Source organism: Ranitomeya imitator, chromosome 4 (assembly GCF_032444005.1).
Source record: "Ranitomeya imitator isolate aRanImi1 chromosome 4, aRanImi1.pri, whole genome shotgun sequence".
Taxonomy (NCBI): Eukaryota; Metazoa; Chordata; class Amphibia; order Anura; family Dendrobatidae; genus Ranitomeya; species Ranitomeya imitator.
In genome coordinates this window covers 113,385,904-113,525,450 of record NC_091285.1, presented here as the reverse complement: position 1 = coordinate 113,525,450, position 139,547 = coordinate 113,385,904, and positions in this window count along the sequence as shown.

Genomic DNA, 139,547 nt, shown 5'->3' with positions numbered 1-139,547 from the left:
TAGAGTGTAGGGTATAAAGCGTAGAGTGTAGGGTATAGAGTGTATAGTGTAGGGTATAGAGTGTAGGGTATAGAGTGTAGGGTATAGAGTGTAGGGTATAGGGTATAGAGTGTAGGGTGTAGAGTGTAGGGTGTAGGGTGTAGAGTGTATGGTATAGAGTGTAGGGTATAGAGTGTAGGGATTAGAGTGTAGGGTATAGAGTGTAGGGTATAGAGTGTAGGGTATAGAGTGTAGGGTGTAGAGTGTAGAGTGTAGGGTATAGAGTGTAGAGTGTAGGGTATAGAGTGTAGGGTATAGAGTAGAGTGTAGAGTGTAGGGTATAGAGTGTAGAGTGTAGGGGATAGAATGTAGGGTATAGAGTGTAAGGTGTAGAGTGTAGGGTATAGAGTGTAGGGTGTAGAGTGTAGGGTGTAGAGTGTAGGGTATAGAGTGTAGGGTATAGAGTGTAGGGTATAGAGTGTAGGGTATAAAGTGTAGAGTGTAGGGTATAGAGTGTAGGGTATAGAGTGTAGGGTATAGAGTGTATGGTATAGAGTGTAGGGTATAAAGTGTAGAGTGTAGGGTATAGAGTGTAGGGTATAGAGTGTAGGGTATAGAGTGTAGGGTAAAGAGTGTAGAGTGTAGGGTACAGAGTGCAGGGTGTAGAGTGTAGGGTATAGAGTGTAGAGTGTAGAGTGTAGGGTGTAGAGTGTAGGGTATAGAGTGTAGGGTATAGAGTGTAGGGTATAAAGTGTAGGGTGTAGGGTATAGAGTGTAGGGTATAGAGTGCAGGTTGTAGAGTGTAGGGTATAGAGTGTATGGTATAGGGTGTAGGGTATAAAGTGTAGGGTATAGAGTGTAGGGTATAGAGTGTAGGGTATAGAGTGTAGGCTATAGAGTGTAGAGTATATAGTGTAGAGTGTAGGGTATAGAGTGTAGGGTATAGAGTGTAGGGTATAGAGTGTGGAGTATAGAGTGTAGGGTATAGAATGTAGAGTGTAGAGTGTAGGGTGTAGAGTGCAAAGTGTAGGGTATAGAGAGTAAGATATAGAGTGTAGTGTATAGAGTGTATGTTATAGAGTGTAGGGTATAGAGTGTAGAGTTTAGGGTATAGAGTGTAGTGTATACATTGTATGGTATAGAGTGTATGGTATACAGTGTAGAGTGTAGGGTATAGAGTGTAGGGTATAGAGTGTAGGGTATAGAGTGTAGGGTGTAGAGTGTAGGGTATAGAGTGTAGGGTATAGAGTGTAGGGTATAGAGTGTAGGTTATAGAGTGTAGCGTATAGAGCGTAGGGTGTAGGGTATAGAGTGTAGGGTATAGAGTGTAGGGTATAGAGTGTAGGGTATAGAGTGTATGGTATAGAGTGTAGGGTATAGAGTGTAGAGTGTAGGGTATAGAGTTTAGAGTGTAGGGTATAGAGTGTAGGGTATAGAGTGTAAGGTATATAGTGTAGAGTGTAGGGTATAGAGTGTAGGGTATAGAGTGTAGGGTATAGAGTGTAGGGTAAAGAGTGTAGAGTGTAGGGTACAGAGTGCAGGGTGTAGAGTGTAGGGTATAGAGTGTATGTTATAGAGTGTAGGGTATAGAGTGTAGAGTGTAGGGTATAGAGTTTAGAGTGTAGGGTATAGAGTGTAGGGTATAGAGTGTAGGGTATAGAGTGTAGGGTAAAGAGTGTAGAGTGTAGGGTACAGAGTGCAGGGTGTAGAGTGTAGGGTATAGAGTGTAGGGTGTAGAGTGTAGGGTATAGAGTGTAGGGTGTAGAGTGTAGGGTGTGAGGTATAGAGTGTAGGGTATAGAGTGTAGGGTATATAGTGTAGAGTGTAGAGTGTAGGGTGTAGAGTGTAGGGTATAGAGTGTACGGTATAGAGTGTAGGGTATAGAGTGTAGGGTGTAGGGATAAGAGTGTAGGGATTAGAGTGTAGGGTGTAGAGTGTAGGGTGTAGAGTGTAGGGTATAGAGTGTAGGGTATAGAGTGTAGGGTATAAAGCGTAGAGTGTAGGGTATAGAGTGTATAGTGTAGGGTATAGAGTGTAGGGTATAGAGTGTAGGGTATAGAGTGTAGGGTATAGGGTATAGAGTGTAGGGTGTAGAGTGTAGGGTGTAGGGTGTAGAGTGTATGGTATAGAGTGTAGGGTATAGAGTGTAGGGATTAGAGTGTGGTGTATAGAGTGTAGGGTATAGAGTGTAGGGTATAGAGTGTAGGGTGTAGAGTGTAGAGTGTAGGGTATAGAGTGTAGAGTGTAGGGTATAGAGTGTAGGGTATAGAGTAAAGTGTAGAGTGTAGGGTATAGAGTGTAGAGTGTAGGGGATAGAATGTAGGGTATAGAGTGTAAGGTGTAGAGTGTAGGGTATAGAGTGTAGGGTGTAGAGTGTAGGGTGTAGAGTGTAGGGTATAGAGTGTAGGGTATAGAGTGTAGGGTATAGAGTGTAGGGTATAAAGTGTAGAGTGTATGGTATAAAGTGTAGGGTATAAAGTGTAGAGTGTAGGGTATAGAGTGTAGGATATAGAGTGTAGGGTATAGAGTGTAGGGTATAGAGTGTAGGGTAAAGAGTGTAGAGTGTAGGGTACAGAGTGCAGGGTGTAGAGTGTAGGGTATAGAGTGTAGAGTGTAGAGTGTAGGGTGTAGAGTGTAGGATATAGAGTGTAGGGTATAGAGTGTAGGGTATAGAGTGTAGGGTATAAAGTGAAGGGTGTAGGGTATAGAGTGTAGGGTATAGAGTGCAGGTTGTAGAGTGTAGGGTATAGAGTGTATGGTATAGGGTGTAGGGTATAAAGTGTAGGGTATAGAGTGTAGGGTATAGAGTGTAGGGTATAGAGTGTAGGGTATAGAGTGTAGGCTATAGAGTGTAGAGTATATAGTGTAGAGTGTAGGGTATAGAGTGTAGGGTATAGAGTGTAGGGTATAGAGTGTGGAGTATAGAGTGTAGGGTATAGAATGTAGAGTGTAGAGTGTAGGGTGTAGAGTGCAAAGTGTAGGGTATAGAGTGTAAGATATAGAGTGTAGTGTATAGAGTGTATGTTATAGAGTGTAGGGTATAGAGTGTAGAGTTTAGGGTATAGAGTGTAGTGTATAGATTGTATGGTATAGAGTGTATGGTATAGAGTGTAGAGTGTAGGGTATAGAGTGTAGGGTATAGAGTGTAGGGTATAGAGTGTAGGGTGTAGAGTGTAGGGTATAGAGTGTAGGGTATAGAGTGTAAGGTATAGAGTGTAGGGTATAGAGTGTATGGTATAGAGTGTAGGGTATAGAGTGTAGAGTGTAGGGTATAGAGTGTAGGGTATAGAGTGTAGAGTGTAGGGTATAGAGTGTAGGGTATAGAGTGTAGGGTGTAGAGTGTAGGGTGTAGAGTGTAGGGATTAGAGTGTAGGGTATAGAGTGTAGAGTGTAGGGTATAGAGTGTAGGGTATAGAGTGTAGAGTGTAGGGATTAGATTGTAGGGTATAGAGTGTAGGGTATAGAGTGTATGGTATAGAGTGTAGGGTATACAGTGTAGAGTGTATGGTATAGAGTGTAGGGTATAAAGTGTAGAGTGTAGGGTATAGAGTGTAGGGTATAGAGTGTAGGGTATAGAGTGTAGAGTGTAGGGTATAGAGTGTAGGGTACAGAGTGCAGAGTGTAGGGTATAGAGTGTAGGGTATATAGTGTAGGGTATAGAGTGTAGGGTAAAGAGTGTAGAGTGTAGGGTACTGAGTGCAGGGTGTAGAGTGTAGGGTATAGAGTGTAGAGTGTAGGGTGTAGAGTGTAGGGTGTAGAGTGTAGGGTATGGAGTGTAGAGTGTAGGGTGTAGAGTGTAGGGTGTAGGGTATAGAGTGTAGGGTATAGAGTGTAGGGTATAGAGTGTAGGGTATAGGGTGTAGGGATTAGAGTGTAGGGATTAGAGTGTAGGGATTAGAGTGTAGGGTGTAGAGTGTAGGGTATAGAGTGTAGGGTATAGAGTGTAGGGTATAGAGTGTAGTGTATAGAGTGCAGGTTGTAGAGTTTAGGGTATAGAGTGTAGGGTAAAGAGTGTAGAGTGTAGGGTACAGAGTGCAGGGTGTAGAGTGTAGGGTATAGAGTGTAGGGTGTAGGGTGTAGAGTGTAGGGTATAGAGTGTAGAGTGTAGGGTGTAGAGTGTAGGGTGTAGGGTATAGAGTGTAGGGTATAGAGTGTAGGGTATAGAGTGTAGGGTATAGAGTGTAGAGTGTAGGGATTAGAGTGTAGGGTATAGAGTGTAGGCTATAGAGTGTAGGGTGTAGAGTGTTGGGTATAAAGTGTATGGTATAGAGTGTAGGGTATAGAGTGTAGGGTATAGAGTGTATGTTATAGAGTGTAGGGTAGAGAGTGTAGAGTGTAGGGTATAGAGTTTAGAGTGTAGGGTATAGAGTGTAGGGTATAGAGTGTAGGGTATAGAGTGTAGGGTAAAGAGTGTAGAGTGTAGGGTACAGAGTGCAGGGTGTAGAGTGTAGGGTATAGAGTGTAGGGTGTAGAGTGTAGGGTATAGAGTGTAGGGTGTAGAGTGTAGGGTGGGAGGTATAGAGTGTAGGGTATAGAGTGTAGGGTATAGAGTGTAGAGTGTAGAGTGTAGGGTGTAGAGTGTAGGGTATAGAGTGTACGGTATAGAGAGTAGGGTATAGAGTGTAGGGTGTAGGGATAAGAGTGTAGGGATTAGGGTGTAGAGTGTAGGGTGTAGAGTGTAGGGTATAGAGTGTAGGGTATAGAGTGTAGGGTATAAAGCGTAGAGTGTAGGGTATAGAGTGTAGGGTATAGAGTGTAGGGTATAGAGTGTAGGGTATAGGGTATAGAGTGTAGGGTGTAGAGTGTAGGGTGTAGGGTGTAGAGTGTATGGTATAGAGTGTAGGGTATAGAGTGTAGGGATTAGAGTGTAGTGTATAGAGTGTAGGGTATAGAGTGTAGGGTATAGAGTGTAGGGTGTAGAGTGTAGAGTGTAGGGTATAGAGTGTAGAGTGTAGGGTATAGAGTGTAGGGTATAGAGTAGAGTGTAGAGTGTAGGGTATAGAGTGTAGAGTGTAGGGGATAGAATGTAGGGTATAGAGTGTAAGGTGTAGAGTGTAGGGTATAGAGTGTAGGGTGTAGAGTGTAGGGTGTAGAGTGTAGGGTATAGAGTGTAGGGTATAGAGTGTAGGGTATAGAGTGTAGGGTATAAAGTGTAGAGTGTATGGTATAGAGTGTAGGGTATAAAGTGTAGAGTGTAGGGTATAGAGTGTATGGTATAGAGTGTAGGGTATAAAGTGTAGAGTGTAGGGTATAGAGTGTAGGGTATAGAGTGTAGGGTATAGAGTGTAGGGTAAAGAGTGTAGAGTGTAGGGTACAGAGTGCAGGGTGTAGAGTGTAGGGTATAGAGTGTAGAGTGTAGAGTGTAGGGTGTAGAGTGTAGGGTATAGAGTGTAGGGTATAGAGTGTAGGGTATAGAGTGTAGGGTATAAAGTGTAGGGTGTAGGGTATAGAGTGTAGGGTATAGAGTGCAGGTTGTAGAGTGTAGGGTATAGAGTGTATGGTATAGGGTGTAGGGTATAAAGTGTAGGGTATAGAGTGTAGGGTATAGAGTGTAGGGTATAGAGTGTAGGCTATAGAGTGTAGAGTATATAGTGTAGAGTGTAGGGTATAGAGTGTAGGGTATAGAGTGTAGGGTATAGAGTGTGGAGTATAGAGTGTAGGGTATAGAATGTAGAGTGTAGAGTGTAGGGTGTAGAGTGCAAAGTGTAGGGTATTGAGTGTAAGATATAGAGTGTAGTGTATAGAGTGTATGTTATAGAGTGTAGGGTATAGAGTGTAGAGTTTAGGGTATAGAGTGTAGTGTATAGATTGTATGGTATAGAGTGTATGGTATAGAGTGTAGAGTGTAGGGTATAGAGTGTAGGGTATAGAGTGTAGGGTATAGAGTGTAGGGTGTAGAGTGTAGGGTATAGAGTGTAGGGTATAGAGTGTAAGGTATAGAGTGTAGTGTATAGAGTGTATGGTATAGAGTGTAGGGTATAGAGTGTAGAGTGTAGGGTATAGAGTGTAGGGTATAGAGTGTAGAGTGTAGGGTATAGAGTGTAGGGTATAGAGTGTAGGGTGTAGAGTGTAGGGTGTAGAGTGTAGGGATTAGAGTGTAGGGTATAGAGTGTAGAGTGTAGGGATTAGATTGTAGGGTATAGAGTGTAGGGTATAGAGTGTATGGTATAGAGTGTAGGGTATACAGTGTAGAGTGTATGGTATAGAGTGTAGGGTATAAAGTGTAGAGTGTAGGGTATAGAGTGTAGGGTATAGAGTGTAGAGTGTAGGGTATAGAGTGTAGGGTACAGAGTGCAGAGTGTAGGGTATAGAGTGTAGGGTATATAGTGTAGGGTATAGAGTGTAGGGTAAAGAGTGTAGAGTGTAGGGTACAGAGTGCAGGGTGTAGAGTGTAGGGTATAGAGTGTAGAGTGTAGGGTGTAGAGTGTAGGGTGTAGAATGTAGGGTATCGAGTGTAGAGTGTAGGGTGTAGAGTGTAGGGTGTAGGGTATAGAGTGTAGGGTATAGAGTGTAGGGTATAGAGTGTAGGGTATAGGGTGTAGGGATTAGAGTGTAGGGATTAGAGTGTAGGGATTAGAGTGTAGGGTGTAGAGTGTAGGGTATAGAGTGTAGGGTATAGAGTGTAGGGTATAGAGTGTAGTGTATAGAGTGCAGGTTGTAGAGTTTAGGGTATAGAGTGTAGGGTAAAGAGTGTAGAGTGTAGGGTACAGAGTGCAGGGTGTAGAGTGTAGGGTATAGAGTGTAGGGTGTAGGGTGTAGAGTGTAGGGTATAGAGTGTAGAGTGTAGGGTGTAGAGTGTAGGGTGTAGGGCATAGAGTGTAGGGTATAGAGTGTAGGGTATAGGGTGTAGGGTATAGAGTGTAGAGTGTAGGGATTAGAGTGTAGGGTATAGAGTGTAGGCTATAGAGTGTAGGGTGTAGAGTGTTGGGTATAAAGTGTATGGTATAGAGTGTAGGGTATAGAGTGTAGGGTATAGAGTGTATGTTATAGAGTGTAGGGTAGAGAGTGTAGAGTGTAGGGTATAGAGTTTAGAGTGTAGGGTATAGAGTGTAGGGTATAGAGTGTAAGGTATAGAGTGTAGAGTGTAGGGTATAGAGTGTAGGGTATAGAGTGTAGGGTATAGAGTGTAGGGTAAAGAGTGTAGAGTGTAGGGTACAGAGTGCAGGGTGTAGAGTGTAGGGTATAGAGTGTAGGGTGTAGAGTGTAGGGTATAGAGTGTAGGGTGTAGAGTGTAGGGTGTAGGGTATAGAGTGTAGGGTATAGAGTGTAGGGTATAGAGTGTAGAGTGTAGAGTGTAGGGTGTAGAGTGTAGGGTATAGAGTGTAGGGTATAGAGTGTAGGGTATAGAGTGTAGGGTGTAGGGATTAGAGTGTAGGGATTAGATTGTAGGGTGTAGAGTGTAGGGTGTAGAGTGTAGGGTATAGAGTGTAGGGTATAGTGTGTAGGGTATAGAGTGTAGGGTATAAAGCGTAGAGTGTAGGGTATAGAGTGTATAGTGTAGGGTATAGAGTGTAGGGTATAGAGTGTAGGGTATATTTATGTGTAGGGTATAGGGTATAGAGTGTAGGGTGTAGGGTGTAGGGTGTAGAGTGTATGGTATAAAGTGTAGGGTATAAAGTGTAGAGTGTAGGGTATAGAGTGTAGGGTATAGAGTGTAGAGTGTAGGGTAAAGAGTGTAGGGTATAGAGTGTAGGGTATAGAGTGTAGAGTGTAGGGTATAGAGTGTAGAGTATAGAGTGCAGGTTGTAGAGTGTAGGGTATAGAGTGTAGGGTATAAAGTGTAGAGTGTAGTGTATAGAGTGTAGGGTGTAGAGTGTAGGGTATAGAGTGTAGGGTGTAGAGTGTAGGGTATAGAGTGTAGGGTGTAGAGTGTAGGGTGTGAGGTATAGAGTGTAGGGTATAGAGTGTATGGTATAGAGTGTAGAGTGTAGAGTGTAGAGTGTAGGGTATAGAGTGTAGAGTGTAGGGTATAGAGTGTAGGGTATAGAGTAGAGTGTAGAGTGTAGGGTATAGAGTGTAGAGTGTAGGGGATAGAATGTAGGGTATAGAGTGTAAGGTGTAGAGTGTAGGGTATAGAGTGTAGGGTGTAGAGTGTAGGGTGTAGAGTGTAGGGTATAGAGTGTAGGGTATAGAGTGTAGGGTATAGAGTGTAGGGTAAAGAGTGTAGAGTGTAGGGTACAGAGTGCAGGGTGTAGAGTGTAGGGTATAGAGTGTAGAGTGTAGAGTGTAGGGTGTAGAGTGTAGGGTATAGAGTGTAGGGTATGGAGTGTAGGGTATAGAGTGTAGGGTATAAAGTGTAGGGTGTAGGGTATAGAGTGTAGGGTATAGAGTGTAGGGTATAGAGTGTGGAGTATAGAGTGTAGGGTATAGAATGTAGAGTGTAGAGTGTAGGGTGTAGAGTGCAAAGTGTAGGGTATAGAGTGTAAGATATAGAGTGTAGTGTATAGAGTGTATGTTATAGAGTGTATGGTATAGAGTGTAGAGTTTAGGGTTTAGAGTGTAGTGTATAGATTGTATGGTATAGAGTGTATGGTATAGAGTGTAGAGTGTAGGGTATAGAGTGTAGGGTATAGAGTGTAGGGTATAGAGTGTAGGGTGTAGAGTGTAGGGTATAGAGTGTAGGGTATAGAGTGTAAGGTATAGAGTGTAGGGTATAGAGTGTAAGGTATAGAGTGTAGGGTATAGAGTGTAGAGTGTAGGGTATAGAGTGTAGGGTATAGAGTGTAGAGTGTAGGGTATAGAGTGTAGGGTATAGAGTGTAGGGTGTAGAGTGTAGGGTGTAGAGTGTAGGGATTAGAGTGTAGGGTATAGAGTGTAGAGTGTAGGGTATAGAGTGTAGGGTATAGAGTGTAGAGTGTAGGGATTAGATTGTAGGGTATAGAGTGTAGGGTATAGAGTGTATGGTATAGAGTGTAGGGTATACAGTGTAGAGTGTATGGTATAGAGTGTAGGGTATAAAGTGTAGAGTGTAGGGTATAGAGTGTAGGGTATAGAGTGTAGAGTGTAGGGTATAGAGTGTAGGGTACAGAGTGCAGAGTGTAGGGTATAGAGTGTAGGGTATATAGTGTAGGGTATAGAGTGTAGGGTAAAGAGTGTAGAGTGTAGGGTACAGAGTGCAGGGTGTAGAGTGTAGGGTATAGAGTGTAGAGTGTAGGGTGTAGAGTGTAGGGTGTAGAGTGTAGGGTATGGAGTGTAGAGTGTAGGGTGTAGAGTGTAGGGTGTAGGGTATAGAGTGTAGGGTATAGAGTGTAGGGTATAGAGTGTAGGGTATAGGGTGTAGGGATTAGAGTGTAGGGATTAGAGTGTAGGGATTAGAGTGTAGGGTGTAGAGTGTAGGGTATAGAGTGTAGGGTATAGAGTGTAGGGTATAGAGTGTAGTGTATAGAGTGCAGGTTGTAGAGTGTAGGGTATAGAGTGTAGGGTAAAGAGTGTAGAGTGTAGGGTACAGAGTGCAGGGTGTAGAGTGTAGGGTATAGAGTGTAGGGTGTAGGGTGTAGAGTGTAGGGTATAGAGTGTAGAGTGTAGGGTGTAGAGTGTAGGGTGTAGGGTATAGAGTGTAGGGTATAGAGTGTAGGGTATAGAGTGTAGGGTATAGAGTGTAGAGTGTAGGGATTAGAGTGTAGGGTATAGAGTGTAGGCTATAGAGTGTAGGGTGTAGAGTGTAGGGTATAAAGTGTATGGTATAGAGTGTAGGGTATAGAGTGTAGGGTATAGAGTGTATGTTATAGAGTGTAGGGTAGAGAGTGTAGAGTGTAGGGTATAGAGTTTAGAGTGTAGGGTATAGAGTGTAGGGTATAGAGTGTAAGGTATAGAGTGTAGAGTGTAGGGTATAGAGTGTAGGGTATAGAGTGTAGGGTATAGAGTGTAGGGTAAAGAGTGTAGAGTGTAGGGTACAGAGTGCAGGGTGTAGAGTGTAGGGTATAGAGTGTAGGGTGTAGAGTGTAGGGTATAGAGTGTAGGGTGTAGAGTGTAGGGTGTAGGGTATAGAGTGTAGGGTATAGAGTGTAGGGTATAGAGTGTAGAGTGTAGAGTGTAGGGTGTAGAGTGTAGGGTATAGAGTGTAGGGTATAGAGTGTAGGGTATAGAGTGTAGGGTGTAGGGATTAGAGTGTAGGGATTAGAGTGTAGGGTGTAGAGTGTAGGGTGTAGAGTGTAGGGTATAGAGTGTAGGGTATAGAGTGTAGGGTATAGAGTGTAGGGTATAAAGCGTAGAGTGTAGGGTATAGAGTGTATAGTGTAGGGTATAGAGTGTAGGGTATAGAGTGTAGGGTATAGAGTGTAGGGTATAGGGTATAGAGTGTAGGGTGTAGAGTGTATGGTATAAAGTGTAGGGTATAAAGTGTAGAGTGTAGGGTATAGAGTGTAGGGTATAGAGTGTAGAGTGTAGGGTAAAGAGTGTAGGGTATAGAGTGTAGGGTATAGAGTGTAGAGTGTAGGGTATAGAGTGTAGAGTATAGAGTGCAGGTTGTAGAGTGTAGGGTATAGAGTGTAGGGTATAAAGTGTAGAGTGTAGTGTATAGAGTGTAGGGTATAGAGTGTAGGGTATAGAGTGTAGGGTAAAGAGTGTAGAGTGTAGGGTACAGAGTGCAGGGTGTAGAGTGTAGGGTATAGAGTGTAGGGTGCAGAGTGTAGGGTATAGAGTGTAGGGTGTAGAGTGTAGGGTGTGAGGTATAGAGTGTAGGGTATAGAGTGTAGGGTATAGAGTGTAGAGTGTAGAGTGTAGGGTGTAGAGTGTAGGGTATAGAGTGTAGGGTATAGAGTGTAGGGTATAGAGTGTAGGGTGTAGGGATAAGAGTGTAGGGATTAGAGTGTAGGGTGTAGAGTGTAGGGTGTAGGGTATAGAGTGTAGGGTATAGAGTGTAGGGTATAAAGCGTAGAGTGTAGGGTATAGAGTGTATAGTGTAGGGTATAGAGTGTAGGGTATAGAGTGTAGGGTATAGAGTGTAGGGTATAGGGTATAGAGTGTAGGGTGTAGAGTGTAGGGTGTAGGGTGTAGAGTGTATGGTATAGAGTGTAGGGTATAGAGTGTAGGGATTAGAGTGTAGGGTATAGAGTGTAGGGTATAGAGTGTAGGGTATAGAGTGTAGGGTGTAGAGTGTAGAGTGTAGGGTATAGAGTGTAGAGTGTAGGGTATAGAGTGTAGGGTATAGAGTAGAGTGTAGAGTGTAGGGTATAGAGTGTAGAGTGTAGGGGATAGAATGTAGGGTATAGAGTGTAAGGTGTAGAGTGTAGGGTATAGAGTGTAGGGTGTAGAGTGTAGGGTGTAGAGTGTAGGGTATAGAGTGTAGGGTATAGAGTGTAGGGTATAGAGTGTAGGGTATAAAGTGTAGAGTGTAGGGAATAGAGTGTAGGGTATAGCGTGTATGGTATAGAGTGTAGGGTATAAAGTGTAGAGTGTAGGGTATAGAGTGTATGGTATAGAGTGTAGGGTATAAAGTGTAGAGTGTAGGGTATAGAGTGTAGGGTATAGAGTGTAGGGTATAGAGTGTAGGGTAAAGAGTGTAGAGTGTAGGGTACAGAGTGCAGGGTGCAGAGTGTAGGGTATAGAGTGTAGAGTGTAGAGTGTAGGGTGTAGAGTGTAGGGTATAGAGTGTAGGGTATAGAGTGTAGGGTATAAAGTGTAGGGTGTAGGGTATAGAGTGTAGGGTATAGAGTGCAGGTTGTAGAGTGTAGGGTATAGAGTGTATGGTATAGGGTGTAGGGTATAAAGTGTAGGGTATAGAGTGTAGGGTATAGAGTGTAGGGTATAGAGTGTAGGGTATAGAGTGTAGGCTATAGAGTGTAGAGTATATAGTGTAGAGTGTAGGGTATAGAGTGTAGGGTATAGAGTGTAGGGTATAGAGTGTGGAGTATAGAGTTTAGGGTATAGAAAGTAGAGTGTAGAGTGTAGAGTGCAAAGTGTAGGGTATAGAGTGTAAGATATAGAGTGTAGTGTATAGAGTGTATGTTATAGAGTGTAGGGTATAGAGTGTAGAGTTTAGGGTATAGAGTGTAGTGTATAGATTGTATGGTATAGAGTGTATGGTATAGAGTGTAGAGTGTATGGTATAGAGTGTAGGGTATAGAGTGTAGGGTATAGAGTGTAGGGTGTAGAGTGTAGGGTATAGAGTGTAGGGTATAGAGTGTAGGGTATAGAGTGTAGGTTATAGAGTGTAGCGTATAGAGCGTAGGGTGTAGGGTATAGAGTGTAGGGTATAGAGTGTAGGGTATAGAGTGTAGGGTATAGAGTGTATGGTATAGAGTGTAGGGTATAGAGTGTAGAGTGTAGGGTATAGAGTTTAGAGTGTAGGGTATAGAGTGTAAGGTATAGAGTGTAAGGTATATAGTGTAGAGTGTAGGGTATAGAGTGTAGAGTATAGAGTGTAGGGTATAGAGTGTAGGGTAAAGAGTGTAGAGTGTAGGGTACAGAGTGCAGGGTGTAGAGTGTAGGGTATAGAGTGTATGTTATAGAGTGTAGGGTATAGAGTGTAGAGTGTAGGGTATAGAGTTTAGAGTGTAGGGTATAGAGTGTAGGGTATAGAGTGTAGGGTATAGAGTGTAGGGTATAGAGTGTAGGGTAAAGAGTGTAGAGTGTAGGGTACAGAGTGCAGGGTGTAGAGTGTAGGGTATAGAGTGTAGGGTGTAGAGTGTAGGGTATAGAGTGTAGGGTGTAGAGTGTAGGGTGTGAGGTATAGAGTGTAGGGTATAGAGTGTAGGGTATAGAGTGTAGAGTGTAGAGTGTAGGGTGTAGAGTGTAGGGTATAGAGTGTACGGTATAGAGTGTACGGTATAGAGTGTAGGGTGTAGGGATAAGAGTGTAGGGATTAGAGTGTAGGGTGTAGAGTGTAGGGTGTAGAGTGTAGGGTATAGAGTGTAGGGTATAGAGTGTAGGGTATAAAGCGTAGAGTGTAGGGTATAGAGTGTATAGTGTAGGGTATAGAGTGTAGGGTATAGAGTGTAGGGTATAGAGTGTAGGGTATAGGGTATAGAGTGTAGGGTGTAGAGTGTAGGGTGTAGGGTGTAGAGTGTATGGTATAGAGTGTAGGGTATAGAGTGTAGGGATTAGAGTGTAGGGTATAGAGTGTAGGGTATAGAGTGTAGGGTGTAGAGTGTAGAGTGTAGGGTATAGAGTGTAGAGTGTAGGGATTAGAGTGTAGGGTATAGAGTAGAGTGTAGAGTGTAGGGTATAGAGTGTAGAGTGTAGGGGATAGAATGTAGGGTATAGAGTGTAAGGTGTAGAGTGTAGGGTATAGAGTGTAGGGTGTAGAGTGTAGGGTGTAGAGTGTAGGGTATAGAGTGTAGGGTATAGAGTGTAGGGTATAGAGTGTAGGGTATAAAGTGTAGAGTGTATGGTATAGAGTGTAGGGTATAAAGTGTAGAGTGTAGGGTATAGAGTGTATGGTATAGAGTGTAGGGTATAAAGTGTAGAGTGTAGGGTATAGAGTGTAGGGTATAGAGTGTAGGGTATAGAGTGTAGGGTAAAGAGTGTAGAGTGTAGGGTACAGAGTGCAGGGTGTAGAGTGTAGGGTATAGAGTGTAGAGTGTAGAGTGTAGGGTGTAGAGTGTAGGGTATAGAGTGTAGGGTATAGAGTGTAGGGTATAGAGTGTAGGGTATAAAGTGGAGGGTGTAGTGTATAGAGTGTAGGGTATAGAGTGCAGGTTGTAGAGTGTAGGGTAGAGAGTGTATGGTATAGGGTGTAGGGTATAAAGTGTAGGGTATAGAGTGTAGGGTATAGAGTGTAGGGTATAGAGTGTAGGGTATAGAGTGTACGCTATAGAGTGTAGAGTATATAGTGTAGAGTGTAGGGTATAGAGTGTGGAGTATAGAGTGTAGGGTATAGAATGTAGAGTGTAGAGTGTAGGGTGTAGAGTGCAAAGTGTAGGGTATAGAGTGTAAGATATAGAGTGTAGTGTATAGAGTGTATGTTATAGAGTGTAGGGTATAGAGTGTAGAGTTTAGGGTATAGAGTGTAGTGTATAGATTGTATGGTATAGAGTTTATGGTATAGAGTGTAGAGTGTAGGGTATAGAGTGTAGGGTATAGAGTGTAGGGTATAGAGTGTAGGGTGTAGAGTGTAGGGTATAGAGTGTAGGGTATAGAGTGTAGGGTATAGAGTGTAGGTTATAGAGTGTAGCGTATAGAGCATAGGTTGTAGGGTATAGAGTGTAGGGTATAGAGTGTAGGGTATAGAATGTAGGGTATAGAGTGTATGGTATAGAGTGTAGGGTATAGAGTGTAGAGTGTAGGGTATAGAGTTTAGAGTGTAGGGTATAGAGTGTAGGGTATAGAGTGTAAGGTATATAGTGTAGAGTGTAGGGTATAGAGTGTAGGGTATAGAGTGTAGGGTATAGAGTGTAGGGTAAAGAGTGTAGAGTGTAGGGTAAAGAGTGCAGGGTGTAGAGTGTAGGGTATAGAGTGTATGTTATAGAGTGTAGGGTATAGAGTGTAGAGTGTAGGGTATAGAGTTTAGAGTGTAGGGTATAGAGTGTAGGGTATAGAGTGTAGGGTATAGAGTGTAGGGTAGAGAGTGTAGGGTATAGGGTGTAGGGTATAGAGTGTAGGGTATAGAGTGTAGGGTAAAGAGTGTAGACTGTAGGGTATAGAGTGTAGGGTACAGAGTGTAGGGTGTAGAGTGTAGGGTGTAGAGTGTAGGGTGTAGAGTGTAGCGTATAGAGTGTAGGGTATAGAGTGTAGGGTATAGAGTGTAGGGTGTAGAGTGTAGGGTGTAGAGTGTAGGGTATAGAGTGTAGGGTATAGAGTGTAGGGTATAGAGTGTAGGGTGTAGAGTGTAGGGTGTAGAGTGTAGGGTATAGAGTGTAGGGAGTAGAGTGTAGGGGATAGAGTGTAGAGTGTAGGGAGTAGAGTGTAGAGTGTAGGGTATAGAGTGTAGAGTGTAGGGTGTAGGGTATAGTGTGTAGGGTATAGAGTGTAGGGTGTAGAGTGTAGGGTATAGAGTGTAGAGTGTAGGGTATAGAGTGTAGGGTGTAGGGTATAGAGTGTGGCGTATAGAGTATAGGGTGTAGAGTGTAGGGTATAGAGTGTAGGGTGTAGGGTATAGAGTGTAGAGTGTAGGGTATAGAGTGTAGGGTATAGAGTGTAGGGTATAGAGTGTAGGGTATAGAGTGTAGGGAATAGAGTGTAGGGTGTAAGGTGTAGAGTGTAGGGTATAGAGTGTAGGGTATATACTGTAGGGTATAGAGTGTAGGCTATAGAGTGTAGGGTATAGAGTGTAGAGTGTAGGGTATAGAGTGTAGGGTATAGAGTGTAGGGTATAGAGTGTAGGGTATAGGGTATAGAGTGTAAGGTGTAGAGTGTAGGGTGTAGAGTGTAGGGTATAGAGTGTAGGGTATAGAGTGTAGGGTGTAGGGTATAGAGTGTAGGGTATAGAGTGTAGGGTATAGAGTGTAGGGTATAGAGTGTAGGGTATAGAGTGTAGAGTGTAGGGTATAGAGCTTAGGGTGTAGAGTGTAGGGTATAGAGTGTAGAGTTTAGGGTATAGAGTGTGGGGCATAGAGTGTATGGTATACAGTGTAGAGTGTATGGTATAGAGTGTATAGTGTAGGGTATAGAGTGTAGGGTATAGAGTGTAGGGTATAGAGTGTATGGTATAGAGTGTAGGGTATAAAGTGTAGATTGTAGGGTATAGAGTGTAGGGTATAGAGTGTATGGTATAGAGTGTAGAGTGTAGGGTATAGAGTGTAGAGTGTAGGGATTAGAGTGTAGGGTATAGATGTGTAGGGTATAGAGTGTAGAGTGTAGGGTATAGAGTGTAGGGTATAGAGTGTAGAGTGTAGGGTATAGAGTGTAGGGTATAGAGTGTAGGGTATAGAGTGTAGGCTATAGAGTGTAGGGTATAGAGTGTAGGCTATAGAGTGTAGAGTATAGAGTGTAGGGTATAGAGTGTAGCGTATAGAATGTAGAGTGTAAAGTGTAGGGTATAGAGTGTAGTGTATAGAGTGTATGTTATAGAGTGTAGGGTATAGAGTGTAGAGTGTAAGGTATAGAGTGTAGTGTATAGAGTGTATGTTATAGAGTGTAGGGTGTAGAGTGTAGAGTGTAGGGTATAGAGTGTACGGTATAGAGTGTAGTGTATAGAGTGTAGTGTATAGAGTGTAGGGTATAGAGTGTAGGGTATAGAGTGTAGAGTGTAGGGTATAGAGTGTATGCTGTAGAGTGTATGGTGTAGAGTGTATGGTATAGAGTGTAGGGTATAGAGTGTAGAGTGTACGGTATAGAGTGTAGGGTATAGAGTGTAGTGTATAGAGTGTAGTGTATAGAGTGTAGGGTATAGAGTGTAGGGTATAGAGTGTAGAGTGTAGGGTATAGAGTGTAGGCTATAGAGTGTAGGCTATAGAGTGTAGGCTATAGAGTGTAGAGTATAGAGTGTAGGGTATAGAGTGTAGGGTATAGAATGTAGAGTGTAAAGTGTAGGGTATAGAGTGTAGTGTATAGAGTGTATGTTATAGAGTGTAGGGTATAGAGTGTAGAGTGTAAGGTACAGAGTGTATTGTATAGAGTGTATGTTATAGAGTGTAGGGTGTAGAGTGTAGAGTGTAGGGTATAGAGTGTAGGGTATAGAGTGTAGGGTATAGAGTGTAGTGTATAGAGTGTAGTGTATAGAGTGTAGGGTATAGAGTGTAGGGTATAGAATGTAGAGTGTAGGGTATAGAGTGTATGCTGTAGAGTGTATGGTGTAGAGTGTATGGTATAGAGTGTAGGGTATAGAGTGTAGAGTGTACGGTATAGAGTGTAGGGTATAGAGTGTAGTGTATAGAGTGTAGTGTATAGAGTGTAGGGTATAGAGTGTAGGGTATAGAGTGTAGAGTGTAGGGTATAGAGTGTATGCTGTAGAGTGTATGGTGTAGAGTGTATGGTATAGAGTGTAGGGTATAGAGTGTAGAGTGTACGGTATAGAGTGTAGGGTATAGAGTGTAGGGTATAGAGTGTATGTTATAGGGTATAGAGTGTAGAGTGTAGGGTATAGAGTTTAGAGTGTAGGGTATAGAGTGTAGGGTATAGAGTGTAAGGTATAGAGTGTAGGGTGTAGAGTGTAGGGTATAGAGTGTAGGGTATAGAGTGTATGGTATAGAGTGTAGGGTATAGAGTGTATGGTATAGAGTGTAGGGTATAGAGTGTAGAGTGTAGGGTATAGAGTGTAGGGTATAGAGTGTAGAGTGTAGGGTATAGAGTGTAGGGTATAGAGTGTAGGGTGTAGAGTGTAGGGTGTAGAGTGTAGGGATTAGAGTGTAGGGTATAGAGTGTAGAGTGTAGGGTATAGAGTGTAGGGTATAGAGTGTAGAGTGTAGGGATTAGATTGTAGGGTATAGAGTGTAGGGTATAGAGTGTAAGGTATAGAGTGTAGGGTATACAGTGTAGAGTGTATGGTATAGAGTGTAGGGTATAGAGTGTAGGGTATAGAGTGTAGAGTGTAGGGTATAGAGTGTAGGGTACAGAGTGCAGAGTGTAGGGTATAGAGTGTAGGGTATATAGTGTAGGGTATAGAGTGTAGGGTAAAGAGTGTAGAGTGTAGGGTACAGAGTGCAGGGTGTAGAGTGTAGGGTATAGAGTGTAGAGTGTAGGGTGTAGAGTGTAGGGTGTAGAGTGTAGGGTATAGAGTGTAGAGTGTAGGGTGTAGAGTGTAGGGTGTAGGGTATAGAGTGTAGGGTATAGAGTGTAGGGTATAGAGTGTAGGGTATAGGGTGTAGGGATTAGAGTGTAGGGATTAGAGTGTAGGGATTAGAGTGTAGGGTGTAGAGTGTAGGGTATAGAGTGTAGGGTATAGAGTGTAGTGTATAGAGTGCAGGTTGTAGAGTGTAGGGTATAGAGTGTAGGGTAAAGAGTGTAGAGTGTAGGGTACAGAGTGCAGGGTGTAGAGTGTAGGGTATAGAGTGTAGGGTGTAGGTTGTAGAGTGTAGGGTATATAGTGTAGAGTGTAGGGTGTAGAGTGTAGGGTGTAGGGTACAGAGTGTAGGGTATAGAGTGTAGGGTATAGAGTGTAGGGTATAGAGTGTAGAGTGTAGGGATTAGAGTGTAGGGTATAGAGTGTAGGCTATAGAGTGTAGGGTGTAGAGTGTAGGGTATAGAGTGTATGGTATAGAGTGTAGGGTATAGAGTGTAGGGTATAGAGTGTATGTTATAGAGTGTAGGGTATAGAGTGTAGAGTGTAGGGAATAGAGTTTAGAGTGTAGGGTATAGAGTGTAGGGTATAGAGTGTAAGGTATAGAGTGTAGAGTGTAGGGTATAGAGTGTAGGGTATAGAGTGTAGGGTATAGAGTGTAGGGTAAAGAGTGTAGAGTGTAGGGTACAGAGTGCAGGGTGTAGAGTGTAGGGTATAGAGTGTAGGGTGTAGAGTGTAGGGTATAGAGTGTAGGGTGTAGAGTGTAGGGTGTAGGGTATAGAGTGTAGGGTATAGAGTGTAGGGTATAGAGTGTAGAGTGTAGAGTGTAGGGTGTAGAGTGTAGGGTATAGAGTGTAGGGTATAGAGTGTAGGGTATAGAGTGTAGGGTGTAGGGATTAGAGTGTAGGGATTAGAGTGTAGGGTGTAGAGTGTAGGATGTAGAGTGTAGGGTATAGAGTGTAGGGTATAGAGTGTAGGGTATAGAGTGTAGGGTATAAAGCGTAGAGTGTAGGGTATAGAGTGTATAGTGTGGGGTATAGAGTGTAGGGTATAGAGTGTAGGGTATAGAGTGTAGGGTATAGGGTATAGAGTGTAGGGTGTAGAGTGTAGGGTGTAGGGTGTAGAGTGTATGGTATAAAGTGTAGGGTATAGAGTGTAGGGATTAGAGTGTAGGGTATAGAGTGTAGGGTATAGAGTGTAGGGTATAGAGTGTAGGGTGTAGAGTGTAGGGTATAGAGTGTAGATTGTAGGGTATAGAGTGTAGGGTATAGAGTAGAGTGTAGAGTGTAGGGTATAGAGTGTAGAGTGTAGCGGATAGAATGTAGGGTATAGAGTGTAAGGTGTAGAGTGTAGGGTATAGAGTGTATGGTATAGAGTGTGGGGTATAAAGTGTAGAGTTTAGGGTATGGAGTGTAGGGTATAGAGTGTATGGTATAGAGTGTAGAGTATAAAGTGTAGAGTGTAGGGTATAGAGTGTAGAGTGTAGGTTAAAGAGTGTAGGGTATAGAGTGTAGGGTATAGAGTGTAGAGTGTAGGGTATAGAGTGTAGAGTATAGAGTGCAGGTTGTAGAGTGTAGGGTATAGAGTGTATGGTATAGAGTGTAGGGTATAAAGTGTAGAGTGTAGTGTATAGAGTGTAGGGTATAGAGTGTAGGGTATAGAGTGTAGGGTAAAGAGTGTAGAGTGTAGGGTACAGAGTGCAGGGTGTAGAGTGTAGGGTATAGAGTGTAGGGTGTAGAGTGTAGGGTATAGAGTGTAGGGTGTAGAGTGTAGGGTGTGAGGTATAGAGTGTAGGGTATAGAGTGTAGGGTATAGAGTGTAGAGTGTAGAGTGTAGGGTGTAGAGTGTAGGGTATAGAGTGTAGGGTATAGAGTGTAGGGTATAGAGTGTAGGGTGTAGGGATAAGAGTGTAGGGATTAGAGTGTAGGGTGTAGAGTGTAGGGTGTAGAGTGTAGGGTATAGAGTGTAGGGTATAGAGTGTAGGGTATAAAGCGTAGAGTGTAGGGTATAGAGTGTATAGTGTAGGGTATAGAGTGTAGGGTATAGAGTGTAGGGTATAGAGTGTAGGGTATAGGGTATAGAGTGTAGGGTGTAGAGTGTAGGGTGTACGGTGTAGAGTGTATGGTATAGAGTGTAGGGTATAGAGTGTAGGGATTAGAGTGTAGGGTATAGAGTGTAGGGTATAGAGTGTAGGGTATAGAGTGTAGGGTGTAGAGTGTAGAGTGTAGGGTATAGAGTGTAGAGTGTAGGGTATAGAGTGTAGGGTATAGAGTAGAGTGTGGAGTGTAGGGTATAGAGTGTAGAGTGTAGGGGATAGAATGTAGGGTATAGAGTGTAAGGTGTAGAGTGTTGGGTATAGAGTGTATGGTATAGAGTGTGGGGTATAAAGTGTAGAGTGTAGGGTATGGAGTGTAGGGTATAGAGTGTATGGTATAGAGTGTAGGGTATAAAGTGTAGAGTGTAGGGTATAGAGTGTAGGGTATAGAGTGTATGGTATAGAGTGTAGGGTATAAAGTGTAGAGTGTAGGGTATAGAGTGTATGGTATAGAGTGTAGGGTATAAAGTGTAGAGTGTAGGGTATAGAGTGTAGGGTATAGAGTGTAGGGTATAGAGTGTAGGGTAAAGAGTGTAGAGTGTAGGGTACAGAGTGCAGGGTGTAGAGTGTAGGGTATAGAGTGTAGAGTGTAGGGTGTAGAGTGTAGGGTATAGAGTGTAGGGTATAGAGTGTAGGGTATAGAGTGTAGGGTATTTAGTGTAGGGTGTAGGGTATAGAGTGTAGGGTATAGAGTGCAGGTTGTATTGTGTAGGGTATAGAGTGTATGGTATAGGGTGTAGGGTATAAAGTGTAGGGTATAGATTGTAGGGTATATAGTGTAGGGTATAGAGTGTAGGGTATAGAGTGTAGGCTATAGAGTGTAGAGTATATAGTGTAGAGTGTAGGGTATAGAGTGTAGGGTATAGAGTGTAGGGTATAGAGTGTGGAGTATAGAGTGTAGGGTATAGAATGTAGAGTGTAGAGTGTAGGGTGTAGAGTGCAAAGTGTAGGGTATAGAGTGTAAGATATAGAGTGTAGTGTATAGAGTGTATGTTATAGATTGTAGGGTATAGAGTGTAGAGTTTAGGGTATAGAGTGTAGTGTATAGATTGTATGGTATAGAGTGTATGGTATAGAGTGTAGAGTGTAGAGTATAGAGTGTAGGGTATAGAGTGTAGGGTATAGAGTGTAGGGTGTAGAGTGTAGGGTATAGAGTGTAGGGTATAGAGTGTAGGGTATAGAGTGTAGGTTATAGAGTGTAGCGTATAGAGCGTAGGGTGTAGGGTATAGAGTGTAGGGTATAGAGTGTAGGGTATAGAGTGTAGGGTATAGAGTGTATGGTATAGAGTGTAGGGTATAGAGTGTAGTGTGTAGGGTATAGAGTTTAGAGTGTAGGGTATAGAGTGTAGGGTATAGAGTGTAAGGTATATAGTGTAGAGTGTAAGGTATAGAGTGTAGGGTATAGAGTGTAGGGTATAGAGTGTAGGGTAAAGAGTGTAGAGTGTAGGGTACAGAGTGCAGGGTGTAGAGTGTAGGGTATAGAGTGTAGAGTGTAGGGTGTAGAGTGTAGGGTGTAGAGTGTAGGGTGTAGGGTATAGAGTGTAGGGTACAGAGTGTAGGGTATAGAGTGTAGGGTGTAGAGTGTAGGGTGTAGAGTGTAGGGTATAGAGTGTAGGGTATAGAGTGTAGGTTATAGAGTGTAGGGTGTAGGGATTAGAGTGTAGGGATTAGAGTGTAGGGTGTAGAGTGTAGGGTGTAGAGTGTAGGGTATAGAGTGTAGGGTAGAGAGTGTAGGGTATAGAGTGTAGAGTGTAGGGATTAGAGTGTAGTGATTAAAGTGTAGGGTATAGAGTGTAGGGTATAGAGTGTAGGGTATAGAGTGTAGGGTATAGAGTGTAGGGTGTAGGGATTAGAGTGTAGGGATTAGAGTGTAGGGTGTAGAGTGTAGGATGTAGAGTGTAGGGTATAGAGTGTAGGGTATAGAGTGTAGGGTATAGAGTGTAGGGTATAAAGCGTAGAGTGTAGGGTATAGAGTGTATAGTGTAGGGTATAGAGTGTAGGGTATAGAGTGTAGGGTATAGGGTATAGAGTGTAGGGTGTAGAGTGTAGGGTGTAGGGTGTAGAGTGTATGGTATAAAGTGTAGGGTATAGAGTGTAGGGATTAGAGTGTAGGGTGTAGAGTGTAGGGTATAGAGTGTAGGGTATAGAGTGTAGGGTGTAGAGTGTAGGGTATAGAGTGTAGAGTGTAGGGTATAGAGTGTAGGGTATAGAGTAGAGTGTAGAGTGTAGGGTATAGAGTGTAGAGTGTAGCGGATAGAATGTAGGGTATAGAGTGTAAGGTGTAGAGTGTAGGGTATAGAGTGTATGGTATAGAGTGTGGGGTATAAAGTGTAGAGTTTAGGGTATGGAGTGTAGGGTATAGAGTGTATGGTATAGAGTGTAGAGTATAAAGTGTAGAGTGTAGGGTAAAGAGTGTAGGGTATAGAGTGTAGAGTGTAGGTTAAAGAGTGTAGGGTATAGAGTGTAGGGTATAGAGTGTAGAGTGTAGGGTATAGAGTGTAGAGTATAGAGTGCAGGTTGTAGAGTGTAGGGTATAGAGTGTATGGTATAGAGTGTAGGGTATAAAGTGTAGAGTGTAGTGTATAGAGTGTAGGGTATAGAGTGTAGGGTATAGAGTGTAGGGTAAAGAGTGTAGAGTGTAGGGTACAGAGTGCAGGGTGTAGAGTGTAGGGTATAGAGTGTAGGGTGTAGAGTGTAGGGTATAGAGTGTAGGGTGTAGAGTGTAGGGTGTGAGGTATAGAGTGTAGGGTATAGAGTGTAGGGTATAGAGTGTAGAGTGTAGAGTGTAGGGTGTAGAGTGTAGGGTATAGAGTGTAGGGTATAGAGTGTAGGGTATAGAGTGTAGGGTGTAGGGATAAGAGTGTAGGGATTAGAGTGTAGGGTGTAGAGTGTAGGGTGTAGAGTGTAGGGTATAGAGTGTAGGGTATAGAGTGTAGGGTATAAAGCGTAGAGTGTAGGGTATAGAGTGTATAGTGTAGGGTATAGAGTGTAGGGTATAGAGTGTAGGGTATAGAGTGTAGGGTATAGGGTATAGAGTGTAGGGTGTAGAGTGTAGGGTGTAGGGTGTAGAGTGTATGGTATAGAGTGTAGGGTATAGAGTGTAGGGATTAGAGTGTAGGGTATAGAGTGTAGGGTATAGAGTGTAGGGCATAGAGTGTAGGGTGTAGAGTGTAGAGTGTAGGGTATAGAGTGTAGAGTGTAGGGTATAGAGTGTAGGGTATAGAGTAGAGTGTAGAGTGTAGGGTATAGAGTGTAGAGTGTAGGGGATAGAATGTAGGGTATAGAGTGTAAGGTGTAGAGTGTTGGGTATAGAGTGTATGGTATAGAGTGTGGGGTATAAAGTGTAGAGTGTAGGGTATGGAGTGTAGGGTATAGAGTGTATGGTATAGAGTGTAGGGTATAAAGTGTAGAGTGTAGGGTATAGAGTGTAGGGTATAGAGTGTATGGTATAGAGTGTAGGGTATAAAGTGTAGAGTGTAGGGTATAGAGTGTATGGTATAGAGTGTAGGGTATAAAGTGTAGAGTGTAGGGTATAGAGTGTAGGGTATAGAGTGTAGGGTATAGAGTGTAGGGTAAAGAGTGTAGAGTGTAGTGTACAGAGTGCAGGGTGTAGAGTGTAGGGTATAGAGTGTAGAGTGTAGGGTGTAGAGTGTAGGGTATAGAGTGTAGGGTATAGAGTGTAGGGTATAGAGTGTAGGGTATTTAGTGTAGGGTGTAGGGTATAGAGTGTAGGGTATAGAGTGCAGGTTGTATTGTGTAGGGTATAGAGTGTATGGTATAGGGTGTAGGGTATAAAGTGTAGGGTATAGATTGTAGGGTATATAGTGTAGGGTATAGAGTGTAGGGTATAGAGTGTAGGCTATAGAGTGTAGAGTATATAGTGTAGAGTGTAGGGTATAGAGTGTAGGGTATAGAGTGTAGGGTATAGAGTGTGGAGTATAGAGTGTAGGGTAAAGAGTGTAGAGTGTAGGGTGTAGAGTGCAAAGTGTAGGGTATAGAGTGTAAGATATAGAGTGTAGTGTATAGAGTGTATGTTATAGATTGTAGGGTATAGAGTGTAGAGTTTAGGGTATAGAGTGTAGTGTATAGATTGTATGGTATAGAGTGTATGGTATAGAGTGTAGAGTGTAGAGTATAGAGTGTAGGGTATAGAGTGTAGGGTATAGAGTGTAGGGTGTAGAGTGTAGGGTATAGAGTGTAGGGTATAGAGTGTAGGGTATAGAGTGTAGGTTATAGAGTGTAGCGTATAGAGCGTAGGGTGTAGGGTATAGAGTGTAGGGTATAGAGTGTAGGGTATAGAGTGTAGGGTATAGAGTGTATGGTATAGAGTGTAGGGTATAGAGTGTAGATTGTAGGGTATAGAGTTTAGAGTGTAGGGTATAGAGTGTAGGGTATAGAGTGTAAGGTATATAGTGTAGAGTGTAGGGTATAGAGTGTAGGGTATAGAGTGTAGGGTATAGAGTGTAGGGTAAAGAGTGTAGAGTGTAGGGTACAGAGTGCAGGGTGTAGAGTGTAGGGTATAGAGTGTAGAGTGTAGGGTGTAGAGTGTAGGGTGTAGAGTGTAGGGTGTAGAGTGTAGGGTGTAGGGTATAGAGTGTAGGGTACAGAGTGTAGGGTATAGAGTGTAGGGTGTAGAGTGTAGGGTGTAGAGTGTAGGGTATAGAGTGTAGGGTATAGAGTGTAGGTTATAGAGTGTAGGGTGTAGGGATTAGAGTGTAGGGATTAGAGTGTAGGGTGTAGAGTGTAGGGTGTAGAGTGTAGGGTATAGAGTGTAGGGTAGAGAGTGTAGGGTATAGAGTGTAGAGTGTAGGGATTAGAGTGTAGTGATTAAAGTGTAGGGTATAGAGTGTAGGGTATAGAGTGTAGGGTATAGAGTGTAGGGTATAGAGTGTAGGGTATAGAGTGTAGGGAATAGAGTGTAGAGTGTAGGGTGTAGAATGTAAAGTGTAGGGTATAGAGTGTAAGGTATAGAGTGTAGTGTATAGAGTGTATGTTATAGAGTGTAGGGTATAGAGTGTAGAGTGTAGGGTATAGTTGTAGGGTATAGAGTGTAGGGTATAGAGTGTAGGGTATAGAGTGTAGGGTATAGAGTGTATAGTGTAGGGTATAGAGTGTAGGGTATAGAGTGTATGGTATAGAGTGTAGGGTATAAAGTGTAGAGTGTAGGGTATAGAGTGTATGGTATAGAGTGTAGGGTATAAAGTGTAGAGTGTAGGGTATAGAGTGTAGGGTATAGAGTGTAGGCTATAGAGTATAGAGTTTAGAGTGTAGAGTGTAGGGTATAGAGTGTAGGGTATAGAGTGTAGGGTATAGAGTGTAGGGTATAGATTGTAGGGTATAGGGTATAGGGTATAGAGTGTATGGTGTAGAGTGTAGGGTATAGAGTGTAGGGTGTAGGGTGTAGAGTGTGGGGTGTAGAGTGGTGTAGAGTGTAGGATGTAGAGTGTATGGTATAGAGTGTAGGGTATAGAGTATAGCGTGTATGGTATAGAGTGTAGTGTATAGAGTGTAGGGTATAGGGTATAGAGTGTAGGGTATAGAGTGTAGGGTATAGATTTTAGAGTGTAGGGTATAGAGTGTAAGGTATAGAGTGTAGGGTGTGGAGTGTAGGGTATAGAGTGTAGGGTATAGAGTGTATGGTATAGAGTGTAGGGTATAGAGTGTAGAGTGTAGAGTATAGAGTGTATTTTATAGAGTGTAGGGTATAGAGTGTAGGGTATAGAGTGTAGAGTGTAGGGTATAGAGTGTAGGGTATAGGGTGTAGAGTGTAGGGTATAGAGTGTAGAGTGTAGGTTATAGAGTGTAGGGTATAGAGTGTAGGGTATAGAGTGTAGGGTACAGAGTGTAGAGTGTAGGGTATAGAGTGTAGGGTACAGAGTGCAGGGTGTAGAGTGTAGGGTATAGAGTGTATAGTGTAGGGTATAGAGTGTAGGGTATAGAGTGTAGGGTGTAGAGTGTAGGGTGTAGAGTGTAGGGTGTAGAGTGTAGGGTGTAGAGTGTTTGGTATAGAGTGTAGGGTATAGAGTGTAGAGTGTAGGGTATAGAGTGTAGGGTATAGAGTGTAGGGTATAGAGTGTAGGGTATAGAGTGTAGGGTGTAGAGTGTAGGGTATAGAGTGTAGAGTTTAGGGTAGAGAGTGTGGGGCATAGAGTGTATGGTATACAGTGTAGAGTGTAGGGTATAGAGTGTATAGTGTAGGGTACAGAGTGTAGGGTATAGAGTGTATGGTATAGAGTGTAGGGTATAAAGTGTAGAGTGTAGGGTATAGAGTGTATGGTATAGAGTGTAGGGTATAAAGTGTAGAGTGTAGGGTATAGAGTGTAGGGTATAGAGTGTAGGGTATAGAGTGTAGGGTATAGAGTGTAGGGTAAAGAGTGTAGAGTGTAGGGTACAGAGTGCAGGGTGTAGAGTGTAGGGTATAGAGTGTAGAGTGTAGAGTGTAGGGTGTAGAGTGTAGGGTATAGAGTGTAGGGTATAGAGTGTAGGGTATAGAGTGTAGGGTGTAGGGTATAGAGTGTAGGGTATAGAGTGCAGGTTGTAGAGTGTAGGGTATAGAGTGTATGATATAGGGTGTAGGGTATAAAGTGTAGGGTATAGAGTGTAGGGTATAGAGTGTACGGTATAGAGTGTAGGGTATAGAGTGTAGGGTATAGAGTGTAAGCTATAGAGTGTAGAGTATATAGTGTAGAGTGTAGGGTATAGAGTGTAGGGTATAGAGTGTAGGGTATAGAGTGTGGAGTATAGAGTGTAGGGTATAGAATGTAGAGTGTAGAGTGTAGGGTATAGAGTGTAGGGTGTAGGGTATAGAGTGTGGCGTATAGAGTATAGGGTGTAGAGTGTAGGGTATAGAGTGTAGGGTGTAGGGTATAGAGTGTAGAGTGTAGGGTATAGAGTGTAGGGTATAGAGTGTAGGGTATAGAGTGTAGGGTATAGAGTGTAGGGAATAGAGTGTAGGGTGTAAGGTGTAGAGTGTAGGGTATAGAGTGTAGGGTATATACTGTAGGGTATAGAGTGTAGGCTATAGAGTGTAGGGTATAGAGTGTAGAGTGTAGGGTATAGAGTGTAGGGTATAGAGTGTAGGGTATAGAGTGTAGGGTATAGGGTATAGAGTGTAAGGTGTAGAGTGTAGGGTGTAGAGTGTAGGGTATAGAGTGTAGGGTATAGAGTGTAGGGTGTAGGGTATAGAGTGTAGGGTATAGAGTGTAGGGTATAGAGTGTAGGGTATAGAGTGTAGGGTATAGAGTGTAGAGTGTAGGGTATAGAGCTTAGGGTGTAGAGTGTAGGGTATAGAGTGTAGAGTTTAGGGTATAGAGTGTGGGGCATAGAGTGTATGGTATACAGTGTAGAGTGTATGGTATAGAGTGTATAGTGTAGGGTATAGAGTGTAGGGTATAGAGTGTAGGGTATAGAGTGTATGGTATAGAGTGTAGGGTATAAAGTGTAGATTGTAGGGTATAGAGTGTAGGGTATAGAGTGTATGGTATAGAGTGTAGAGTGTAGGGTATAGAGTGTAGAGTGTAGGGATTAGAGTGTAGGGTATAGAGTGTAGGGTATAGAGTGTAGAGTGTAGGGTATAGAGTGTAGGGTATAGAGTGTAGAGTGTAGGGTATAGAGTGTAGGGTATAGAGTGTAGGGAATAGAGTGTAGGGTGTAAGGTGTAGAGTGTAGGGTATAGAGTGTAGGGTATATACTGTAGGGTATAGAGTGTAGGCTATAGAGTGTAGGGTATAGAGTGTAGAGTGTAGGGTATAGAGTGTAGGGAATAGAGTGTAGGGTGTAAGGTGTAGAGTGTAGGGTATAGAGTGTAGGGTATATACTGTAGGGTATAGAGTGTAGGCTATAGAGTGTAGGGTATAGAGTGTAGAGTGTAGGGTATAGAGTGTAGGGTATATACTGTAGGGTATAGAGTGTAGGCTATAGAGTGTAGGGTATAGAGTGTAGAGTGTAGGGTATAGAGTGTAGGGTATAGAGTGTAGGGTATAGAGTGTAGGGTATAGGGTATAGAGTGTAAGGTGTAGAGTGTAGGGTGTAGAGTGTAGGGTGTAGGGTATAGAGTGTAGAGTGTAGGGTATAGAGTGTAGGGTATAGAGTGTAGGGTATAGAGTGTAGGGTATAGAGTGTAGGGAATAGAGTGTAGGGTGTAAGGTGTAGAGTGTAGGGTATAGAGTGTAGGGTATATACTGTAGGGTATAGAGTGTAGGCTATAGAGTGTAGGGTATAGAGTGTAGAGTGTAGGGTATAGAGTGTAGGGTATAGAGTGTAGGGTATAGGGTATAGAGTGTAAGGTGTAGAGTGTAGGGTGTAGAGTGTAGGGTATAGAGTGTAGGGTATAGAGTGTAGGGTATAGAGTGTAGGGTATAGAGTGTAGAGTGTAGGGTATAGAGCTTAGGGTGTAGAGTGTAGGGTATAGAGTGTAGAGTGTAGGGTATAGAGTGTAGGGTATAGAGTGTAGGGTATAGAGTGTAGGCTATAGAGTGTAGGGTATAGAGTGTAGGCTATAGAGTGTAGAGTATAGATTGTAGGGTATAGAGTGTAGCGTATAGAATGTAGAGTGTAAAGTGTAGGGTATAGAGTGTAGTGTATAGAGTGTATGTTATAGAGTGTAGGGTATAGAGTGTAGAGTGTAAGGTATAGAGTGTAGTGTATAGAGTGTATGTTATAGAGTGTAGGGTGTAGAGTGTAGAGTGTAGGGTATAGAGTGTAGGGTATAGAGTGTAGTGTATAGAGTGTAGTGTATAGAGTGTAGGGTATAGAGTGTAGGGTATAGAGTGTAGAGTGTAGGGTATAGAGTGTATGCTGTAGAGTGTATGGTGTAGAGTGTATGGTATAGAGTGTAGGGTATAGAGTGTAGAGTGTACGGTATAGAGTGTAGGGTATAGAGTGTAGTGTATAGAGTGTAGTGTATAGAGTGTAGGGTATAGAGTGTAGGGTATAGAGTGTAGAGTGTAGGGTATAGAGTGTAGGCTATAGAGTGTAGGCTATAGAGTGTAGGCTATAGAGTGTAGAGTATAGAGTGTAGGGTATAGAGTGTAGGGTATAGAATGTAGAGTGTAAATTGTAGGGTATAGAGTGTAGTGTATAGAGTGTATGTTATAGAGTGTAGGGTATAGAGTGTAGAGTGTAAGGTACAGAGTGTATTGTATAGAGTGTATGTTATAGAGTGTAGGGTGTAGAGTGTAGAGTGTAGGGTATAGAGTGTAGGGTATAGAGTGTAGGGTATAGAGTGTAGTGTATAGAGTGTAGTGTATAGAGTGTAGGGTATAGAGTGTAGGGTATAGAATGTAGAGTGTAGGGTATAGAGTGTATGCTGTAGAGTGTATGGTGTAGAGTGTATGGTATAGAGTGTAGGGTATAGAGTGTAGAGTGTACGGTATAGAGTGTAGGGTATAGAGTGTAGTGTATAGAGTGTAGTGTATAGAGTGTAGGGTATAGAGTGTATGCTGTAGAGTGTATGGTGTAGAGTGTATGGTATAGAGTGTAGGGTATAGAGTGTAGAGTGTACGGTATAGAGTGTAGGGTATAGAGTGTAGGGTATAGAGTGTATGTTATAGGGTATAGAGTGTAGAGTGTAGGGTATAGAGTTTAGAGTGTAGGGTATAGAGTGTAGGGTATAGAGTGTAAGGTATAGAGTGTAGGGTGTAGAGTGTAGGGTATAGAGTGTAGGGTATAGAGTGTATGGTATAGAGTGTAGGGTATAGAGTGTATGGTATAGAGTGTAGGGTACAGAGTGTAGAGTGTAGGGTATAGAGTGTAGGGTATAGAGTGTAGAGTGTAGGGTATAGAGTGTAGGGTATAGAGTGTAGGGTGTAGAGTGTAGGGTGTAGAGTGTAGGGATTAGAGTGTAGGGTATAGAGTGTAGAGTGTAGGGTATAGAGTGTAGGGTATAGAGTGTAGAGTGTAGGGATTAGATTGTAGGGTATAGAGTGTAGGGTATAGAGTGTAAGGTATAGAGTGTAGGGTATACAGTGTAGAGTGTATGGTATAGAGTGTAGGGTATAAAGTGTAGAGTGTAGGGTATAGAGTGTAGGGTATAGAGTGTAGGGTATAGAGTGTAGAGTGTAGGGTATAGAGTGTAGTGTACAGAGTGCAGAGTGTAGGGTATAGAGTGTAGGGTATATAGTGTAGGGTATAGAGTGTAGGGTAAAGAGTGTAGAGTGTAGGGTGTAGAGTGTAGGGTGTAGAGTGTAGGGTATAGAGTGTAGAGTGTAGGGTGTAGAGTGTAGGGTGTAGGGTATAGAGTGTAGGGTATAGAGTGTAGGGTATAGAGTGTAGGGTATAGGGTGTAGGGATTAGAGTGTAGGGATTAGAGTGTAGGGATTAGAGTGTAGGGTGTAGAGTGTAGGGTATAGAGTGTAGGGTATAGAGTGTAGTGTATAAAGTGCAGGTTGTAGAGTGTAGGGTATAGAGTGTAGGGTAAAGAGTGTAGAGTGTAGGGTACAGAGTGCAGGGTGTAGAGTGTAGGGTATAGAGTGTAGGGTGTAGGTTGTAGAGTGTAGGGTATAGAGTGTAGAGTGTAGGGTGTAGAGTGTAGGGTGTAGGGTATAGAGTGTAGGGTATAGAGTGTAGGGTATAGAGTGTAGGGTATAGAGTGTAGAGTGTAGGGATTAGAGTGTAGGGTATAGAGTGTAGGCTATAGAGTGTAGGGTGTAGAGTGTAGGGTATAGAGTGTATGGTATAGAGTGTAGGGTATAGAGTGTAGGGTATAGAGTGTATGTTATAGAGTGTAGGGTATAGAGTGTAGAGTGTAGGGAATAGAGTTTAGAGTGTAGGGTATAGAGTGTAGGGTATAGAGTGTAAGGTATAGAGTGTAGAGTGTAGGGTATAGAGTGTAGGGTATAGAGTGTAGGGTATAGAGTGTAGGGTAAAGAGTGTAGAGTGTAGGGTACAGAGTGCAGGGTGTAGAGTGTAGGGTATAGAGTGTAGGGTGTAGAGTGTAGGGTATAGAGTGTAGGGTGTAGAGTGTAGGGTGTAGGGTATAGAGTGTAGGGTATAGAGTGTAGGGTATAGAGTGTAGAGTGTAGAGTGTAGGGTGTAGAGTGTAGGGTATAGAGTGTAGGGTATAGAGTGTAGGGTATAGAGTGTAGGGTGTAGGGATTAGAGTGTAGGGATTAGAGTGTAGGGTGTAGAGTGTAGGATGTAGAGTGTAGGGTATAGAGTGTAGGGTATAGAGTGTAGGGTATAGAGTGTAGGGTATAAAGCGTAGAGTGTAGGGTATAGAGTGTATAGTGTGGGGTATAGAGTGTAGGGTATAGAGTGTAGGGTATAGAGTGTAGGGTATAGGGTATAGAGTGTAGGGTGTAGAGTGTAGGGTGTAGGGTGTAGAGTGTATGGTATAAAGTGTAGGGTATAGAGTGTAGGGATTAGAGTGTAGGGTATAGAGTGTAGGGTATAGAGTGTAGGGTATAGAGTGTAGGGTGTAGAGTGTAGGGTATAGAGTGTAGAGTGTAGGGTATAGAGTGTAGGGTATAGAGTAGAGTGTAGAGTGTAGGGTATAGAGTGTAGAGTGTAGCGGATAGAATGTAGGGTATAGAGTGTAAGGTGTAGAGTGTAGGGTATAGAGTGTATGGTATAGAGTGTGGGGTATAAAGTGTAGAGTTTAGGGTATGGAGTGTAGGGTATAGAGTGTATGGTATAGAGTGTAGAGTATAAAGTGTAGAGTGTAGGGTATAGAGTGTAGGGTATAGAGTGTAGAGTGTAGGTTAAAGAGTGTAGGGTATAGAGTGTAGGGTATAGAGTGTAGAGTGTAGGGTATAGAGTGTAGAGTATAGAGTGCAGGTTGTAGAGTGTAGGGTATAGAGTGTATGGTATAGAGTGTAGGGTATAAAGTGTAGAGTGTAGTGTATAGAGTGTAGGGTATAGAGTGTAGGGTATAGAGTGTAGGGTAAAGAGTGTAGAGTGTAGGGTACAGAGTGCAGGGTGTAGAGTGTAGGGTATAGAGTGTAGGGTGTAGAGTGTAGGGTATAGAGTGTAGGGTGTAGTGTAGGGTGTGAGGTATAGAGTGTAGGGTATAGAGTGTAGGGTATAGAGTGTAGAGTGTAGAGTGTAGGGTGTAGAGTGTAGGGTATAGAGTGTAGGGTATAGAGTGTAGGGTATAGAGTGTAGGGTGTAGGGATAAGAGTGTAGGGATTAGAGTGTAGGGTGTAGAGTGTAGGGTTTAGAGTGTAGGGTATAGAGTGTAGGGTATAAAGCGTAAAGTGTAGGGTATAGAGTGTATAGTGTAGGGTATAGAGTGTAGGGTATAGAGTGTAGGGTATAGGGTATAGAGTGTAGGGTGTAGAGTGTAGGGTGTAGGGTGTAGAGTGTATGGTATAGAGTGTAGGGTATAGAGTGTAGGGATTAGAGTGTAGGGTATAGAGTGTAGGGTATAGAGTGTAGGGTATAGAGTGTAGGGTGTAGAGTGTAGAGTGTAGGGTATAGAGTGTAGAGTGTAGGGTATAGAGTGTAGGGTATAGAGTAGAGTGTAGAGTGTAGGGTATAGAGTGTAGAGTGTAGGGGATAGAATGTAGGGTATAGAGTGTAAGGTGTAGAGTGTTGGGTATAGAGTGTATGGTATAGAGTGTGGGGTATAAAGTGTAGAGTGTAGGGTATGGAGTGTAGGGTATAGAGTGTATGGTATAGAGTGTAGGGTATAAAGTGTAGAGTGTAGGGTATAGAGTGTAGGGTATAGAGTGTATGGTATAGAGTGTAGGGTATAAAGTGTAGAGTGTAGGGTATAGAGTGTATGGTATAGAGTGTAGGGTATAAAGTGTAGAGTGTAGGGTATAGAGTGTAGGGTATAGAGTGTAGGGTATAGAGTGTAGGGTAAAGAGTGTAGAGTGTAGGGTACAGAGTGCAGGGTGTAGAGTGTAGGGTATAGAGTGTAGAGTGTAGGGTGTAGAGTGTAGGGTATAGAGTGTAGGGTATAGAGTGTAGGGTATAGAGTGTAGGGTATTTAGTGTAGGGTGTAGGGTATAGAGTGTAGGGTATAGAGTGCAGGTTGTATTGTGTAGGGTATAGAGTGTATGGTATAGGGTGTAGGGTATAAAGTGTAGGGTATAGATTGTAGGGTATATAGTGTAGGGTATAGAGTGTAGGGTATAGAGTTTAGGCTATAGAGTGTAGAGTATATAGTGTAGAGTGTAGGGTATAGAGTGTAGGGTATAGAGTGTAGGGTATAGAGTGTGGAGTATAGAGTGTAGGGTATAGAATGTAGAGTGTAGAGTGTAGGGTGTAGAGTGCAAAGTGTAGGGTATAGAGTGTAAGATATAGAGTGTAGTGTATAGAGTGTATGTTATAGATTGTAGGGTATAGAGTGTAGAGTTTAGGGTATAGAGTGTAGTGTATAGATTGTATGGTATAGAGTGTATGGTATAGAGTGTAGAGTGTAGAGTATAGAGTGTAGGGTATAGAGTGTAGGGTATAGAGTGTAGGGTGTAGAGTGTAGGGTATAGAGTGTAGGGTATAGAGTGTAGGGTATAGAGTGTACGTTATAGAGTGTAGCGTATAGAGCGTAGGGTGTAGGGTATAGAGTGTAGGGTATAGAGTGTAGGGTATAGAGTGTAGGGTATAGAGTGTATGGTATAGAGTGTAGGGTATAGAGTGTAGTGTGTAGGGTATAGAGTTTAGAGTGTAGGGTATAGAGTGTAGGGTATAGAGTGTAAGGTATATAGTGTAGAGTGTAGGGTATAGAGTGTAGGGTATAGAGTGTAGGGTATAGAGTGTAGGGTAAAGAGTGTAGAGTGTAGGGTACAGAGTGCAGGGTGTAGAGTGTAGGGTATAGAGTGTAGAGTGTAGGGTGTAGAGTGTAGGGTGTAGAGTGTAGGGTGTAGAGTGTAGGGTGTAGGGTATAGAGTGTAGGGTACAGAGTGTAGGGTATAGAGTGTAGGGTGTAGAGTGTAGGGTGTAGAGTGTAGGGTATAGAGTGTAGGGTATAGAGTGTAGGTTATAGAGTGTAGGGTGTAGGGATTAGAGTGTAGGGATTAGAGTGTAGGGTGTAGAGTGTAGGGTGTAGAGTGTAGGGTATAGAGTGTAGGGTAGAGAGTGTAGGGTATAGAGTGTAGAGTGTAGGGATTAGAGTGTAGTGATTAAAGTGTAGGGTATAGAGTGTAGGGTATAGAGTGTAGGGAATAGAGTGTAGGGTGTAAGGTGTAGAGTGTAGGGTATAGAGTGTAGGGTATATACTGTAGGGTATAGAGTGTAGGCTATAGAGTGTAGGGTATAGAGTGTAGAGTGTAGGGTATAGAGTGTAGGGTATAGAGTGTAGGGTATAGAGTGTAGGGTATAGGGTATAGAGTGTAAGGTGTAGAGTGTAGGGTGTAGAGTGTAGGGTATAGAGTGTAGGGTATAGAGTGTAGGGTGTAGGGTATAGAGTGTAGGGTATAGAGTGTAGGGTATAGAGTGTAGGGTATAGAGTGTAGGGTATAGAGTGTAGAGTGTAGGGTATAGAGCTTAGGGTGTAGAGTGTAGGGTATAGAGTGTAGAGTTTAGGGTATAGAGTGTGGGGCATAGAGTGTATGGTATACAGTGTAGAGTGTATGGTATAGAGTGTATAGTGTAGGGTATAGAGTGTAGGGTATAGAGTGTAGGGTATAGAGTGTATGGTATAGAGTGTAGGGTATAAAGTGTAGATTGTAGGGTATAGAGTGTAGGGTATAGAGTGTATGGTATAGAGTGTAGAGTGTAGGGTATAGAGTGTAGAGTGTAGGGATTAGAGTGTAGGGTATAGAGTGTAGGGTATAGAGTGTAGAGTGTAGGGTATAGAGTGTAGGGTATAGAGTGTAGAGTGTAGGGTATAGAGTGTAGGGTATAGAGTGTAGGGAATAGAGTGTAGGGTGTAAGGTGTAGAGTGTAGGGTATAGAGTGTAGGGTATATACTGTAGGGTATAGAGTGTAGGCTATAGAGTGTAGGGTATAGAGTGTAGAGTGTAGGGTATAGAGTGTAGGGAATAGAGTGTAGGGTGTAAGGTGTAGAGTGTAGGGTATAGAGTGTAGGGTATATACTGTAGGGTATAGAGTGTAGGCTATAGAGTGTAGGGTATAGAGTGTAGAGTGTAGGGTATAGAGTGTAGGGTATATACTGTAGGGTATAGAGTGTAGGCTATAGAGTGTAGGGTATAGAGTGTAGAGTGTAGGGTATAGAGTGTAGGGTATAGAGTGTAGGGTATAGAGTGTAGGGTATAGGGTATAGAGTGTAAGGTGTAGAGTGTAGGGTGTAGAGTGTAGGGTGTAGGGTATAGAGTGTAGAGTGTAGGGTATAGAGTGTAGGGTATAGAGTGTAGGGTATAGAGTGTAGGGTATAGAGTGTAGGGAATAGAGTGTAGGGTGTAAGGTGTAGAGTGTAGGGTATAGAGTGTAGGGTATATACTGTAGGGTATAGAGTGTAGGCTATAGAGTGTAGGGTATAGAGTGTAGAGTGTAGGGTATAGAGTGTAGGGTATAGAGTGTAGGGTATAGGGTATAGAGTGTAAGGTGTAGAGTGTAGGGTGTAGAGTGTAGGGTATAGAGTGTAGGGTATAGAGTGTAGGGTATAGAGTGTAGGGTATAGAGTGTAGAGTGTAGGGTATAGAGCTTAGGGTGTAGAGTGTAGGGTATAGAGTGTAGAGTGTAGGGTATAGAGTGTAGGGTATAGAGTGTAGGGTATAGAGTGTAGGCTATAGAGTGTAGGGTATAGAGTGTAGGCTATAGAGTGTAGAGTATAGATTGTAGGGTATAGAGTGTAGCGTATAGAATGTAGAGTGTAAAGTGTAGGGTATAGAGTGTAGTGTATAGAGTGTATGTTATAGAGTGTAGGGTATAGAGTGTAGAGTGTAAGGTATAGAGTGTAGTGTATAGAGTGTATGTTATAGAGTGTAGGGTGTAGAGTGTAGAGTGTAGGGTATAGAGTGTAGGGTATAGAGTGTAGTGTATAGAGTGTAGTGTATAGAGTGTAGGGTATAGAGTGTAGGGTATAGAGTGTAGAGTGTAGGGTATAGAGTGTATGCTGTAGAGTGTATGGTGTAGAGTGTATGGTATAGAGTGTAGGGTATAGAGTGTAGAGTGTACGGTATAGAGTGTAGGGTATAGAGTGTAGTGTATAGAGTGTAGTGTATAGAGTGTAGGGTATAGAGTGTAGGGTATAGAGTGTAGAGTGTAGGGTATAGAGTGTAGGCTATAGAGTGTAGGCTATAGAGTGTAGGCTATAGAGTGTAGAGTATAGAGTGTAGGGTATAGAGTGTAGGGTATAGAATGTAGAGTGTAAATTGTAGGGTATAGAGTGTAGTGTATAGAGTGTATGTTATAGAGTGTAGGGTATAGAGTGTAGAGTGTAAGGTACAGAGTGTATTGTATAGAGTGTATGTTATAGAGTGTAGGGTGTAGAGTGTAGAGTGTAGGGTATAGAGTGTAGGGTATAGAGTGTAGGGTATAGAGTGTAGTGTATAGAGTGTAGTGTATAGAGTGTAGGGTATAGAGTGTAGGGTATAGAATGTAGAGTGTAGGGTATAGAGTGTATGCTGTAGAGTGTATGGTGTAGAGTGTATGGTATAGAGTGTAGGGTATAGAGTGTAGAGTGTACGGTATAGAGTGTAGGGTATAGAGTGTAGTGTATAGAGTGTAGTGTATAGAGTGTAGGGTATAGAGTGTATGCTGTAGAGTGTATGGTGTAGAGTGTATGGTATAGAGTGTAGGGTATAGAGTGTAGAGTGTACGGTATAGAGTGTAGGGTATAGAGTGTAGGGTATAGAGTGTATGTTATAGGGTATAGAGTGTAGAGTGTAGGGTATAGAGTTTAGAGTGTAGGGTATAGAGTGTAGGGTATAGAGTGTAAGGTATAGAGTGTAGGGTGTAGAGTGTAGGGTATAGAGTGTAGGGTATAGAGTGTATGGTATAGAGTGTAGGGTATAGAGTGTATGGTATAGAGTGTAGGGTATAGAGTGTAGAGTGTAGGGTATAGAGTGTAGGGTATAGAGTGTAGAGTGTAGGGTATAGAGTGTAGGGTATAGAGTGTAGGGTGTAGAGTGTAGGGTGTAGAGTGTAGGGATTAGAGTGTAGGGTATAGAGTGTAGAGTGTAGGGTATAGAGTGTAGGGTATAGAGTGTAGAGTGTAGGGATTAGATTGTAGGGTATAGAGTGTAGGGTATAGAGTGTAAGGTATAGAGTGTAGGGTATACAGTGTAGAGTGTATGGTATAGAGTGTAGGGTATAAAGTGTAGAGTGTAGGGTATAGAGTGTAGGGTATAGAGTGTAGGGTATAGAGTGTAGAGTGTAGGGTATAGAGTGTAGGGTACAGAGTGCAGAGTGTAGGGTATAGAGTGTAGGGTATATAGTGTAGGGTATAGAGTGTAGGGTAAAGAGTGTAGAGTGTAGGGTGTAGAGTGTAGGGTGTAGAGTGTAGGGTATAGAGTGTAGAGTGTAGGGTGTAGAGTGTAGGGTGTAGGGTATAGAGTGTAGGGTATAGAGTGTAGGGTATAGAGTGTAGGGTATAGGGTGTAGGGATTAGAGTGTAGGGATTAGAGTGTAGGGATTAGAGTGTAGGGTGTAGAGTGTAGGGTATAGAGTGTAGGGTATAGAGTGTAGTGTATAAAGTGCAGGTTGTAGAGTGTAGGGTATAGAGTGTAGGGTAAAGAGTGTAGAGTGTAGGGTACAGAGTGCAGGGTGTAGAGTGTAGGGTATAGAGTGTAGGGTGTAGGTTGTAGAGTGTAGGGTATAGAGTGTAGAGTGTAGGGTGTAGAGTGTAGGGTGTAGGGTATAGAGTGTAGGGTATAGAGTGTAGGGTATAGAGTGTAGGGTATAGAGTGTAGAGTGTAGGGATTAGAGTGTAGGGTATAGAGTGTAGGCTATAGAGTGTAGGGTGTAGAGTGTAGGGTATAGAGTGTATGGTATAGAGTGTAGGGTATAGAGTGTAGGGTATAGAGTGTATGTTATAGAGTGTAGGGTATAGAGTGTAGAGTGTAGGGAATAGAGTTTAGAGTGTAGGGTATAGAGTGTAGGGTATAGAGTGTAAGGTATAGAGTGTAGAGTGTAGGGTATAGAGTGTAGGGTATAGAGTGTAGGGTATAGAGTGTAGGGTAAAGAGTGTAGAGTGTAGGGTACAGAGTGCAGGGTGTAGAGTGTAGGGTATAGAGTGTAGGGTGTAGAGTGTAGGGTATAGAGTGTAGGGTGTAGAGTGTAGGGTGTAGGGTATAGAGTGTAGGGTATAGAGTGTAGGGTATAGAGTGTAGAGTGTAGAGTGTAGGGTGTAGAGTGTAGGGTATAGAGTGTATTGTATAGAGTGTAGGGTATAGAGTGTAGGGTGTAGGGATTAGAGTGTAGGGATTAGAGTGTAGGGTGTAGAGTGTAGGATGTAGAGTGTAGGGTATAGAGTGTAGGGTATAGAGTGTAGGGTATAGAGTGTAGGGTATAAAGCGTAGAGTGTAGGGTATAGAGTGTATAGTGTGGGGTATAGAGTGTAGGGTATAGAGTGTAGGGTATAGAGTGTAGGGTATAGGGTATAGAGTGTAGGGTGTAGAGTGTAGGGTGTAGGGTGTAGAGTGTATGGTATAAAGTGTAGGGTATAGAGTGTAGGGATTAGAGTGTAGGGTATAGAGTGTAGGGTATAGAGTGTAGGGTATAGAGTGTAGGGTGTAGAGTGTAGGGTATAGAGTGTAGAGTGTAGGGTATAGAGTGTAGGGTATAGAGTAGAGTGTAGAGTGTAGGGTATAGAGTGTAGAGTGTAGCGGATAGAATGTAGGGTATAGAGTGTAAGGTGTAGAGTGTAGGGTATAGAGTGTATGGTATAGAGTGTGGGGTATAAAGTGTAGAGTTTAGGGTATGGAGTGTAGGGTATAGAGTGTATGGTATAGAGTGTAGAGTATAAAGTGTAGAGTGTAGGGTATAGAGTGTAGGGTATAGAGTGTAGAGTGTAGGTTAAAGAGTGTAGGGTATAGAGTGTAGGGTATAGAGTGTAGAGTGTAGGGTATAGAGTGTAGAGTATAGAGTGCAGGTTGTAGAGTGTAGGGTATAGAGTGTATGGTATAGAGTGTAGGGTATAAAGTGTAGAGTGTAGTGTATAGAGTGTAGGGTAAAGAGTGTAGAGTGTAGGGTACAGAGTGCAGGGTGTAGAGTGTAGGGTATAGAGTGTAGGGTGTAGAGTGTAGGGTATAGAGTGTAGGGTGTAGTGTAGGGTGTGAGGTATAGAGTGTAGGGTATAGAGTGTAGGGTATAGAGTGTAGAGTGTAGAGTGTAGGGTGTAGAGTGTAGGGTATAGAGTGTAGGGTATAGAGTGTAGGGTATAGAGTGTAGGGTGTAGGGATAAGAGTGTAGGGATTAGAGTGTAGGGTGTAGAGTGTAGGGTTTAGAGTGTAGGGTATAGAGTGTAGGGTATAAAGCGTAAAGTGTAGGGTATAGAGTGTATAGTGTAGGGTATAGAGTGTAGGGTATAGAGTGTAGGGTATAGGGTATAGAGTGTAGGGTGTAGAGTGTAGGGTGTAGGGTGTAGAGTGTATGGTATAGAGTGTAGGGTATAGAGTGTAGGGATTAGAGTGTAGGGTATAGAGTGTAGGGTATAGAGTGTAGGGTATAGAGTGTAGGGTGTAGAGTGTAGAGTGTAGGGTATAGAGTGTAGAGTGTAGGGTATAGAGTGTAGGGTATAGAGTAGAGTGTAGAGTGTAGGGTATAGAGTGTAGAGTGTAGGGGATAGAATGTAGGGTATAGAGTGTAAGGTGTAGAGTGTTGGGTATAGAGTGTATGGTATAGAGTGTGGGGTATAAAGTGTAGAGTGTAGGGTATGGAGTGTAGGGTATAGAGTGTATGGTATAGAGTGTAGGGTATAAAGTGTAGAGTGTAGGGTATAGAGTGTAGGGTATAGAGTGTATGGTATAGAGTGTAGGGTATAAAGTGTAGAGTGTAGGGTATAGAGTGTATGGTATAGAGTGTAGGGTATAAAGTGTAGAGTGTAGGGTATAGAGTGTAGGGTATAGAGTGTAGGGTATAGAGTGTAGGGTAAAGAGTGTAGAGTGTAGGGTACAGAGTGCAGGGTGTAGAGTGTAGGGTATAGAGTGTAGAGTGTAGGGTGTAGAGTGTAGGGTATAGAGTGTAGGGTATAGAGTGTAGGGTATAGAGTGTAGGGTATTTAGTGTAGGGTGTAGGGTATAGAGTGTAGGGTATAGAGTGCAGGTTGTATTGTGTAGGGTATAGAGTGTATGGTATAGGGTGTAGGGTATAAAGTGTAGGGTATAGATTGTAGGGTATATAGTGTAGGGTATAGAGTGTAGGGTATAGAGTTTAGGCTATAGAGTGTAGAGTATATAGTGTAGAGTGTAGGGTATAGAGTGTAGGGTATAGAGTGTAGGGTATAGAGTGTGGAGTATAGAGTGTAGGGTATAGAATGTAGAGTGTAGAGTGTAGGGTGTAGAGTGCAAAGTGTAGGGTATAGAGTGTAAGATATAGAGTGTAGTGTATAGAGTGTATGTTATAGATTGTAGGGTATAGAGTGTAGAGTTTAGGGTATAGAGTGTAGTGTATAGATTGTATGGTATAGAGTGTATGGTATAGAGTGTAGAGTGTAGAGTATAGAGTGTAGGGTATAGAGTGTAGGGTATAGAGTGTAGGGTGTAGAGTGTAGGGTATAGAGTGTAGGGTATAGAGTGTAGGGTATAGAGTGTACGTTATAGAGTGTAGCGTATAGAGCGTAGGGTGTAGGGTATAGAGTGTAGGGTATAGAATGTAGGGTATAGAGTGTAGGGTATAGAGTGTGTGGTATAGAGTGTAGGGTATAGAGTGTAGTGTGTAGGGTATAGAGTTTAGAGTGTAGGGTATAGAGTGTAGGGTATAGAGTGTAAGGTATATAGTGTAGAGTGTAGGGTATAGAGTGTAGGGTATAGAGTGTAGGGTATAGAGTGTAGGGTAAAGAGTGTAGAGTGTAGGGTACAGAGTGCAGGGTGTAGAGTGTAGGGTATAGAGTGTAGAGTGTAGGGTGTAGAGTGTAGGGTGTAGAGTGTAGGGTGTAGAGTGTAGGGTGTAGGGTATAGAGTGTAGGGTACAGAGTGTAGGGTATAGAGTGTAGGGTGTAGAGTGTAGGGTGTAGAGTGTAGGGTATAGAGTGTAGGGTATAGAGTGTAGGTTATAGAGTGTAGGGTGTAGGGATTAGAGTGTAGGGATTAGAGTGTAGGGTGTAGAGTGTAGGGTGTAGAGTGTAGGGTATAGAGTGTAGGGTAGAGAGTGTAGGGTATAGAGTGTAGAGTGTAGGGATTAGAGTGTAGTGATTAAAGTGTAGGGTATAGAGTGTAGGGTATAGAGTGTAGGGAATAGAGTGTAGGGTGTAAGGTGTAGAGTGTAGGGTATAGAGTGTAGGGTATATACTGTAGGGTATAGAGTGTAGGCTATAGAGTGTAGGGTATAGAGTGTAGAGTGTAGGGTATAGAGTGTAGGGTATAGAGTGTAGGGTATAGAGTGTAGGGTATAGGGTATAGAGTGTAAGGTGTAGAGTGTAGGGTGTAGAGTGTAGGGTATAGAGTGTAGGGTATAGAGTGTAGGGTGTAGGGTATAGAGTGTAGGGTATAGAGTGTAGGGTATAGAGTGTAGGGTATAGAGTGTAGGGTATAGAGTGTAGAGTGTAGGGTATAGAGCTTAGGGTGTAGAGTGTAGGGTATAGAGTGTAGAGTTTAGGGTATAGAGTGTGGGGCATAGAGTGTATGGTATACAGTGTAGAGTGTATGGTATAGAGTGTATAGTGTAGGGTATAGAGTGTAGGGTATAGAGTGTAGGGTATAGAGTGTATGGTATAGAGTGTAGGGTATAAAGTGTAGATTGTAGGGTATAGAGTGTAGGGTATAGAGTGTATGGTATAGAGTGTAGAGTGTAGGGTATAGAGTGTAGAGTGTAGGGATTAGAGTGTAGGGTATAGAGTGTAGGGTATAGAGTGTAGAGTGTAGGGTATAGAGTGTAGAGTGTAGGGTATAGAGTGTAGGGTATAGAGTGTAGGGAATAGAGTGTAGGGTGTAAGGTGTAGAGTGTAGGGTATAGAGTGTAGGGTATATACTGTAGGGTATAGAGTGTAGGCTATAGAGTGTAGGGTATAGAGTGTAGAGTGTAGGGTATAGAGTGTAGGGAATAGAGTGTAGGGTGTAAGGTGTAGAGTGTAGGGTATAGAGTGTAGGGTATATACTGTAGGGTATAGAGTGTAGGCTATAGAGTGTAGGGTATAGAGTGTAGAGTGTAGGGTATAGAGTGTAGGGTATATACTGTAGGGTATAGAGTGTAGGCTATAGAGTGTAGGGTATAGAGTGTAGAGTGTAGGGTATAGAGTGTAGGGTATAGAGTGTAGGGTATAGAGTGTAGGGTATAGGGTATAGAGTGTAAGGTGTAGAGTGTAGGGTGTAGAGTGTAGGGTGTAGGGTATAGAGTGTAGAGTGTAGGGTATAGAGTGTAGGGTATAGAGTGTAGGGTATAGAGTGTAGGGTATAGAGTGTAGGGAATAGAGTGTAGGGTGTAAGGTGTAGAGTGTAGGGTATAGAGTGTAGGGTATATACTGTAGGGTATAGAGTGTAGGCTATAGAGTGTAGGGTATAGAGTGTAGAGTGTAGGGTATAGAGTGTAGGGTATAGAGTGTAGGGTATAGGGTATAGAGTGTAAGGTGTAGAGTGTAGGGTGTAGAGTGTAGGGTATAGAGTGTAGGGTATAGAGTGTAGGTTATAGAGTGTAGGGTATAGAGTGTAGAGTGTAGGGTATAGAGCTTAGGGTGTAGAGTGTAGGGTATAGAGTGTAGAGTGTAGGGTATAGAGTGTAGGGTATAGAGTGTAGGGTATAGAGTGTAGGCTATAGAGTGTAGGGTATAGAGTGTAGGCTATAGAGTGTAGAGTATAGATTGTAGGGTATAGAGTGTAGCGTATAGAATGTAGAGTGTAAAGTGTAGGGTATAGAGTGTAGTGTATAGAGTGTATGTTATAGAGTGTAGGGTATAGAGTGTAGAGTGTAAGGTATAGAGTGTAGTGTATAGAGTGTATGTTATAGAGTGTAGGGTGTAGAGTGTAGAGTGTAGGGTATAGAGTGTAGGGTATAGAGTGTAGTGTATAGAGTGTAGTGTATAGAGTGTAGGGTATAGAGTGTAGGGTATAGAGTGTAGAGTGTAGGGTATAGAGTGTATGCTGTAGAGTGTATGGTGTAGAGTGTATGGTATAGAGTGTAGGGTATAGAGTGTAGAGTGTACGGTATAGAGTGTAGGGTATAGAGTGTAGTGTATAGAGTGTAGTGTATAGAGTGTAGGGTATAGAGTGTAGGGTATAGAGTGTAGAGTGTAGGGTATAGAGTGTAGGCTATAGAGTGTAGGCTATAGAGTGTAGGCTATAGAGTGTAGAGTATAGAGTGTAGGGTATAGAGTGTAGGGTATAGAATGTAGAGTGTAAATTGTAGGGTATAGAGTGTAGTGTATAGAGTGTATGTTATAGAGTGTAGGGTATAGAGTGTAGAGTGTAAGGTACAGAGTGTATTGTATAGAGTGTATGTTATAGAGTGTAGGGTGTAGAGTGTAGAGTGTAGGGTATAGAGTGTAGGGTATAGAGTGTAGGGTATAGAGTGTAGTGTATAGAGTGTAGTGTATAGAGTGTAGGGTATAGAGTGTAGGGTATAGAATGTAGAGTGTAGGGTATAGAGTGTATGCTGTAGAGTGTATGGTGTAGAGTGTATGGTATAGAGTGTAGGGTATAGAGTGTAGAGTGTACGGTATAGAGTGTAGGGTATAGAGTGTAGTGTATAGAGTGTAGTGTATAGAGTGTAGGGTATAGAGTGTATGCTGTAGAGTGTATGGTGTAGAGTGTATGGTATAGAGTGTAGGGTATAGAGTGTAGAGTGTACGGTATAGAGTGTAGGGTATAGAGTGTAGGGTATAGAGTGTATGTTATAGGGTATAGAGTGTAGAGTGTAGGGTATAGAGTTTAGAGTGTAGGGTATAGAGTGTAGGGTATAGAGTGTAAGGTATAGAGTGTAGGGTGTAGAGTGTAGGGTATAGAGTGTAGGGTATAGAGTGTATGGTATAGAGTGTAGGGTATAGAGTGTATGGTATAGAGTGTAGGGTATAGAGTGTAGAGTGTAGGGTATAGAGTGTAGGGTATAGAGTGTAGAGTGTAGGGTATAGAGTGTAGGGTATAGAGTGTAGGGTGTAGAGTGTAGGGTGTAGAGTGTAGGGATTAGAGTGTAGGGTATAGAGTGTAGAGTGTAGGGTATAGAGTGTAGGGTATAGAGTGTAGAGTGTAGGGATTAGATTGTAGGGTATAGAGTGTAGGGTATAGAGTGTAAGGTATAGAGTGTAGAGTATACAGTGTAGAGTGTATGGTATAGAGTGTAGGGTATAAAGTGTAGAGTGTAGGGTATAGAGTGTAGGGTATAGAGTGTAGGGTATAGAGTGTAGAGTGTAGGGTATAGAGTGTAGGGTACAGAGTGCAGAGTGTAGGGTATAGAGTGTAGGGTATATAGTGTAGGGTATAGAGTGTAGGGTAAAGAGTGTAGAGTGTAGGGTGTAGAGTGTAGGGTGTAGAGTGTAGGGTATAGAGTGTAGAGTGTAGGGTGTAGAGTGTAGGGTGTAGGGTATAGAGTGTAGGGTATAGAGTGTAGGGTATAGAGTGTAGGGTATAGGGTGTAGGGATTAGAGTGTAGGGATTAGAGTGTAGGGATTAGAGTGTAGGGTGTAGAGTGTAGGGTATAGAGTGTAGGGTATAGAGTGTAGTGTATAAAGTGCAGGTTGTAGAGTGTAGGGTATAGAGTGTAGGGTAAAGAGTGTAGAGTGTAGGGTACAGAGTGCAGGGTGTAGAGTGTAGGGTATAGAGTGTAGTGTATAAAGTGCAGGTTGTAGAGTGTAGGGTATAGAGTGTAGGGTAAAGAGTGTAGAGTGTAGGGTACAGAGTGCAGGGTGTAGAGTGTAGGGTATAGAGTGTAGGGTGTAGGTTGTAGAGTGTAGGGTATAGAGTGTAGAGTGTAGGGTGTAGAGTGTAGGGTGTAGGGTATAGAGTGTAGGGTATAGAGTGTAGGGTATAGAGTGTAGGGTATAGAGTGTAGAGTGTAGGGATTAGAGTGTAGGGTATAGAGTGTAGGCTATAGAGTGTAGGGTGTAGAGTGTAGGGTATAGAGTGTATGGTATAGAGTGTAGGGTATAGAGTGTAGGGTATAGAGTGTATGTTATAGAGTGTAGGGTATAGAGTGTAGAGTGTAGGGAATAGAGTTTAGAGTGTAGGGTATAGAGTGTAGGGTATAGAGTGTAAGGTATAGAGTGTAGAGTGTAGGGTATAGAGTGTAGGGTATAGAGTGTAGGGTATAGAGTGTAGGGTAAAGAGTGTAGAGTGTAGGGTACAGAGTGCAGGGTGTAGAGTGTAGGGTATAGAGTGTAGGGTGTAGAGTGTAGGGTATAGAGTGTAGGGTGTAGAGTGTAGGGTGTAGGGTATAGAGTGTAGGGTATAGAGTGTAGGGTATAGAGTGTAGAGTGTAGAGTGTAGGGTGTAGAGTGTAGGGTATAGAGTGTAGGGTATAGAGTGTAGGGTATAGAGTGTAGGGTGTAGGGATTAGAGTGTAGGGATTAGAGTGTAGGGTGTAGAGTGTAGGATGTAGAGTGTAGGGTATAGAGTGTAGGGTATAGAGTGTAGGGTATAGAGTGTAGGGTATAAAGCGTAGAGTGTAGGGTATAGAGTGTATAGTGTGGGGTATAGAGTGTAGGGTATAGAGTGTAGGGTATAGAGTGTAGGGTATAGGGTATAGAGTGTAGGGTGTAGAGTGTAGGGTGTAGGGTGTAGAGTGTATGGTATAAAGTGTAGGGTATAGAGTGTAGGGATTAGAGTGTAGGGTATAGAGTGTAGGGTATAGAGTGTAGGGTATAGAGTGTAGGGTGTAGAGTGTAGGGTATAGAGTGTAGAGTGTAGGGTATAGAGTGTAGGGTATAGAGTAGAGTGTAGAGTGTAGGGTATAGAGTGTAGAGTGTAGCGGATAGAATGTAGGGTATAGAGTGTAAGGTGTAGAGTGTAGGGTATAGAGTGTATGGTATAGAGTGTGGGGTATAAAGTGTAGAGTTTAGGGTATGGAGTGTAGGGTATAGAGTGTATGGTATAGAGTGTAGAGTATAAAGTGTAGAGTGTAGGGTATAGAGTGTAGGGTATAGAGTGTAGAGTGTAGGTTAAAGAGTGTAGGGTATAGAGTGTAGGGTATAGAGTGTAGAGTGTAGGGTATAGAGTGTAGAGTATAGAGTGCAGGTTGTAGAGTGTAGGGTATAGAGTGTATGGTATAGAGTGTAGGGTATAAAGTGTAGAGTGTAGTGTATAGAGTGTAGGGTATAGAGTGTAGGGTATAGAGTGTAGGGTAAAGAGTGTAGAGTGTAGGGTACAGAGTGCAGGGTGTAGAGTGTAGGGTATAGAGTGTAGGGTGTAGAGTGTAGGGTATAGAGTGTAGGGTGTAGTGTAGGGTGTGAGGTATAGAGTGTAGGGTATAGAGTGTAGGGTATAGAGTGTAGAGTGTAGAGTGTAGGGTGTAGAGTGTAGGGTATAGAGTGTAGGGTATAGAGTGTAGGGTATAGAGTGTAGGGTGTAGGGATAAGAGTGTAGGGATTAGAGTGTAGGGTGTAGAGTGTAGGGTTTAGAGTGTAGGGTATAGAGTGTAGGGTATAAAGCGTAAAGTGTAGGGTATAGAGTGTATAGTGTAGGGTATAGAGTGTAGGGTATAGAGTGTAGGGTATAGGGTATAGAGTGTAGGGTGTAGAGTGTAGGGTGTAGGGTGTAGAGTGTATGGTATAGAGTGTAGGGTATAGAGTGTAGGGATTAGAGTGTAGGGTATAGAGTGTAGGGTATAGAGTGTAGGGTATAGAGTGTAGGGTGTAGAGTGTAGAGTGTAGGGTATAGAGTGTAGAGTGTAGGGTATAGAGTGTAGGGTATAGAGTAGAGTGTAGAGTGTAGGGTATAGAGTGTAGAGTGTAGGGGATAGAATGTAGGGTATAGAGTGTAAGGTGTAGAGTGTTGGGTATAGAGTGTATGGTATAGAGTGTGGGGTATAAAGTGTAGAGTGTAGGGTATGGAGTGTAGGGTATAGAGTGTATGGTATTGAGTGTAGGGTATAAAGTGTAGAGTGTAGGGTATAGAGTGTAGGGTATAGAGTGTATGGTATAGAGTGTAGGGTATAAAGTGTAGAGTGTAGGGTATAGAGTGTATGGTATAGAGTGTAGGGTATAAAGTGTAGAGTGTAGGGTATAGAGTGTAGGGTATAGAGTGTAGGGTATAGAGTGTAGGGTAAAGAGTGTAGAGTGTAGGGTACAGAGTGCAGGGTGTAGAGTGTAGGGTATAGAGTGTAGAGTGTAGGGTGTAGAGTGTAGGGTATAGAGTGTAGGGTATAGAGTGTAGGGTATAGAGTGTAGGGTATTTAGTGTAGGGTGTAGGGTATAGAGTGTAGGGTATAGAGTGCAGGTTGTATTGTGTAGGGTATAGAGTGTATGGTATAGGGTGTAGGGTATAAAGTGTAGGGTATAGATTGTAGGGTATATAGTGTAGGGTATAGAGTGTAGGGTATAGAGTTTAGGCTATAGAGTGTAGAGTATATAGTGTAGAGTGTAGGGTATAGAGTGTAGGGTATAGAGTGTAGGGTATAGAGTGTGGAGTATAGAGTGTAGGGTATAGAATGTAGAGTGTAGAGTGTAGGGTGTAGAGTGCAAAGTGTAGGGTATAGAGTGTAAGATATAGAGTGTAGTGTATAGAGTGTATATTATAGATTGTAGGGTATAGAGTGTAGAGTTTAGGGTATAGAGTGTAGTGTATAGATTGTATGGTATAGAGTGTATGGTATAGAGTGTAGAGTGTAGAGTATAGAGTGTAGGGTATAGAGTGTAGGGTATAGAGTGTAGGGTGTAGAGTGTAGGGTATAGAGTGTAGGGTATAGAGTGTAGGGTATAGAGTGTACGTTATAGAGTGTAGCGTATAGAGCGTAGGGTGTAGGGTATAGAGTGTAGGGTATAGAGTGTAGGGTATAGAGTGTAGGGTATAGAGTGTATGGTATAGAGTGTAGGGTATAGAGTGTAGTGTGTAGGGTATAGAGTTTAGAGTGTAGGGTATAGAGTGTAGGGTATAGAGTGTAAGGTATATAGTGTAGAGTGTAGGGTATAGAGTGTAGGGTATAGAGTGTAGGGTATAGAGTGTAGGGTAAAGAGTGTAGAGTGTAGGGTACAGAGTGCAGGGTGTAGAGTGTAGGGTATAGAGTGTAGAGTGTAGGGTGTAGAGTGTAGGGTGTAGAGTGTAGGGTGTAGAGTGTAGGGTGTAGGGTATAGAGTGTAGGGTACAGAGTGTAGGGTATAGAGTGTAGGGTGTAGAGTGTAGGGTGTAGAGTGTAGGGTATAGAGTGTAGGGTATAGAGTGTAGGTTATAGAGTGTAGGGTGTAGGGATTAGAGTGTAGGGATTAGAGTGTAGGGTGTAGAGTGTAGGGTGTAGAGTGTAGGGTATAGAGTGTAGGGTAGAGAGTGTAGGGTATAGAGTGTAGAGTGTAGGGATTAGAGTGTAGTGATTAAAGTGTAGGGTATAGAGTGTAGGGTATAGAGTGTAGGGTATAGAGTGTAGGGTATAGAGTGTAGGGTGTAGGGATTAGAGTGTAGGGATTAGAGTGTAGGGTGTAGAGTGTAGGATGTAGAGTGTAGGGTATAGAGTGTAGGGTATAGAGTGTAGGGTATAGAGTGTAGGGTATAAAGCGTAGAGTGTAGGGTATAGAGTGTATAGTGTAGGGTATAGAGTGTAGGGTATAGAGTGTAGGGTATAGAGTGTAGGGTATAGGGTATAGAGTGTAGGGTGTAGAGTGTAGGGTGTAGGGTGTAGAGTGTATGGTATAAAGTGTAGGGTATAGAGTGTAGGGATTAGAGTGTAGGGTATAGAGTGTAGGGTATAGAGTGTAGGGTATAGAGTGTAGGGTGTAGAGTGTAGGGTATAGAGTGTAGAGTGTAGGGTATAGAGTGTAGGGTATAGAGTAGAGTGTAGAGTGTAGGGTATAGAGTGTAGAGTGTAGCGGATAGAATGTAGGGTATAGAGTGTAAGGTGTAGAGTGTAGGGTATAGAGTGTATGGTATAGAGTGTGGGGTATAAAGTGTAGAGTTTAGGGTATGGAGTGTAGGGTATAGAGTGTATGGTATAGAGTGTAGAGTATAAAGTGTAGAGTGTAGGGTATAGAGTGTAGGGTATAGAGTGTAGAGTGTAGGTTAAAGAGTGTAGGGTATAGAGTGTAGGGTATAGAGTGTAGAGTGTAGGGCATAGAGTGTAGAGTATAGAGTGCAGGTTGTAGAGTGTAGGGTATAGAGTGTATGGTATAGAGTGTAGGGTATAAAGTGTAGAGTGTAGTGTATAGAGTGTAGGGTATAGAGTGTAGGGTATAGAGTGTAGGGTAAAGAGTGTAGAGTGTAGGGTACAGAGTGCAGGGTGTAGAGTGTAGGGTATAGAGTGTAGGGTGTAGAGTGTAGGGTATAGAGTGTAGGGTGTAGAGTGTAGGGTGTGAGGTATAGAGTGTAGGGTATAGAGTGTAGGGTATAGAGTGTAGAGTGTAGAGTGTAGGGTGTAGAGTGTAGGGTATAGAGTGTAGGGTATAGAGTGTAGGGTATAGAGTGTAGGGTGTAGGGATAAGAGTGTAGGGATTAGAGTGTAGGGTGTAGAGTGTAGGGTGTAGAGTGTAGGGTATAGAGTGTAGGGTATAGAGTGTAGGGTATAAAGCGTAGAGTGTAGGGTATAGAGTGTATAGTGTAGGGTATAGAGTGTAGGGTATAGAGTGTAGGGTATAGGGTATAGAGTGTAGGGTGTAGAGTGTAGGGTGTAGGGTGTAGAGTGTATGGTATAGAGTGTAGGGTATAGAGTGTAGGGATTAGAGTGTAGGGTATAGAGTGTAGGGTATAGAGTGTAGGGCATAGAGTGTAGGGTGTAGAGTGTAGAGTGTAGGGTATAGAGTGTAGAGTGTAGGGTATAGAGTGTAGGGTATAGAGTAGAGTGTAGAGTGTAGGGTATAGAGTGTAGAGTGTAGGGGATAGAATGTAGGGTATAGAGTGTAAGGTGTAGAGTGTTGGGTATAGAGTGTATGGTATAGAGTGTGGGGTATAAAGTGTAGAGTGTAGGGTATGGAGTGTAGGGTATAGAGTGTATGGTATAGAGTGTAGGGTATAAAGTGTAGAGTGTAGGGTATAGAGTGTAGGGTATAGAGTGTATGGTATAGAGTGTAGGGTATAAAGTGTAGAGTGTAGGGTATAGAGTGTATGGTATAGAGTGTAGGGTATAAAATGTAGAGTGTAGGGTATAGAGTGTAGGGTATAGAGTGTAGGGTATAGAGTGTAGGGTAAAGAGTGTAGAGTGTAGGGTACATAGTGCAGGGTGTAGAGTGTAGGGTATAGAGTGTAGAGTGTAGGGTGTAGAGTGTAGGGTATAGAGTGTAGGGTATAGAGTGTAGGGTATAGAGTGTAGGGTATTTAGTGTAGGGTGTAGGGTATAGAGTGTAGGGTATATAGTGCAGGTTGTATTGTGTAGGGTATAGAGTGTATGGTATAGGGTGTAGGGTATAAAGTGTAGGGTATAGATTGTAGGGTATATAGTGTAGGGTATAGAGTGTAGGGTATAGAGTGTAGGCTATAGAGTGTAGAGTATATAGTGTCGAGTGTAGGGTATAGAGTGTAGGGTATAGAGTGTAGGGTATAGAGTGTGGAGTATAGAGTGTAGGGTATAGAATGTAGAGTGTAGAGTGTAGGGTGTAGAGTGCAAAGTGTAGGGTATAGAGTGTAAGATATAGAGTGTAGTGTATAGAGTGTATGTTATAGATTGTAGGGTATAGAGTGTATAGTTTAGGGTATAGAGTGTAGTGTATAGATTGTATGGTATAGAGTGTATGGTATAGAGTGTAGAGTGTAGAGTATAGAGTGTAGGGTATAGAGTGTAGGGTATAGAGTGTAGGGTGTAGAGTGTAGGGTATAGAGTGTAGGGTATAGAGTGTAGGGTATAGAGTGTAGGTTATAGAGTGTAGCGTATAGAGCGTAGGGTGTAGGGTATAGAGTGTAGGGTATAGAGTGTAGGGTATAGAGTGTAGGGTATAGAGTGTACGGTATAGAGTGTAGGGTATAGAGTGTAGAGTGTAGGGTATAGAGTTTAGAGTGTAGGGTATAGAGTGTAGGGTATAGAGTGTAAGGTATATAGTGTAGAGTGTAGGGTATAGAGTGTAGGGTATAGAGTGTAGGGTATAGAGTGTAGGGTAAAGAGTGTAGAGTGTAGGGTACAGAGTGCAGGGTGTAGAGTGTAGGGTATAGAGTGTAGAGTGTAGGGTGTAGAGTGTAGGGTGTAGAGTGTAGGGTGTAGAGTGTAGGGTGTAGGGTATAGAGTGTAGGGTACAGAGTGTAGGGTATAGAGTGTAGGGTGTAGAGTGTAGGGTGTAGAGTGTAGGGTATAGAGTGTAGGGTATAGAGTGTAGGTTATAGAGTGTAGGGTGTAGGGATTAGAGTGTAGGGATTAGAGTGTAGGGTGTAGAGTGTAGGGTGTAGAGTGTAGGGTATAGAGTGTAGGGTAGAGAGTATAGGGTATAGAGTGTAGAGTGTAGGGATTAGAGTGTAGTGATTAAAGTGTAGGGTATAGAGTGTAGGGTATAGACTGTAGGGTATAGAGTGTAGGGTATAGAGTGTAGGGTATAGAGTGTAGGGAATAGAGTGTAGAGTGTAGGGTGTAGAATGTAAAATGTAGGGTTTAGAGTGTAAGGTATAGAGTGTAGTGTATAGAGTGTATGTTATAGAGTGTAGGGTATAGAGTGTAGAGTGTAGGGTATAGAGTGTAGGGTATAGAGTGTAGGGTATAGAGTGTAGGGTATAGAGTGTAGGGTATAGAGTGTATAGTGTAGGGTATAGAGTGTAGGGTATAGAGTGTATGGTATAGAGTGTAGGGTATAAAGTGTAGAGTGTAGGGTATAGAGTGTATGGTATAGAGTGTAGGGTATAAAGTGTAGAGTGTAGGGTATAGAGTGTAGGGTATAGAGTGTAGGCTATAGAGTATAGAGTTTAGAGTGTAGAGTGTAGGGTATAGAGTGTAGGGTATAGAGTGTAGGGTATAGAGTGTAGGGTATAGATTGTAGGGTATAGGGTATAGGGTATAGAGTGTATGGTGTAGAGTGTAGGGTATAGAGTGTAGGGTGTAGGGTGTAGAGTGTGGGGTGTAGAGTGGTGTAGAGTGTAGGATGTAGAGTGTATGGTATAGAGTGTAGGGTATAGAGTATAGCGTGTATGGTATAGAGTGTAGTGTATAGAGTGTAGGGTATAGGGTATAGAGTGTAGGGTATAGAGTGTAGGGTATAGATTTTAGAGTGTAGGGTATAGAGTGTAAGGTATAGAGTGTAGGGTGTGGAGTGTAGGGTATAGAGTGTAGGGTATAGAGTGTATGGTATAGAGTGTAGGGTATAGAGTGTAGAGTGTAGAGTATAGAGTTTATTTTATAGAGTGTAGGGTATAGAGTGTAGGGTATAGAGTGTAGAGTGTAGGGTATAGAGTGTAGGGTATAGGGTGTAGAGTGTAGGGTATAGAGTGTAGAGTGTAGGTTATAGAGTGTAGGGTATAGAGAGTAGGGTATAGAGTGTAGGGTACAGAGTGTAGAGTGTAGGGTATAGAGTGTAGGGTACAGAGTGCAGGGTGTAGAGTGTAGGGTATAGAGTGTATAGTGTAGGGTATAGAGTGTAGGGTATAGAGTGTAGGGTGTAGAGTGTAGGGTGTAGAGTGTAGGGTGTAGAGTGTAGGGTGTAGAGTGTATGGTATAGAGTGTAGGGTATAGAGTGTAGAGTGTAGGGTATAGAGTGTAGGGTATAGAGTGTAGGGTATAGAGTGTAGGGTATAGAGTGTAGGGTGTAGAGTGTAGGGTATAGAGTGTAGAGTTTAGGGTAGAGAGTGTGGGGCATAGAGTGTATGGTATACAGTGTAGAGTGTAGGGTATAGAGTGTATAGTGTAGGGTACAGAGTGTAGGGTATAGAGTGTATGGTATAGAGTGTAGGGTATAAAGTGTAGAGTGTAGGGTATAGAGTGTATGGTATAGAGTGTAGGGTATAAAGTGTAGAGTGTAGGGTATAGAGTGTAGGGTATAGAGTGTAGGGTATAGAGTGTAGGGTATAGAGTGTAGGGTAAAGAGTGTAGAGTGTAGGGTACAGAGTGCAGGGTGTAGAGTGTAGGGTATAGAGTGTAGAGTGTAGAGTGTAGGGTGTAGAGTGTAGGGTATAGAGTGTAGGGTATAGAGTGTAGGGTATAGAGTGTAGGGTGTAGGGTATAGAGTGTAGGGTATAGAGTGCAGGTTGTAGAGTGTAGGGTATAGAGTGTATGATATAGGGTGTAGGGTATAAAGTGTAGGGTATAGAGTGTAGGGTATAGAGTGTACGGTATAGAGTGTAGGGTATAGAGTGTAGGGTATAGAGTGTAAGCTATAGAGTGTAGAGTATATAGTGTAGAGTGTAGGGTATAGAGTGTAGGGTATAGAGTGTAGGGTATAGAGTGTGGAGTATAGAGTGTAGGGTATAGAATGTAGAGTGTAGAGTGTAGGGTGTAGAGTGCAAAGTGTAGGGTATAGAGTGTAAGATATAGAGTGTAGTGTATAGAGTGTATGTTATAGAGTGTAGGGTATAGAGTGTAGAGTTTAGGGTATAGAGTGTAGTGTATAGATTGTATGGTATAGAGTGTATGGTATAGAGTGTAGAGTGTAGGGTATAGAGTGTAGGGTATAGAGTGTAGGGTATAGAGTGTAGGGTGTAGAGTGTAGGGTATAGAGTGTAGGGTATAGAGTGTAGGGTATAGAGTGTAGGTTACAGAGTGTAGCGTATAGAGCGTAGGGTGTAGGGTATAGAGTGTAGGGTATAGAGTGTAGGGTATAGAGTGTAGGGTATAGAGTGTAGGGTATAGAGTGTATGGTATAGAGCTTAGGGTGTAGAGTGTAGGGTATAGAATGTAGAGTTTAGGGTAGAGAGTGTGGGGCATAGAGTGTATGGCATACAGTGTAGAGTGTAGGGTATAGAGTGTATAGTGTAGGGTATAGAGTGTAGGGTATAGAGTGTATGGTATAGAGTGTAGGGTGTAAAGTGTAGAGTGTAGGGTATAGAGTGTATGGTATAGAGTGTAGGGTATAAAGTGTAGAGTGTAGGGTATAGAGTGTAGGGTATAGAGTGTAGGCTATAGAGTGTAGAGTTTAGAGTGTAGGGTATAGAATGTAGAGTGTAAGGTGTAGAGTGTAAAGTGTAGGGTATAGAGTGTAGGATATAGAGTGTAGAGTGTAGGGTATAGAGTGTAGGGTTACAGTGTATGGTATAGAGTGTAGGGTATAGAGTGTAGAGTGTAGGGTATAGAGTGTAGGGTATAGAGTGTAGGGTATAGAGTGTAGGGTATAGATTGTAGGGTATAGGGTATAGGGTATAGAGTGTATGGTGTAGAGTGTAGGGTATAGAGTGTAGGGTGTAGGGTGTAGACTGTGGGGTGTAGAGTGGTGTAGAGTGTAGGATGTAGAGTGTATGGTATAGAGTGTAGGGTATAGAGTATAGCGTGTATGGTATAGAGTGTAGTGTATAGAGTGTAGGGTATAGGATATAGAGTGTAGGGTATAGAGTGTAGGGTATAGATTTTAGAGTGTAGGGTATAGAGTGTAAGGTATGGAGTGTAGGGTGTGGAGTGTAGGGTATAGAGTGTAGGGTATAGAGTGTATGGTATAGAGTGTAGGGTATAGAGTGTAGAGTGTAGGGTATAGAGTGTAGGGTATAGAGTGTAGAGTGTAGGGTATAGAGTGTAGGGTATAGAGTGTAGGGTATAGAGTGTAGAGTGTAGGGATTAGAGTGTAGGGATTAGAGTGTAGGGTATAGAGTGTAGAGTGTAGAGTATAGAGTGTAGGGTATAGAGTGTAGGGATTAGAGTGTAGGGATTAGAGTGTAGGGATTAGAGTGTAGGGTATAGAGTGTAGGGTATAGAGTGTAGGGTATAGAGTGTAGGGTATAGTGTGTATGGTATAGAGTGTAGGGTATAAAGTGTAGAGTGTATGGTATAGAGTGTAGGGTATAGAGTGTAAAGTGTAGGGTATAGAGTGTATGGTATAGAGTGTAGGGTGTACAGTGTATGGTATAGAGTGTAGGGTATAGAGTGTAGAGTGTAGGGTATAGAGTGTAGGGTATAGAATGTAGGGTATAGAGTGTAGAGTGTAGGGTATAGAGTTTAGGGTATAGTGTGTAGGGTATATAGTGTAGAGTGTAGGGTATAGAGTGTAGAGTGCAGGGTGTAGAGTGTAGGGTATAGAGTGTAGAGTGTAGGGTATAGAGTTTAGGGTATAGTGTGTAGGGTATATAGTGTAGAGTGTAGGGTATAGAGTGTAGAGTGTAGGGTATAGAGTGTAGGGTATAGAGTGTAGCGTATAGAGCGTAGGGTGTAGGGTATAGAGTGTAGGGTATAGAGTGTAGAGTGTAGGGTATAGAGTGTAGGGTATAGAGCTTAGGGTGTAGAGTGTAGGGTATAGAATGTAGAGTTTAGGGTATAGAGTGTGGGGCATAGAGTGTATGGTATACAGTGTAGAGTGTAGGGTATAGAGTGTATAGTGTAGGGTATAGAGTGTAGCGTATAGAGCGTAGGGTGTAGGGTATAGAGTGTAGGGTATAGAGTGTAGGGTATAGAGTGTAGGGTATAGAGTGTAGGGTATAGAGCTTACGGTGTAGAGTGTAGGGTATAGAGTGTAGAGTTTTTACTGTATAGAGTGTGGGGCATAGAGTGTATGGTGTACAGTGTAGAGTGTAGGGTATAGAGTGTATAGTGTAGGGTATAGAGTGTAGGGTATAGAGTGTAGGGTATAGAGTGTATGGTATAGAGTGTAGGGTATAAAGTGTAGAGTGTAGGGTATAGAGTGTATGGTATAGAGAGTAGAGTGTAGGGTATAGGGTGTAGGGTATAGAGTGTAGAGTGTAGGGATTAGAGTGTAGGGTATAGAGTGTAGGGTATAGAGTGTAGAGTGTAGGGTATAGAGTGTAGGGTATAGAGTGTAGAGTGTAGGGTATAGAGTGTAGGGTATAGAGTGTAGGGTGTAGGATATAGAGTGTAGGCTATAGAGTGTAGGCTATAGAGTGTAGAGTATAGAGTGTAGGGTATAGAGTGTAGGGTATAGAATGTAGAGTGTAAAGTGTAGGGTATAGAGTGTAGTGTATAGAGTGTATGTTATAGAGTGTAGGGTATAGAGTGTAGAGTGTAAGGTATAGAGTGTAGTGTATAGAGTGTATGTTATAGAGTGTAGGGTGTAAAGTGTAGAGTGTAGGGTATAGAGTGTAGGGTATAGAGTGTAGGGTATGCAGTGTATGGTATAGAGTGTAGGGTATAGAGTGTAGATTGTAGGGTATAGAGTGTAGGGTATAGAGTGTGGGGTATAGAGTGTAGGGTATAGATTGTAGGGTATAGGGTATAGAGTGTATGGTGTAGAGTGTAAGGTTTAGAGTGTATAGTGTAGGGTATAGAGTGTAAGGTATAGAGTGTAGGTTATAGAGTGTAGGGTATAGAGTGTAGAGTGTAGGGTATAGAGTGTATGGTATAGAGTGTAGGGTGTAGAGTGTATGGTATAGAGTGTAGGGTATAGAGTGTAGTGTATAGAGTGTAGTGTATAGAGTGTAGGGTATAGAGTGTAGGGTATAGAGTGTAGAGTGTAGGGTATAGAGTGTATGCTGTAGAGTGTATGGTGTAGAGTGTATGGTATAGAGTGTAGAGTATAGAGTGTAGAGTGTACGGTATAGAGTGTAGGGTATAGAGTGTAGGGTATAGAGTGTATGTTATAGGGTATAGAGTGTAGAGTGTAGGGTATAGAGTTTAGAGTGTAGGGTATAGAGTGTAGGGTATAGAGTGTAAGGTATAGAGTGTAGGGTGTAGAGTGTAGGGTATAGAGTGTAGGGTATAGAGTGTATGGTATAGAGTGTATGGTATAGAGTGTATGGTATAGAGTGTAGGGTATAGAGTGTAGAGTGTAGGGTATAGAGCTTAGGGTGTAGAGTGTAGGGTATAGAGTGTAGAGTTTAGGGTATAGAGTGTGGGGCATAGAGTGTATGGTATACAGTGTAGAGTGTAGGGTATAGAGTGTATAGTGTAGGGTATAGAGTGTAGGGTATAGAGTGTAGGGTATAGAGTGTATGGTATAGAGTGTAGGGTATAAAGTGTAGAGGGTAGGGTATAGAGTGTAGGGTATAGAGTGTATGGTATAGAGTGTAGAGTGTAGGGTATAGAGTGTAGGGTATAGAGTGTAGAGTGTAGGGATTAGAGTGTAGGGTATAGAGTGTAGAGTGTAGGGTATAGAGTGTAGGGTATAGAGTGTAGAGTGTAGGGTATAGTGTGTAGGGTATAGAGTGTAGGGTGTAGGATATAGAGTGTAGGCTATAGAGTGTAGGCTATAGAGTGTAGGCTATAGAGTGTAGAGTATAGAGTGTAGGGTATAGAGTGTAGGGTATAGAATGTAGAGTGTAAAGTGTAGGGTATAGAGTGTAGTGTATAGAGTGTATGTTATAGAGTGTAGGGTGTAGAGTGTAGAGTGTAGGGTATAGAGTGTAGGGTATAGAGTGTAGGGTATACAGTGTATGGTATAGCGTGTAGGGTATAGAGTGTAGAGTGTAGGGTATAGAGTGTAGGGTATAGAGTGTGGGGTATAGAGTGTAGGGTAGAGATTGTAGGGTATAGGGTATAGAGTGTATGGTGTAGAGTGTAAGGTATAGAGTGTATAGTGTAGGGTATAGTGTGTAGGGTATAGAGTGTAGGTTATAGTGTGTAGGGTGTAGAGTGTAGGGTATAGAGTGTATGGTATAGAGTGTAGGGTGTAGAGTGTATGGTATAGAGTGTAGGGTATAGAGTGTAGTGTATAGAGTGTAGTGTATAGAGTGTAGGGTATAGAGTGTAGGGTATAGAGTGTAGAGTGTAGGGTATAGCGTGTATGCTGTAGAGTGTATGGTGTAGAGTGTATGGTATAGAGTGTAGGGTATAGAGTGTAGAGTGTACAGTATAGAGTGTAGGGTGTAGAGTGTAGGGTATAGAGTGTATGTTATAGGGTTTAGAGTGTAAAGTCTAGGGTATAGATTTTAGAGTGTAGGGTATAGAGTGTAGGGTATAGAGTGTAAGGTATAGAGTGTGGGGTGTAGAGTGTAGGGTATAGAGTGTAGGGTATAGAGTGTATGGTATAGAGTGTAGGGTATAGAGTGTATGGTATAGAGTGTAGGGTATAGAGTGTAGATTGTAGGGATTAGAGTGTAGGGTATAGAGTGTAGAGTGTAGGGTATAGAGTGTAGGGTATAGAGTGTAGCGTGTAGGGATTAGATTGTAGGGTATAGAGTGTAGGGTATAGAGTGTATGGTATATAGTGTAGGGTATACAGTGTAGAGTGTATGGTATAGAGTGTAGGGTATAAAGTGTAGAGTGTAGGGTATAGAGTGTATGGTATAGAGTGTAGGGTGTAGAGTGTATGGTATAGAGTGTAGAGTGTAGGGTATAGAGTGTAGGGTATAGAGTGTAGGGTATAGAGTGTAGAGTGTAGGGTATAGAGTGTAGGGTACAGAGTGCAGAGTGTAGGGTATAGAGTGTAGGGTATATAGTGTAGAGTGTAGGGTATAGAGTGTAAAGTGTAGGGTATAGAGTGTAGGGTATAGAGTGTAGGGTATAGAGTGTAAGGTATAGAGTGTAGAGTGTAGGGTATAGAGTGTAGGGTATAGAGTGTAGGGTATAGAGTGTAGGGTATAGAGTGTAGGGTATAGAGTGTAGAGTGTAGGGTATACTGTAGGGTATAGAGTGTAGGGTATAGAGTGTAGGGTATAGAGTTTAGAGTGTAGGGTATAGAGTGTAGGGTATAGAGTGTAAGGTATAGAGTGTAGAGTGTAGGGTATAGAGTGTAGGGTATAGAGTGTAGGGTATAGAGTGTAGGGTATAGAGTGTAGGGTATAGAGTGTAGAGTGTAGGGTACAGAGTGCAGGGTGTAGAGGGTAGGGTATAGAGTGTAGAGTGTAGGTTGTAGAGTGTAGGGTATAGAGTGTAGGGTGTAGAGTGTAGGGTGTAGGGTATAGAGTGTAGGGTATAGAGTGTAGGGTATAGAGTGTAGGGTGTAGAGTGTATTGTGTAGGGTGTAGAGTGTAGGGTATAGAGTGTAGGGTATAGAGTGTAGGGTATAGAGTGTAGGGTGTAGGGATTAGAGTGTAGGGTGTAGAGTGTATGGTATAGAGTGTAGGGTATAGAGTGTAGGGTATAGAGTGTAGGGTATAGAGTGTATGTTATAGAGTGTAGGGTATAGAGTGTAGAGTGTAGGGTATAGAGTTTAGAGTGTAGGGTATAGAGTGTAGGGTATAGAGTGTAGGGTATAGAGTGTAGGGTATAGGGTGTAGGGTATAGAGTGTAGGGTATAGAGTGTAGGGTAAAGAGTGTAGACTGTAGGGTATAGAGTGTAGGGTACAGAGTGTAGGGTGTAGAGTGTAGGGTGTAGAGTGTAGGGTGTAGAGTGTAGCGTATAGAGTGTAGGGTATAGAGTGTAGGGTATAGAGTGTAGGGTATAGAGTGTAGGGTGTAGAGTGTAGGGTATAGAGTGTAGGGTATAGAGTGTAGGGTATAGAGTGTAGGGTGTAGGGTGTAGAGTGTAGGGTATAGAGTGTAGGGAGTAGAGTGTAGGGTATAGAGTGTAGAGTGTAGGGTATAGAGTGTAGAGTGTAGGGAGTAGAGTGTAGAGTGTAGGGTATAGAGTGTAGAGTGTAGGGTGTAGGGTATAGAGTGTAGGGTATAGAGTGTAGGGTGTAGAGTGTAGGGTATAGAGTGTAGAGTGTAGGGTATAGAGTGTAGGGTGTAGGGTATAGAGTGTGGCGTATAGAGTATAGGGTGTAGAGTGTAGGGTATAGAGTGTAGGGTGTAGGGTATAGAGTGTAGAGTGTAGGGTATAGAGTGTAGGGTATAGAGTGTAGGGTATAGAGTGTAGGGAATAGAGTGTAGGGTGTAAGGTGTAGAGTGTAGGGTATAGAGTGTAGGGTATATACTGTAGGGTATAGAGTGTAGGCTATAGAGTGTAGGGTATAGAGTGTAGAGTGTAGGGTATAGAGTGTAGGGTATAGAGTGTAGGGTATAGAGTGTAGGGTATAGAGTGTAGGGTATAGGGTATAGAGTGTAAGGTGTAGAGTGTAGGGTGTAGAGTGTAGGGTATAGAGTGTAGGGTATAGAGTGTAGGGTGTAGGGTATAGAGTGTAGGGTATAGAGTGTAGGGTATAGAGTGTATGGTATAGAGTGTAGGGTATAGAGTGTAGAGTGTAGGGTATAGAGCTTAGGGTGTAGAGTGTAGGGTATAGAGTGAAGAGTTTAGGGTATAGAGTGTGGGGCATAGAGTGTATGGTATACAGTGTAGAGTGTAGGGTATAGAGTGTATAGTGTAGGGTATAGAGTGTAGGGTATAGAGTGTAGGGTATAGAGTGTATGGTATAGAGTGTAGGGTATAAAGTGTAGACTGTAGGGTATAGAGTGTAGGGTATAGAGTGTATGGTATAGAGTGTAGAGTGTAGGGTATAGAGTGTAGGGTATAGAGTGTAGAGTGTAGGGATTAGAGTGTAGGGTATAGAGTGTAGGGTATAGAGTGTAGAGTGTAGGGTATAGAGTGTAGGGTATAGACTGTAGAGTGTAGGGTATAGAGTGTAGGGTATAGAGTGTAGGGTGTAGGATATAGAGTGTAGGCTATAGAGTGTAGGCTATAGAGTGTAGAGTATAGAGTGTAGGGTATATAGTGTAGGGTATAGAATGTAGAGTGTAAAGTGTAGGGTATAGAGTGTAGTGTATAGAGTGTATGTTATAGAGTGTAGGGTATAGAGTGTAGAGTGTAAGGTATAGAGTGTAGTGTATAGAGTGTATGTTATAGAGTGTAGGGTGTAGAGTGTAGAGTGTAGGGTATAGAGTGTAGGGTATAGAGTGTAGGGTATAGAGTGTAGGGTATACAGTGTATGGTATAGAGTGTAGGGTATAGAGTGTAGAGTGTAGGGTATAGAGTGTAGGGTATAGAGTGTGGGGAATAGAGTGTAGGGTATAGATTGTAGGGTATAGGGTATAGAGTGTATGGTGTAGAGTGTAAGGGATAGAGTGTATAGTGTAGGGTATAGAGTGTAGGGTATAGAGTGTAGGTTATAGAGTGTAGGGTATAGAGTGTAGACTGTAGGGTATAGAGTGTATGGTATAGAGTGTAGGGTATAGAGTGTAGTGTATAGAGTGTAGTGTATAGAGTGTAGGGTATAGAGTGTAGGGTATAGAGTGTAGAGTGTAGGGTATAGAGTGTATGCTGTAGAGTGTATGGTGTAGAGTGTATGGTATAGAGTGTAGGGTATAGAGTGTAGAGTGTACGGTATAGAGTGTAGGGTATAGAGTGTAGGGTATAGAGTGTATGTTATAGGGTATAGAGTGTAGAGTGTAGGGTATAGAGTTTAGAGTGTAGGGTATAGAGTGTAGGGTATAGAGTGTAAGGTATAGAGTGTAGGGTGTAGAGTGTAGGGTATAGAGTGTAGGGTATAGAGTGTATGGTATAGAGTGTAGGGTATAGAGTGTATGGTATAGAGTGTAGGGTATAGAGTGTAGAGTGTAGGGTATAGAGTGTAGGGTATAGAGTGTAGAGTGTAGGGTATAGCGTGTAGGGTATAGAGTGTAGGGTGTAGAGTGTAGGGTGTAGAGTGTAGGGATTAGATTGTAGGGTATAGAGTGTAGAGTGTAGGGTATAGAGTGTAGGGTATAGAGTGTAGAGTGTAGGGATTAGATTGTAGTGTATAGAGTGTAGGGTATAGAGTGTATGGTATATAGTGTAGGGTATACAGTGTAGAGTGTATGGTATAGAGTGTAGGGTATAAAGTGTAGAGTGTAGGGTATAGAGTGTATGGTATAGAGTGTAGGGTGTAGAGTGTATGGTATAGAGTGTAGAGTGTAGGGTATAGAGTGTAGGGTATAGAGTGTAGGGTATAGAGTGTAGAGTGTAGGGTATAGAGTGTAGGGTACAGAGTGCAGAGTGTAGGGTATAGAGTGTAGGGTATATAGTGTAGAGTGTAGGGTATAGAGTGTAAAGTGTAGGGTATAGAGTGTAGGGTATAGAGTGTAGGGTATAGAGTGTAGAGTGTAGGGTATAGAGTGTAGGGTATAGAGTGTAGGGTATCGAGTGTAGGGTATAGAGTGTAGAGTGTAGGGTATAGAGTGTAGGGTATAGAGTGTAGGGTATAGAGTGTAGGGTATAGAGTGTAGGGTATAGAGTGTAGAGTGTAGGGTATACTGTAGGGTATAGAGTGTAGGGTATAGAGTGTAGGGTATAGAGTTTAGAGTGTAGGGTATAGAGTGTAGGGTATAGAGTGTAAGGTATAGAGTGTAGAGTGTAGGGTATAGAGTGTAGGGTATAGAGTGTAGGGTATAGAGTGTAGGGTATAGAGTGTAGGGTATAGAGTGTAGAGTGTAGGGTACAGAGTGCAGGGTGTAGAGGGTAGGGTATAGAGTGTAGAGTGTAGGGTATAGAGTGTAGGGTGTAGGGTATAGAGTGTGGCGTATAGAGTATAGGGTGTAGAGTGTAGGGTATAGAGTGTAGGGTGTAGGGTATAGAGTGTAGAGTGTAGGGTATAGAGTGTAGGGTATAGAGTGTAGGGTATAGAGTGTAGGGTATAGAGTGTAGGGTATAGTGTGTATGGTATAGAGTGTAGGGTATAAAGTGTAGAGTGTATGCTATAGAGTGTAGGGTATAGAGTGTAAAGTGTGGGGTATAGAGTGTATGGTATAGAGTGTAGGGTGTAGAGTGTATGGTATAGAGTGTAGGGTATAGAGTGTAGAGTGTAGGGTATAGAGTGTAGGGTATAGAGTGTAGGGTATAGAGTGTAGAGTGTAGGGTATAGTGTGTAGGGTATATAGTGTAGAGTGTAGGGTATAGAGTGTAGAGTGCAGGGTGTAGAGTGTAGGGTATAGAGATTAGAGTGTAGGGTATAGAGTTTAGGGTATAGTGTGTAGGGTATATAGTGTAGAGTGTAGGGTATAGAGTGTAGAGTGTAGGGTATAGAGTGTAGGGTATAGAGTGTAGCGTATAGAGCGTAGGGTGTAGGGTATAGAGTGTAGGGTATAGAGTGTAGAGTGTAGGGTATAGAGCCTAGGGTGTAGAGTGTAGGGTATAGAGTGTAGAGTTTAGGGTATAGAGTGTGGGGCATAGAGTGTATGGTATACAGTGTAGAGTGTAGGGTATAGAGTGTATAGTGTAGGGTATAGAGTGTAGCGTATAGAGCGTAGGGTGTAGGGTATAGAGTGTAGGGTATAGAGTGTAGGGTATAGAGTGTAGGGTATAGAGTGTAGGGTATAGAGCTTAGGGTGTAGAGTGTAGGGTATAGAGTGTAGAGTTTAGGGTATAGAGTGTGGGGCATAGAGTGTATGGTGTACAGTGTAGAGTGTAGGGTATAGAGTGTATAGTGTAGGGTATAGAGTGTAGGGTATAGAGTGTAGGGTATAGAGTGTATGGTATAGAGTGAAGGGTATAAAGTGTAGAGTGTAGGGTATAGAGTGTATGGTATAGAGTGTAGAGTGTAGGGTATAGAGTGTAGGGTATAGAGTGTAGAGTGTAGGGATTAGAGTGTAGGGTATAGAGTGTAGGGTATAGAGTGTAGAGTGTAGGGTATAGAGTGTAGGGTATAGAGTGTAGAGTGTAGGGTATAGAGTGTAGGGTATAGAGTGTAGGGTGTAGGATATAGAGTGTAGGCTATAGAGTGTAGGCTATAGAGTGTAGGCTATAGAGTGTAGAGTATAGAGTGTAGGGTATAGAGTGTAGGGTATAGAATGTAGAGTGTAAAGTGCAGGGTATAGAGTGTAGTGTATAGAGTGTATGTTATAGAGTGTAGGGTATAGAGTGTAGAGTGTAAGGTATAGAGTGTAGTGTATAGAGTGTACAGTGGGGCAAAAAAGTATTTAGTCAGTCAGCAATAGTGCAAGTTCCACCACTTAAAAAGATGAGAGGCGTCTGTAATTTACATCATAGGTAGACCTCAACTATGGGAGACAAACTGAGAAAAAAAAATCCAGAAAATCACATTGTCTGTTTTTTTAACATTTTATTTGCATATTATGGTGGAAAATAAGTATTTGGTCAGAAACAAACAATCAAGATTTCTGGCTCTCACAGACCTATAACTTCTTCTTTAAGAGTCTCCTCTTTCCTCCACTCATTACCTGTAATAATGGCACCTGTTTAAACTTGTTATCAGTATAAAAAGACACCTGTGCACACCCTCAAACAGTCTGACTCCAAACTCCACTATGGTGAAGACCAAAGAGCTGTCAAAGGACACCAGAAACAAAATTATAGCCCTGCACCAGGCTGGGAAGACTGAATCTGCAATAGCCAACCAGCTTGGAGTGAAGAAATCAACAGTGGGAGCAATAATTAGAAAATGGAAGACATACAAGACCACTGATAATCTCCCTCGATCTGGGGCTCCATGCAAAATCCCACCCCGTGGGGTCAGAATGATCACAAGAACGGTGAGCAAAAATCCCAGAACCACGCGGGGGGACCTAGTGAATGAACTGCAGAGAGCTGGGACCAATGTAACAAGGCCTACCATAAGTAACACACTACGCCACCATGGACTCAGATCCTGCAGTGCCAGACGTGTCCCACTGCTTAAGCCAGTACATGTCCGGGCCCGTCTGAAGTTTGCTAGAGAGCATTTGGATGATCCAGAGGAGTTTTGGGAGAATGTCCTATGGTCTGATGAAACCAAACTGGAACTGTTTGGTAGAAACACAACTTGTCGTGTTTGGAGGAAAAAAATACTGAGTTGCATCCATCAAACACCATACCTACTGTAAAGCATGTTGGTGGAAACATCATGCTTTGCGGCTGTTTCTCTGCAAAGGGGCCAGGACGACTGATCCGGGTACATGAAAGAATGAATGGGGCCATGTATCATGAGATTTTGAGTGCAAACCTCCTTCCATCAGCAAGGGCATTGAAGATGAAACGTGGCTGGGTCTTTCAACATGACAATGATCCAAAGCACACCGCCAGGGCAACGAAGGAGTGGCTTCGTAAGAAGCATTTCAAGGTCCTGGAGTGGCCTAGCCAGTCTCCAGATCTCAACCCTATAGAAAACCTTTGCAGGGAGTTGAAAGTCCGTGTTGCCAAGCGAAAGGCCAAAAACATCACTGCTCTAGAGGAGATCTGCATGGAGGAATGGGCCAACATACCAACAACAGTGTGTGGCAACCTTGTGAAGACTTACAGAAAACGTTTGACCTCTGTCATTGCCAACAAAGGATATATTACCAAGTATTGAGATGAAATTTCGTTTCTGACCAAATACTTATTTTCCACCATAATATGCAAATAAAATGTTAAAAAAACAGACAATGTGATTTTCTGGATTTTTTTTTCTCAGTTTGTCTCCCATAGTTGAGGTCTACCTATGATGTAAATTACAGACGCCTCTCATCTTTTTAAGTGGTGGAACTTGCACTATTGCTGACTGACTAAATACTTTTTTGCCCCACTGTATGTTATAGAGTGTAGGGTGTAGAGTGTAGAGTGTAGGGTATAGAGTGTAGGGTATAGAGTGTAGGGTATACAGTGTAGGGTATACAGTGTATGGTATAGAGTGTAGGGTATAGAGTGTAGATTGTAGGGTATAGAGTGTAGGGTATAGAGTGTGGGGTATAGAGTGTAGGGTATAGATTGTAGGGTATAGGGTATAGAGTGTATGGTGTAGAGTGTAAGGTATAGAGTGTATAGTGTAGGGTATAGAGTGTAAGGTATAGAGTGTAGGTTATAGAGTGTAGGGTATAGAGTGTAGAGTGTAGGGTATAGAGTGTATGGTATAGAGTGTAGGGTGTAGAGTGTATGGTATAGAGTGTAGGGTATAGAGTGTAGTGTATAGAGTGTAGTGTATAGAGTGTAGGGTATAGAGTGTAGGGTATAGAGTGTAGAGTGTAGGGTATAGAGTGTATGCTGTAGAGTGTATGGTGTAGAGTGTATGGTATAGAGTGTAGAGTATAGAGTGTAGAGTGTACGGTATAGAGTGTAGGGTATAGAGTGTAGGGTATAGAGTGTATGTTATAGGGTATAGAGTGTAGAGTGTAGGGTATAGAGTTTAGAGTGTAGGGTATAGAGTGTAGGGTATAGAGTGTAAGGTATAGAGTGTAGGGTGTAGAGTGTAGGGTATATAGTGTAGGGTATAGAGTGTATGGTATAGAGTGTATGGTATAGAGTGTATGGTATAGAGTGTAGGGTATAGAGTGTAGAGTGTAGGGTATAGAGCTTAGGGTGTAGAGTGTAGGGTATAGAGTGTAGAGTTTAGGGTATAGAGTGTGGGGCATAGAGTGTATGGTATACAGTGTAGAGTGTAGGGTATAGAGTGTATAGTGTAGGGTATAGAGTGTAGGGTATAGAGTGTAGGGTATAGAGTGTATGGTATAGAGTGTAGGGTATTAAGTGTAGAGGGTAGGGTATAGAGTGTAGGGTATAGACTGTATGGTATAGAGTGTAGAGTGTAGGGTATAGAGTGTAGGGTATAGAGTGTAGAGTGTAGGGATTAGAGTGTAGGGTATAGAGTGTAGAGTGTAGGGTATAGAGTGTAGGGTATAGAGTGTAGAGTGTAGGGTATAGTGTGTAGGGTATAGAGTGTAGGGTGTAGGATATAGAGTGTAGGCTATAGAGTGTAGGCTATAGAGTGTAGGCTATAGAGTGTAGAGTATAGAGTGTAGGGTATAGAGTGTAGGGTATAGAATGTAGAGTGTAAAGTGTAGGGTATAGAGTGTAGTGTATAGAGTGTATGTTATAGAGTGTAGGGTATAGAGTGTAGAGTGTAAGGTATAGAGTGTAGTGTATAGAGTGTATGTTATAGAGTGTAGGGTGTAGAGTGTAGGGTATAGAGTGTAGGGTATAGAGTGTAGGGTATACAGTGTATGGTATAGCGTGTAGGGTATAGAGTGTAGAGTGTAGGGTATAGAGTGTAGGGTATAGAGTGTGGGGTATAGAGTGTAGGGTAGAGATTGTAGGGTATAGGGTATAGAGTGTATGGTGTAGAGTGTAAGGTATAGAGTGTATAGTGTAGGGTATAGTGTGTAGGGTATAGAGTGTAGGTTATAGAGTGTAGGGTGTAGAGTGTAGGGTATAGAGTGTATGGTATAGAGTGTAGGGTGTAGAGTGTATGGTATAGAGTGTAGGGTATAGAGTGTAATGTATAGAGTGTAGTGTATAGAGTGTAGGGTATAGAGTGTAGGGTATAGAGTGTAGAGTGTAGGGTATAGAGTGTATGCTGTAGAGTGTATGGTGTAGAGTGTATGGTATAGAGTGTAGGGTATAGAGTGTAGAGTGTACAGTATAGAGTGTAGGGTATAGAGTGTAGGGTATAGAGTGTATGTTATAGGGTTTAGAGTGTAAAGTGTAGGGTATAGAGTTTAGAGTGTAGGGTATAGAGTGTAGGGTATAGAGTGTAAGGTATAGAGTGTAGGGTGTAGAGTGTAGGGTATAGAGTGTAGGGTATAGAGTGTATGGTATAGAGTGTAGGGTATAGAGTGTATGGTATAGAGTGTAGGGTATAGAGTGTAGATTGTAGGGATTAGAGTGTAGGGTATAGAGTGTAGAGTGTAGGGTATAGAGTGTAGGGTATAGAGTGTAGAGTGTAGGGATTAGATTGTAGGGTATAGAGTGTAGGGTATAGAGTGTATGGTATATAGTGTAGGGTATACAGTGTAGAGTGTATGGTATAGAGTGTAGGGTATAAAGTGTAGAGTGTAGGGTATAGAGTGTATGGTATAGAGTGTAGGGTGTAGAGTGTATGGTATAGAGTGTAGAGTGTAGGGTATAGAGTGTAGGGTATAGAGTGTAGGGTATAGAGTGTAGAGTGTAGGGTATAGAGTGTAGGGTACAGAGTGCAGAGTGTAGGGTATAGAGTGTAGGGTATATAGTGTAGAGTGTAGGGTATAGAGTGTAAAGTGTAGGGTATAGAGTGTAGGGTATAGAGTGTAGGGTATAGAGTGTAGAGTGTAGGGTATAGAGTGTAGGGTATAGAGTGTAGGGTATAGAGTGTAGAGTGTAGGGTATAGAGTGTAGGGTATAGAGTGTAGGGTATAGAGTGTAGGGTATAGAGTGTAGGGTATAGAGTGTAGAGTGTAGGGTATACTGTAGGGTATAGAGTGTAGGGTATAGAGTGTAGGGTATAGAGTTTAGAGTGTAGGGTATAGAGTGTAGGGTATAGAGTGTAAGGTATAGAGTGTAGAGTGTAGGGTATAGAGTGTAGGGTATAGAGTGTAAGGTATAGAGTGTAGAGTGTAGGGTATAGAGTGTAGGGTATAGAGTGTAGGGTATAGAGTGTAGGGTATAGAGTGTAGGGTATAGAGTGTAGAGTGTAGGGTACAGAGTGCAGGGTGTAGAGTTTAGGGTATAGAGTGTAGAGTGTAGGTTGTAGAGTGTAGGGTATAGAGTGTAGGGTGTAGAGTGTAGGGTGTAGGGTATAGAGTGTAGGGTATAGAGTGTAGGGTATAGAGTGTAGGGTGTAGAGTGTAGAGTGTAGGGTGTAGAGTGTAAGGTATAGAGTGTAGGGTATAGAGTGTAGGGTATAGAGTGTAGGGTGTAGGGATTAGAGTGTAGGGTGTAGAGTGTATGGTATAGAGTGTAGGGTATAGAGTGTAGGGTATAGAGTGTAGGGTATAGAGTGTATGTTATAGAGTGTAGGGTATAGAGTGTAGAGTGTAGGGTATAGAGTTTAGAGTGTAGGGTATAGAGTGTAGGGTATAGAGTGTAGGGTAAAGAGTGTAGGGTATAGAGTGTAGGTTATAGGGTGTAGGGTATAGAGTGTAGGGTATAGAGTGTAGGGTAAAGAGTGTAGACTGTAGGGAATAGAGTGTAGGGTACAGAGTGTAGGGTGTAGAGTGTAGGGTGTAGAGTGTAGGGTGTAGAGTGTAGCGTATAGAGTGTAGGGTATAGAGTGTAGGGTATAGAGTGTAGGGTATAGAGTGTAGGGTGTAGAGTGTAGGGTGTAGAGTGTAGGGTATAGAGTGTAGGGTATAGAGTGTAGGGTATAGAGTGTAGGGTGTAGAGTGTAGGGTATAGAGTGTAGAGTGTAGGGTATAGAGTGTAGGGTGTAGGGTATAGAGTGTGGCGTATAGAGTATAGGGTGTAGAGTGTAGGGTATAGAGTGTAGGGTGTAGGGTATAGAGTGTAGAGTGTAGGGTATAGAGTGTAGGGTATAGAGTGTAGGGTATAGAGTGTAGGGTATAGAGTGTAGGGAATAGAGTGTAGGGTGTAAGGTGTAGAGTGTAGGGTATAGAGTGTAGGGTATATACTGTAGGGTATAGAGTGTAGGCTATAGAGTGTAGGGTATAGAGTGTAGAGTGTAGGGTATAGAGTGTAGGGTATAGAGTGTAGGGTATAGAGTGTAGGGTATTCAAGCTTCAGGAGTCTAATTTGCATATTCCAGGTGCCTTCTGGGAGAAGCGAAGTCTCCCTAAGCTAGAAGATCGTTGGGTACAGCCGGGACCAGCTGCTTCGAAAGCATCACCAAACCAGGGATTCAAGCTTCAGGAGGCTAATTTGCATATTCCAGGTGCCTTCTGGGAGAAGCGAAGTCTCCCTAAGCTAGAAGATCGTTGGGTACAGCCGGGACCAGCTGCTTCGAAAGCATCACCAAACCAGGGATTCAAGCTTCAGGAGGCTAATTTGCATATTCCAGGTGCCTTCTGGGAGAAGCGAAGTCTCCCTAAGCTAGAAGATCGTTGGGTACAGCCGGGACCAGCTGCTTCGAAAGCATCACCAAACCAGGGATTCAAGCTTCAGGAGGCTAATTTGCATATTCCAGGTGCCTTCTGGGAGAAGCGAAGTCTCCCTAAGCTAGAAGATCGTTGGGTACAGCCGGGACCAGCTGCTTCGAAAGCATCACCAAACCAGGGATTCAAGCTTCAGGAGGCTAATTTGCATATTCCAGGTGCCTTCTGGGAGAAGCGAAGTCTCCCTAAGCTAGAAGATCGTTGGGTACAGCCGGGACCAGCTGCTTCGAAAGCATCACCAAACCGCGCGCCGAATTTTTGCCTGTAGGACATTATTGCAAGAGAGCTTGGCTGAGTAGATTACACAAGAAGGAAAACACACAGCAAGTCAGCAGGATCTAGGAGCAACATGGCAGATGTGACAACCTACATGGTGAGCTGCAGCATGTGCTACATGTTCACAGATCGACCAGAAGAAGAATCCAATTTCACCTGTCAGAAGTGTAGACTAGTGGCCCTTTTAGAAGAAAAGGTGCGGGGTCTGGAAGAAAGAATAGCAACTTTGAAACTCATCAAAGAGAATGAAGACTTTCTAGACAGAACAGAAGCATCTCTACTGGTCACAGAAGGTGCAAAAAGTGTCAGAGAACCTCCAAAAGCAGATGAGTGGAAGCATGTGACCAAAAGAAGCAAGAAGACCATGGAGAAATCACCAACCACACAACTGAAGAACCGATATCAAATCTTTGTAGAGGATGAAGATGGCACACCTAAGAATGAAGCAATACCAGCAAGCAAAAAAGAAAAGGGCACACAGCAACAAGTGACAGCAAAAAGTACAGCCAAGAAGCAACGAAGAGTGGTGGTGGTGGGAGACTCACTACTGAGAGGCACCGAAGCAGCCATCTGCAGACCGGACATAACTGCAAGAGAAGTATGCTGCCTTCCAGGTGCGATGATCAAGGATGTGACCGATAGGATACCAAAGCTCTTCAGCTCCAAGGACGTCCACCCATTTCTTCTGATACATGTTGGCACCAATGACACGGCAAGGAAGGACCTACCGACAATCTGCAAGGACTTTGAAGAGTTGGGGAAGAAAGTAAAGGAACTGGATGCACAGGTAGTTTTTTCTTCTATCCTTCCAGTAGACGGGCATGGCACCAGGAGATGGAACAGGATCCTTGATGCAAACAACTGGCTAAGACGATGGTGCAGACAACAAGGATTTGGATTCCTGGACCACGGTGTGAATTACTGGTATGATGGACTCCTCGCCAGAGACGGACTACACCTCAACAAACCTGGGAAACACACATTCGCCAGAAGACTCGCTACACTCATCAGGAGGGCGTTAAACTAGAAGAAGAGGGGACGGGAAGAAAAACATTAGACTCGAACAAAGACGACCCAGGAAAACATACTCAGAAGGGAGGTAAGAACATTTCTAAAACAATCCACAGTGAGGAGATTGGAACAAAACAAAATCCTCTAAACTGCATGCTCGCAAACGCCAGAAGCCTGACAAACAGGATGGAAGAACTAGAAGCAGAAATATCTACAGGTAACTTTGACATAGTGGGAATAACCGAGACATGGTTAGATGAAAGCTATGACTGGGCAGTTAACTTACAGGGTTACAGTCTGTTTAGAAAGGATCGTAAAAATCGGAGAGGAGGAGGGGTTTGTCTCTATGTAAAGTCTTGTCTAAAGTCCACTTTAAGGGAGGATATTAGCGAAGGGAATGAGGATGTCGAGTCCATATGGGTTGAAATTCATGGAGGGAAAAATGGTAACAAAATTCTCATTGGGGTCTGTTACAAACCCCCAAATATAACAGAAAGCATGGAAAGTCTACTTCTAAAGCAGATAGATGAAGCTGCAACCCATAATGAGGTCCTGGTTATGGGGGACTTTAACTACCCGGATATTAACTGGGAAACAGAAACCTGTGAAACCCATAAAGGCAACAGGTTTCTGCTAATAACCAAGAAAAATTATCTTTCACAATTGGTGCAGAATCCAACCAGAGGAGCAGCACTTTTAGACCTAATACTATCTAATAGACCTGACAGAATAACAAATCTGCAGGTGGTTGGGCATTTAGGAAATAGCGACCACAATATTGTGCAGTTTCACCTGTCTTTCACTAGGGGGACTTGTCAGGGAGTCACAAAAACATTGAACTTTAGGAAGGCAAAGTTTGAACAGCTTAGAGATGCCCTTAATCTGGTAGACTGGGACAATATCCTCAGAAATGAGAATACAGATAATAAATGGGAAATGTTTAAGAACATCCTAAATAGGCAGTGTAAGCGGTTTATACCTTGTGGGAATAAAAGGACTAGAAATAGGAAAAACCCAATGTGGCTAAACAAAGAAGTAAGACAGGCAATTAACAGTAAAAAGAAAGCATTTGCACTACTAAAGCAGGATGGCACCATTGAAGCTCTAAAAAACTATAGGGAGAAAAATACTTTATCTAAAAAACTAATTAAAGCTGCCAAAAAGGAAACAGAGAAGCACATTGCTAAGGAGAGTAAAACTAATCCCAAACTGTTCTTCAACTATATCAATAGTAAAAGAATAAAAACTGAAAATGTAGGCCCCTTAAAAAATAGTGAGGAAAGAATGGTTGTAGATGACGAGGAAAAAGCTAACATATTAAACACCTTCTTCTCCACGGTATTCACGGTGGAAAATGAAATGCTAGGTGAAATCCCAAGAAACAATGAAAACCCTATATTAAGGGTCACCAATCTAACCCAAGAAGAGGTGCGAAACCGGCTAAATAAGATTAAAATAGATAAATCTCCGGGTCCAGATGGCATACACCCACGAGTACTAAGAGAACTAAGTAATGTAATAGATAAACCATTATTTCTTATTTTTAGTGACTCTATAGCGACAGGGTCTGTTCCGCAGTACTGGCGCATAGCAAATGTGGTGCCAATATTCAAAAAGGGCTCTAAAAGTGAACCTGGAAATTATAGGCCAGTAAGTCTAACCTCTATTGTTGGTAAAATATTTGAAGGGTTTCTGAGGGATGTTATTCTGGATTATCTCAATGAGAATAACTGTTTAACTCCATATCAGCATGGGTTTATGAGAAATCGCTCCTGTCAAACCAATCTAATCAGTTTTTATGAAGAGGTAAGCTATAGGCTGGACCACGGTGAGTCATTGGACGTGGTATATCTCGATTTTTCCAAAGCGTTTGATACCGTGCCGCACAAGAGGTTGGTACACAAAATGAGAATGCTTGGTCTGGGGGAAAATGTGTGTAAATGGGTTAGTAACTGGCTTAGTGATAGAAAGCAGAGGGTGGTTATAAATGGTATAGTCTCTAACTGGGTCGCTGTGACCAGTGGGGAACCGCAGGGGTCAGTATTGGGACCTGTTCTCTTCAACATATTCATTAATGATCTGGTAGAAGGTTTACACAGTAAAATATCGATATTTGCAGATGATACAAAACTATGTAAAGCAGTTAATACAAGAGAAGATAGTATTCTGCTACAGATGGATCTGGATAAGTTGGAAACTTGGGCTGAAAGGTGGCAGATGAGGTTTAACAATGATAAATGTAAGGTTATACACATGGGAAGAGGGAATCAATATCACCATTACACACTGAACGGGAAACCACTGGGTAAATCTGACAGGGAGAAGGACTTGGGGATCCTAGTTAATGATAAACTTACCTGGAGCAGCCAGTGCCAGGCAGCAGCTGCCAAGGCAAACAGGATCATGGGGTGCATTAAAAGAGGTCTGGATACACATGATGAGAGCATTATACTGCCTCTGTACAAATCCCTAGTTAGACCGCACATGGAGTACTGTGTCCAGTTTTGGGCACCGGTGCTCAGGAAGGATATAATGGAACTAGAGAGAGTACAAAGGAGGGCAACAAAATTAATAAAGGGGATGGGAGAACTACAATACCCAGATAGATTAGCGAAATTAGGATTATTTAGTCTAGAAAAAAGACGACTGAGGGGCGATCTAATAACCATGTATAAGTATATAAGGGGACAATACAAATATCTCGCTGAGGATCTGTTTATACCAAGGAAGGTGACGGGCACAAGGGGGCATTCTTTGCGTCTGGAGGAGAGAAGGTTTTTCCACCAACATAGAAGAGGATTCTTTACTGTTAGGGCAGTGAGAATCTGGAATTGCTTGCCTGAGGAGGTGGTGATGGCGAACTCAGTCGAGGGGTTCAAGAGAGGCCTGGATGTCTTCCTGGAGCAGAACAATATTGTATCATACAATTATTAGGTTCTGTAGAAGGACGTAGATCTGGGTATTTATTATGATGGAATATAGGCTGAACTGGATGGACAAATGTCTTTTTTCGGCCTTACTAACTATGTTACTATGTTATGTTACTATAGGGTATAGAGTGTAAGGTGTAGAGTGTAGGGTGTAGAGTGTAGGGTATAGAGTGTAGGGTATAGAGTGTAGGGTGTAGGGTATAGAGTGTAGGGTATAGAGTGTAGGGTATAGAGTGTAGGGTATAGAGTGTATGGTATAGAGTGTAGGGTATAGAGTGTAGAGTGTAGGGTATAGAGCTTAGGGTGTAGAGTGTAGGGTATAGAGTGTAGAGTTTAGGGTATAGAGTGTGGGGCATAGAGTGTATGGTATACAGTGTAGAGTGTAGGGTATAGAGTGTATAGTGTAGGGTATAGAGTGTAGGGTATAGAGTGTAGGGTATAGAGTGTATGGTATAGAGTGTAGGGTATAAAGTGTAGAGTGTAGGGTATAGAGTGTAGGGTATAGAGTGTATGGTATAGAGTGTAGAGTGTAGGGTATAGAGTGTAGGGTATAGAGTGTAGAGTATAGGGATTAGAGTGTAGGGTATAGAGTGTAGGGTATAGAGTGTAGAGTGTAGGGTATAGAGTGTAGGGTATAGAGTGTAGAGTGTAGGGTATAGAGTGTAGGGTATAGAGTGTAGGGTGTAGGATATAGAGTGTAGGCTATAGAGTGTAGGCTATAGAGTGTAGGCTATAGAGTGTAGAGTATAGAGTGTAGGGTATAGAGTGTAGGGTATAGAATGTAGAGTGTAAAGTGTAGGGTATAGAGTGTAGTGTATAGAGTGTATGTTATAGAGTGTAGGGTATAGAGTGTAGAGTGTAAGGTATAGAGTGTAGTGTATAGAGTATATGTTATAGAGTGTAGGGTGTAGAGTGTAGAGTGTAGGGTATAGAGTGTAGAGTGTAGGGTATAGAGTGTAGGGTATAGAGTGTGGGGAATAGAGTGTAGGGTATAGAGTGTAGGGTATACAGTGTATGGTATAGAGTGTAGGGTATAGAGTGTAGAGTGTAGGGTATAGAGTGTAGGGTATAGAGTGTGGGGAATAGAGTGTAGGGTATAGATTGTAGGGTATAGGGTATAGAGTGTATGGTGTAGAGTGTAAGGGATAGAGTGTATAGTGTAGGGTATAGAGTGTAGGGTATAGAGTGTAGGTTATAGAGTGTAGGGTATAGAGTATAGAGTGTAGGGTATAGAGTGTATGGTATAGAGTGTAGGGTGTAGAGTGTATGGTATAGAGTGTAGGGTATAGAGTGTAGTGTATAGAGTGTAGTGTATAGAGTGTAGGGTATAGAGTGTAGGGTATAGAGTGTAGAGTGTAGGGTATAGAGTGTATGCTGTAGAGTGTATGGTGTAGAGTGTATGGTATAGAGTGTAGGGTATAGAGTGTAGAGTGTACGGTATAGAGTGTAGGGTATAGAGTGTAGGGTATAGAGTGTATGTTATAGGGTATAGAGTGTAGAGTGTAGGGTATAGAGTTTAGAGTGTAGGGTATAGAGTGTAGGGTATAGAGTGTAAGGTATAGAGTGTAGGGTGTAGAGTGTAGGGTATAGAGTGTAGGGTATAGAGTGTATGGTATAGAGTGTAGGGTATAGAGTGTATGGTATAGAGTGTAGGGTATAGAGTGTAGAGTGTAGGGTATAGAGTGTAGGGTATAGAGTGTAGAGTGTAGGGTATAGAGTGTAGGGTGTAGAGTGTAGGGTGTAGAGTGTAGGGATTAGAGTGTAGGGTATAGAGTGTAGAGTGTAGGGTATAGAGTGTAGGGTATAGAGTGTAGAGTGTAGGGATTAGATTGTAGGGTATAGAGTGTAGGGTATAGAGTGTATGGTATAGAGTGTAGGGTATACAGTGTAGAGTGTATGGTATAGAGTGTAGGGTATAAAGTGTAGAGTGTAGGGTATAGAGTGTATGGTATAGAGTGTAGGGTGTAGAGTGTATGGTATAGAGTGTAGAGTGTAGGGTATAGAGTGTAGGGTATAGAGTGTAGGGTATAGAGTGTAGAGTGTAGGGTGTAGAGTGTATGGTATAGAGTGTAGAGTGTAGGGTACAGAGTGCAGGGTGTAGAGTGTAGGGTATAGAGTGTAGAGTGTAGGGTGTAGAGTGTAGGGTGTAGAGTGTAGGGTATAGAGTGTAGAGTGTAGGGTGTAGAGTGTAGGGTGTAGGGTATAGAGTGTAGGGTATAGAGTGTAGGGTATAGAGTGTAGGGTATAGGGTGTAGGGATTAGAGTGTAGGGATTAGAGTGTAGGGATTAGAGTGTAGGGTGTAGAGTGTAGGGTATAGAGTGTAGGGTATAGAGTGTAGGGTATAGAGTGCAGGTTGTAGAGTGTAGGGTATAGAGTGTAAGGTAAAGACTGTAGAGTGTAGGGTACAGAGTGCAGGGTGTAGAGTGTAGGGTATAGAGTGTAGGGTGTAGGGTGTAGAGTGTAGGGTATAGAGTGTAGAGTGTAGGGTGTAGGGTGTAGGGTATAGAGTGTAGGGTATAGAGTGTAGGGTATAGAGTGTAGAGTGTAGGGATTAGAGTGTAGGGTATAGAGTGTAGGCTATAGAGTGTAGGGTGTAGAGTGTAGGGTATAGAGTGTATGGTATAGAGTGTAGGGTATAGAGTGTAGGGTATAGAGTGTATGTTATAGAGTGTAGGGTATAGAGTGTAGAGTGTAGGGTATAGTGTTTAGAGTGTAGGGTATAGAGTGTAGGGTATAGAGTGTAAGGTATAGAGTGTAGAGTGTAGGGTATAGAGTGTAGGGTATAGAGTGTAGGGTATAGAGTGTAGGGTAAAGAGTGTAGAGTGTAGGGTACAGAGTGCAGGGTGTAGAGTGTAGGGTATAGAGTGTAGGGTGTAGAGTGTAGGGTATAGAGTGTAGGGTGTAGAGTGTAGGGTGTAGGGTGTAGAGTGTAGGGTATAGAGTGTAGGGTATAGAGTGTAGAGTGTAGAGTGTAGGGTGTAGAGTGTAGGGTATAGAGTGTAGGGTGTAGAGTGTAGAGTGTAGGGTATAGAGTGTAGAGTGTAGGGTATAGAGTGTAGGGTATAGAGTGTAGGGTATAAAGCGTAGAGTGTAGGGTATAGAGTGTATAGTGTAGGGTATAGAGTGTAGGGTATAGAGTGTAGGGTATAGAGTGTAGGGTATAGGGTATAGAGTGTAGGGTGTAGAGTGTAGAGTGTAGGGTGTAGAGTGTAGGGTATAGAGTGTAGGGTATAGAGTGTAGGGATTAGAGTGTAGGGTATAGAGTGTAGGGTATAAAGTGTAGGGTATAGAGTGTAGGGTGTAGAGTGTAGAGTGTAGGGTATAGAGTGTAGAGTGTAGGGTATAGAGTGTAGGGTATAGAGTAGAGTGTAGAGTGTAGGGTATAGAGTGTAGAGTGTAGCGGATAGAATGTAGGGTATAGAGTGTAAGGTGTAGAGTGTAGGGTATAGAGTGTATGGTATATAGTGTGGGGTATAAAATGTAGAGTTTAGGGTATGGAGTGTAGGGTATAGAGTGTATGGTATAGAGTGTAGGGTATAAAGTGTAGAGTGTAGGGTATAGAGTGTAGGGTATAGAGTGTAGAGTGTAGGGTAAAGAGTGTAGGGTATAGAGTGTAGGGTATAGAGTGTAGAGTGTAGGGTATAGAGTGTAGAGTATAGAGTGCAGGTTGTAGAGTGTAGGGTATAGAGTGTATGGTATAGAGTGTAGGGTATAAAGTGTAGAGTGTAGTGTATAGAGTGTAGGGTATAGAGTGTAGGGTATAGAGTGTAGGGTAAAGAGTGTAGAGTGTAGGGTACAGAGTGCAGGGTGTAGAGTGTAGGGTATAGAGTGTAGGGTGTAGATTGTAGGGTATAGAGTGTAGGGTGTAGAGTGTAGGGTGTGAGGTATAGAGTGTAGGGTATAGAGTGTAGGGTATAGAGTGTAGAGTGTAGAGTGTAGGGTGTAGAGTGTAGGGTATAGAGTGTAGGGTATAGAGTGTAGGGTATAGAGTGTAGGGTGTAGGGATAAGAGTGTAGGGATTAGAGTGTAGGGTGTAGAGTGTAGGGTGTAGAGTGTAGGGTATAGAGTGTAGGGTATAAAGCGTAGAGTGTAGGGTATAGAGTGTATAGTGTAGGGTATAGAGTGTAGGGTATAGAGTGTAGGGTATAGAATGTAGGGTATAGGGTATAGAGTGTAGGGTGTAGAGTGTAGGGTGTAGGGTGTAGAGTGTATGGTATAGAGTGTAGGGTATAGAGTGTAGGGATTAGAGTGTAGGGTATAGAGTGTAGGGTATAGAGTGTAGGGTGTAGAGTGTAGGGTATAGAGTGTAGAGTGTAGGGTATAGAGTGTAGGGTATAGAGTAGAGTGTAGAGTGTTGGGTATAGAGTGTAGAGTGTAGGGGATAGAATGTAGGGTATAGAGTGTAAGGTGTAGAGTGTAGGGTATAGAGTGTATGGTATAGAGTGTGGGGTATAAAGCGTAGAGTGTAGGGTATGGATTGTAGGGTATAGAGTGTATGGTAAAGAGTGTAGGGTATAAAGTGTAGAGTGTAGGGTATAGAGTGTAGGGTATAGAGTGTAGAGTGTAGGGTAAAGAGTGTAGGGCATAGAGTGTAGGGTATAGAGTGTAGAGTGTAGGGTATAGAGTGTAGGGTATAGAGTGCAGGATGTAGAGTGTAGGGTATAGAGTGTATGGTATAGAGTGTAGGGTATAAAGTGTAGAGTGTAGTGTATAGAGTGTAGGGTATAGAGTGTAGGGTATAGAGTGTAGGGTATAGAGTGTAGGCTATAGAGTGTAGAGTGTAGGGTGTAGAGTGTAGGGTATAGAGTGTAGGGTATAGAGTGTAGGGTATAGAGTGTGGAGTAGAGAGTGTAGGGTATAGAGTGTAGGGTATAGAATGTAGAGTGTAGAGTGTAGGGTGTAGAGTGCAAAGTGTAGGGTATAGAGTGTAAGGTATAGAGTGTAGTGTATAGAGTGTATGTTATAGAGTGTAGGGTATAGAGTGTAGAGTTTAGGGTATAGAGTGTAGTGTATAGAGTGTATGGTATAGAGTGTATGGTATAGAGTGTAGAGTGTAGGGTATAGAGTGTAGGGTATAGAGTGTAGGGTATAGAGTGTAGGGTATAGAGTGTAGGGTATAGAGTGTAGAGTGTAGGGTATAGAGTGTAGGGTATAGAGTGTAGGGTATAGAGTGTAAGGTATAGAGTGTAGGTTATAGAGTGTAGGGTATAGAGTGTAGGGTATAGAGTGTAGCTTATAGAGCGTAGGGTGTAGGGTATAGAGTGTAGGGTATAGAGTGTAGGGTATAGAGTGTAGAGTGTAGGGTATAGAGTGTATGGTATAGAGCTTAGGGTGTAGAGTGTAGGGTATAGAGTGTAGAGTTTAGGGTATAGAGTGTGGGGCATAGAGTGTATGGTATACAGTGTAGAGTGTAGGGTATAGAGTGTAGGGTATAGAGTGTATGGTATAGAGTGTAGAGTGTAGGGTATAGAGTGTAGGGTATAGAGTGCAGGTTGTAGAGTGTAGGGTATAGAGTGTAGGGTATAGAGTGTAGGGTATAAAGTGTAGAGTGTAGGGTATAGAGTGTATAGTGTAGGGTATAGAGTGTAGGGTATAGAGTGTAGGGTATAGAGTGTATAGTGTAGGGTATACAGTGTATGCTATAGAGTGTATGGTGTATAGTGTATGGTATAGAGTGTAGGGTGTAGAGTGTATGGTATAGAGTGTAGGGTATAGAGTGTAGGGTATAGAGTGTAGGGTATAGAGTGTATGTTATAGAGTGTAGGGTATAGAGTGTAGAGTGTAGGGTGTAGAGTGTAGGGTATAGAGTGTAGGGTATAGAGTGTAGGGTATAGAGTGTAGGGTGTAGGGATAAGAGTGTAGGGATTAGAGTGTAGGGTGTAGAGTGTAGGGTGTAGAGTGTAGCGTATAGAGTGTAGGGTATAGAGTGTAGGGTATAAAGCGTAGAGTGTAGGGTATAGAGTGTATAGTGTATGGTATAGAGTGTAGGGTATAGAGTGTAGGGATTAGAGTGTAGGGTATAGAGTGTAGGGTATAGAGTGTAGGGTGTAGAGTGTAGAGTGTAGGGTATAGAGTGTAGAGTGTAGGGTATAGAGTGTAGGGTATAGAGTAGAGTGTAGAGTGTAGGGTATAGAGTGTAGAGTGTAGGGGATAGAATGTAGGGTATAGAGTGTAAGGTGTAGAGTGTAGGGTATAGAGTGTATGGTATAGAGTGTGGGGTATAAAGTGTAGAGTGTAGGGTATGGAGTGTAGGGTATAGAGTGTATGGTATAGACTGTAGGGTATAAAGTGTAGAGTGTAGGGTATAGAGTGTAGGGTATAGAGTGTAGAGTGTAGGATAAAGAGTGTAGGGCATAGAGTGTAGGGTATAGAGTGTTGAGTGTAGGGTATAGAGTGTAGGGTATAGAGTGCAGGTTGTAGAGTGTAGGGTATAGAGTGTATGGTATAGAGTGTAGGGTATAAAGTGTAGAGTGTAGTGTATAGAGTGTAGGGTATAGAGTGTAGGGTATAGAGTGTAGGGTATAGAGTGTAGGCTATAGAGTGTAGAGTGTAGGGTGTAGAGTGTAGGGTATAGAGTGTAGGGTATAGAGTGTGGAGTAGAGAGTGTAGGGTATAGAGTGTAGGGTATAGAATGTAGAGTGTAGAGTGTAGGGTGTAGAGTGCAAAGTGTAGGGTATAGAGTGTAAGGTATAGAGTGTAGTGTATAGAGTGTATGTTATAGAGTGTAGGGTATAGAGTGTAGAGTTTAGGGTATAGAGTGTAGTGTATAGAGTGTATGGTATAGAGTGTAGAGTGTAGGGTATAGAGTGTAGGGTATAGAGTGTAGGGTATAGAGTGTAGGGTATAGAGTGTAGAGTGTAGGGTATAGAGTGAAGGGTATAGAGTGTAGGGTATAGAGTGTAGGGTATAGAGTGTAAGGTATAGAGTGTAGGTTATAGAGTGTAGGGTATAGAGTGTAGGGTATAGAGTGTAGCTTATAGAGCGTAGGGTGTAGGGTATAGAGTGTAGGGTATAGAGTGTAGGGTATAGAGTGTAGAGTGTAGGGTATAGAGTGTATGGTATAGAGCATAGGGTGTAGAGTGTAGGGTATAGAGTGTAGAGTTTAGGGTATAGAGTGTGGGGCATAGAGTGTATGGTATACAGTGTAGAGTGTAGGGTATAGAGTGTAGGGTATAGAGTGTAGGGTATAGAGTGTAGAGTGTAGGGTATAGAGTGTAGGGTATAGAGTGCAGGTTGTAGAGTGTAGGGTATAGAGTGTAGGGTATAGAGTGTAGGGTATAAAGTGTAGAGTGTAGGGTATAGAGTGTATAGTGTAGGGTATAGAGTGTAGGGTATAGAGTGTAGGGTATAGAGTGTATAGTGTAGGGTATAGAGTGTATGCTATAGAGTGTATGGTGTAGAGTGTATGGTATAGAGTGTAGGGTGCAGAGTGTATGGTATAGAGTGTAGGGTATAGAGTGTAGGGTATAGAGTGTAGGGTATAGAGTGTATGTTATATAGTGTAGGGTATAGAGTGTAGAGTGTAGGGAATAGAGTTTAGAGTGTAGGGTATAGAGTGTAGGGTATAGAGTGTAAGGTATAGAGTGTAGAGTGTAGGGTATAGAGTGTAGGGTATAGAGTGTAGGGTATAGAGTGTAGGGTAAAGAGTGTAGAGTGTAGGGTACAGAGTGCAGGGTGTAGAGTGTAGGGTATAGAGTGTAGAGTGTAGGGTGTAGAGTGTAGGGTGTAGAGTGTAGGGTGTAGAGTGTAGGGTGTAGGGTATAGAGTGTAGGGTATAGAGTGTAGGGTGTAGAGTGTAGGGTGTAGAGTGTAGGGTATAGAGTGTAGGGTATAGAGTGTAGGTTATAGAGTGTAGGGTGTAGGGATTAGAGTGTAGGGATTAGAGTGTAGGGTGTAGAGTGTAGGGTGTAGAGTGTAGGGTATAGAGTGTAGGGTATAGAGTGTAGGGTATAGAGTGTAGAGTGTAGGGATTAGAGTGTAGGGATTAGAGTGTAGGGTATAGACTGTAGGGTATAGAGTGTAGGGTATAGAGTGTAGAGTGTAGGGTATAGAGTGTAGGGTATAGAGTAGAGTGTAGAGTGTAGGGTATAGAGTGTAGAGTGTAGGGGATAGAATGTAGGGTATAGAGTGTAAGGTGTAGAGTGTAGGGTATAGAGTGTATGGTATAGAGTGTGGGGTATAAAGTGTAGAGTGTAGGGTATGGAGTGTAGGGTATAGAGTGTATGGTATAGAGTGTAGGGTATAGAGTGTTGAGTGTAGGGTATAGAGTGTAGGGTATAGAGTGCAGGTTGTAGAGTGTAGGGTATAGAGTGTATGGTATAGAGTGTAGGGTATAAAGTGTAGAGTGTAGTGTATAGAGTGTAGGGTATAGAGTGTAGGGTATAGAGTGTAGGGTATAGAGTGTAGGCTATAGAGTGTAGAGTGTAGGGTGTAGAGTGTAGGGTATAGAGTGTAGGGTATAGAGTGTGGAGTAGAGAGTGTAGGGTATAGAGTGTAGGGTATAGAATGTAGAGTGTAGAGTGTAGGGTGTAGAGTGCAAAGTGTAGGGTATAGAATGTAAGGTATAGAGTGTAGTGTATAGAGTGTATGTTATAGAGTGTAGGGTATAGAGTGTAGAGTTTAGGGTATAGAGTGTAGTGTATAGAGTGTATGGTATAGAGTGTATGGTATAGAGTGTAGAGTGTAGGGTATAGAGTGTAGGGTATAGAGTGTAGGGTATAGAGTGTAGGGTATAGAGTGTATGGTATAGAGTGTAGGGTATAAAGTGTAGAGTGTAGTGTATAGAGTGTAGGGTATAGAGTGTAGGGTATAGAGTGTAGGGTATAGAGTGTAGGCTATAGAGTGTAGAGTGTAGGGTGTAGAGTGTAGGGTATAGAGTGTAGGGTATAGAGTGTGGAGTAGAGAGTGTAGGGTATAGAGTGTAGGGTATAGAATGTAGAGTGTAGAGTGTAGGGTGTAGAGTGCAAAGTGTAGGGTATAGAGTGTAAGGTATAGAGTGTAGTGTATAGAGTGTATGTTATAGAGTGTAGGGTATAGAGTGTAGAGTTTAGGGTATAGAGTGTAGTGTATAGAGTGTATGGTATAGAGTGTATGGTATAGAGTGTAGAGTGTAGGGTATAGAGTGTAGGGTATAGAGTGTAGGGTATAGAGTGTAGGGTATAGAGTGTAGAGTGTAGGGTATAGAGTGTAGGGTATAGAGTGTAGGGTATAGAGTGTAGGGTATAGAGTGTAAGGTATAGAGTGTAGGTTATAGAGTGTAGGGTATAGAGTGTAGGGTATAGAGTGTAGCTTATAGAGCGTAGGGTGTAGGGTATAGAGTGTAGGGTATAGAGTGTAGGGTATAGAGTGTAGAGTGTAGGGTATAGAGTGTATGGTATAGAGCATAGGGTGTAGAGTGTAGGGTATAGAGTGTAGAGTTTAGGGTATAGAGTGTGGGGCATAGAGTGTATGGTATACAGTGTAGAGTGTAGGGTATAGAGTGTAGGGTATAGAGTGTAGGGTATAGAGTGTAGAGTGTAGGGTATAGAGTATAGGGTATAGAGTGCAGGTTGTAGAGTGTAGGGTATAGAGTGTAGGGTATAGAGTGTAGGGTATAAAGTGTAGAGTGTAGGGTATAGAGTGTATAGTGTAGGGTATAGAGTGTAGGGTATAGAGTGTAAGGTATAGAGTGTAGGTTATAGAGTGTAGGGTATAGAGTGTAGGGTATAGAGTGCAGCTTATAGAGCGTAGGGTGTAGGGTATAGAGTGTAGGGTATAGAGTGTAGGGTATAGAGTGTAGAGTGTAGGGTATAGAGTGTATGGTATAGAGCTTAGGGTGTAGAGTGTAGGGTATAGAGTGTAGAGTTTAGGGTATAGAGTGTGGGGCATAGAGTGTATGGTATACAGTGTAGAGTGTAGGGTATAGAGTGTAGGGTATAGAGTGTATGGTATAGAGTGTAGAGTGTAGGGTATAGAGTGTAGGGTATAGAGTGCAGGTTGTAGAGTGTAGGGTATAGAGTGTAGGGTATAGAGTGTAGGGTATAAAGTGTAGAGTGTAGGGTATAGAGTGTATAGTGTAGGGTATAGAGTGTAGGGTATAGAGTGTAGGGTATAGAGTGTATAGTGTAGGGTATAGAGTGTATGCTATAGAGTGTATGGTGTAGAGTGTATGGTATAGAGTGTAGGGTGTAGAGTGTATGGTATAGAGTGTAGGGTATAGAGTGTAGGGTATAGAGTGTAGGGTATAGAGTGTATGTTATAGAGAATAGGGTATAGAGTGTAGAGTGTAGAGTGTAGGGTGTAGAGTGTAGGGTATAGAGTGTAGGGTATAGAGTGTAGGGTATAGAGTGTAGGGTGTAGGGATAAGAGTGTAGGGATTAGAGTGTAGGGTGTAGAGTGTAGGGTGTAGAGTGTAGCGTATAGAGTGTAGGGTATAGAGTGTAGGGTATAAAGCGTAGAGTGTAGGGTATAGAGTGTATAGTGTATGGTATAGAGTGTAGGGTATAGAGTGTAGGGATTAGAGTGTAGAGTGTAGGGTATAGAGTGTAGAGTGTAGGGTATAGAGTGTAGAGTGTAGGGTATAGAGTGTAGGGTATAGAGTAGAGTGTAGAGTGTAGGGTATAGAGTGTAGAGTGTAGGGGATAGAATGTAGGGTATAGAGTGTAAGGTGTAGAGTGTAGGGTATAGAGTGTATGGTATAGAGTGTGGGGTATAAAGTGTAGAGTGTAGGGTATGGAGTGTAGGGTATAGAGTGTATGGTATAGACTGTAGGGTATAAAGTGTAGAGTGTAGGGTATAGAGTGTAGGGTATAGAGTGTAGAGTGTAGGGTAAAGAGTGTAGGGCATAGAGTGTAGGGTATAGAGTGTTGAGTGTAGGGTATAGAGTGTAGGGTATAGAGTGCAGGTTGTAGAGTGTAGGGTATAGAGTGTATGGTATAGAGTGTAGGGTATAAAGTGTAGAGTGTAGTGTATAGAGTGTAGGGTATAGAGTGTAGGGTATAGAGTGTAGGGTATAGAGTGTAGGCTATAGAGTGTAGAGTGTAGGGTGTAGAGTGTAGGGTATAGAGTGTAGGGTATAGAGTGTGGAGTAGAGAGTGTAGGGTATAGAGTGTAGGGTATAGAATGTAGAGTGTAGAGTGTAGGGTGTAGAGTGCAAAGTGTAGGGTATAGAGTGTAAGGTATAGAGTGTAGTGTATAGAGTGTATGTTATAGAGTGTAGGGTATAGAGTGTAGAGTTTAGGGTATAGAGTGTAGTGTATAGAGTGTATGGTATAGAGTGTATGGTATAGAGTGTAGAGTGTAGGGTATAGAGTGTAGGGTATAGAGTGTAGGGTATAGAGTGTAGGGTATAGAGTGTAGAGTGTAGGGTATAGAGTGAAGGGTATAGAGTGTAGGGTATAGAGTGTAGGGTATAGAGTGTAAGGTATAGAGTGTAGGTTATAGAGTGTAGGGTATAGAGTGTAGGGTATAGAGTGTAGCTTATAGAGCGTAGGGTGTAGGGTATAGAGTGTAGGGTATAGAGTGTAGGGTATAGAGTGTAGAGTGTAGGGTATAGAGTGTATGGTATAGAGCATAGGGTGTAGAGTGTAGGGTATAGAGTGTAGAGTTTAGGGTATAGAGTGTGGGGCATAGAGTGTATGGTATACAGTGTAGAGTGTAGGGTATAGATTGTAGGGTATAGAGTGTAGGGTATAGAGTGTAGAGTGTAGGGTATAGAGTGTAGGGTATAGAGTGCAGGTTGTAGAGTGTAGGGTATAGAGTGTAGGGTATAGAGTGTAGGGTATAAAGTGTAGAGTGTAGGGTATAGAGTGTATAGTGTAGGGTATAGAGTGTAGGGTATAGAGTGTAGGGTATAGAGTGTATAGTGTAGGGTATAGAGTGTATGCTATAGAGTGTATGGTGTAGAGTGTATGGTATAGAGTGTAGGGTGTAGAGTGTATGGTATAGAGTGTAGGGTATAGAGTGTAGGGTATAGAGTGTATGTTATAGAGTGTAGGGTATAGAGTGTAGAGTGTAGGGAATAGAGTTTAGAGTGTAGGGTATAGAGTGTAGGGTATAGAGTGTAAGGTATAGAGTGTAGAGTGTAGGGTATAGAGTGTAGGGTATAGAGTGTAGGGTATAGAGTGTAGGGTAAAGAGTGTAGAGTGTAGGGTACAGAGTGCAGGGTGTAGAGTGTAGGGTATAGAGTGTAGAGTGTAGGGTGTAGAGTGTAGGGTGTAGAGTGTAGGGTGTAGGGTATAGAGTGTAGGGTATAGAGTGTAGGGTATAGAGTGTAGGGTGTAGAGTGTAGGGTGTAGAGTGTAGGGTATAGAGTGTAGGGTATAGAGTGTAGGTTATAGAGTGTAGGGTGTAGGGATTAGAGTGTAGGGATTAGAGTGTAGGGTGTAGAGTGTAGGGTGTAGATTGTAGGGTATAGAGTGTAGGGTATAGAGTGTAGGGTATAGAGTGTAACATAGTAACATAGTAACATAGTTAGTAAGGCCGAAAAAAGACATTTGTCCATCCAGTTCAGCCTATATTCCATCATAATAAATACCCAGATCTACGTCCTTCTACAGAACCTAATAATTGTATGATACAATATTGTTCTGCTCCAGGAAGACATCCAGGCCTCTCTTGAACCCCTCGACTGAGTTCGCCATCACCACCTCCTCAGGCAAGCAATTCCAGATTCTCACTGCCCTAACAGTAAAGAATCCTCTTCTATGTTGGTGGAAAAACCTTCTCTCCTCCAGACGCAAAGAATGCCCCCTTGTGCCCGTCACCTTCCTTGGTATAAACAGATCCTCAGCGAGATATTTGTATTGTCGCCTTATATACTTAAACATGGTTATTAGATCGCCCCTCAGTCGTCTTTTTTCTAGACTAAATAATCCTAATTTCGCTAATCTATCTGGGTATTGTAGTTCTCCCATCCCCTTTATTAATTTTGTTGCCCTCCTTTGTACTCTCTCTAGTTCCATTATATCCTTCCTGAGCACCGGTGCCCAAAACTGGACACAGTACTCCATGTGCGGTCTAACTAGGGATTTGTACAGAGGCAGTATAATGCTCTCATCATGTGTATCCAGACCTCTTTTAATGCACCCCATGATCCTGTTTGCCTTGGCAGCTGCTGCCTGGCACTGGCTGCTCCAGGTAAGTTTATCATTAACTAGGATCCCCAAGTCCTTCTCCCTGTCAGATTTACCCAGTGGTTTCCCATTCAGTGTGTAATGGTGATATTGATTCCCTCTTCCCATGTGTATAACCTTACATTTATCATTGTTAAACCTCATCTGCCACCTTTCAGCCCAAGTTTCCAACTTATCCAGATCCATCTGTAGCAGAATACTATCTTCTCTTGTATTAACTGCTTTACATAGTTTTGTATCATCTGCAAATATCGATATTTTACTGTGTAAACCTTCTACCAGATCATTAATGAATATGTTGAAGAGAACAGGTCCCAATACTGACCCCTGCGGTACCCCACTGGTCACAGCGACCCAGTTAGAGACTATACCATTTATAACCACCCTCTGCTTTCTATCACTAAGCCAGTTACTAACCCATTTACACACATTTTCCCCCAGACCAAGCATTCTCATTTTGTGTACCAACCTCTTGTGCGGCACGGTATCAAACGCTTTGGAAAAATCGAGATATATCACGTCCAATGACTCACCGTGGTCCAGCCTATAGCTTACCTCTTCATAAAAACTGATTAGATTGGTTTGACAGGAGCGATTTCTCATAAACCCATGCTGATATGGAGTTAAACAGTTATTCTCATTGAGATAATCCAGAATAACATCCCTCAGAAACCCTTCAAATATTTTACCAACAATAGAGGTTAGACTTACTGGCCTATAATTTCCAGGTTCACTTTTAGAGCCCTTTTTGAATATTGGCACCACATTTGCTATGCGCCAGTCCTGCGGAACAGACCCTGTCGCTATAGAGTCACTAAAAATAAGAAATAATGGTTTATCTATTACATTACTTAGTTCTCTTAGTACTCGTGGGTGTATGCCATCCGGACCCGGAGATTTATCTATTTTAATCTTATTTAGCCGGTTTCGCACCTCTTCTTGGGTTAGATTGGTGACCCTTAATATAGGGTTTTCATTGTTTCTTGGGATTTCACCTAGCATTTCATTTTCCACCGTGAATACCGTGGAGAAGAAGATGTTTAATATGTTAGCTTTTTCCTCGTCATCTACAACCATTCTTTCCTCACTATTTTTTAAGGGGCCTACATTTTCAGTTTTTATTCTTTTACTATTGATATAGTTGAAGAACAGTTTGGGATTAGTTTTACTCTCCTTAGCAATGTGCTTCTCTGTTTCCTTTTTGGCAGCTTTAATTAGTTTTTTAGATAAAGTATTTTTCTCCCTATAGTTTTTTAGAGCTTCAATGGTGCAATCCTGCTTTAGTAGTGCAAATGCTTTCTTTTTACTGTTAATTGCCTGTCTTACTTCTTTGTTTAGCCACATTGGGTTTTTCCTATTTCTAGTCCTTTTATTCCCACAAGGTATAAACCGCTTACACTGCCTATTTAGGATGTTCTTAAACATTTCCCATTTATTATCTGTATTCTCATTTCTGAGGATATTGTCCCAGTCTACCAGATTAAGGGCATCTCTAAGCTGTTCAAACTTTGCCTTCCTAAAGTTCAATGTTTTTGTGACTCCCTGACAAGTCCCCCTAGTGAAAGACAGGTGAAACTGCACAATATTGTGGTCGCTATTTCCTAAATGCCCAACCACCTGCAGATTTGTTATTCTGTCAGGTCTATTAGATAGTATTAGGTCTAAAAGTGCTGCTCCTCTGGTTGGATTCTGCACCAATTGTGAAAGAAAATTTTTCTTGGTTATTAGCAGAAACCTGTTGCCTTTATGGCAGTGGCGTAGGAAGGGGGGTGCGGGGGGGGCGGTCCGCCCCGGGCGGCACAATGCTGGGGGCGGCCGGCGCTGCAGAAGAAGATAAAAAAAAAAAAAAAAAGACGCCCCTTTAAATCTTCGGGCGGCGCCGTCCGCCGCCACGACCAGGGCCAGCTCCCCCCACCCCCGGGTCCCGCCCCCGCCCCCGCCCCCCGCTCTATACTCACCTCTCCTGGTTCCTGCGGCGCCGGCAGCTGCAGCGTCCTCTGACTCTGCGACGTCTCAGAGCAGAGGGCGCGATGACGTCACTACTGTGCGCGCCGCTCTGCCTCTCTGTCCTGAGCGTCGCAGAGCCGGAGAGACGCTGACTGCACCGGACCTGCGCTGGGAACGGGAGAGGTGAGGATTTTACTTTTTTTTTTTTTTCTTTATTTCTGACTGTCTGGGGCTGGGGCAATGCTGGAGACCATGGGGCAGAATGCTGGACACACTGGGGCAATACAGGAGACTATGGGGCAGATTGTTGGACACACTGGGGCAATACAGGAGACCATGGGGCAGATTGCTGGACACACTGGGGCAATACAGGAGACCATGGGGCAGATTGCTGGACACACTGGGGCAATACAGGAGACTATGGGGCAGATTGCTGGACACACTGGGGCAATACAGGAGACCATGGGGCAGATTGCTGGACACACTGGGGCAATACAGGAGACCATGGGGCAGATTGCTGGACACACTGGGGCAATACAGGAGACTATGGGGCAGATTGCTGGACACACTGGGGCAATACTGGAGACCATGGGGCAGAATGCTGGACACACTGGGGCAATACTGGAGACCTAGGGGCAGAATGCTGGACACACTGGGGCAATACTGGAGACCATGGGGCAGAATGCTGGACACACTGGGGCAGTACAGGAGACTATGGGGCAGAATGCTGGACACTCTGAATACTGGAGACCATGGGGCAGATCTCAGGACACATTGAGGCAATGCTGGAGACCCTGGGGCAGACTTCTGGACATACTGGGGCAATACTGGAGACCATGGGGCAGATTGCTGGACACACTGGGGCAATACAGGAGACCATGGGGCAGAATGCTGGACACACTGGGGCAATACTGGAGACCTAGGGGCAGAATGCTGGACACACTGGGGCAATACTGGAGACCATGGGGCAGAATGCTGGACACACTGGGGCAGTACAGGAGACTATGGGGCAGAATGCTGGACACTCTGAATACTGGAGACCATGGGGCAGATCTCAGGACACATTGAGGCAATGCTGGAGACCCTGGGGCAGACTTCTGGACATACTGGGGCAATACTGGAGACCATGGGGCAGATTGCTGGACACACTGGGGCAATACAGGAGACCATGGGGCAGAATGCTGGACACACTGGGGCAATACTGGAGACCTAGGGGCAGAATGCTGGACACACTGGGGCAATACTGGAGACCATGGGGCAGAATGCTGGACACACTGGGGCAGTACAGGAGACTATGGGGCAGAATGCTGGACACTCTGAATACTGGAGACCATGGGGCAGATCTCAGGACACATTGAGGCAATGCTGGAGACCCTGGGGCAGACTTCTGGACATACTGGGGCAATACTGGAGACCATGGGGCAGATTGCTGGACACACCGGGGCAATACTGGAGACCATGGGGCAGAATGCTGGACACACTGGGGCAATACAGGAGACCATGGGGCAGATTGCTGGACACACTGGGGCAATACTGGAGACCATGGGGCAGAATGCTGGACACACTGGGGCAGTACAGGAGACTATGGGGCAGAATGCTGGACACACTGGGGCAATACTGGAGACCCTGGGGCAGATTGCTGGACACACTGGGGCAATACTGGAGACCCTGGGGCAGATTTCTGGACACATTGAGGCAATGCTGGAGACCCTGGGGCAGACTTCTGGACACACTGGGGCAATGCTGGACACTGGGGCAGATTGCTGGACACACTGGGGGTAATATACTGGACACACTGGGGCAATGCTGGACACTGGGGGTAATATGCTGGACACACTGGAGCAGACTGCTGGACACACTGGGGAAAGGCTGGACACTGGGGCAGATTGCTGGACACACTGAGGGCAGATTGCTGGACACACTGGGGGTAATATGCTGGACATACTGGGGCAGATTGCTGGACACACTGGGGGTAATATGCTGGACACACTGGGGCAGATTGCTGGACAACATGGGGGTAATATGCTGGACACACTGGGGCAGATTGCTGGACAACATGGGGGTAATATGCTGGACACACTGGGGGCAGGACTTGAGGCATGGGCAGAATGTAGATACGGGGCATGATTGGAGACACGGGGCAGGATTGGATCATGGGGCAGGACGGATACGATGGAGGCTGGTGGGGCAGGATGGGGAGATCATATGGGGTAGAATGGATACTCATGAGGGCAGGATACGACAACATATGGCTGGAGCCAGGAATGAGATAAACGGGGCCAGGGTGGGGAATATTATTACCATAGGGGATAATTAAGGGATATTGTTACTGCAGTGATGTATTTATTTTATTTTTTGAGTATACTGTTTTAAATGGGGGGGCGGTCCTGTTACTGTGCAGAGTGACACTATATCACCTTTTTTTCTTCATGTGGTGTAATGTAGAAGTTGTGAAAAATTAAGTAATGTGTTCTGCAAGCGGAGCTCGAGATAACTGTGTTATTTCCTGCAGAAACGAGTCCTGGCTGGAAGGAATGATGGCGGTCTGTGCTGGATAAAAGATGAAGGACTTCACCTAGAGACGTCACTGGTGAGTCAGTGTTACCTATACACTGACACTATACACTGTATACTATATAGAGGTCCTGTGTATAATGTCACCAGTGATCTCTGTATTACCTCTACACAGACACTGCATACTAAGTACAGATCTCCTGTGAATACTGGCACTTATGGTGATAGTATTGTGTTTTTTTTTTTTATTACTGATCAGTATTGTAGTATTCAGTCACTATGTGGTGGTAATATGTGGTCTGGAAATGGTGCGGTGGTATTTGTCCCTTGTATGTAGTATTATTCGGTCACTATGTGGCCTGGTCATGGTGTGGTGGTATTAAGTCACAGGTGTGGCATGTGGGGGTGACACCATTAGGCCCAGTTTAAGTTCTACAAAACAGGAAAACCATTTTTGGTAACCTTTGTGTGTATTGAGCTGGGGGGGGGGGGGGTTGGCGCCAAACTCGGGAACAGCCCCGGGCGGCAAAAGCTCTAGCTACGCCTCTGCTTTATGGGTTTCACAGGTTTCTGTTTCCCAGTTAATATCCGGGTAGTTAAAGTCCCCCATAACCAGGACCTCAGTGTAGAGTGTAGGGATTAGAGTGTAGGGATTAGAGTGTAGGGTATAGACTGTAGGGTATAGAGTGTAGGGTATAGAGTGTAGAGTGTAGGGTATAGAGTGTAGGGTATAGAGTAGAGTGTAGAGTGTAGGGTATAGAGTGTAGAGTGTAGGGGATAGAATGTAGGGTATAGAGTGTAAGGTGTAGAGTGTAGGGTATAGAGTGTATGGTATAGAGTGTGGGGTATAAAGTGTAGAGTGTGGGGTATGGAGTGTAGGGTATAGAGTGTATGGTATAGAGTGTAGGGTATAGAGTGTTGAGTGTAGGGTATAGAGTGTAGGGTATAGAGTGCAGGTTGTAGAGTGTAGGGTATAGAGTGTATGGTATAGAGTGTAGGGTATAAAGTGTAGAGTGTAGTGTATAGAGTGTAGGGCATAGAGTGTAGGGTATAGAGTGTATAGTGTAGGGTATAGAGTGTATGCTATAGAGTGTATGGTGTAGAGTGTATGGTATAGAGTGTAGGGTGTAGAGTGTATGGTATAGAGTGTAGGGTATAGAGTGTAGGGTATAGAGTGTATGTTATAGAGTGTAGGGTATAGAGTGTAGAGTGTAGGGAATAGAGTTTAGAGTGTAGGGTATAGAGTGTAGGGTATAGAGTGTAAGGTATAGAGTGTAGAGTGTAGGGTATAGAGTGTAGGGTATAGAGTGTAGGGTATAGAGTGTAGGGTAAAGAGTGTAGAGTGTAGGGTACAGAGTGCAGGGTGTAGAGTGTAGGGTATAGAGTGTAGAGTGTAGGGTGTAGAGTGTAGGGTGTAGAGTGTAGGGTGTAGGGTATAGAGTGTAGGGTATAGAGTGTAGGGTATAGAGTGTAGGGTGTAGAGTGTAGGGTGTAGAGTGTAGGGTATAGAGTGTAGGGTATAGAGTGTAGGTTATAGAGTGTAGGGTGTAGGGATTAGAGTGTAGGGATTAGAGTGTAGGGTGTAGAGTGTAGGGTGTAGATTGTAGGGTATAGAGTGTAGGGTATAGAGTGTAGGGTATAGAGTGTAACATAGTAACATAGTAACATAGTTAGTAAGGCCGAAAAAAGACATTTGTCCATCCAGTTCAGCCTATATTCCATCATAATAAATACCCAGATCTACGTCCTTCTACAGAACCTAATAATTGTATGATACAATATTGTTCTGCTCCAGGAAGACATCCAGGCCTCTCTTGAACCCCTCGACTGAGTTCGCCATCACCACCTCCTCAGGCAAGCAATTCCAGATTCTCACTGCCCTAACAGTAAAGAATCCTCTTCTATGTTGGTGGAAAAACCTTCTCTCCTCCAGACGCAAAGAATGCCCCCTTGTGCCCGTCACCTTCCTTGGTATAAACAGATCCTCAGCGAGATATTTGTATTGTCGCCTTATATACTTAAACATGGTTATTAGATCGCCCCTCAGTCGTCTTTTTTCTAGACTAAATAATCCTAATTTCGCTAATCTATCTGGGTATTGTAGTTCTCCCATCCCCTTTATTAATTTTGTTGCCCTCCTTTGTACTCTCTCTAGTTCCATTATATCCTTCCTGAGCACCGGTGCCCAAAACTGGACACAGTACTCCATGTGCGGTCTAACTAGGGATTTGTACAGAGGCAGTATAATGCTCTCATCATGTGTATCCAGACCTCTTTTAATGCACCCCATGATCCTGTTTGCCTTGGCAGCTGCTGCCTGGCACTGGCTGCTCCAGGTAAGTTTATCATTAACTAGGATCCCCAAGTCCTTCTCCCTGTCAGATTTACCCAGTGGTTTCCCATTCAGTGTGTAATGGTGATATTGATTCCCTCTTCCCATGTGTATAACCTTACATTTATCATTGTTAAACCTCATCTGCCACCTTTCAGCCCAAGTTTCCAACTTATCCAGATCCATCTGTAGCAGAATACTATCTTCTCTTGTATTAACTGCTTTACATAGTTTTGTATCATCTGCAAATATCGATATTTTACTGTGTAAACCTTCTACCAGATCATTAATGAATATGTTGAAGAGAACAGGTCCCAATACTGACCCCTGCGGTACCCCACTGGTCACAGCGACCCAGTTAGAGACTATACCATTTATAACCACCCTCTGCTTTCTATCACTAAGCCAGTTACTAACCCATTTACACACATTTTCCCCCAGACCAAGCATTCTCATTTTGTGTACCAACCTCTTGTGCGGCACGGTATCAAACGCTTTGGAAAAATCGAGATATATCACGTCCAATGACTCACCGTGGTCCAGCCTATAGCTTACCTCTTCATAAAAACTGATTAGATTGGTTTGACAGGAGCGATTTCTCATAAACCCATGCTGATATGGAGTTAAACAGTTATTCTCATTGAGATAATCCAGAATAACATCCCTCAGAAACCCTTCAAATATTTTACCAACAATAGAGGTTAGACTTACTGGCCTATAATTTCCAGGTTCACTTTTAGAGCCCTTTTTGAATATTGGCACCACATTTGCTATGCGCCAGTCCTGCGGAACAGACCCTGTCGCTATAGAGTCACTAAAAATAAGAAATAATGGTTTATCTATTACATTACTTAGTTCTCTTAGTACTCGTGGGTGTATGCCATCCGGACCCGGAGATTTATCTATTTTAATCTTATTTAGCCGGTTTCGCACCTCTTCTTGGGTTAGATTGGTGACCCTTAATATAGGGTTTTCATTGTTTCTTGGGATTTCACCTAGCATTTCATTTTCCACCGTGAATACCGTGGAGAAGAAGATGTTTAATATGTTAGCTTTTTCCTCGTCATCTACAACCATTCTTTCCTCACTATTTTTTAAGGGGCCTACATTTTCAGTTTTTATTCTTTTACTATTGATATAGTTGAAGAACAGTTTGGGATTAGTTTTACTCTCCTTAGCAATGTGCTTCTCTGTTTCCTTTTTGGCAGCTTTAATTAGTTTTTTAGATAAAGTATTTTTCTCCCTATAGTTTTTTAGAGCTTCAATGGTGCAATCCTGCTTTAGTAGTGCAAATGCTTTCTTTTTACTGTTAATTGCCTGTCTTACTTCTTTGTTTAGCCACATTGGGTTTTTCCTATTTCTAGTCCTTTTATTCCCACAAGGTATAAACCGCTTACACTGCCTATTTAGGATGTTCTTAAACATTTCCCATTTATTATCTGTATTCTCATTTCTGAGGATATTGTCCCAGTCTACCAGATTAAGGGCATCTCTAAGCTGTTCAAACTTTGCCTTCCTAAAGTTCAATGTTTTTGTGACTCCCTGACAAGTCCCCCTAGTGAAAGACAGGTGAAACTGCACAATATTGTGGTCGCTATTTCCTAAATGCCCAACCACCTGCAGATTTGTTATTCTGTCAGGTCTATTAGATAGTATTAGGTCTAAAAGTGCTGCTCCTCTGGTTGGATTCTGCACCAATTGTGAAAGAAAATTTTTCTTGGTTATTAGCAGAAACCTGTTGCCTTTATGGCAGTGGCGTAGGAAGGGGGGTGCGGGGGGGGCGGTCCGCCCCGGGCGGCACAATGCTGGGGGCGGCCGGCGCTGCAGAAGAAGATAAAAAAAAAAAAAAAAAGACGCCCCTTTAAATCTTCGGGCGGCGCCGTCCGCCGCCACGACCAGGGCCAGCTCCCCCCACCCCCGGGTCCCGCCCCCGCCCCCGCCCCCCGCTCTATACTCACCTCTCCTGGTTCCTGCGGCGCCGGCAGCTGCAGCGTCCTCTGACTCTGCGACGTCTCAGAGCAGAGGGCGCGATGACGTCACTACTGTGCGCGCCGCTCTGCCTCTCTGTCCTGAGCGTCGCAGAGCCGGAGAGACGCTGACTGCACCGGACCTGCGCTGGGAACGGGAGAGGTGAGGATTTTACTTTTTTTTTTTTTTCTTTATTTCTGACTGTCTGGGGCTGGGGCAATGCTGGAGACCATGGGGCAGAATGCTGGACACACTGGGGCAATACAGGAGACTATGGGGCAGATTGTTGGACACACTGGGGCAATACAGGAGACCATGGGGCAGATTGCTGGACACACTGGGGCAATACAGGAGACCATGGGGCAGATTGCTGGACACACTGGGGCAATACAGGAGACTATGGGGCAGATTGCTGGACACACTGGGGCAATACAGGAGACCATGGGGCAGATTGCTGGACACACTGGGGCAATACAGGAGACCATGGGGCAGATTGCTGGACACACTGGGGCAATACAGGAGACTATGGGGCAGATTGCTGGACACACTGGGGCAATACTGGAGACCATGGGGCAGAATGCTGGACACACTGGGGCAATACTGGAGACCTAGGGGCAGAATGCTGGACACACTGGGGCAATACTGGAGACCATGGGGCAGAATGCTGGACACACTGGGGCAGTACAGGAGACTATGGGGCAGAATGCTGGACACTCTGAATACTGGAGACCATGGGGCAGATCTCAGGACACATTGAGGCAATGCTGGAGACCCTGGGGCAGACTTCTGGACATACTGGGGCAATACTGGAGACCATGGGGCAGATTGCTGGACACACCGGGGCAATACTGGAGACCATGGGGCAGAATGCTGGACACACTGGGGCAATACAGGAGACCATGGGGCAGATTGCTGGACACACTGGGGCAATACTGGAGACCATGGGGCAGAATGCTGGACACACTGGGGCAGTACAGGAGACTATGGGGCAGAATGCTGGACACACTGGGGCAATACTGGAGACCCTGGGGCAGATTGCTGGACACACTGGGGCAATACTGGAGACCCTGGGGCAGATTTCTGGACACATTGAGGCAATGCTGGAGACCCTGGGGCAGACTTCTGGACACACTGGGGCAATGCTGGACACTGGGGCAGATTGCTGGACACACTGGGGGTAATATACTGGACACACTGGGGCAATGCTGGACACTGGGGGTAATATGCTGGACACACTGGAGCAGACTGCTGGACACACTGGGGAAAGGCTGGACACTGGGGCAGATTGCTGGACACACTGAGGGCAGATTGCTGGACACACTGGGGGTAATATGCTGGACATACTGGGGCAGATTGCTGGACACACTGGGGGTAATATGCTGGACACACTGGGGCAGATTGCTGGACAACATGGGGGTAATATGCTGGACACACTGGGGCAGATTGCTGGACAACATGGGGGTAATATGCTGGACACACTGGGGGCAGGACTTGAGGCATGGGCAGAATGTAGATACGGGGCATGATTGGAGACACGGGGCAGGATTGGATCATGGGGCAGGACGGATACGATGGAGGCTGGTGGGGCAGGATGGGGAGATCATATGGGGTAGAATGGATACTCATGAGGGCAGGATACGACAACATATGGCTGGAGCCAGGAATGAGATAAACGGGGCCAGGGTGGGGAATATTATTACCATAGGGGATAATTAAGGGATATTGTTACTGCAGTGATGTATTTATTTTATTTTTTGAGTATACTGTTTTAAATGGGGGGGCGGTCCTGTTACTGTGCAGAGTGACACTATATCACCTTTTTTTCTTCATGTGGTGTAATGTAGAAGTTGTGAAAAATTAAGTAATGTGTTCTGCAAGCGGAGCTCGAGATAACTGTGTTATTTCCTGCAGAAACGAGTCCTGGCTGGAAGGAATGATGGCGGTCTGTGCTGGATAAAAGATGAAGGACTTCACCTAGAGACGTCACTGGTGAGTCAGTGTTACCTATACACTGACACTATACACTGTATACTATATAGAGGTCCTGTGTATAATGTCACCAGTGATCTCTGTATTACCTCTACACAGACACTGCATACTAAGTACAGATCTCCTGTGAATACTGGCACTTATGGTGATAGTATTGTGTTTTTTTTTTTTATTACTGATCAGTATTGTAGTATTCAGTCACTATGTGGTGGTAATATGTGGTCTGGAAATGGTGCGGTGGTATTTGTCCCTTGTATGTAGTATTATTCGGTCACTATGTGGCCTGGTCATGGTGTGGTGGTATTAAGTCACAGGTGTGGCATGTGGGGGTGACACCATTAGGCCCAGTTTAAGTTCTACAAAACAGGAAAACCATTTTTGGTAACCTTTGTGTGTATTGAGCTGGGGGGGGGGGTTGGCGCCAAACTCGGGAACAGCCCCGGGCGGCAAAAGCTCTAGCTACGCCTCTGCTTTATGGGTTTCACAGGTTTCTGTTTCCCAGTTAATATCCGGGTAGTTAAAGTCCCCCATAACCAGGACCTCAGTGTAGAGTGTAGGGATTAGAGTGTAGGGATTAGAGTGTAGGGTATAGACTGTAGGGTATAGAGTGTAGGGTATAGAGTGTAGAGTGTAGGGTATAGAGTGTAGGGTATAGAGTAGAGTGTAGAGTGTAGGGTATAGAGTGTAGAGTGTAGGGGATAGAATGTAGGGTATAGAGTGTAAGGTGTAGAGTGTAGGGTATAGAGTGTATGGTATAGAGTGTGGGGTATAAAGTGTAGAGTGTGGGGTATGGAGTGTAGGGTATAGAGTGTATGGTATAGAGTGTAGGGTATAGAGTGTTGAGTGTAGGGTATAGAGTGTAGGGTATAGAGTGCAGGTTGTAGAGTGTAGGGTATAGAGTGTATGGTATAGAGTGTAGGGTATAAAGTGTAGAGTGTAGTGTATAGAGTGTAGGGCATAGAGTGTAGGGTATAGAGTGTAGGGTATAGAGTGTAGGCTATAGAGTGTAGAGTGTAGGGTGTAGAGTGTAGGGTATAGAGTGTAGGGTATAGAGTGTGGAGTAGAGAGTGTAGGGTATAGAGTGTAGGGTATAGAATGTAGAGTGTAGAGTGTAGGGTGTAGAGTGCAAAGTGTAGGGTATAGAGTGTAAGGTATAGAGTGTAGTGTATAGAGTGTATGTTATAGGGTGTAGGGTATAGAGTGTAGAGTTTAGGGTATAGAGTGTAGTGTATAGAGTGTATGGTATAGAGTGTATGGTATAGAGTGTAGAGTGTAGGGTATAGAGTGTAGGGTATAGAGTGTAGGGTATAGAGTGTAGGGTATAGAGTGTAGGGTATAGAGTGTATGGTATAGAGTGTAGGGTATAAAGTGTAGAGTGTAGTGTATAGAGTGTAGGGTATAGAGTGTAGGGTATAGAGTGTAGGGTATAGAGTGTAGGCTATAGAGTGTAGAGTGTAGGGTGTAGAGTGTAGGGTATAGAGTGTAGGGTATAGAGTGTGGAGTAGAGAGTGTAGGGTATAGAGTGTAGGGTATAGAATGTAGAGTGTAGAGTGTAGGGTGTAGAGTGCAAAGTGTAGGGTATAGAGTGTAGTGTATAGAGTGTATGTTATAGAGTGTAGGGTATAGAGTGTAGAGTTTAGGGTATAGAGTGTAGTGTATAGAGTGTATGGTATAGAGTGTATGGTATAGAGTGTAGAGTGTAGGGTATAGAGTGTAGGGTATAGAGTGTAGGGTATAGAGTGTAGGGTATAGAGTGTAGAGTGTAGGGTATAGAGTGTAGGGTATAGAGTGTAGGGTATAGAGTGTAGGGTATAGAGTGTAAGGTATAGAGTGTAGGTTATAGAGTGTAGGGTATAGAGTGTAGGGTATAGAGTGTAGCTTATCGAGCGTAGGGTGTAGGGTATAGAGTGTAGGGTATAGAGTGTAGGGTATAGAGTGTAGAGTGTAGGGTATAGAGTGTATGGTATAGAGCATAGGGTGTAGAGTGTAGGGTATAGAGTGTAGAGTTTAGGGTATAAAGTGTGGGGCATAGAGTGTATGGTATACAGTGTAGAGTGTAGGGTATAGAGTGTAGGGTATAGAGTGTAGGGTATAGAGTGTAGAGTGTAGGGTATAGAGTGTAGGGCATAGAGTGCAGGTTGTAGAGTGTAGGGTATAGAGTGTAGGGTATAGAGTGTAGGGTATAAAGTGTAGAGTGTAGGGTATAGAGTGTATAGTGTAGGGTATAGAGTGTAGGGTAAAGAGTGTAGAGTGTAGGGTACAGAGTGCAGGGTGTAGAGTGTAGGGTATAGAGTGTAGAGTGTAGAGTGTAGGGTGTAGAGTGTAGGGTATAGAGTGTAGGGTATAGAGTGTAGGGTATAGAGTGTAGGGTATAAAGTGTAGGGTGTAGGGTATAGAGTGTAGGGTATAAAGTGCAGGTTGTAGAGTGTAGGGTATAGAGTGTATGGTATAGGGTGTAGGGTATAAAGTGTAGGGTATAGAGTGTAGGGTATAGAGTGTAGGGTATAGAGTGTAGGGTATAGAGTGTAGGCTATAGAGTGTAGAGTATATAGTGTAGAGTGTAGAGTATAGAGTGTAGGGTATAGAGTGTAGGGTATTGAGTGTGGAGTATAGAGTGTAGGGTATAGAATGTAGAGTGTAGAGTGCAGGGTGTAGAGTGCAAAGTGTAGGGTATAGAGTGTAAGATATAGAGTGTAGTGTATAGAGTGTATGTTATAGAGTGTAGGGTATAGAGTGTAGAGTTTAGGGAATAGAGTGTAGTGTATAGATTGTATGGTATAGAGTGTATGGTATAGAGTGTAGAGTGTAGGGTATAGAGTGTAGGGTATAGAGGGTAGGGTATAGAGTGTAGGGTGTAGAGTGTAGGGTGTAGAGTGTAGGGTATAGAGTGTAGGGTATAGAGTGTAGGTTATAGAGTGTAGCGTATAGAGCGTAGGGTGTAGGGTATAGAGTGTAGGGTATAGAGTGTAGGGTATAGAGTGTAGGGTACAGAGTGTATGGTATAGAGCTTAGGGTGTAGAGTGTAGGGTATAGAATGTAGAGTTTAGGGTAGAGAGTGTGGGGCATAGAGTGTATGGTATACAGTGTAGAGTGTAGGGTATAGAGTGTATAGTGTAGGGTATAGAGTGTAGGGTATAGAGTGTATGGTATAGAGTGTAGGGTATAAAGTGTAGAGTGTAGTGTATAGAGTGTAGGGTATAGAGTGTAGGGTATAGAGTGTAGGGTATAGAGTGTAGGCTATAGAGTGTAGAGTGTAGGGTGTAGAGTGTAGGGTATAGAGTGTAGGGTATAGAGTGTGGAGTAGAGAGTGTAGGGTATAGAGTGTAGGGTATAGAATGTAGAGTGTAGAGTGTAGGGTGTAGAGTGCAAAGTGTAGGGTATAGAGTGTAGTGTATAGAGTGTATGTTATAGAGTGTAGGGTATAGAGTGTAGAGTTTAGGGTATAGAGTGTAGTGTATAGAGTGTATGGTATAGAGTGTATGGTATAGAGTGTAGAGTGTAGGGTATAGAGTGTAGGGTATAGAGTGTAGGGTATAGAGTGTAGGGTATAGAGTGTAGAGTGTAGGGTATAGAGTGTAGGGTATAGAGTGTAGGGTATAGAGTGTAGGGTATAGAGTGTAAGGTATAGAGTGTAGGTTATAGAGTGTAGGGTATAGAGTGTAGGGTATAGAGTGTAGCTTATCGAGCGTAGGGTGTAGGGTATAGAGTGTAGGGTATAGAGTGTAGGGTATAGAGTGTAGAGTGTAGGGTATAGAGTGTATGGTATAGAGCATAGGGTGTAGAGTGTAGGGTATAGAGTGTAGAGTTTAGGGTATAAAGTGTGGGGCATAGAGTGTATGGTATACAGTGTAGAGTGTAGGGTATAGAGTGTAGGGTATAGAGTGTAGGGTATAGAGTGTAGAGTGTAGGGTATAGAGTGTAGGGCATAGAGTGCAGGTTGTAGAGTGTAGGGTATAGAGTGTAGGGTATAGAGTGTAGGGTATAAAGTGTAGAGTGTAGGGTATAGAGTGTATAGTGTAGGGTATAGAGTGTAGGGTATAGAGTGTATAGTGTAGGGTATAGAGTGTATGCTATAGAGTGTATGGTGTAGAGTGTGTGGTATAGAGTGTAGGGTGTAGAGTGTATGGTATAGAGTGTAGGGTATAGAGTGTAGGGTATAGAGTGTAGGGTATAGAGTGTATGTTATAGAGTGTAGGGTATAGAGTGTAGAGTGTAGGGAATAGAGTTTAGAGTGTAGGGTATAGCGTGTAGGGTATAGAGTGTAAGGTATATAGTGTAGAGTGTAGGGTATAGAGTGTAGGGTATAGAGTGTAGGGTATAGAGTGTAGGGTAAAGAGTGTAGAGTGTAGGGTACAGAGTGCAGGGTGTAGAGTGTAGGGTATAGAGTGTAGGGTGTAGAGTGTAGGGTGTAGAGTGTAGGGTGTAGAGTGTAGGGTGTAGGGTATAGAGTGTAGGGTATAGAGTGTAGGGTATAGAGTGTAGGGTGTAGAGTGTAGGGTGTAGAGTGTAGGGTATAGAGTGTAGGGTATAGAGTGTAGAGTGTAGGGATTAGATTGTAGGGTATAGAGTGTAGGGTATAGAGTGTATGGTATAGAGTGTAGGGTATACAGTGTAGAGTGTATGGTATAGAGTGTAGGGTATAAAGTGTAGAGTGTAGGGTATAGAGTGTATGGTATAGAGTGTAGGGTGTAGAGTGTATGGTATAGAGTGTAGAGTGTAGGGTATAGAGTGTAGGGTATAGAGTGTAGGGTATAGAGTGTAGAGTGTAGGGTATAGAGTGTAGGGTACAGAGTGCAGAGTGCAGGGTATAGAGTGTAGGGTATATAGTGTAGAGTGTAGGGTATAGAGTGTAAAGTGTAGGGTATAGAGTGTAGGGTATAGAGTGTAGGGTATAGAGTGTAGGGTATAGAGTGTAGAGTGTAGGGTATTCTGTAGGGTATAGAGTGTAGGGTATAGAGTGTAGGGTATAGAGTGTAGGGTATAGAGTGTAGGGTATAGAGTGTAAGGTATAGAGTGTAGAGTGTAGGGTATAGAGTGTAGGGTATAGAGTGTAGGGTATAGAGTGTAGGGTATAGAGTGTAGGGTATAGAGTGTAGAGTGTAGGGTACAGAGTGCAGGGTGTAGAGGGTAGGGTATAGAGTGTAGAGTGTAGGTTGTAGAGTGTAGGGTATAGAGTGTAGGGTGTAGAGTGTAGGGTGTAGGGTATAGAGTGTAGGGTATAGAGTGTAGGGTATAGAGTGTAGGGTGTAGAGTGTAGAGTGTAGGGTGTAGAGTGTAGGGTATAGAGTGTAGGGTATAGAGTGTAGGGTATAGAGTGTAGGGTGTAGGGATTAGAGTGTAGAGTGTATGGTATAGAGTGTAGGGTATAGAGTGTAGGGTATAGAGTGTAGGGTATAGAGTGTATGTTATAGAGTGTATGGTATAGAGTGTAGAGTGTAGGGTATAGAGTTTAGAGTGTAGGGTATAGAGTGTAGGGTATAGAGTGTAGGGTATAGAGTGTAGGGTGTATAGAGTGTAGGGTATAGGGTGTAGGGTATAGAGTGTAGGGTATAGAGTGTAGGGTAAAGAGTGTAGACTGTAGGGTATAGAGTGTAGGGTACAGAGTGTAGGGTGTAGAGTGTAGGGTGTAGAGTGTAGGGTGTAGAGTGTACCGTATAGAGTGTAGGGTATAGAGTGTAGGGTATAGAGTGTAGGGTATAGAGTGTAGGGTATAGAGTGTAGGGTGTAGAGTGTAGGGTGTAGAGTGTAGGGTATAGAGTGTAGGGTATAGAGTGTAGGGTATAGAGTGTAGGGTGTAGAGTGTAGGGTGTAGAGTGTAGGGTATAGAGTGTAGGGAGTAGAGTGTAGGGTATAGAGTGTAGAGTGTAGGGTATAGAGTGTAGAGTGTAGGGAGTAGAGTGTAGAGTGTAGGGTATAGAGTGTAGAGTGTAGGGTGTAGGGTATAGAGTGTAGGGTATAGAGTGTAGGGTGTAGAGTGTAGGGTATAGAGTGTAGAGTGTAGGGTATAGAGTGTAGGGTGTAGGGTATAGAGTGTGGCGTATAGAGTATAGGGTGTAGAGTGTAGGGTATAGAGTGTAGGGTGTAGGGTATAGAGTGTAGAGTGTAGGGTATAGAGTGTAGGGTATAGAGTGTAGGGTATAGAGTGTAGGGTATAGAGTGTAGGGAATAGAGTGTAGGGTGTAAGGTGTAGACTGTAGGGTATAGAGTGTAGGGTATATACTGTAGGGTATAGAGTGTAGGCTATAGAGTGTAGGGTATAGAGTGTAGAGTGTAGGGTATAGAGTGTAGGGTATAGAGTGTAGGGTATAGAGTGTAGGGTATAGAGTGTAGGGTATAGGGTATAAAGTGTAAGGTGTAGGGTGTAGAGTGTAGGGTATAGAGTGTAGGGTATAGAGTGTAGGGTGTAGGGTATAGAGTGTAGGGTATAGAGTGTAGGGTATAGAGTGTAGGGTATAGAGTGTATGGTATAGAGTGTAGGGTATAGAGTGTAGAGTGTAGGGTATAGAGCTTAGGGTGTAGAGTGTAGGGTATAGAGTGTAGAGTTTAGGGTATAGAGTGTGGGGCATAGAGTGTATGGTATACAGTGTAGAGTGTAGGGTATAGAGTGTATAGTGTAGGGTATAGAGTGTAGGGTATAGAGTGTAGGGTATAGAGTGTATGGTATAGAGTGTAGGGTATAAAGTGTAGAGTGTAGGGTATAGAGTGTAGGGTATAGAGTGTATGGTATAGAGTGTAGAGTGTAGGGTATAGAGTGTAGGGTATAGAGTGTAGAGTGTAGGGATTAGAGTGTAGGGTATAGAGTGTAGGGTATAGAGTGTAGAGTGTAGGGTATAGAGTGTAGGGTATAGAGTGTAGGGTGTAGGATATAGAGTGTAGGCTATAGAGTGTAGGCTATAGAGTGTAGGCTATAGAGTGTAGAGTATAGAGTGTAGGGTATAGAGTGTAGGGTATAGAATGTAGAGTGTAAAGTGTAGGGTATAGAGTGTAGTGTATAGAGTGTATGTTATAGAGTGTAGGGTATAGAGTGTAGAGTGTAAGGTATAGAGTGTAGTGTATAGAGTGTATGTTATAGAGTGTAGGGTGTAGAGTGTAGGGTATAGAGTGTAGGGTATAGAGTGTAGGGTATAGAGTGTAGGGTATACAGTGTATGGTATAGAGTGTAGGGTATAGAGTGTAGAGTGTAGGGTATAGAGTGTAGGGTATAGAGTGTGGGGAATAGAGTGTAGGGTATAGATTGTAGGGTATAGGGTATAGAGTGTATGGTGTAAAGTGTAAGGTATAGAGTGTATAGTGTAGGGTATAGAGTGTAGGGTATAGAGTGTAGGTTATAGAGTGTAGGGTATAGAGTGTAGATTGTAGGGTATAGAGTGTATGGTATAGAGTGTAGGGTATAGAGTGTAGAGTGTAGGGTATAGAGTGTAGGGTACAGAGTGCAGAGTGTAGGGTATAGAGTGTAGGGTATATAGTGTAGAGTGTAGGGTATAGAGTGTAAAGTGTAGGGTATAGAGTGTAGGGTATAGAGTGTAGGGTATAGAGTGTAGAGTGTAGGGTATAGAGTGTAGGGTATAGAGTGTAGGGTATAGAGTGTAGGGTATAGAGTGTAGAGTGTAGGGTATAGAGTGTAGGGTATAGAGTGTAGGGTATAGAGTGTAGGGTATAGAGTGTAGGGTATAGAGTGTAGAGTGTAGGGTATTCTGTAGGGTATAGAGTGTAGGGTATAGAGTGTAGGGTATAGAGTTTAGAGTGTAGGGTATAGAGTGTAGGGTATAGAGTGTAAGGTATAGAGTGTAGAGTGTAGGGTATAGAGTGTAGGGTATAGAGTGTAGGGTATAGAGTGTAGGGTATAGAGTGTAGAGTGTAGGGTACAGAGTGCAGGGTGTAGAGGGTAGGGTATAGAGTGTAGAGTGTAGGTTGTAGAGTGTAGGGTATAGAGTGTAGGGTGTAGAGTGTAGGGTGTAGGGTATAGAGTGTAGGGTATAGAGTGTAGGGTATAGAGTGTAGGGTGTAGAGTGTAGAGTGTAGGGTGTAGAGTGTAGGGTATAGAGTGTAGGGTATAGAGTGTAGGGTATAGAGTGTAGGGTGTAGGGATTAGAGTGTAGGGTGTAGAGTGTATGGTATAGAGTGTAGGGTATAGAGTGTAGGGTATAGAGTGTAGGGTATAGAGTGTATGTTATAGAGTGTATGGTATAGAGTGTAGAGTGTAGGGTATAGAGTTTAGAGTGTAGGGTATAGAGTGTAGGGTATAGAGTGTAGGGTATAGAGTGTAGGGTGTATAGAGTGTAGGGTATAGGGTGTAGGGTATAGAGTGTAGGGTATAGAGTGTACGGTAAAGAGTGTAGACTGTAGGGTATAGAGTGTAGGGTACAGAGTGTAGGGTGTAGAGTGTAGGGTGTAGAGTGTAGGGTGTAGAGTGTACCGTATAGAGTGTAGGGTATAGAGTGTAGGGTATAGAGTGTAGGGTATAGAGTGTAGGGTATAGAGTGTAGGGTGTAGAGTGTAGGGTGTAGAGTGTAGGGTATAGAGTGTAGGGTATAGAGTGTAGGGTATAGAGTGTAGGGTGTAGAGTGTAGGGTGTAGAGTGTAGGGTATAGAGTGTAGGGAGTAGAGTGTAGGGTATAGAGTGTAGAGTGTAGGGTATAGAGTGTAGAGTGTAGGGAGTAGAGTGTAGAGTGTAGGGTATAGAGTGTAGAGTGTAGGGTGTAGGGTATAGAGTGTAGGGTATAGAGTGTAGGGTGTAGAGTGTAGGGTATAGAGTGTAGAGTGTAGGGTATAGAGTGTAGGTTGTAGGGTATAGAGTGTGGCGTATAGAGTATAGGGTGTAGAGTGTAGGGTATAGAGTGTAGGGTGTAGGGTATAGAGTGTAGAGTGTAGGGTATAGAGTGTAGGGTATAGAGTGTAGGGTATAGAGTGTAGGGTATAGAGTGTAGGGAATAGAGTGTAGGGTGTAAGGTGTAGACTGTAGGGTATAGAGTGTAGGGTATATACTGTAGGGTATAGAGTGTAGGCTATAGAGTGTAGGGTATAGAGTGTAGAGTGTAGGGTATAGAGTGTAGGGTATAGAGTGTAGGGTATAGAGTGTAGGGTATAGAGTGTAGGGTATAGGGTATAGAGTGTAAGGTGTAGGGTGTAGAGTGTAGGGTATAGAGTGTAGGGTATAGAGTGTAGGGTGTAGGGTATAGAGTGTAGGGTATAGAGTGTAGGGTATAGAGTGTAGGGTATAGAGTGTATGGTATAGAGTGTAGGGTATAGAGTGTAGAGTGTAGGGTATAGAGCTTAGGGTGTAGAGTGTAGGGTATAGAGTGTAGAGTTTAGGGTATAGAGTGTGGGGCATAGAGTGTATGGTATACAGTGTAGAGTGTAGGGTATAGAGTGTATAGTGTAGGGTATAGAGTGTAGGGTATAGAGTGTAGGGTATAGAGTGTATGGTATAGAGTGTAGGGTATAAAGTGTAGAGTGTAGGGTATAGAGTGTATGGTATAGAGTGTAGAGTGTAGGGTATAGAGTGTAGGGTATAGAGTGTAGAGTGTAGGGATTAGAGTGTAGGGTATAGAGTGTAGGGTATAGAGTGTAGAGTGTAGGGTATAGAGTGTAGGGTATAGAGTGTAGAGTGTAGGGTATAGAGTGTAGGGTATAGAGTGTAGGGTGTAGGATATAGAGTGTAGGCTATAGAGTGTAGGCTATAGAGTGTAGGCTATAGAGTGTAGAGTATAGAGTGTAGGGTATAGAGTGTAGGGTATAGAATGTAGAGTGTAAAATGTAGGGTATAGAGTGTAGTGTATAGAGTGTATGTTATAGAGTGTAGGGTATAGAGTGTAGAGTGTAAGGTATAGAGTGTAGTGTATAGAGTGTATGTTATAGAGTGTAGGGTGTAGAGTGTAGAGTGTAGGGTATAGAGTGTAGGGTATAGAGTGTAGGGTATAGAGTGTAGGGTATACAGTGTATGGTATAGAGTGTAGGGTATAGAGTGTAGAGTGTAGGGTATAGAGTGTAGGGTATAGAGTGTGGGGAATAGAGTGTAGGGTATAGATTGTAGGGTATAGGGTATAGAGTGTATGGTGTAGAGTGTAAGGTATAGAGTGTATAGTGTAGGGTATAGAGTGTAGGGTATAGAGTGTAGGTTATAGAGTGTAGGGTATAGAGTGTAGATTGTAGGGTATAGAGTGTATGGTATAGAGTGTAGGGTGTAGAGTGTATGGTATAGAGTGTAGGGTATAGAGTGTAGTGTATAGAGTGTAGTGTATAGAGTGTAGGGTATAGAGTGTAGGGTATAGAGTGTAGAGTGTAGGGTATAGAGTGTATGCTGTAGAGTGTATGGTGTAGAGTGTATGTTATAGAGTTTAGGGTATAGAGTGTAGAGTGTACGGTATAGAGTGTAGGGTATAGAGTGTAGGGTATAGAGTGTATGTTATAGGGTATAGAGTGTAGAGTGTAGGGTATAGAGTTTAGAGTGTAGGGTATAGAGTGTAGGGTATAGAGTGTAAGGTATAGAGTGTAGGGTGTAGAGTGTAGGGTATAGAGTGTAGGGTATAGAGTGTAGGGTATAGAGTGTATGGTATAGAGTGTAGGGTATAGAGTGTAGAGTGTAGGGTATAGAGTGTAGGGTATAGAGTGTAGAGTGTAGGGTATAGAGTGTAGGGTATAGAGTGTAGGGTGTAGAGTGTAGGGTGTAGAGTGTAGGGATTAGAGTGTAGGGTATAGAGTGTAGAGTGTAGGGTATAGAGTGTAGGATATAGAGTGTAGAGTGTAGGGATTAGATTGTAGGGTATAGAGTGTAGGGTATAGAGTGTATGGTATAGAGTGTAGGGTATACAGTGTAGAGTGTATGGTATAGAGTGTAGGGTATAAAGTGTAGAGTGTAGGGTATAGAGTGTATGGTATAGAGTGTAGGGTGTAGAGTGTATGGTATAGAGTGTAGAGTGTAGGGTATAGAGTGTAGGGTATAGAGTGTAGGGTATAGAGTGTAGAGTGTAGGGTATAGAGTGTAGGGTACAGAGTGCAGAGTGTAGGGTATAGAGTGTAGGGTATATAGTGTATGGTATAGAGTGTAGGGTAAAGAGTGTAGAGTGTAGGGTACAGAGTGCAGGGTGTAGAGTGTAGGGTATAGAGTGTAGAGTGTAGGGTGTAGAGTGTAGGGTGTAGAGTGTAGGGTATAGAGTGTAGAGTGTAGGGTGTAGAGTGTAGGGTGTAGGGTATAGAGTGTAGGGTATAGAGTGTAGGGTATAGAGTGTAGGGTATAGGGTGTAGGGATTAGAGTGTAGGGATTAGAGTGTAGGGATTAGAGTGTAGGGTGTAGAGTGTAGGGTATAGAGTGTAGGGTATAGAGTGTAGGGTATAGAGTGTAGGGTATAGAGTGTAGGGTATAGAGTGTAGAGTGTAGGGTATAGAGTGTATGCTGTAGAGTGTATGGTGTAGAGTGTACGGTATAGAGTGTAGGGTATAGAGTGTAGGGTATAGAGTGTATGTTATAGGGTATAGAGTGTAGAGTGTAGGGTATAGAGTTTAGAGTGTAGGGTATAGAGTGTAGGGTATAGAGTGTAAGGTATAGAGTGTAGGGTGTAGAGTGTAGGGTATAGAGTGTAGGGTATAGAGTGTAGGGTATAGAGTGTATGGTATAGAGTGTAGGGTATAGAGTGTAGAGTGTAGGGTATAGAGTGTAGGGTATAGAGTGTAGAGTGTAGGGTATAGAGTGTAGGGTATAGAGTGTAGGGTGTAGAGTGTAGGGTGTAGAGTGTAGGGATTAGAGTGTAGGGTATAGAGTGTAGAGTGTAGGGTATAGAGTGTAGGATATAGAGTGTAGAGTGTAGGGATTAGATTGTAGGGTATAGAGTGTAGGGTATAGAGTGTATGGTATAGAGTGTAGGGTATACAGTGTAGAGTGTATGGTATAGAGTGTAGGGTATAAAGTGTAGAGTGTAGGGTATAGAGTGTATGGTATAGAGTGTAGGGTGTAGAGTGTATGGTATAGATTGTAGAGTGTAGGGTATAGAGTGTAGGGTATAGAGTGTAGGGTATAGAGTGTAGAGTGTAGGGTATAGAGTGTAGGGTACAGAGTGCAGAGTGTAGGGTATAGAGTGTAGGGTATATAGAGTATGGTATAGAGTGTAGGGTAAAGAGTGTAGAGTGTAGGGTACAGAGTGCAGGGTGTAGAGTGTAGGGTATAGAGTGTAGAGTGTAGGGTGTAGAGTGTAGGGTGTAGAGTGTAGGGTATAGAGTGTAGAGTGTAGGGTGTAGAGTGTAGGGTGTAGGGTATAGAGTGTAGGGTATAGAGTGTAGGGTATAGGGTGTAGGGATTAGAGTGTAGGGATTAGAGTGTAGGGATTAGAGTGTAGGGTGTAGAGTGTAGGGTATAGAGTGTAGGGTATAGAGTGTAGGGTATAGAGTGTAGGGTATAGAGTGCAGGTTGTAGAGTGTAGGGTATAGAGTGTAAGGTAAAGAGTGTAGAGTGTAGGGTACAGAGTGCAGGGTGTAGAGTGTAGGGTATAGAGTGTAGGGTGTAGGGAGTAGAGTGTAGGGTATAGAGTGTAGAGTGTAGGGTGTAGAGTGTAGGGTATAGAGTGTAGGGTATAGAGTGTAGGGTATAGAGTGTAGGGTATAGAGTGTAGGGTATAGAGTGTAGGGTGTAGAGTGTAGGGTGTAGAGTGTAGGGTATAGAGTGTAGGGTATAGAGTGTAGGGTATAGAGTGTAGGGTGTAGAGTGTAGGGTGTAGAGTGTAGGGTATAGAGTGTAGGGAGTAGAGTGTAGGGTATAGAGTGTAGAGTGTAGGGTATAGAGTGTAGAGTGTAGGGAGTAGAGTGTAGAGTGTAGGGTATAGAGTGTAGAGTGTAGGGTGTAGGGTATAGAGTGTAGGGTATAGAGTGTAGGGTGTAGAGTGTAGGGTATAGAGTGTAGAGTGTAGGGTATAGAGTGTAGGTTGTAGGGTATAGAGTGTGGCGTATAGAGTATAGGGTGTAGAGTGTAGGGTATAGAGTGTAGGGTGTAGGGTATAGAGTGTAGAGTGTAGGGTATAGAGTGTAGGGTATAGAGTGTAGGGTATAGAGTGTAGGGTATAGAGTGTAGGGAATAGAGTGTAGGGTGTAAGGTGTAGACTGTAGGGTATAGAGTGTAGGGTATATACTGTAGGGTATAGAGTGTAGGCTATAGAGTGTAGGGTATAGAGTGTAGAGTGTAGGGTATAGAGTGTAGGGTATAGAGTGTAGGGTATAGAGTGTAGGGTATAGAGTGTAGGGTATAGGGTATAGAGTGTAAGGTGTAGGGTGTAGAGTGTAGGGTATAGAGTGTAGGGTATAGAGTGTAGGGTGTAGGGTATAGAGTGTAGGGTATAGAGTGTAGGGTATAGAGTGTAGGGTATAGAGTGTATGGTATAGAGTGTAGGGTATAGAGTGTAGAGTGTAGGGTATAGAGCTTAGGGTGTAGAGTGTAGGGTATAGAGTGTAGAGTTTAGGGTATAGAGTGTGGGGCATAGAGTGTATGGTATACAGTGTAGAGTGTAGGGTATAGAGTGTATAGTGTAGGGTATAGAGTGTAGGGTATAGAGTGTAGGGTATAGAGTGTATGGTATAGAGTGTAGGGTATAAAGTGTAGAGTGTAGGGTATAGAGTGTATGGTATAGAGTGTAGAGTGTAGGGTATAGAGTGTAGGGTATAGAGTGTAGAGTGTAGGGATTAGAGTGTAGGGTATAGAGTGTAGGGTATAGAGTGTAGAGTGTAGGGTATAGAGTGTAGGGTATAGAGTGTAGAGTGTAGAGTGTAGAGTGTAGGGTATAGAGTGTAGGATATAGAGTGTAGAGTGTAGGGATTAGATTGTAGGGTATAGAGTGTAGGGTATAGAGTGTATGGTATAGAGTGTAGGGTATACAGTGTAGAGTGTATGGTATAGAGTGTAGGGTATAAAGTGTAGAGTGTAGGGTATAGAGTGTATGGTATAGAGTGTAGGGTGTAGAGTGTATGGTATAGATTGTAGAGTGTAGGGTATAGAGTGTAGGGTATAGAGTGTAGAGTGTAGGGTATAGAGTGTAGGGTACAGAGTGCAGAGTGTAGGGTATAGAGTGTAGGGTATATAGAGTATGGTATAGAGTGTAGGGTAAAGAGTGTAGAGTGTAGGGTACAGAGTGCAGGGTGTAGAGTGTAGGGTATAGAGTGTAGAGTGTAGGGTGTAGAGTGTAGGGTGTAGAGTGTAGGGTATAGAGTGTAGAGTGTAGGGTGTAGAGTGTAGGGTGTAGGGTATAGAGTGTAGGGTATAGAGTGTAGGGTATAGAGTGTAGGGTATAGGGTGTAGGGATTAGAGTGTAGGGATTAGAGTGTAGGGATTAGAGTGTAGGGTGTAGAGTGTAGGGTATAGAGTGTAGGGTATAGAGTGTAGGGTATAGAGTGTAGGGTATAGAGTGCAGGTTGTAGAGTGTAGGGTATAGAGTGTAAGGTAAAGAGTGTAGAGTGTAGGGTACAGAGTGCAGGGTGTAGAGTGTAGGGTATAGAGTGTAGGGTGTAGGGAGTAGAGTGTAGGGTATAGAGTGTAGAGTGTAGGGTGTAGAGTGTAGGGTATAGAGTGTAGGGTATAGAGTGTAGGGTATAGAGTGTAGGGTATAGAGTGTAGAGTGTAGGGATTAGAGTGTAGGGTATAGAGTGTAGGCTATAGAGTGTAGGGTGTAGAGTGTAGGGTATAGAGTGTATGGTATAGAGTGTAGGGTATAGAGTGTAGGGTATAGAGTGTATGTTATAGAGTGTAGGGTATAGAGTGTAGAGTGTAGGGTATAGAGTTTAGAGTGTAGGGTATAGAGTGTAGGGTATAGAGTGTAAGGTATAGAGTGTAGAGTGTAGGGTATAGAGTGTAGGGTATAGAGTGTAGGGTATAGAGTGTAGGGTATAGAGTGTAGGGTAAAGAGTGTAGAGTGTAGGGTACAGAGTGCAGGGTGTAGAGTGTAGGGTATAGAGTGTAGGGTGTAGAGTGTAGGGTATAGAGTGTAGGGTGTAGAGTGTAGGGTGTAGGGTATAGAGTGTAGGGTATAGAGTGTAGGGTATAGAGTGTAGAGTGTAGGGTGTAGAGTGTAGGGTATAGAGTGTAGGGTGTAGAGTGTAGAGTGTAGGGTGTAGAGTGTAGGGTATAGAGTGTAGGGTATAGAGTGTAGGGTATAAAGCGTAGAGTGTAGGGTATAGAGTGTATAGTGTAGGGTATAGAGTGTAGGGTATAGAGTGTAGGGTATAGGGTATAGAGTGTAGGGTGTAGAGTGTAGAGTATAGGGTGTAGAGTGTAGGGTATAGAGTGTAGGGTATAGAGTGTAGGGATTAGAGTGTAGGGTATAGAGTGTAGGGTATAGAGTGTAGGGTAAAGAGTGTAGGGTGTAGAGTGTAGAGTGTAGGGTATAGAGTGTAGAGTGTAGGGTATAGAGTGTAGGGTATAGAGTAGAGTGTAGAGTGTAGGGTATAGAGTGTAGAGTGTAGCGGATAGAATGTAGGGTATAGAGTGTAAGGTGTAGAGTGTAGGGTATAGAGTGTATGGTATAGAGTGTGGGGTATAAAGTGTAGAGTTTAGGGTATGGAGTGTAGGGTATAGAGTGTATGGTATAGAGTGTAGGGTATAAAGTGTAGAGTGTAGGGTATAGAGTGTAGAGTGTAGGGTAAAGAGTGAAGGGTATAGAGTGTAGGGTATAGAGTGTAGAGTGTAGGGTATAGAGTGTAGAGTATAGAGTGCAAGTTGTAGAGTGTAGGGTATAGAGTGTATGGTATAGAGTGTAGGGTATAAAGTGTAGAGTGTAGTGTATAGAGTGTAGGGTATAGAGTGTAGGGTATAGAGTGTAGGGTAAAGAGTGTAGAGTGTAGGGTACAGAGTGCAGGGTGTAGAGTGTAGGGTATAGAGTGTAGGGTGTAGATTGTAGGGTATAGAGTGTAGGGTGTAGAGTGTAGGGTGTGAGGTATAGAGTGTAGGGTATAGAGTGTCGGGTATAGAGTGTAGAGTGTAGAGTGTAGGGTGTAGAGTGTAGGGTATAGAGTGTAGGGTATAGAGTGTAGGGTATAGAGTGTAGGGTGTAGGGATAAGAGTGTAGGGATTAGAGTGTAGGGTGTAGAGTGTAGGGTGTAGAGTGTAGGGTATAGAGTGTAGGGTATAGAGTGTAGGGTATAAAGCGTAGAGTGTAGGGTATAGAGTGTATAGTGTAGGGTATAGAGTGTAGGGTATAGAGTGTAGGGTATAGAATGTAGGGTATAGGGTATAGAGTGTAGGGTGTAGAGTGTAGGGTGTAGGGTGTAGAGTGTATGGTATAGAGTGTAGGGTATAGAGTGTAGGGATTAGAGTGTAGGGTATAGAGTGTAGGGTATAGAGTGTAGGGTGTAGAGTGTAGGGTATAGAGAGTAGAGTGTAGGGTATAGAGTGTAGGGTATAGAGTAGAGTGTAGAGTGTAGGGTATAGAGTGTAGAGTGTAGGGGATAGAATGTAGGGTATAGAGTGTAAGGTGTAGAGTGTAGGGTATAGAGTGTATGGTATAGAGTGTGGGGTATAAAGCGTAGAGTGTAGGGTATGGAGTGTAGGGTATAGAGTGTATGGTAAAGAGTGTAGGGTATAAAGTGTAGAGTGTAGGGTATAGAGTGTAGGGTATAGAGTGTAGAGTGTAGGGTAAAGAGTGTAGGGCATAGAGTGTAGGGTATAGAGTGTAGATTGTAGGGTATAGAGTGTAGGGTATAGAGTGCAGGTTGTAGAGTGTAGGGTATAGAGTGCAGGGTGTAGAGTGTAGGGTATAGAGTGTAGGGTGTAGATTGTAGGGTATAGAGTGTAGGGTGTAGAGTGTAGGGTGTGAGGTATAGAGTGTAGGGTATAGAGTGTAGGGTATAGAGTGTAGAGTGTAGAGTGTAGGGTGTAGAGTGTAGGGTATAGAGTGTAGGGTATAGAGTGTAGGGTATAGAGTGTAGGGTGTAGGGATAAGAGTGTAGGGATTAGAGTGTAGGGTGTAGAGTGTAGGGTGTAGAGTGTAGGGTATAGAGTGTAGGGTATAGAGTGTAGGGTATAAAGCGTAGAGTGTAGGGTATAGAGTGTATAGTGTAGGGTATAGAGTGTAGGGTATAGAGTGTAGGGTATAGAATGTAGGGTATAGGGTATAGAGTGTAGGGTGTAGGGTGTAGAGTGTATGGTATAGAGTGTAGGGTATAGAGTGTAGGGATTAGAGTGTAGGGTATAGAGTGTAGGGTATAGAGTGTAGGGTGTAGAGTGTAGGGTATAGAGTGTAGAGTGTAGGGTATAGAGTGTAGGGTATAGAGTAGAGTGTAGAGTGTAGGGTATAGAGTGTAGAGTGTAGGGGATAGAATGTAGGGTATAGAGTGTAAGGTGTAGAGTGTAGGGTATAGAGTGTATGGTATAGAGTGTGGGGTATAAAGCGTAGAGTGTAGGGTATGGAGTGTAGGGTATAGAGTGTATGGTAAAGAGTGTAGGGTATAAAGTGTAGAGTGTAGGGTATAGAGTGTAGGGTATAGAGTGTAGAGTGTAGGGTATAGAGTGTAGGGCATAGAGTGTAGGGTATAGAGTGTAGAGTGTAGGGTATAGAGTGTAGGGTATAGAGTGCAGGTTGTAGAGTGTAGGGTATAGAGTGTATGGTATAGAGTGTAGGGTATAAAGTGTAGAGTGTAGTGTATAGAGTGTAGGGTATAGAGTGTAGGGTATAGAGAGTAGGGTATAGAGTGTAGGGTATAGAGTGTAGGGTGTAGGGAGTAGAATGTAGGGTATAGAGTGTAGAGTGTAGGGTGTAGAGTGTAGGGTATAGAGTGTAGGGTGTAGAGTGTAGGGTATAGAGTGTATGGTATAGAGTGTAGGGTATAGAGTGTAGGGTATAGAGTGTATGTTATAGAGTGTAGGGTATAGAGTGTAGAGTGTAGGATATAGAGTTTAGAGTGTAGGGTATAGAGTGTAGGGTATAGAGTGTAAGGTATAGAGTGTACAGTGTAGGGTATAGAGTGTAGGGTATAGAGTGTAGGGTATAGAGTGTAGGGTAAAGAGTGTAGAGTGTAGGGTACAGAGTGCAGGGTGTAGAGTGTAGGGTATAGAGTGTAGGGTGTAGAGTGTAGGGTATAGAGTGTAGGGTGTAGAGTGTAGGGTGTAGGGTATAGAGTGTAGGGTATAGAGTGTAGGGTATAGAGTGTAGAGTGTAGGGTGTAGAGTGTAGGGTATAGAGTGTAGGGTGTAGAGTGTAGAGTGTAGGGTATAGAGTGTAGAGTGTAGGGTATAGAGTGTAGGGTATAGAGTGTAGGGTATAAAGCGTAGAGTGTAGGGTATAGAGTGTATAGTGTAGGGTATAGAGTGTAGGGTACAGAGTGTAGGGTATAGGGTATAGAGTGTAGGGTGTAGAGTGTAGAGTGTAGGGTGTAGAGTGTAGGGTATAGAGTGTAGGGTATAGAGTGTAGGGATTAGAGTGTAGGGTATAGAGTGTAGGGTATAGAGTGTAGGGTATAGAGTGTAGGGTGTAGAGTGTAGAGTGTAGGGTATAGAGTGTAGAGTGTAGGGTATAGAGTGTAGGGTATAGAGTAGAGTGTAGAGTGTAGGGTATAGAGTGTAGAGTGTAGCGGATAGAATGTAGGGTATAGAGTGTAAGGTGTAGAGTGTAGGGTATAGAGTGTATGGTATAGAGTGTGGGGTATAAAGTGTAGAGTTTAGGGTATGGAGTGTAGGGTATAGAGTGTATGGTATAGAGTGTAGGGTATAAAGTGTAGAGTGTAGGGTATAGAGTGTAGAGTGTAGGGTAAAGAGTGTAGGGTATAGAGTGTAGGGTATAGAGTGTAGAGTGTAGGGTATAGAGTGTAGAGTATAGAGTGCAGGTTGTAGAGTGTAGGGTATAGAGTGTATGGTATAGAGTGTAGGGTATAAAGTGTAGAGTGTAGTGTATAGAGTGTAGGGTATAGAGTGTAGGGTATAAAGTGTATGGTAAAGAGTGTAGAGTGTAGGGTACAGAGTGCAGGGTGTAGAGTGTAGGGTATAGAGTGTAGGGTGTAGATTGTAGGGTATAGAGTGTAGGGTGTAGAGTGTAGGGTGTGAGGTATAGAGTGTAGGGTATAGAATGTAGGGTATAGAGTGTAGAGTGTAGAGTGTAGGGTGTAGAGTGTAGGGTATAGAGTGTAGGGTATAGAGTGTAGGGTATAGAGTGTAGGGTGTAGGGATAAGAGTGTAGGGATTAGAGTGTAGGGTGTAGAGTGTAGGGTGTAGAGTGTAGGGTATAGAGTGTAGGGTATAGAGTGTAGGGTATAAAGCGTAGAGTGTAGGGTATAGAGTGTATAGTGTAGGGTATAGAGTGTAGGGTATAGAGTGTAGGGTATAGAATGTAGAGTATAGGGTATAGAGTGTAGGGTGTAGAGTGTAGGGTGTAGGGTGTAGAGTGTATGGTATAGAGTGTAGGGTATAGAGTGTAGGGATTAGAGTGTAGGGTATAGAGTGTAGGGTATAGAGTGTAGGATGTAGAGTGTAGGGTATAGAGAGTAGAGTGTAGGGTATAGAGTGTAGGGTATAGAGTAGAGTGTAGAGTGTAGGGTATAGAGTGTAGAGTGTAGGGGATAGAATGTAGGGTATAGAGTGTAAGGTGTAGAGTGTAGGGTATAGAGTGTATGGTATAGAGTGTGGGGTATAAAGCGTAGAGTGTAGGGTATGGAGTGTAGGGTATAGAGTGTATGGTAAAGAGTGTAGGGTATAAAGTGTAGAGTGTAGGGTATAGAGTGTAGGGTATAGAGTGTAGAGTGTAGGGTAAAGAGTGTAGGGCATAGAGTGTAGGGTATAGAGTGTAGATTGTAGGGTATAGAGTGTAGGGTATAGAGTGCAGGTTGTAGAGTGTAGGGTATAGAGTGCAGGGTGTAGAGTGTAGGGTATAGAGTGTAGGGTGTAGATTGTAGGGTATAGAGTGTAGGGTGTAGAGTGTAGGGTGTGAGGTATAGAGTGTAGGGTATAGAGTGTAGGGTATAGAGTGTAGAGTGTAGAGTGTAGGGTGTAGAGTGTAGGGTATAGAGTGTAGGGTATAGAGTGTAGGGTATTGAGTGTAGGGTGTAGGGATAAGAGTGTAGGGATTAGAGTGTAGGGTGTAGAGTGTAGGGTGTAGAGTGTAGGGTATAGAGTGTAGGGTATAGAGTGTAGGGTATAAAGCGTAGAGTGTAGGGTATAGAGTGTATAGTGAAGGGTATAGAGTGTAGGGTATAGAGTGTAGGGTATAGAATGTAGGGTATAGGGTATAGAGTGTAGGGTGTAGGGTGTAGAGTGTATGGTATAGAGTGTAGGGTATAGAGTGTAGGGATTAGAGTGTAGGGTATAGAGTGTAGGGTATAGAGTGTAGGGTGTAGAGTGTAGGGTATAGAGTGTAGAGTGTAGGGTATAGAGTGTAGGGTATAGAGTAGAGTGTAGAGTGTAGGGTATAGAGTGTAGAGTGTAGGGGATAGAATGTAGGGTATAGAGTGTAAGGTGTAGAGTGTAGGGTATAGAGTGTATGGTATAGAGTGTGGGGTATAAAGCGTAGAGTGTAGGGTATGGAGTGTAGGGTATAGAGTGTATGGTAAAGAGTGTAGGGTATAAAGTGTAGAGTGTAGGGTATAGAGTGTAGGGTATAGAGTGTAGAGTGTAGGGTAAAGAGTGTAGGGCATAGAGTGTAGGGTATAGAGTGTAGAGTGTAGGGTATAGAGTGTAGGGTATAGAGTGCAGGTTGTAGAGTGTAGGGTATAGAGTGTATGGTATAGAGTGTAGGGTATAAAGTGTAGAGTGTAGTGTATAGAGTGTAGGGTATAGAGTGTAGGGTATAGAGAGTAGGGTATAGAGTGTAGGCTATAGAGTGTAGAGTGTAGGGTGTAGAGTGTAGGGTATAGAGTGTAGGGTATAGAGTGTAGGGTATAGAGTGTGGAGTAGAGAGTGTAGGGTATAGAGTGTAGGGTATAGAATGTAGAGTGTAGAGTGTAGGGTGTAGAGTGCAAAGTGTAGGGTATAGAGTGTAAGGTATAGAGTGTAGTGTATAGAGTGTATGTTATAGAGTGTATGGTATAGAGTGTAGAGTTTAGGGTATAGAGTGTAGTGTATAGAGTGTATGGTATAGAGTGTATGGTATAGAGTGTAGAGTGTAGGGTATAGAGTGTAGGGTATAGAGTGTAGGGTATAGAGTGTAGGGTATAGAGTGTAGAGTGTAGGGTATAGAGTGTAGGGTATAGAGTGTAGGGTATAGAGTGTAGGGTATAGAGTGTAGGGTATAGAGTGTAGAGTGTAGGGTATAGAGTGTAGGGTATAGAGTGTAGGGTATAGAGTGTAGGGTATAGAGTGTAGCTTATAGAGCGTAGGGTGTAGGGTATAGAGTGTAGGGTATAGAGTGTAGGGTATAGAGTGTAGAGTGTAGGGTATAGAGTGTATGGTATAGAGCTTAGGGTGTAGAGTGTAGGGTATAGAGTGAAGAGTTTAGGGTATAGAGTGTGGGGCATAGAGTGTATGGTATACAGTGTAGAGTGTAGGGTATAGAGTGTAGGGTATAGAGTGTAGGGTATAGAGTGTAGAGTGTAGGGTATAGAGAGTAGGGTATAGAGTGCAGGTTGTAGAGTGTAGGGTATAGAGTGTAGGGTATAGAGTGTAGGGTATAAAGTGTAGAGTGTAGGGTATAGAGTGTATAGTGTAGGGTATAGAGTGTAGGGTATAGAGTGTATAGTGTAGGGTATAGAGTGTATGCTATAGAGTGTATGGTGTAGAGTGTATGGTATAGAGTGTAGGGTGTAGAGTGTATGGTATAGAGTGTAGGGTATAGAGTGTAGGGTATAGGGTGCAGGGTATAGAGTGTATGTTATAGAGTGTAGGGTATAGAGTGTAGAGTGTAGGGTGTAGAGTGTAGGGTATAGAGTGTAGGGTATAGAGTGTAGGGTATAGAGTGTAGGGTGTAGGGATAAGAGTGTAGGGATTAGAGTGTAGGGTGTAGAGTGTAAGGTGTAGAGTGTATCGTATAGAGTGTAGGGTATAGAGTGTAGGGTATAAAGCGTAGAGTGTAGGGTATAGAGTGTATAGTGTATGGTATAGAGTGTAGGGTATAGAGTGTAGGGATTAGAGTGTAGGGTATAGAGAGTAGGGTATAAAGTGTAGGGTATAGAGTGTAGGGTGTAGAGTGTAGAGTGTAGGGTATAGAGTGTAGAGTGTAGGGTATAGAGTGTAGGGTATAGAGTAGAGTGTAGAGTGTAGGGTATAGAGTGTAGAGTGTAGGGTATAGAATGTAGGGTATAGAGTGTAAGGTGTAGAGTGTAGGGTATAGAGTGTATGGTATAGAGTGTGGGGTATAAAGTGTAGAGTGTAGGTTATGGAGTGTAGGGTATAGAGTGTATGGTATAGAGTGTAGGGTATAAAGTGTAGAGTGTAGGGTATAGAGTGTAGGGTATAGAGTGTAGAGTGTAGGGTAAAGAGTGTAGGGCATAGAGTGTAGGGTATAGAGTGTTGAGTGTAGGGTATAGAGTGTAGGGTATAGAGTGCAGGTTGTAGAGTGTAGGGTATAGAGTGTATGGTATAGAGTGTAGGGTATAAAGTGTAGAGTGTAGTTTATAGAGTGTAGGGTATAGAGTGTAGGGTATAGAGTGTAGGGTATAGAGTGTAGGCTATAGAGTGTAGAGTGTAGGGTGTAGAGTGTAGGGTATAGAGTGTAGGGTATAGAGTGTGGAGTAGAGAGTGTAGGGTATAGAGTGTAGGGTATAGAATGTAGAGTGTAGAGTGTAGGGTGTAGAGTGCAAAGTGTAGGGTATAGAGTGTAAGGTATAGAGTGTAGTGTATAGAGTGTATGTTATAGAGTGTAGGGTATAGAGTGTAGAGTTTAGGGTATAGAGTGTAGTGTATAGAGTGTATGGTATACAGTGTATGGTATAGAGTGTAGAGTGTAGGGTATAGAGTGTAGGGTATAGAGTGTAGGGTATAGAGTGTAGGGTATAGAGTGTAGAGTGTAGGGTATAGAGTGAAGGGTATAGAGTGTAGGGTATAGAGTGTAGGGTATAGAGTGTAAGGTATAGAGTGTAGGTTATAGAGTGTAGGGTATAGAGTGTAGGGTATAGAGTGTAGCTTATAGAGCGTAGGGTGTAGGGTATAGAGTGTAGGGTATAGAGTGTAGGGTATAGAGTGTAGAGTGTAGGGTATAGAGTGTATGGTATAGAGCATAGGGTGTAGAGTGTAGGGTATAGAGTGTAGAGTTTAAGGTATAGAGTGTGGGGCTTAGAGTGTATGGTATACAGTGTAGAGTGTAGGGTATAGAGTGTAGGGTATAGAGTGTAGGGTATAGAGTGTAGAGTGTAGGGTATAGAGTGTAGGGTATAGAGTGCAGGTTGTAGAGTGTAAGGTATAGAGTGTAGGGTATAGAGTGTAGGGTATAAAGTGTAGAGTGCAGGGTATAGAGTGTATAGTGTAGGGTATAGAGTGTAGGGTATAGAGTGTAGGGTATAGAGTGTATAGTGTAGGGTATAGAGTGTATGCTATAGAGTGTATGGTGTAGAGTGTATGGTATAGAGTGTAGGGTGTAGAGTGTATGGTATAGAGTGTAGGGTATAGAGTGTAGGGTATAGAGTGTAGGGTATAGAGTGTATGTTATAGAGTGTAGGGTATAGAGTGTATGGTATAGAGTGTGGGGTATAAAGTGTAGAGTGTAGGGTATGGAGTGTAGGGTATAGAGTGTATGGTATAGAGTGTAGAGTGTAGGGTAAAGAGTGTAGGGTATAGAGTGTAGGGTATAGAGTGTAGAGTGTAGGGTAAAGAGTGTAGGGCATAGAGTGTAGGGTATAGAGTGTTGAGTGTAGGGTATAGAGTGTAGGGTATAGAGTGCAGGTTGTAGAGTGTAGGGTATAGAGTGTATGGTATAGAGTGTAGGGTATAAAGTGTAGAGTGTAGTGTATAGAGTGTAGGGTATAGAGTGTAGGGTATAGAGTGTAGGGTATAGAGTGTAGGCTATAGAGTGTAGAGTGTAGGGTGTAGAGTGTAGGGTATAGAGTGTAGGGTATAGAGTGTAGAGTAGAGAGTGTAGGGTATAGAGTGTAGGGTATAGAATGTAGAGTGTAGAGTGTAGGGTGTAGAGTGCAAAGTGTAGGGTATAGAGTGTAAGGTATAGAGTGTAGTGTATAGAGTGTATGTTATAGAGTGTAGGGTATAGAGTGTAGAGTTTAGGGTATAGAGTGTAGTGTATAGAGTGTATGGTATAGAGTGTATGGTATAGAGTGTAGAGTGTAGGGTATAGAGTGTAGGGTATAGAGTGTAGGGTATAGAGTGTAGGGTATAGAGTGTAGGGTATAGAGTGTATGGTATAGAGTGTAGGGTATAAAGTGTAGAGTGTAGTGTATAGAGTGTAGGGTATAGAGTGTAGGGTATAGAGTGTAGGGTATAGAGTGTAGGCTATAGAGTGTAGAGTGTAGGGTGTAGAGTGTAGGGTATAGAGTGTAGGGTATAGAGTGTGGAGTAGAGAGTGTAGGGTATAGAGTGTAGGGTATAGAATGTAGAGTGTAGAGTGTAGGGTGTAGAGTGCAAAGTGTAGGGTATAGAGTGTAAGGTATAGAGTGTAGTGTATAGAGTGTATGTTATAGAGTGTAGGGTATAGAGTGTAGAGTTTAGGGTATAGAGTGTAGTGTATAGAGTGTATGGTATAGAGTGTATGGTATAGAGTGTAGAGTGTAGGGTATAGAGTGTAGGGTATAGAGTGTAGGGTATAGAGTGTAGGGTATAGAGTGTAGGGTATAGAGTGTAGAGTGTAGGGTATAGAGTGTAGGGTATAGAGTGTAGGGTATAGAGTGTAGGGTATAGAGTGTAAGGTATAGAGTGTAGGTTATAGAGTGTAGGGTATAGAGTGTAGGGTATAGAGTGTAGATTATAGAGCGTAGGGTGTAGGGTATAGAGTGTAGGGTATAGAGTGTAGGGTATAGAGTGTAGAGTGTAGGGTATAGAGTGTATGGTATAGAGTGTGGGGTATAAAGCGTAGAGTGTAGGGTATGGAGTGTAGGGTATAGAGTGTATGGTAAAGAGTGTAGGGTATAAAGTGTAGAGTGTAGGGTATAGAGTGTAGGGTATAGAGTGTAGAGTGTAGGGTAAAGAGTGTAGGGCATAGAGTGTAGGGTATAGAGTGTAGAGTGTAGGGTATAGAGTGTAGGGTATAGAGTGCAGGTTGTAGAGTGTAGGGTATAGAGTGTATGGTATAGAGTGTAGGGTATAAAGTGTAGAGTGTAGTGTATAGAGTGTAGGGTATAGAGTGTAGGGTATAGAGAGTAGGGTATAGAGTGTAGGCTATAGAGTGTAGAGTGTAGGGTGTAGAGTGTAGGGTATAGAGTGTAGGGTATAGAGTGTAGGGTATAGAGTGTGGAGTAGAGAGTGTAGGGTATAGAGTGTAGGGTATAGAATGTAGAGTGTAGAGTGTAGGGTGTAGAGTGCAAAGTGTAGGGTATAGAGTGTAAGGTATAGAGTGTAGTGTATAGAGTGTATGTTATAGAGTGTATGGTATAGAGTGTAGAGTTTAGGGTATAGAGTGTAGTGTATAGAGTGTATGGTATAGAGTGTATGGTATAGAGTGTAGAGTGTAGGGTATAGAGTGTAGGGTATAGAGTGTAGGGTATAGAGTGTAGGGTATAGAGTGTAGAGTGTAGGGTATAGAGTGTAGGGTATAGAGTGTAGGGTATAGAGTGTAGGGTATAGAGTGTAGGGTATAGAGTGTAGGGTATAGAGTGTAGAGTGTAGGGTATAGAGTGTAGGGTATAGAGTGTAGGGTATAGAGTGTAGGGTATAGAGTGTAGCTTATAGAGCGTAGGGTGTAGGGTATAGAGTGTAGGGTATAGAGTGTAGGGTATAGAGTGTAGAGTGTAGGGTATAGAGTGTATGGTATAGAGCTTAGGGTGTAGAGTGTAGGGTATAGAGTGAAGAGTTTAGGGTATAGAGTGTGGGGCATAGAGTGTATGGTATACAGTGTAGAGTGTAGGGTATAGAGTGTAGGGTATAGAGTGTAGGGTATAGAGTGTAGAGTGTAGGGTATAGAGAGTAGGGTATAGAGTGCAGGTTGTAGAGTGTAGGGTATAGAGTGTAGGGTATAGAGTGTAGGGTATAAAGTGTAGAGTGTAGGGTATAGAGTGTATAGTGTAGGGTATAGAGTGTAGGGTATAGAGTGTATAGTGTAGGGTATAGAGTGTATGCTATAGAGTGTATGGTGTAGAGTGTATGGTATAGAGTGTAGGGTGTAGAGTGTATGGTATAGAGTGTAGGGTATAGAGTGTAGGGTATAGGGTGCAGGGTATAGAGTGTATGTTATAGAGTGTAGGGTATAGAGTGTAGAGTGTAGGGTGTAGAGTGTAGGGTATAGAGTGTAGGGTATAGAGTGTAGGGTATAGAGTGTAGGGTGTAGGGATAAGAGTGTAGGGATTAGAGTGTAGGGTGTAGAGTGTAAGGTGTAGAGTGTATCGTATAGAGTGTAGGGTATAGAGTGTAGGGTATAAAGCGTAGAGTGTAGGGTATAGAGTGTATAGTGTATGGTATAGAGTGTAGGGTATAGAGTGTAGGGATTAGAGTGTAGGGTATAGAGAGTAGGGTATAAAGTGTAGGGTATAGAGTGTAGGGTGTAGAGTGTAGAGTGTAGGGTATAGAGTGTAGAGTGTAGGGTATAGAGTGTAGGGTATAGAGTAGAGTGTAGAGTGTAGGGTATAGAGTGTAGAGTGTAGGGTATAGAATGTAGGGTATAGAGTGTAAGGTGTAGAGTGTAGGGTATAGAGTGTATGGTATAGAGTGTGGGGTATAAAGTGTAGAGTGTAGGTTATGGAGTGTAGGGTATAGAGTGTATGGTATAGAGTGTAGGGTATAAAGTGTAGAGTGTAGGGTATAGAGTGTAGGGTATAGAGTGTAGAGTGTAGGGTAAAGAGTGTAGGGCATAGAGTGTAGGGTATAGAGTGTTGAGTGTAGGGTATAGAGTGTAGGGTATAGAGTGCAGGTTGTAGAGTGTAGGGTATAGAGTGTATGGTATAGAGTGTAGGGTATAAAGTGTAGAGTGTAGTTTATAGAGTGTAGGGTATAGAGTGTAGGGTATAGAGTGTAGGGTATAGAGTGTAGGCTATAGAGTGTAGAGTGTAGGGTGTAGAGTGTAGGGTATAGAGTGTAGGGTATAGAGTGTGGAGTAGAGAGTGTAGGGTATAGAGTGTAGGGTATAGAATGTAGAGTGTAGAGTGTAGGGTGTAGAGTGCAAAGTGTAGGGTATAGAGTGTAAGGTATAGAGTGTAGTGTATAGAGTGTATGTTATAGAGTGTAGGGTATAGAGTGTAGAGTTTAGGGTATAGAGTGTAGTGTATAGAGTGTATGGTATACAGTGTATGGTATAGAGTGTAGAGTGTAGGGTATAGAGTGTAGGGTATAGAGTGTAGGGTATAGAGTGTAGGGTATAGAGTGTAGAGTGTAGGGTATAGAGTGAAGGGTATAGAGTGTAGGGTATAGAGTGTAGGGTATAGAGTGTAAGGTATAGAGTGTAGGGTATAGAGTGTAGGGTATAGAGTGTAGGGTATAGAGTGTAGCTTATAGAGCGTAGGGTGTAGGGTATAGAGTGTAGGGTATAGAGTGTAGGGTATAGAGTGTAGAGTGTAGGGTATAGAGTGTATGGTATAGAGCATAGGGTGTAGAGTGTAGGGTATAGAGTGTAGAGTTTAAGGTATAGAGTGTGGGGCTTAGAGTGTATGGTATACAGTGTAGAGTGTAGGGTATAGAGTGTAGGGTATAGAGTGTAGGGTATAGAGTGTAGAGTGTAGGGTATAGAGTGTAGGGTATAGAGTGCAGGTTGTAGAGTGTAGGGTATAGAGTGTAGGGTATAGAGTGTAGGGTATAAAGTGTAGAGTGCAGGGTATAGAGTGTATAGTGTAGGGTATAGAGTGTAGGGTATAGAGTGTAGGGTATAGAGTGTATAGTGTAGGGTATAGAGTGTATGCTATAGAGTGTATGGTGTAGAGTGTATGGTATAGAGTGTAGGGTGTAGAGTGTATGGTATAGAGTGTAGGGTATAGAGTGTAGGGTATAGAGTGTAGGGTATAGAGTGTATGTTATAGAGTGTAGGGTATAGAGTGTATGGTATAGAGTGTGGGGTATAAAGTGTAGAGTGTAGGGTATGGAGTGTAGGGTATAGAGTGTATGGTATAGAGTGTAGAGTGTAGGGTAAAGAGTGTAGGGTATAGAGTGTAGGGTATAGAGTGTAGAGTGTAGGGTAAAGAGTGTAGGGCATAGAGTGTAGGGTATAGAGTGTTGAGTGTAGGGTATAGAGTGTAGGGTATAGAGTGCAGGTTGTAGAGTGTAGGGTATAGAGTGTATGGTATAGAGTGTAGGGTATAAAGTGTAGAGTGTAGTGTATAGAGTGTAGGGTATAGAGTGTAGGGTATAGAGTGTAGGGTATAGAGTGTAGGCTATAGAGTGTAGAGTGTAGGGTGTAGAGTGTAGGGTATAGAGTGTAGGGTATAGAGTGTGGAGTAGAGAGTGTAGGGTATAGAGTGTAGGGTATAGAATGTAGAGTGTAGAGTGTAGGGTGTAGAGTGCAAAGTGTAGGGTATAGAGTGTAAGGTATAGAGTGTAGTGTATAGAGTGTATGTTATAGAGTGTAGGGTATAGAGTGTAGAGTTTAGGGTATAGAGTGTAGTGTATAGAGTGTATGGTATAGAGTGTATGGTATAGAGTGTAGAGTGTAGGGTATAGAGTGTAGGGTATAGAGTGTAGGGTATAGAGTGTAGGGTATAGAGTGTAGGGTATAGAGTGTATGGTATAGAGTGTAGGGTATAAAGTGTAGAGTGTAGTGTATAGAGTGTAGGGTATAGAGTGTAGGGTATAGAGTGTAGGGTATAGAGTGTAGGCTATAGAGTGTAGAGTGTAGGGTGTAGAGTGTAGGGTATAGAGTGTAGGGTATAGAGTGTGGAGTAGAGAGTGTAGGGTATAGAGTGTAGGGTATAGAATGTAGAGTGTAGAGTGTAGGGTGTAGAGTGCAAAGTGTAGGGTATAGAGTGTAAGGTATAGAGTGTAGTGTATAGAGTGTATGTTATAGAGTGTAGGGTATAGAGTGTAGAGTTTAGGGTATAGAGTGTAGTGTATAGAGTGTATGGTATAGAGTGTATGGTATAGAGTGTAGAGTGTAGGGTATAGAGTGTAGGGTATAGAGTGTAGGGTATAGAGTGTAGGGTATAGAGTGTAGGGTATAGAGTGTAGAGTGTAGGGTATAGAGTGTAGGGTATAGAGTGTAGGGTATAGAGTGTAGGGTATAGAGTGTAAGGTATAGAGTGTAGGTTATAGAGTGTAGGGTATAGAGTGTAGGGTATAGAGTGTAGATTATAGAGCGTAGGGTGTAGGGTATAGAGTGTAGGGTATAGAGTGTAGGGTATAGAGTGTAGAGTGTAGGGTATAGAGTGTATGGTATAGAGTGTGGGGTATAAAGTGTAGAGTGTAGGTTATGGAGTGTAGGGTATAGAGTGTATGGTATAGAGTGTAGGGTATAAAGTGTAGAGTGTAGGGTATAGAGTGTAGGGTATAGAGTGTAGAGTGTAGGGTAAAGAGTGTAGGGCATAGAGTGTAGGGTATAGAGTGTTGAGTGTAGGGTATAGAGTGTAGGGTATAGAGTGCAGGTTGTAGAGTGTAGGGTATAGAGTGTATGGTATAGAGTGTAGGGTATAAAGTGTAGAGTGTAGTTTATAGAGTGTAGGGTATAGAGTGTAGGGTATAGAGTGTAGGGTATAGAGTGTAGGCTATAGAGTGTAGAGTGTAGGGTGTAGAGTGTAGGGTATAGAGTGTAGGGTATAGAGTGTGGAGTAGAGAGTGTAGGGTATAGAGTGTAGGGTATAGAATGTAGAGTGTAGAGTGTAGGGTGTAGAGTGCAAAGTGTAGGGTATAGAGTGTAAGGTATAGAGTGTAGTGTATAGAGTGTATGTTATAGAGTGTAGGGTATAGAGTGTAGAGTTTAGGGTATAGAGTGTAGTGTATAGAGTGTATGGTATACAGTGTATGGTATAGAGTGTAGAGTGTAGGGTATAGAGTGTAGGGTATAGAGTGTAGGGTATAGAGTGTAGGGTATAGAGTGTAGAGTGTAGGGTATAGAGTGAAGGGTATAGAGTGTAGGGTATAGAGTGTAGGGTATAGAGTGTAAGGTATAGAGTGTAGGTTATAGAGTGTAGGGTATAGAGTGTAGGGTATAGAGTGTAGCTTATAGAGCGTAGGGTGTAGGGTATAGAGTGTAGGGTATAGAGTGTAGGGTATAGAGTGTAGAGTGTAGGGTATAGAGTGTATGGTATAGAGCATAGGGTGTAGAGTGTAGGGTATAGAGTGTAGAGTTTAGGGTATAGAGTGTGGGGCTTAGAGTGTATGGTATACAGTGTAGAGTGTAGGGTATAGAGTGTAGGGTATAGAGTGTAGGGTATAGAGTGTAGAGTGTAGGGTATAGAGTGTAGGGTATAGAGTGCAGGTTGTAGAGTGTAGGGTATAGAGTGTAGGGTATAGAGTGTAGGGTATAAAGTGTAGAGTGCAGGGTATAGAGTGTATAGTGTAGGGTATAGAGTGTAGGGTATAGAGTGTAGGGTATAGAGTGTATAGTGTAGGGTATAGAGTGTATGCTATAGAGTGTATGGTGTAGAGTGTATGGTATAGAGTGTAGGGTATAGAGTGTAGGGTATAGAGTGTAGGGTATAGAGTGTATGTTATAGAGTGTAGGGTATAGAGTGTAGAGTGTAGGGAATAGAGTTTAGAGTGTAGGGTATAGAGTGTAGGGTATAGAGTGTAAGGTATAGAGTGTAGAGTGTAGGGTATAGAGTGTAGGGTATAGAGTGTAGGGTATAGAGTGTAGGGTAAAGAGTGTAGAGTGTAGGGTACAGAGTGCAGGGTGTAGAGTGTAGGGTATAGAGTGTAGAGTGTAGGGTGTAGAGTGTAGGGTGTAGAGTGTAGGGTGTAGAGTGTAGGGTGTAGGGTATAGAATGTAGGGTATAGAGTGTAGGGTATAGAGTGTAGGGTGTAGAGTGTAGGGTATAGAGTGTAGGGTATAGAGTGTAGGTTATAGAGTGTAGGGTGTAGGGATTAGAGTGTAGGGATTAGAGTGTACGGTGTAGAGTGTAGGGTGTAGAGTGTAGGGTATAGAGTGTAGGGTATAGAGTGTAGGGTATAGAGTGTAGAGTGTAGGGATTAGAGTGTAGGGATTAGAGTGTAGGGTATAGACTGTAGGGTATAGAGTGTAGGGTATAGAGTGTAGAGTGTAGGGTATAGAGTGTAGGGTATAGAGTAGAGTGTAGAGTGTAGGGTATAGAGTGTAGAGTGTAGGGGATAGAATGTAGGGTATAGATTGTAAGGTGTAGAGTGTAGGGTATAGAGTGTATGGTATAGAGTGTGGGGTATAAAGTGTAGAGTGTAGGGTATGGAGTGTAGGGTATAGAGTGTATGGTATAGAGTGTAGAGTGTAGGGTAAAGAGTGTAGGGTATAGAGTGTAGGGTATAGAGTGTAGAGTGTAGGGTAAAGAGTGTAGGGCATAGAGTGTAGGGTATAGAGTGTTGAGTGTAGGGTATAGAGTGTAGGGTATAGAGTGCAGGTTGTAGAGTGTAGGGTATAGAGTGTATGGTATAGAGTGTAGGGTATAAAGTGTAGAGTGTAGTGTATAGAGTGTAGGGTATAGAGTGTAGGGTATAGAGTGTAGGGTATAGAGTGTAGGCTATAGAGTGTAGAGTGTAGGGTGTAGAGTGTAGGGTATAGAGTGTAGGGTATAGAGTGTGGAGTAGAGAGTGTAGGGTATAGAGTGTAGGGTATAGAATGTAGAGTGTAGAGTGTAGGGTGTAGAGTGCAAAGTGTAGGGTATAGAGTGTAAGGTATAGAGTGTAGTGTATAGAGTGTATGTTATAGAGTGTAGGGTATAGAGTGTAGAGTTTAGGGTATAGAGTGTAGTGTATAGAGTGTATGGTATAGAGTGTATGGTATAGAGTGTAGAGTGTAGGGTATAGAGTGTAGGGTATAGAGTGTAGGGTATAGAGTGTAGGGTATAGAGTGTAGGGTATAGAGTGTAAGGGAAAGAGTGTAGGGTATAAAGTGTAGAGTGTAGTGTATAGAGTGTAGGGTATAGAGTGTAGGGTATAGAGTGTAGGGTATAGAGTGTAGGCTATAGAGTGTAGAGTGTAGGGTGTAGAGTGTAGGGTATAGAGTGTAGGGTATAGAGTGTGGAGTAGAGAGTGTAGGGTATAGAGTGTAGGGTATAGAATGTAGAGTGTAGAGTGTAGGGTGTAGAGTGCAAAGTGTAGGGTATAGAGTGTAAGGTATAGAGTGTAGTGTATAGAGTGTATGTTATAGAGTGTAGGGTATAGAGTGTAGAGTTTAGGGTATAGAGTGTAGTGTATAGAGTGTATGGTATAGAGTGTATGGTATAGAGTGTAGAGTGTAGGGTATAGAGTGTAGGGTATAGAGTGTAGGGTATAGAGTGTAGGGTATAGAGTGTAGGGTATAGAGTGTAGAGTGTAGGGTATAGAGTGTAGGGTATAGAGTGTAGGGTATAGAGTGTAGGGTATAGAGTGTAAGGTATAGAGTGTAGGTTATAGAGTGTAGGGTATAGAGTGTAGGGTATAGAGTGTAGCTTATAGAGCGTAGGGTGTAGGGTATAGAGTGTAGGGTATAGAGTGTAGGGTATAGAGTGTAGAGTGTAGGGTATAGAGTGTATGGTATAGAGCATAGGGTGTAGAGTGTAGGGCATAGAGTGTAGAGTTTAGGGTATAGAGTGTGGGGCATAGAGTGTATGGTATACAGTGTAGAGTGTAGGGTATAGAGTGTAGGGTATAGAGTGTAGGGTATAGAGTGTAGAGTGTAGGGTATAGAGTGTAGGGTATAGAGTGCAGGTTGTAGAGTGTAGGGTATAGAGTGTAGGGTATAAAGTGTAGGGTATAAAGTGTAGAGTGTAGGGTATAGAGTGTATAGTGTAGGGTATAGAGTGTAGGGCATAGAGTGTAGGGTATAGAGTGTAGGGTATAGAGTGTATAGTGTAGGGTATAGAGTGTATGCTATAGAGTGTATGGTGTAGAGTGTATGGTATAGAGTGTAGGGTGTAGAGTGTATGGTATAGAGTGTAGGGTATAGAGTGTAGTGTATAGAGTGTAGGGTATAGAGTGTATGTTATAGAGTGTAGGGTATAGAGTGTAGAGTGTAGGGAATAGAGTTTAGAGTGTAGGGTATAGAGTGTAGGGTATAGAGTGTAAGGTATATAGTGTAGAGTGTAGGGTATAGAGTGTAGGGTATAGAGTGTAGGGTAAAGAGTGTAGAGTGTAGGGTACAGAGTGCAGGGTGTAGAGTGTAGGGTATAGAGTGTAGAGTGTAGGGTGTAGAGTGTAGGGTGTAGAGTGTAGGGTGTAGAGTGTAGGGTGTAGGGTATAGAGTGTAGGGTATAGAGTGTAGGGTATAGAGTGTAGGGTGTAGAGTGTAGGGTGTAGAGTGTAGGGTATAGAGTGTAGGGTATAGAGTGTAGGGTATAGAGTGTAGGTTATAGAGTGTAGGGTGTAGGGATTAGAATGTAGGGATTAGAGTGTAGGGTGTAGAGTGTAGGGTGTAGAGTGTAGGGTATAGAGTGTAGGGTATAGAGTGTAGGGTATAGAGTGTAGAGTGTAGGGATTAGAGTGTAGGGATTAGAGTGTAGGGTATAGACTGTAGGGTATAGAGTGTAGGGTATAGAGTGTAGAGTGTAGGGTATAGAGTGTAGGGTATAGAGTAGAGTGTAGAGTGTAGGGTATAGAGTGTAGAGTGTATGGGATAGAATGTAGGGTATAGAGTGTAAGGTGTAGAGTGTAGGGTATAGAGTGTATGGTATAGAGTGTGGGGTATAAAGTGTAGAGTGTAGGGTATGGACTGTAGGGTATAGAGTGTATGGTATAGAGTGTAGGGTATAAAGTGTAGAGTGTAGGGTATAGAGTGTAGGGTATAGAGTGTAGAGTGTAGGGTAAAGAGTGTAGGGCATAGAGTGTAGGGTATAGAGTGTTGAGTGTAGGGTATAGAGTGTAGGGTATAGAGTGCAGGTTGTAGAGTGTAGGGTATAGAGTGTATGGTATAGAGTGTAGGGTATAAAGTGTAGAGTGTAGTGTATAGAGTGTAGGGTATAGAGTGTAGGGTATAGAGTGTAGGGTATAGAGTGTAGGCTATAGAGTGTAGAGTGTAGGGTGTAGAGTGTAGGGTATAGAGTGTAGGGTATAGAGTGTGGAGTAGAGAGTGTAGGGTATAGAGTGTAGGGTATAGAATGTAGAGTGTAGAGTGTAGGGTGTAGAGTGCAAAGTGTACGGTATAAAGTGTAAGGTATAGAGTGTAGTGTATAGAGTGTATGTTATAGAGTGTAGGGTATAGAGTGTAGAGTTTAGGGTATAGAGTGTAGTGTATAGAGTGTATGGTATAGAGTGTATGGTATAGAGTGTAGAGTGTAGGGTATAGAGTGTAGGGTATAGAGTGTAGGGTATAGAGTGTAGGGTATAGAGTGTAGGGTATAGAGTGTAGAGTGTAGGGTATAGAGTGTAGGGTATAGAGTGTAGGGTATAGAGTGTAGGGTATAGAGTGTAAGGTATAGAGTGTAGGTTATAGAGTGTAGGGTATAGAGTGTAGGGTATAGAGTGTAGCTTATAGAGCGTAGGGTGTAGGGTATAGAGTGTAGGGTATAGAGTGTAGGGTATAGAGTGTAGAGTGTAGGGTATAGAGTGTATGGTATAGAGCATAGGGTGTAGAGTGTAGGGTATAGAGTGTAGAGTTTAGGGTATAGAGTGTGGGGCATAGAGTGTATGGTATACAGTGTAGAGTGTAGGGTATAGAGTGTAGGGTACAGAGTGTAGGGTATAGAGTGTAGAGTGTAGGGTATAGAGTGTAGGGTATAGAGTGCAGGTTGTAGAGTGTAGGGTATAGAGTGTAGGGTATAGAGTGTAGGGTATAAAGTGTAGAGTGTAGGGTATAGAGTGTATAGTGTAGGGTATAGAGTGTAGGGTATAGAGTGTAGAGTATAGAGTGTATAGTGTAGGGTATAGAGTGTATGCTATAAAGTGCATGGTGTAGAGTGTATGGTATAGAGTGTAGGGTGTAGAGTGTATGGTATAGAGTGTAGGGTATAGAGTGTAGGGTATAGAGTGTATGTTATAGAGTGTAGGGTATAGAGTGTAGAGTGTAGGGAATAGAGTTTAGAGTGTAGGGTATAGAGTGTAGGGTATAGAGTGTAAGGTATATAGTGTAGAGTGTAGGGTATAGAGTGTAGGGTATAGAGTGTAGGGTATAGAGTGTAGGGTAAAGAGTGTAGAGTGTAGGGTACAGAGTGCAGGGTGTAGAGTGTAGGGTATAGAGTGTAGAGTGTAGGGTGTAGAGTGTAGGGTGTAGAGTGTAGGGTGTAGAGTGTAGGGTGTAGGGTATAGAGTGTAGGGTATAGAGTGTAGGGTATAGAGTGTAGGGTGTAGAGTGTAGGTTATAGAGTGTAGGGTGTAGGGATTAGAGTGTAGGGATTAGAGTGTAGGGTGTAGAGTGTAGGGTGTAGAGTGTAGGGTATAGAGTGTAGGGTATAGAGTGTAGAGTGTAGGGATTAGAGTGTAGGGATTAGAGTGTAGGGTATAGACTGTAGGGTATAGAGTGTAGGGTATAGAGTGTAGGGTATAGAGTGTAGGGTATAGAGTGTAGGGAATAGAGTGTAGAGTGTAGGGTGTAGAATGAAAAGTGTAGGGTATAGAGTGTAGGGTATAGAGTGTAGGGTATAGAGTGTATGGTATAGAGTGTATAGTATAGAGTGTAGGGTATAGAGTGTATGGTATAGAGTGTAGGGTATAGAGTGTAGAGTGTAGGGTATAGAGTGTAGGCTATAGAGTGTAGGGTATAGAGTGTAGAGTGTAGGGTATAGAGTGTAGGGTGTAGAGTGTAGGGTATAGAGTGTTGGGTGTAGAGTGCAGGGTGTAGAGTGTATGGTATAGAGTGTAGGGTATAGAGTGTAGGGTATAGAGTGTAGAGTGTAGGGTATAGAGTGTAGGGTATAGAGCTTAGGGTGTAGAGTGTAGGATATAGATTGTAGAGTTTAGGGTATAGAGTGTGGGGCATAGAGTGTATGGTATACAGTGTAGAGTGTAGAGTGTAGGGTATAGAGTGTATAGTGTAGGGTATAGAGTGTAGGGTATAGAGTGTAGGGTGTAGAGTGTAGGGTGTAGAGTGTAGGGTGTAGAGTGTAGGGTGTAGAGTGTATGGTATAGAGTGTAGAGTGTAGGGTATAGAGTGTAGGGTATAGAGTGTAGGGTATAGAGTGTAGGGTGTAGAGTGTAGGGTATAGAGTGTAGAGTGTAGGGTATAGAGTGTAGGGTATAGAGTGTAGGGTGTAGAGTGTAGGGTGTAGAGTGTATGGTATAGAGTGTAGGGTATAGAGTGTAGGGTATAGAGTGTAGAGTGTAGGGTATAGAGTGTAGGGTATAGAGCTTAGGGTGTAGAGTGTAGGATATAGATTGTAGAGTTTAGGGTATAGAGTGTGGGGCATAGAGTGTATGGTATACAGTGTAGAGTGTAGAGTGTAGGGTATAGAGTGTATAGTGTAGGGTATAGAGTGTAGGGTATAGAGTGTAGGGTGTAGAGTGTAGGGTGTAGAGTGTAGGGTGTAGAGTGTAGGGTGTAGAGTGTATGGTATAGAGTGTAGAGTGTAGGGTATAGAGTGTAGGGTATAGAGTGTAGGGTATAGAGTGTAGGGTGTAGAGTGTAGGGTATAGAGTGTAGAGTTTAGGGTAGAGAGTGTGGGGCATAGAGTGTACGGTATACAGTGTAGAGTGTAGGGTATAGAGTGTATAGTGTAGGGTATAGAGTGTAGGGTATAGAGTGTATGGTATAGAGTGTAGGGTACAAAGTGTAGAGTGTAGGGTATACAGTGTATGGTATAGAGTGTAGGGTATAAAGTGTAGAGTGTAGGGTATAGAGTGTAGGGTATAGAGTGTAGGGTATAGAGTGTAGGGTAAAGAGTGTAGAGTGTAGGGTACAGAGTGCAGGGTGTAGAGTGTAGGGTATAGAGTGTAAAGTGTAGAGTGTAGGGTGTAGAGTGTAGGGTATAGAGTGTAGGGTATAGAGTGTAGGGTATAGAGTGTAGGGTATAAAGTGTAGGGTGTAGGGTATAGAGTGTAGGGTATAGAGTGCAGGTAGTAGAGTGTAGGGTATAGAGTGTATGGTATAGGGTGTAGGGTATAAAGTGTAGGGTATAGAGTGTAGGGTATAGAGTGTAGGGTATAGAGTGTGGAGTATAGAGTGTAGGGTATAGAATGTAGAGTGTAGAGTGTAGGGTGTAGAGTGCAAAGTGTAGGGTATAGAGTGTAGAGTATATAGTGTAGAGTGTAGGGTATAGAGTGTAGGGTATAGAGTGTAGGGTATAGAGTGTGGAGTATAGAGTGTAGGGTATAGAATGTAGAGTGTAGAGTGTAGGGTGTAGAGTGCAAAGTGTAGGGTATAGAGTGTAAGATATAGAGTGTAGTGTATAGAGTGTATGTTATAGAGTGTAGGGTATAGAGTGTAGAGTTTAGGGTATAGAGTGTAGTGTATAGATTGTATGGTATAGAGTGTAGAGTATAGAGTGTATAGTGTAGGGTATAGAGTGTATGCTATAAAGTGCATGGTGTAGAGTGTATGGTATAGAGTGTAGGGTGTAGAGTGTATGGTATAGAGTGTAGGGTATAGAGTGTAGGGTATAGAGTGTATGTTATAGAGTGTAGGGTATAGAGTGTAGAGTGTAGGGAATAGAGTTTAGAGTGTAGGGTATAGAGTGTAGGGTATAGAGTGTAAGGTATATAGTGTAGAGTGTAGGGTATAGAGTGTAGGGTATAGAGTGTAGGGTATAGAGTGTAGGGTAAAGAGTGTAGAGTGTAGGGTACAGAGTGCAGGGTGTAGAGTGTAGGGTATAGAGTGTAGAGTGTAGGGTGTAGAGTGTAGGGTGTAGAGTGTAGGGTGTAGAGTGTAGGGTGTAGGGTATAGAGTGTAGGGTATAGAGTGTAGGGTATAGAGTGTAGGGTGTAGAGTGTAGGTTATAGAGTGTAGGGTGTAGGGATTAGAGTGTAGGGATTAGAGTGTAGGGTGTAGAGTGTAGGGTGTAGAGTGTAGGGTATAGAGTGTAGGGTATAGAGTGTAGAGTGTAGGGATTAGAGTGTAGGGATTAGAGTGTAGGGTATAGACTGTAGGGTATAGAGTGTAGGGTATAGAGTGTAGGGTATAGAGTGTAGGGTATAGAGTGTAGGGAATAGAGTGTAGAGTGTAGGGTGTAGAATGAAAAGTGTAGGGTATAGAGTGTAGGGTATAGAGTGTAGGGTATAGAGTGTATGGTATAGAGTGTATAGTATAGAGTGTAGGGTATAGAGTGTATGGTATAGAGTGTAGGGTATAGAGTGTAGAGTGTAGGGTATAGAGTGTAGGCTATAGAGTGTAGGGTATAGAGTGTAGAGTGTAGGGTATAGAGTGTAGGGTGTAGAGTGTAGGGTATAGAGTGTTGGGTGTAGAGTGCAGGGTGTAGAGTGCATGGTGTAGAGTGCAGGGTATAGAGTGTAGGGTATAGAGTGTAGGGTATAAAGTGTAGAGTGTAGGGTATAGAGTGTAGGGTATAGAGTGTAGGGTGTAGAGTGTAGGGTGTAGAGTGTATGGTATAGAGTGTAGGGTATAGAGTGTAGGGTATAGAGTGTAGAGTGTAGGGTATAGAGTGTAGGGTATAGAGCTTAGGGTGTAGAGTGTAGGATATAGATTGTAGAGTTTAGGGTATAGAGTGTGGGGCATAGAGTGTATGGTATACAGTGTAGAGTGTAGAGTGTAGGGTATAGAGTGTATAGTGTAGGGTATAGAGTGTAGGGTATAGAGTGTAGGGTGTAGAGTGTAGGGTGTAGAGTGTAGGGTGTAGAGTGTAGGGTGTAGAGTGTATGGTATAGAGTGTAGAGTGTAGGGTATAGAGTGTAGGGTATAGAGTGTAGGGTATAGAGTGTAGGGTGTAGAGTGTAGGGTATAGAGTGTAGAGTTTAGGGTAGAGAGTGTGGGGCATAGAGTGTACGGTATACAGTGTAGAGTGTAGGGTATAGAGTGTATAGTGTAGGGTATAGAGTGTAGGGTATAGAGTGTATGGTATAGAGTGTAGGGTACAAAGTGTAGAGTGTAGGGTATACAGTGTATGGTATAGAGTGTAGGGTATAAAGTGTAGAGTGTAGGGTATAGAGTGTAGGGTATAGAGTGTAGGGTATAGAGTGTAGGGTAAAGAGTGTAGAGTGTAGGGTACAGAGTGCAGGGTGTAGAGTGTAGGGTATAGATTGTAAAGTGTAGAGTGTAGGGTGTAGAGTGTAGGGTATAGAGTGTAGGGTATAGAGTGTAGGGTATAGAGTGTAGGGTATAAAGTGTAGGGTGTAGGGTATAGAGTGTAGGGTATAGAGTGCAGGTAGTAGAGTGTAGGGTATAGAGTGTATGGTATAGGGTGTAGGGTATAAAGTGTAGGGTATAGAGTGTAGGGTATAGAGTGTAGGGTATAGAGTGTGGAGTATAGAGTGTAGGGTATAGAATGTAGAGTGTAGAGTGTAGGGTGTAGAGTGCAAAGTGTAGGGTATAGAGTGTAGAGTATATAGTGTAGAGTGTAGGGTATAGAGTGTAGGGTATAGAGTGTAGGGTATAGAGTGTGGAGTATAGAGTGTAGGGTATAGAATGTAGAGTGTAGAGTGTAGGGTGTAGAGTGCAAAGTGTAGGGTATAGAGTGTAAGATATAGAGTGTAGTGTATAGAGTGTATGTTATAGAGTGTAGGGTAGAGAGTGTAGAGTTTAGGGTATAGAGTGTAGTGTATAGATTGTATGGTATAGAGTGTATGGTATAGAGTGTAGAGTGTAGGGTATAGAGTGTAGGGTGTAGAGTGTAGGGTATAGAGTGTAGGGTATAGAGTGTAGGTTATAGAGTGTAGCGTATAGAGCGTAGGGTGTAGGGTATAGAGTGTAGGGTATAGAGTGTAGGGTATAGAGTGTAGGGTATAGAGTGTATGGTATAGAGCTTAGGGTGTAGAGTGTAGGGTATAGAATATAGAGTTTAGGGTAGAGAGTGTGGGGCATAGAGTGTATGGTATACAGTGTAGAGTGTAGGGTATAGATTGTATAGTGTAGGGTATAGAGTGTAGGGTATAGAGTGTATGGTATAGAGTGTAGGGTATAAAGTGTAGAGTGTAGGGTATAGAGTGTATGGTATAGAGTGTAGGGTATAAAGTGTAGAGTGTAGGGTATAGAGTGTAGGGTATAGAGTGTAGGCTATAGAGTGTAGAGTTTAGAGTGTAGGGTATAGAATGTAGAGTGTAGGGTGTAGAGTGTAAAGTGTAGGGTATAGAGTGTAGGATATAGAGTGTAGAGTGTAGGGTATAGAGTGTAGGGTATACAGTGTATGGTATAGAGTGTAGGGTATAGAGTGTAGAGTGTAGGGTACAGAGTGTAGGGTATAGAGTGTAGGGTATAGAGTGTAGGGTATAGATTGTAGGGTATAGGGTATAGGGTATAGAATGTATGGTGTAGAGTGTAGGGTATAGAGTGTAGGGTGTAGGGTGTAGAGTGTGGGGTGTAGAGTGGTGTAGAGTGTAGGATGTAGAGTGTATGGTATAGAGTGTAGGGTATAGAGTATAGCGTGTATGGTATAGAGTGTAGTGTATAGAGTGTAGGGTATAGGGTATAGAGTGTAGGGTATAGAGTGTAGGGTATAGATTTTAGAGTGTAGGGTATAGAGTGTAAGGTATAGAGTGTAGGGTGTGGAGTGTAGGGTATAGAGTGTAGGGTATAGAGTGTATGGTATAGAGTGTAGGGTATAGAGTGTATGGTATAGAGTGTAGAGTGTAGGGTATAGAGTGTATTTTATAGAGTGTAGGGTATAGAGTGTAGGGTATAGAGTGTAGAGTGTAGGGTATAGAGTGTAGGGTATAGAGTGTAGAGTGTAGGGTATAGAGTGTAGGGTATAGAGTGTAGGGTATAGAGTGTAGAGTGTAGGGATTAGAGTGTAGGGATTAGAGTGTAGGGATTAGAGTGTAGGGATTAGAGTGTAGGGTATAGAGTGTAGGGTATAGAGTGTAGGGTATAGAGTGTAGGGTATAGTGTGTATGGTATAGAGTGTAGGGTATAAAGTGTAGAGTGTATGGTATAGAGTGTAGGGTATAGAGTGTAAAGTGTAGGGTATAGAGTGTATGGTATAGAGTGTAGGGTGTAGAGTGTATGGTATAGAGTGTAGGGTATAGAGTGTAGAGTGTAGGGTATAGAGTGTAGGGTATAGAGTGTAGGGTATAGAGTGTAGGGTTTAGAGTGTAGGGTATAGAGTATAGGGTACAGAGTGTAGAGTGTAGGGTATAGAGTGTAGGGTACAGAGTGTAGGGTGTAGAGTGTAGGGTATAGAGTGTATAGTGTAGGGTATAGAGTGTAGGGTATAGAGTGTAGGGTACAGAGTGTAGGGTGTAGAGTGTAGGGTATAGAGTGTAGAGTGTAGGGTATAGAGTGTAGGGTATAGAGTGTAGGGTATAGAGTGTAGGGTATAGAGTGTAGGGTGTAGAGTGTAGGGTATAGAGTGTAGAGTTTAGGGTAGAGAGTGTGGGGCATAGAGTGTATGGTATACAGTGTAGAGTGTAGGGTATAGAGTGTATAGTGTAGGGTATAGAGTGTAGGGTATAGAGTGTATGGTATAGAGTGTAGGGTATAAAGTGTAGAGTGTAGGGTATAGAGTGTATGGTATAGAATGTAGGGTATAAAGTGTAGAGTGTAGGGTATAGAGTGTAGGGTATAGAGTGTATGGTATAGAGTGTAGGGTATAGAGTGTAGGGTAAAGAGTGTAGAGTGTAGGGTACAGAGTGCAGGGTGTAGAGTGTAGGGTATAGAGTGTAGAGTGTAGAGTGTAGGGTGTAGAGTGTAGGGTATAGAGTGTAGGGTATAGAGTGTAGGGTATAGAGTGTAGGGTATAAAGTGTAGGGTGTAGGGTATAGAGTGTAGGGTATAGAGTGCAGTTTGTAGAGTGTAGGGTATAGAGTTCATGGTATAGAGCTTAGGCTGTAGAGTGTAGGGTATAGAATGTAGAGTTTAGGGTAGAGAGTGTGGGGCATAGAGTGTATGGTATACAGTGTAGAGTGTAGGGTATAGAGTGTATAGTGTAGGGTATAGAGTGTAGGGTATAGAGTGTAGGGTATAAAGTGTAGGGTATAATGTGTAGAGTGTAGGGTATAGA